Here is a 144,179-nt window from a genome sequence, read left to right on the forward strand (position 1 = left end):
AATGCTCATTAAAGCGTTGAAACTTTCACCTCAACCAATTTTTATTTTAACTGGGCTGCCTCCAGGCCTAGTTACCAATTAAGCCACATTAACCAAAGTGATTAATGGGTTTCACCTGCCCTCTTGGTTGGGCATGGGCAATTTTTCTCAGATACATTAGTACTGTTGGTACACCAATTTTTGGGGGCCCTCGCCTACAGTGTAATCCAATTAATTTTTAGCCCACCTGCATTACAGCTGACGTTACATCAGCTGTGTACGGCACTGCAATGGGATATATTTATGTACCGCCGGTGGGTTCCAGGGAGCCACCCATGCCGTGGGTCCACACGGAGTTGTAACTGCATGCGTCCACTTCTAAAGAACCCCAGTCTGACTGGGGCATGCAGTGTGCGCCGAAGCCCACCTGCATTAAGCACGACGTTACCTTAGCTGTGATGGGCAATGCAATGGGATATATTTATGTACCGCCGGTGGCTTCCTGGCACCCACCCATGCTGTGGGTCCACACGGAGTTGTAACTGCATGTGTCCACTTCTAAAGAACCCCAGTCTGACTGGGGCATGCAGTGTGGGCCGAAGCCCACCTGCATTAAGCACGACGTTACCTCAGCTGTGATGGGCAATGCAATGGGATACATTAATGTACAGCCGGTGGGTTCCAGGGAGCCACCCATGCTGTGGGTGCACACGGAATTCCCATTGCGGAGTTGTACCTGCCTGTGACTATTTATAAAAAACCGCGGTCTGACAGGGGCATGCAGACACCTTGACAGAATGAATAGTGTGTGGCACATAGGTTCCCCATTGCTATGCCCACGTGTGCAGCTCCAGATGGAGGTGGCACAGTATTGGATTTCTCATTGCTTCTGTACAGCATTGTGGGCTATCGCCCCGCCCCTTTTAAAGAGGGTCACTGCCTAGCCATGCCAACCCTCTGCAGTGTGTGCCTGCCGTTCCTCCTCATGGCAGACGCACATATAAATAGACATGAGGGTGGTGTGGCATGAGGGCAGCTGAAGGCTGCGCAGGGACAGTTTGGTGTGCGCTGTGGACACTGGGTCATGCAGGGGGGGGGGGGGTTGGGCAGCATGTAACCCAGGAGAAGTGGCAGCGGAGTGTCATGCAGGCAGTGATTCTGCTTTGTTGGAGGTAGTGTGGTGCTTAGCTAAGGTATGCATTGCTAATGAGGGCTTTTCAGAAGTAAAAGTTGTTGGGGGGGGGCACTCTTGCCGGTATTGTGGCTTAATAGTGGGACCTGCGAACTTGAGATGCAGCCCAACATGTAGCCCCTCGCCTGCCCTATCCGTTGCTGTGTCGTTCCCATCACTTTCTTGAATTGCCCCGATTTTCACAAATGAAAACCTTAGCGAGCATCGGTGATATACAAAAATGCTCGGGTCGCCCATTGACTTCAATGGGGTTCGTTACTCGAAACGAACCCTCGAGCATCGCGATAATTTCGTCCCGAGTAACGAGCACCCGAGCATTTTGGTGCTCGCTCATCTCTAGTGCTTGGCCATCATAAGCCTGCCCATGCTGGTGGTGGTGGCTCCCCAGCTGATCTTGGCGCGACAAAGGTTGCACACCACTGTTCGTCGGTCGTCAGGCGTCTCTGTGAAAAACTGCCACTCCGTAGAGCACCTTGACCTCTGCAGGGTGGCATGGCGCGAGGGGGTGCTTTGGGAAACAGTTGGTGGATTATTCGGTCTGGCCCTGCCTCTACCCCTGGCCACCGCACTGGCTCGGCCTGTGCCAACACCCTGACTTGGGCCTCCGCGTCCTCGCCCACGTCCTCTAGGCCTACCCCTACCCCTTAGCATGGTGTATTACCAGTAGTGCAGAAACAGAACGCTGTAATTAAATGTGCCGCTTATTGGCCTGTGGTTGGAGGCTGACTTCGCTTACGGAACGCACAGCAGAGCCAGGAAATAATTTTGCGCAAGCCTGCTGTAACACTTAGCTGGCTGCGTATGAATTAGGAGGACAACTACACCCAGCACAGACCCAGTACACTGAGGACAGTCACAGGCAGCCCAAATAGATTTTTTTTCCCAAATGTTTTTGGAAAGGCCCACTGCCTATATTCAATAAATATATGTCTTCTGTCCCTGCCTCACCACCACTACTGGCCCTGGACTATGTATAATTACTGCAGGGCACAATGCTCTGCACGGCCGATATACAAAAAAAAAAAAGTGCAACACTGCAAAAAGCAGCCTCCACACTACTGCACACGGTTAGATGTGGCCCTAAGAAGGACCGTTGGGGTTCTTGAAGCCTAAAATACTCCTAACGCTCTCCCTATAGCAGCTCCGGCACCAGCAGCACTGTCCCTGATCTCTGTCAGAATAAATCTGTGGCGAGCCGCGGGAGGGGCCGATTTATATACTCGGGTGACACCTGATCTCGCCAGCCACTCACTGTAGGGGGGTGGTATAGGGCTTGAACGTCGCAGGGGGAAGTTGTAATGCCTTCCCTGTCTTTCTATTGGTCAGAAAAGCGCGCTAACGTCTCAGAGATGAAAGTGAAAGTAACTCGAACATCGCGTGGTACTCGTCACGAGTAACGAGCATCTCGAACACGCTAATACTCGAACGAGTATCAAGCTCGGACGAGTACGTTCGCTCATCTCTATTAATAAAGTTAAAGTTTTATCTCCCCTCATGGATCAGATCCATGAGGGAAGATGAAAATGCTCCTCTACGGTCCCCCAAAGCTCCCCTAAAGTACAAGGTATTACCCTGATCTGCGCATGCGCCGGAAGAAATGGCGGTGTATGCGCAGTAGAAGCCGAAGCCAAAGGGGCATTTGGCATAGTAACCTACAGGGACCAAAGTGATTGGTCCCTGCTGACATGGATGGCTGTGATACACCTATCACAGCCATCCATGTCATTTGTTTTGTAAATATGGCACAAGATTAGTCCTGCGTATCTCTCCCCTGTCACTCAGAGCGATTTGAGACAGAAGAGAGATAGCTGGGAAAAAACGTGTGCCATATAGAGAGTCTAAAAAAGAAAAAAAAACGTTGTTACCCGTCATCATCTTCCCTCATACCCCAATTACCCCATTATATCCCTGTCCGCTTTCTGGGGGGCTATTTATTTTTTTTGTCTCGCTACATTAAAATTTTTTTTTATAAAATGGATCGTAGGCGCTACAGCGCTGAGCAAGTGTACGCGCTGCTCTTTGCTTCAAGTTCTGGTAGCGATGCTATCAGTGAGTCGGAAGAGAAGGTCTTTTTTTAGAGTGACGACTCTGCCTCTAGCGCCATGGAGGTTGAGGAAGCGTCTTGGGCAGTGGGGCCAACTAATGTGGCGCCCGCCACTGCATGGAGTTCTGCAAGTTTATTTTCGCCCCGCATCGCAGAATTTACAGCGGCTCCAGGCGTCAATCTGGACGTCGCAAATTTTACCCTGTTTAACTTTTTTCATTTATTTCTTACCGACGGTGTCCTGCAGTTAATTATCCAGCAAACTAATACATACGCTGGACAATACGAGACCGCGCACCCCACGTCGGTATATTCAGCAATGTGGACCGCCATAGATGTCCCTGAGTTAAAAAAATTTGGGGCAGTTGTTCTGCTAATGGGACTTGTAAAAAAGTCATCAATACAGTCCTATTGGTCCACAAGCGCCGTTCAGGCGACGCCCGTATTTGCATCCATAATGCTCCGACGCAGATATGAAAATATTATGCGGTTTTTTTCATTTCGCCAATAATGCCCAAATCTCCCCCAGAAGTGACCCGGCGTATGATAGACTGGGTAAAATAAGGCCCCTTATATCACTTCTAAGAGACTCCTTTAAAAACATTTATACCCCCAAAAAAATTTGGCGGTGGACGAGCCGCTGATGAGTTTTAAAGGCCGTTTATCATTTCGCAAATTCATTCCCTCGAAATACGCTAGTAATGGCGTAAAGCTATATAAAATCTGTGAGAGCGTGACAGGTTATATGTGCGGTTTTCTTTTCTTTTTTTATTTATGAGGGCAGGGATCCACAATTAAATCCCCCCAACTGTCCTGAAAATATTGGCATTAATGGAAAAATTGTGTGGGAGCTCGTGGGCCCACATATATACTGATAATTATTATACTAGCATCCCCCTTTATAAAGCACTATACGATGCAGATACAGGGGCCTGTGGAACTGTCCACAAAAATAAGGTAGGGTTCCCACAACCCCTGGTTTCCAGGCGCGTAGACAGAGGAGCGTCTCACGCACTGACAAATGACCCCTTGCTTGCCATAAAATGGCGTGACAGAAAGGACGTTTTTATGCTGTCCACTGTGCACGCCGACACCTCGGTTACAGTTAGGGAGAGGGGGGCTGCAGCGGAGAAAACTAAACCGGTCTGCGTCACAGAATATAATAAATTCATGGGGGGCATCGATCTGTCCGACCAGGCTCTACATCCCTACCTTGTGAAACATAAGACGAGAGCTTGGTATAAGAAGATAGCGATCTACCTGATACAGATCGCTACGTATAACGCGCACGCATTTCTAAATCGTCCGGGGGCACGCTGAGCTTCCTCCAGTTTCAGGAGGCGCTCGTAGAGAATCTTTTATTTGAGACCGCCGCACCTCAGGATGCATTACAGTCCGAGGAGGTGTGAAGGCTCACAGAGCGCCATTTTCTGTATCCCATCCCTGAGACTGCGGACAAAAAATACCCCCCAAAAAAGTGTCGCGTCTGCACCAAACAAGGGAGGAGGAGGGATACGTGATTTTATTTCCTCATGTGTCCATCCCACCCTGGCCTTTGTAATTACCCCTGCTTTGAAACATACCATACAGTTTTATATTATTAATTTTATTTCATATATAAGAAATGCCAAAAGGCGGTGTGGGTGGGAAGGGGGGGGGGGGTCTTTTTAGGGAGTCAATTTTATTTTTATTAGTGCGTCTCCCCAGTTTTTCCCGCTTGAAACAAAAAGAATGGACCTAAAAGGGACAAAAAAGTGAAAAAAATTATTTAGAAAAAATAAAAATGTAGCGTCAGAATGCCCAGTACACCCCAAGACAAATTAGCTAAGGGGTCTTGATTTCAAAATTGGGTCACTTGTGAGGGGCGTTCTATTATTTTGGCAGTTTATTGTCTCTACTAGCGTGCAATGGGGCCTGGAATTTATTCAGTTGCGCCCTGAAATCAAACGGGTGCTCCCTCCACTATAGGCCTAGCCATGCATCCTCTAAGAAGATTGGGGCTACAATGGGTATGTTTCTGAACAGAGGACAAAAAGGGGTATCCATTTTGGGGTGCAAGTCTTCATTCATATATGTGCGGTACAAAAAAAAACTGCTTTTAAAATGACAGAATTACCAAAAAAATGAAAATCGTAATTTTTTCCTTCTGCTTGGCTTAGATTCATTCAAAAGCTGTGAAGTCAAAAAAGTAATTGTACCCCTAGATAAATTGGGTAAGGGGTCTACTTTTCAAAATGGGGTCACTTGTGGGGGTTCTCCATCGTTTTGATCACTCAAGGGCTCTACAAGTGTGCAATAGGGCCTAAATCTCCTTCAAGCAAAATTTCTGTTTTGAAAGCCAAATCCTCATTTTCATGTGCTCTATAGAAAAAAGTCCAGTCTTTAAAATGAAATTTTAGTTTTTCTCTTCTAAATTGCATTGACTCCTGAAGAAAAAACGGTGGGGTTAAAATACTCATGACCCCCCTCAGTGAATACATTAAGGGGTGTAGTTTTTTAAATGGGGTCATTTGTGGGGGTATCTATCATTCTGATACCCACGAGCCTTTGCAATCTTGGCTTGATGTACCCTGTTTCCCTGAAAATAAGACATACCCTGAAAATAAGGCATAGCATGATTTTCCAGAATTTTTGAGGATGCAAAATGATTTTTCATACTCTTTGAGGATACTTGAAATATTAGCCCTACTCCAAAATTAAGCTCTGCTAACAGGTAATTAAAAAAGTCAATTTAAATAGTGTCCAGGCAGCTTTTTGAACAAAAATTAATATAAGACCCTGTCTTATTTTTGGGGAAACACGGTAGGAAAACAAAGTGTTCCTCAAAATGTTAATAATCAATGTTAAATTTGTACGTTTCCTAAATGGTAGAGATGAGCGAGCACCAAAATGCTCGGGTGCTCGTTACTCGAGTCGAACTTTCAGTGATGCTCGAGAGTTCGTTTCGAGTAACGAACCCCATTGAAGTTGTTAGCGCAAAATTCGCTATTTTAGATATACCATGTGTTCCAAATTAAATAATATGTGTACAGGCCTGGAGAGCCTTCAAAGACCACACGGACTACATCATGTGTTCCCCAAAGAGTCTGTCTTTATTCTGCGCGCGTTGAAACTTAAATAAGTTTCAACACAGGAAGTATACAGTTACATTATTTAGCGTGCTGATTGGTTGTCCTCAGAGGGAGGTATTTGTGAGGTAGCTTGTGATGTCATCCATCTGGGAGGAACTTCAGTGAGCACGCTCAGTTCATTCTTGAATTTAGCTTCATGAGAAGAACATCCTGTGTTTCTCCTCTCTGCTGTCCAAGACAAAGCACTCCTAAAAAGGTTTGGCCAGTTAGAACTGGTTTAACCAGTATTTGGGACAATAGGCACTGCTCCTTAAATTCTTGTGGAGGTGGTGGGGGGGGGTGATCTTCACTTCCCCCAGAGTTTCAGACCATTATAGACAAAATACAGTATATTCACAGTTGATAACAGAAAATACATACAGAATGGTGAACATATAGGATATCTCCCACAATTCCCTCCTTTGTTGTGCGTATTTTCATTCTCCTGGATAGTTTTTCCTTCCTATTTGTGTTCTCGGGCCTTTCCCTACCGCCTACAGGGAACCCTAGCTGTCACCTCCGCCATGTGGCTGCCTCCCGCAAGGGTGACACCACACGCCTGCTGCCCTTTCCCTGTCTCCTACATTATCCCTTCCTACTGCTGGGTGATATCCAGGATAAGGAAAATACCTCACAACACGTTACAGTTTCCCAACGGTATTCTAGGTAGATGGCTCCTGAAAGATTTATCTTTATTTCACGTTTTCTGCATAAGCCACCTTGTTCATAGTTTAGATGATATAATATGTCTATTGTGATCGGCTTACTAAGGTGTGATTTCAGGTTATATTGTTTGTTACAGGTTAACATTTGTATGATTACACAATATGGCTGAAACATTGGTACACTTACTGCTACCTTATTGTATCTGTTGACATTTTTCCGATCTTTGACACATTACCTGGGGCGTAACTATAGAGGGTACAGAGGATACAGTTGCACCCGGGCTCAGGAGCCTTTTGGGGGCCCATAAGGCCTCTCTTCTCCATATAGGGAACCCAGTACTATGAGTAAAGCATTATAGTTCAGGGTCCGGTTCCAAGTTTTTCATCGGGGCCCGGGAGCTTCAAGTTACGCCTCTACACATTACATATGAAACAGTAATAACCCTCTTCATAGGATGTACGTCTTCTGTTACCCTTTTGAGGAAGAAGAGAAATGACAGCCCAATGACCGCAAGGGTCCTACATATAACAAAGGATTATGGGCCACATTTGTCTCCTCCCTTGATAATCTTTATTCAATGTCTGACATGAACCAAATTAGCTTTCTTCAAGTTTCACTGAGGTTGTAGTGGTTCACAGCACTTGAAAGGATTCTTTGCATTTTGATCTGGAAACACGGAGAATACACATTTATGAGTGACAGATGATATAACTCCTGATATAAGGCACTCAAGTGGGAGGTAAGGCCCTCCTTTTTGGCCTGGAATAGGCATAGGCCTATTACAGCAGCATTACCAAACAAAACCTTCATAGGGACTCAACTTAGTCTTATATTCAGGCGTGGTTCTAACCAAGTAGATGACTAATAAAATGTTTACCTTTATTATTTATTATTACTTCTGGTGTACCCAAATATTCAAAATTACTTTCATAAAACATATTCTTAGGTCATATTTTTGGCGTGTTAAAAATTATTTTTATTTATTTATTTATTTCTCAAGCCACGCCTCCAAATAACATAAAGAGGTCTATGCAAACCAACAACTCCAAACACCTACCTGTGGTAGCTGTATGCTATCATTCTGCAGTCACTGATACAGATAGTCTGGCTCGCATCGAGAAGGTACCTTGACCAATTGGCCTGGATTGTAACGGGCGCATATTATGCATCCCTGTACAAACCCTATTGCAGCAGTGTTGAACCCTGGGGTAAGCCAAGCAGAAGACACCATATCACACATTACCTCCTTGGATGAATGGGTTAGCTCAGGGATCATGTGTGACATCATGGAGTACAGCGTGCAGGGGAGGCACAGGCATTTACCTTTCTGCCAGACCCCAGTAGCATTCCGCTCGCTATTCCACTCCTCCTTTTTCTTCTTTTGAGGCCTGTTCCTGTAATTCAAGCAACAGAGAAATATGTACACCTGTTTCAGGTGCAAGCAGGTTACCAGCCGTTACCTCATTCAAGGGAAGTCAGGCTGCTGCGGTGCCTGCTCTCTGGTTCCTTCCAGCCTCAGTGGTTGTCTCTGTGGCATAAGCCTAGACTCTGATGATAAGTCACCTGTGCGGAAAGAGCTAAAACCTTGTAGAACAAAGACACTGCTTCTGCGTTCTGGATTGGCTTACTCAAGGACCCCATGAAACTTCCACTGTGCCATATAAGATGTGAAATCGTGTACGATTCCCAATGTGTACCTTAAGTCGGTGCAGACACAAACAGTCTTACCTGCAGCCGGCTTACATATTTCAGTGAGCGCCATCACCTCTATTTCCTGAGTAACTGAGTGTCTCAGGAGGGAAAGAGTGGTTTTTGTACAATTACCTCTTTCTGTCGGTTACCACTGCATAGCCTGTTTTACTTGTCCATTTCACCGATATTTGGAACCATCTATGGGTAAAACTCAAGATTTACATTAATCATGGCAGTTACAACATTATTGTTAGGACCCTATTTTCCCTTTTCATTCGTGTTTCTACAACCATACAATCATGTGCTTGCTATTTAATGTCTTGGTCTGCGCTTGCTGCCCCTTCCTCTCAACCTTCTAAATTCAGTAAAAGACATGAAACGACATTTGGAACTATACCCCTCTTGATTGCGATATGTGAGGGTGCTAGCAGGGCAGTCTCATACATAGATAGTCTGGAAGCTGAAAGATGTTTAATTTGCACTCTATACAGTATTTTATGACCCCTTGAGGAAGCATGATATTAAGGGGCCCCACAGCATCTCTGGTACCTGCACAAAAACATACTGCAAACAGGAGAGGAAATATTGTTATTACAATCTACAACCATAACAACTGCACCAATGATGGTTAACTACTGGTTTACTAAGGGACTGGTATCCCTGATACCATTTGGGATATACTCAAATTCTGTCATTAAAAATTTTCTTATTTTTCAAATGTAACTATTTTCATGTAAAATACTGTTGTTAATTGAAAATGAGATACATTATAAAATAGAACTTTTGTTATTAATTTGACTAAAATACTTATCAGGTGTCTCAAGTACACAACTATCTCATTTTCGTATCTTAATTCAATGATCTTCAAAATAAATACAACTCAATATTTTTAAATTCTCCACATACTCCAAGAACCTATATGTATATATATATATATATATATATATATATATATATATATATATATATATATATATATGTATATATATATATGTATATATATATATATATATATATATATATATATATATATATATATATATATATATATATATATATATATATATATATATATATATATATATATATATATATATATATATAAATATACTGTGGTAACCCTGGACTATTATCTCACACAACTACCCTCAGGAATAAAATTAGATGCCCCTCCTTTGGTCACCTACATTTGTTCAAGTGAGAGACTTAACATGGAGTCTAAGAGTGACCTTCCCTCTATACATTACCACAATATATATATATATACCAACATCCACTTAAATGGAGACACTCTTCTCTCCTAGGCTGGTCTGTGTGGAGGGTGGAGCAAAACCTCTTCCTATTGTTCTTACTTCCCATCTCCTTACATCACCTAGCTCCACCCCCTGTGGTCTGGCTCAGCGTTTGGTCTTTCTTGCCTCATTTCATTTCTAGCCACCGGACAGTATATACCATATAACACAATCTAACTCTCATACGGGCCCTTCATTAATACACAAATTCACACTCACTGGGGTTTTAATTCACTCATACACAGACTGATAAGTATCTCATGTGAAGTAGAAACTGGGATTGTATTTACTGTTCATAGAACTTCCCATATTGAACAAAGTATATATATATATATATAAGAAAACTCTTATGTACCGCGGTTTTTACATATTTTGTTCAGAATAGGCTATCCAATGACAAACATAATACAACTTATGCCCATTTCCACCCACATATTTATATTCACCACTCCAGATAGCAACCATTATCACCGTTCATTGTTAAACCTTCTACTTTTCCTTAACTCATTGACTTGCTTTTTCCTTCACCCATTTTTGTGTGTCCAGTTATGTTTACAAACATCATCTCACTGAATTTGCTTGCGAGTCATACTTCGATTTTTCCCACAACTCACGACACAGGTCTGGCTTACCACTAATAAGCACTTACAATTTCACCCCTGCCCATCTTGTCGTAATTGGAAAAATCCTTAATTAATTGAGACTCTCTACTCCTGCACCTCATGGCACAGATCTGCACTTTTGGCACCACATTGTGGAACCTCAACAGCCTGCTTGGCCTGCCATAATCGGAGCAGAATCTCTGGCTAGCCCACATCTCTACTCCAAGCCCAAATTCCCTTGAGTTGATGTATGCAGACATGGCAAATGCAAGCATTCCATGTGCACCCCTCCCCCCACATAACAAAGGGAGACCTCTTCAGCCACATGTTGAACATTGGAAACTCACCGCATGGACACTCTCAGCAACTTTACTCACTACTATAACCTTCAGCTAAAATTGCTTATATCAACTTTCCTTTTTGCTTTCTTTTAACAAGTTATACTACACATTCTTTGTTCCTTATTAACCTGCACAGTCTGTTCACACCATTCACTACTACAGAGAATATATATAAACCCCCATAGCTCACACCTTCTTTCACTCAGGACATTTTCTTCACAGACAACATAAAAACAACACAGTATATCTATTTCATAGTTCTTTAGATACAGACTTATCATATTTCAACTCACCCGGCCTGGGGCGGATCATAGCAGAGAGGGAGAGATGGGACAGGTACAAGAATAGCTTATTACCTTGTTTGAGCTCATTATCTGTCCGTCTCTGCTTCGAAGTCCCCTTGTGTCCGGATAACGATGAAATATCTTCATATCTCTGTATCTTCATTATCTCAGCAGTGCCTCCAAATTTGTTAGCGCAAAATTCGCTATTTTAGATATACCATGTGTTCCAAATTAAATAATATGTGTACAGGCCTGGAGAGCCTTCAAAGACCACACGGACTACATCATGTGTTCCCCAAAGAGTCTGTCTTTATTCTGCGCGCGTTGAAACTTAAATAAGTTTCAACACAGGAAGTATACAGTTACATTATTTAGCGTGCTGATTGGTTGTCCTCAGAGGGAGGTATTTGTGAGGTAGCTTGTGATGTCATCCATCTGGGAGGAACTTCAGTGAGCACGCTCAGTTCATTCTTGAATTTAGCTTCATGAGAAGAACATCCTGTGTTTCTCCTCTCTGCTGTCCAAGACAAAGCACTCCTAAAAAGGTTTGGCCAGTTAGAACTGGTTTAACCAGTATTTGGGACAATAGGCACTGCTCCTTAAATTCTTGTGGAGGTGGTGGGGGGGTGATCTTCACTTCCCCCAGAGTTTCAGACCATTATAGACAAAATACAGTATATTCACAGTTGATAACAGAAAATACATACAGAATGGTGAACATATAGGATATCTCCCACAAAGTCAATGGGCGACTCGAGCATTTTTGTATATGACTGGTGCTCCGCTAAGGTTTTCATTTGTGAAAATCTTAGCAAATCACCAAAGTCATGTAAAAAACACAGAAATGGATAGGGCAGGCGAGGAGCAACATGCAGGGCTGCATTTCGGGCTCCGAGGTCTCACTATTAAGCCACAATAGTGGCAAGAGTGAGACCCCCCCCCCACCCACTGTCAGCATAACGATCGTTCTCCTCTGCCACAGCTGTAACAGCTGTGGCAGAGAAGAACGATGTTAGCCCATTGAATTCAATGGAGCCGGCAATACAGCCGGCTCCATTGAAAGCAATGGGCTGCCGGCGAGCGCGGGATGAATTTTCGGGAAGGGCTTAAAAATATAAGACCTTACCTGAAAAAGAAAGATTTTAGTGTAAAAAAGAATAAAAATGCAGGCATTCTCTTCAATGGAGCCGCTGCTGCTGCCGGCGACTCCATTGAAGTCAATGGTCCGCTGGCACACCTGAATTCTTTTTCAGGGAAGGGCTTTACATATAAGCCATTCCTTGGAAATGAATTAAAAGTGATTTAAAAAGGAAAAAAAAAAGAAGATACTCACCTCCCTTCAGCTGCGTCCCCTGCACTGTGGTGCTGAACTGCTGTCATTCAGCTGAGAGCTGCGCTGAGCCAATCAGAGGCAGCACTCACTCACCCATTCATGAATAGTTGTGAGTGAGATCTGCCTCTGATTGGTCAGGCTGTGACCAATCAGAGGCAGCTCATTCAGCAGGCGGGGATTTTAAATCCCCGGCTGCTGAATACTACAGAGAGCAGTTCAGGAGAACTGCCAGCTGGCCGCAGCTGAACTCCGTCTGCCAGGACCAGGTGAGTATATATATTTTTTTTATTTTTACACATTTCTGGATGAATTGCAGGGAAGGGCTTATATATTTAAGCCCTTCCTGAAAATTCATTGTGCGATCACCGGCAGCCCATTGCTTTCAATGGAGCCGGCTGTATTGCCGGCTCCATTGAATTCAATGGGCTAACATTAGAGATGAGCGAGCATACTCGCCCGAGCTTGATGCTCGTTCGAGTATTAGGGTGCTCGGGATGCTCGTTACTCGAGACGAGCACCACGCAGTACTCGTCTCGATTAAACGAGCACTGACCATTGAATTCAATGGAGCCGGCAATATAGCTCTCAGCTGTCCCTGCCCCTGAGCCAATCAGAGGCAGCCCTCACTCACCCATTCATGAATTCATGAATGGGTGTGAGTGAGGGATTCCTCTGATTGGTCAGGCTGTGACCAATCAGAGGCATCTTATTCAGCAGGCGGGGATTTTAAATCCCCGGCTGCTGAATACTACTCACAGCTGTTCAGAGCAGTTGAGGAGAACTGCAGCCTGCCGCGCTGAACTCCGTCTGCCGGGACCAGGTGAGAATGTATATATTTTTTATTTTTACACATTTCTGGATGAATTGCAGGGAAGGGCTTATATATTTAACCCCTTCCCGACAATTCATCCCGCGATCGCTGGCAGCCCATTGCTTTCAATGGAGTCGGCTGTATTGCCGGCTCCATTGAATTCAATGGGCTAACATCGTTCTGCCGGGACCAGGTGAGTATATATATTTTTTATTTTTACACATTTCTGGATGAATTGCAGGGAAGGGCTTATATATTTAACCCCTTCCCGACAATTCATCCCGCGATCGCCGGCAGCCCATTGCTTTCAATGGAGTCGGCTGTATTGCCGGCTCCATTGAATTCAATGGGCTAACATCGTTCTTCTCTGCCACAGCTGTTACAGCTGTGGCAGAGGAGAACGATCTTTACGCTGACAGTGTGGGGGGGGGGGTCTCACTTTTGCCGCTATTGTGGCTTAATAGTGGGACCTGGGAACTTGAGATGCAGCCCAAAATGTAGCTCCTCGCCTGCCCTATTCGTTTCTGTGTCGTTTCCATCACTTTCTTGTGTTTTGCAGATTTTCACAAATGAAAACCTTAGCGAGCATCGGCGATATACAAAAATGCTCGAGTCACCCATTGACTTCAATGGGGTTCGTTACTCGAAACGAACTCTCGAGCATCACTGAAAGTTCGACTCGAGTAACGAGCACCCGAGCATTTTCGTGCTCGCTCATCTCTAGTGACTACCCACTACAGTTTTTTTTTCACTGTGAAATTCGCAGCGTTTTTTTTTCTGCAGGTGTCTATGGGACTTTTAATGTTAAAATCGCGCAAAATCGCAATTTACCGCGCTTTGCGGTAAATTGCAATTTTGCGCATTCGTGATTTTAACATTACAAGTCCCATGGACTCCTGCAGGAAAAAAAACGCTGCGAATTTCGCAGTGAAAAAAAACCTGTAGTGGGTCATCACCCTAAATGAAGTATAATATGTGACGAAAAAAATGTCAGAATCGCTTGGATATGCAAAACCTTTCCAGTGTTTTTCCATGTTAAAGTGTTAAAGTGACACATTTGCAAACTTTGGCCTGGTCACTACGGGGTTAGTGGTTCCTCCTAGACAACCTTACAGTGTTCGGCCGCAGGTAGCAGCAAATTCAGGGTTTAAGAGAGGCGTTTCTTTGCTTTCAATGAAAGTCAATGCAAGTGGCTGCAAAATTGTAAATATCGTCATGAATGTAGTTTTTCCGGCGGGTTGCACCCTGCGGCTAAATGTTTTTGTAATGCTGCAGCAGCAAATTCCCAACCCAGTCAAGAATGCTACCATGGTTAGAACAGTACCCAGACCGCCAGAAGGCTCGCCCCGTTGAGGAGGGTTTCCGAAGTGTTTTTTTCATCCCGGAGTTTAAGGGCTCGGGTTGTTCATGGGGTGAAAATCTCAGCTCAGTAATGTTGCAGCCGGAGATAGTGCATGACACAATTTGGAAGGAGCTGCAGGACGGCCGGGTGGCTGGGCCTTTTTGTAGCCTCCCATTCAGGATTTTCGTTTATCTCCTCTTGGTTTAGTTCCAAAAAAAGAAACTAATGCATTTAGGGTTATTCACCACCTGTTGTTACATGATAAGGTGTCGGGGGTAGAGGCGGTGGTGAAATACGCGTCTTTTGACGCTGCATTGTGCCTGCTGAGGCATGCTGGGAAAAATGCTTTGATGGCAAAGTTCGACATTCAGTAAGCGTTCCGCTTCTTACCAGTTTTTCTGCGGGTTTTAACCCTTTCCAATCCACTGTCTGACCTCAGAAAACATTATGATTTAGGGCTGTACAGCTCCGATGTTGAAAGACGTCCGTCGGGGGTTCTCTTACTGTATATTGCCAGCCTCTATGCTGTCAGAGCATATCCAACATGTCACCTCTTGCAGTACTGGCTTTCGCCAGCATATAGCGCTGTTGTATAACAGCAGAAAACCAGGATACAAATTAGATTGGAAAGGGTTAATTTGTTGGGTTTTCAGTTCGCTGGTTATTTTTTCTTTGACATGGTGTTACTTCTGGGTTTCAAGCTGTCATGTTATTATTTTAGGTTGTTTTTAGAGATGAGCGAGTATACTCGTTAAGGCAATTGCTCGAGCGAGACTGTAGGTTCGGGTGCCGGCGCGGGGGAGCGGGGTCAGCAGGAGGGAGCGGGGGGGAGAGAACGAGAGAGTGATCTCCCCTCCGTTCCGCCCCGCTCTCCCCCGCAGCTTCGTGCCCGCTGCCGGAACCCGAACCTACAGTCTCGAGCGGGGCAGGTACTCAGTAAAGGCAATGCTCGCTCGAGCAATTGCCTTTAGCGAGTATACTCGCTCATCTATAGTTGTTTTCTTCTTTTCTGGAGTTGGGGGCACAGAAGGCTTTTCCTCAGGCATCATGCATTATCTGGACGATTTTTTGTTTGTTGGAGCTTCAGACAATATTGGATGTCTAGAGGTTTTGGAAGGTTTTGTGTCATGGATGGAGTTTTTTGGAGTCCCGTTGGCAAAGGATAAAACTATGTATCCTTGTAAGGAGCTAGAGTTTTTAGGTATAGTAATTGATAGTGAAAAAATGGAATTTTGTCTGCCTGAGAGCGAGGTGGAGAGGCTATGTGTCTTGCTCAGAGCGGCAGTAAGAAAGAAGAAGCTCACATTAAGAGAACTACAGCAGATTGCCGGGCAGCCGGTGTTTGCATGCCGGTTACAACCCGTGGAAAGGATCTTTGTGCGATGTTTGTTCGTTTCTATGAAAGTGCTGTTGTCACTGTCCTCGCATGTCAGGGTGTCAGCAAGTTTGAGGGGGAATATGTGCATCTGGTTACAGTTTTTGCCACAATACAATGGGAATTCTGTCAGGTAGTCGGAATTTTGTGGTATTGAGGTTTTACATTTGCACTTGGGATCGTCTGAAACAGGACATGCAGCTACATTTGGTGAGGAGTGGTCTGCGGAAGGCTGGCATCTCAATTGGGTTGCCAAAGGTCTTGTAAAGAATGCAACATTGGGAGAATTATTTCCGCTGGTAGTGGCCTTAGTGGTTGCATGGCCTTGTGGGAATGCTGCCCGCCTCCTGCAGGTGGTTATAAAGATAGTTTTAAATGGGTTATTGGTGTAGACCTGACGGGTTAGGACTGAGTCTACCTGTTATGTATCTGGTTATGATTTATTAAAGGTTATGGTAACCCCGTTTAAAAAAAATAAATGCTGCAGCCTTAAAATGCCACACCTGTGTCTGTCTATTTATTTCAGGTTTATGGTAAGTAATGTTATACAGCATAAGATTCCATGTCCTTTTATCCCATAGTAACATGTACTTGTAGCAGTGGCCCCTATTTGTGCACAAGTATAATACTAAGCAGCCCCCCTTCCGTACATCGGGGGGGGGGGGGGGTTAGTGGTTGTTCAGCAGTATTTTGCCCCTGTTACGTCCCCCCATACAGAATTTTCCCCCTGCATGCTGGGAATTGGTCTTTGTACCAACATACCAAACTGGGCCCCATCCTTAAGGGGTTAAGAATAATTTACATGAGCCCCATAGCTCTCTGGCAGATTACATAAAATCTGCATGTTTATAAGTACAAGCATTGTATTTTAGTAAAAACTCACTTTTAATAACTGCCACTGTATAAGCCACGAAGGCGGACCACCCTAGCCTCGAGTCATGCAGCATTTCATCACAGCCCTCCAGCATTCCAGCACCTCTCATGGGCCGACGTCAATGATGGAAGGCTGGGCAGCATGACTCAGGGACTCAGAGGGCCGAGAGAATCGTGCAAGATTTGTGCGTTGCGAGACCCACAAATATCAACCCCATTCTTTAGAGTGGGTTTATACACATGAGCGATGGTTTCCTGCATAGCACTGCATTGCGATGAGATGCTGTGCGAGAAACAAATCACGGCATACTCTATCTTTCTGCGTGATTTCGCCGGCCCTATTGAAAGCAATGGGAGAACTCTGCGATCCTCTGCTGCGGCTGTCATAAGGATCCCTTCATCCCCTGAGTGATATGAAGCCTTTATCACGTGTAAATGCTTCACATCCCTGGGGCTTTCACATGCTGCACCACACTAGGCTGCGTGTTTCCAGTAAATAGTCTCAATAGGAAGAATAGAAGGATTCAGGATTTCCCCCAAATGTCAATACAAAGGGGAAATATATTAGACAAATAATAATAATAATCTATCCCCTTTCCAGGGCAACTCATACAGATGATCCAGGAGAAATGTAGTGTCAGGGGGCAAGCAAGGTAAATTCTGATGCCAAGACTCAATAGCAGAGAGGACGGGTTAGTCTCTAATATGCTGTCTGCCTGTCCTACAAGACGACTTACCGTACTCCAAGCCTTGTGAGAGTTTTCTCAGTAATGTCAGAGAAACTTGTGGACGGATCATTTCAGCCATTTCCAGACAATTCTTCATCCAGAGAGGTTTGCTCAAACTAGAGTTGGGACTTTCTCAGGCAAGACTAAGCCTGCCATTCTGGCCTAAGCAAGCGTGATTTCTCCTGCTTTGGAGGATTAGTCATGGAAACCATGGTAGGTTTTTACTCAGACAAGCTGTTGAAAAGCCTGAATGTATTCATCCTGTTGGCATGAAAATTTAGAGGTCTTTGCTAAGGAAAATGTGATTATCAGTGTCACATTGTGCTCCTGGGACCTGTAGTACTATGGGTTTCCAGAATCACACTGCTGTAGGTGTGGTGGATTTGGCTGGCTGATAGTGTGGAGCTCTCTAGCCAGCCAATCACCATCATGATGTGCCCATAAATACCAGCCCCTCTTACTAGAGGGTGCTGGTCATTAATCCACTATCCTTTTCCACCTCAACGCTTGGTTTTATGCATGCTGCTAGTTTGAGTTGCTTTCCCTGAAGATGGTTTGCACACCTGATCTCCTGTCAGCAGGTTCTATGGCTCTCCTCCCTTCTCTTGTATCAGGTGTGGTCCCCAGACATCTGATGTCCTATGCATCGTCAGGTGGGTAATATCTAACAAAATGTTCATTTTATATTAGTTTGGTGTCTAACGCTCTTGCACCTTTCTTGGTGTGTGGACACCTGAGCTAATTCATGTCTTATTTGTTAGGCCGGCTACCCATGTCTGCTGCCCTCTTGCTATTGCTGGTAGACTTATGTTTCACTCTGCTCCTTCTGCATAAATGGACTCTTAGCTGTATACTTTCACCAGCACTGCAGGAGTTCTCCGCCCAGCTGCAGGGTAATAGGCTATTGCCCTTCTATTTAACTGAGCTGGGAATCCTCCTCCTTTGCCTAAGTGTTGGTGTAAGTTTGCCTCGGTCACTCAGCAAGGGTCTCCTGTCTCTGACTTCTGTGTCTGTCCTGATTCCTGGACTTTTACCTGGATTACGTTTGTTCTCTGCCTGGCTAGACATTGAACAGGTTTCTGTTTACAGTTTGGCCTGTTTTGCGGTGCCTTGCACCGGTCCCTTTGACCTCCATGGATCAGCTCCCAACAACACCAGGACTACTCCAGCAGGTAGTGGTCTGCTCGGTTTCCTGCAGCAAATTCCAGATCCCTGTACATGGGTCAAAGGGTGAATACCGGGGAACAGTCAGGATAATGCTCTTTGGATTAAGCCAAACCGGTTGGTTGGCACAGTGGGTCCACACTCACTGTCTGTAAGATATTTCTGCATGCATGAGGTTCTGAATGAGGCTTCCCTCTGCCTGTGAGGTGAGTAGACTTCATGTGGTAACAACGACTTGTTCAGTGTATGTCTGTCTGAAAGTGTGGACTGCACTTGATGTGTACAATGACATGTTCTGTGTGGTGTTCCCTCTGTGTTGCAGTCACTTGGTGTGAACAAGGTCGTGTTCTGTGTAAGGCCACCTACAGATGGCCGGGTCGGATCCGGCTAAAAGAATTCTCGCAGCGGGACCCGACCCGAGCCCCTGCAGAGACCAGCGCGGTGCTCACCTGCTCTTGCGGCTCCGGCTCTTTGATGTGCCGGCCGCTGGCTCTGGTCTGCGCATGCGTCGGCAGCCGGGTCCCGCATGCGCAGACCAGAGCCCCGCACAGAAATAGAGCATGCCGTGATTTGTTTTCTGCACATGATTTTGCACAGACAAATCATGGACGTCTGCCTAGGATTGCGTTTTCTAATGTAATCATATGGCAGCTTCCACGGGCGGAAATTGTGCGGGAAATCCAGCCGCGGAATGTCCGCCTGTGTGCAGGGGGTCTTAGTCTGCAGGTGTTGACTATACTTGGTGTGAATTGTCATGCTCAGTGTGTGTTTTGTTTTATCTACCCTGCATAGTGTTCCTGTCTGTTACCATCTAGGATTAGCCGGGGTCCCTATTGAGAGAATCGCCCTGCTTGTAGGCAGAGTTCCCTAGGGACTCACAAGACACCAAAGACCCTTGAAGTGGGCTTGTGAACTTATGTATTCTGGCCAAAATACAGACCAATACCTCATACTTATTAGTAATTCCAGCTGCCTATGTGGGTTTGTACTATTGGTAAGTATTTTAGCGTCTGTTGTGGTTGTTTGTATGTTTGGTTTATGCATGTTGTTGGTGTCCGATTGCATATTCTTTCCCTCCTGTCTTATTTGGGTTGCGTTCATGTAGGTCATTGTTCCCATGGCTTGCACAGATGTAACAATCAGGTAGAAACCTGAACTCTGTTGGCCACCCAAGAAATGGCAACTAAAAGTGCCTATACCTATATAGTGTCCATCTTCATAAATAGTGTGAACAAGGAAGGCTTTGAGCAGAGGAACCATATTTAGGCGTGATGCTCCATATTCCATAGGATGGATTTGAGAAAGGCCTAAGGTAAGTCTCTAGCTAAAGACACTTGTGGTTGACAAAGAGGTTCATAATGGCCATTGAGAGACTGCAGACAGTTAAAGTCAACCCTTTCCCAAAATTGAAAGCTATGTGAGCACTCCTCCTACTCCCTGGGAGGAGGAAAGGTGTTCGTAGACACCAGACGTGGGCAGTGTCTGAGAATAGACCTATCCCAGCTGAGAGTTTGGACAGATCAGTTGTCTGTGCTCTCACAGATCCCAAAGAAAGGGAGAAATCCCCCCAGCCCACCATATCTAGGTGACCGAGAGACCCTATTATCACTTCATATAAAAGTAAAGGTCTCCGTCCAGAAGACATCAGACTCGCTATACCGGAGCCACAGCAACATCAGGGGCAGAAGGTGCGGTATCTGGCTGAGAGCATCGGCACATGGAGCACACAACACACCTTCTGTGTAAGATGGACTTCTCTATGGAGAAGACTTTTAGTCCGGTTCTTCAGTTTTTATTTCTGGTCTTTCCCACCCTTAATAAATCCTTCTCCCCCCGTATGTATATGGCTGCTGTGTGAGGATACCCAAGGAAGCCAGAAGTTATTATGTTATTATGGAGATCTAACAGCAGCACATATCTACCCAACCAACAAAGTATTTTCCTCTATATCTCTTTGTAGTCTTTAAAAACAGACAAGGGGGAGGAGCTAAAGTCCTTCTGATGGGGTTAGTACAAAATTTAAACTAACTTTCCAAGGCTCATGGTAGGGGAATAGATCCCCATGTCTATATGTGCTGCTGTTAGGACTACAGGAAAGGAGAACATCATAATACATTCTACCTGTCTGCAGTCACATTGACTGTAACAGGTCAGTGTAATGTAAGTATGAAGTCAGTTGTAAACACGCAGAGCACACGGATGTGAGAACTAGTCCATCTGGGTAAGCCCTTTATAGATTCCTCTATGAGCTCCATACATCAGCAGCCCACCTATTACTCCTGTTCTAGACTCCTGACTGCTACATTGTAACAAACTGCTGCTGTGTGAGGCAGACAAGAGGACGGCTTCTCAGCCTCTGAATGGCAATGTTTTCATTTACTGACAGCAAGCAGAGATCTTAAAAACAGCGAGAAAAGACAAAACATATAAGGAAGTTGTAGAAGCTTTATTTCCATAAGACTGACAACCTCTTGTAGATCCGTGTAGATACCGCCGGATACTTTCTCATCTTAGACTTAGTTATTTGCCGCTTGGCTTCTGGCAGGAGAAACGGTTATTCTGGTTCCTCCTACATGTAAATCCACCCTCACACAGGCAGTTATTGTACTTCCCGAAAAAAGGCTAAAGAAAGAGATGATAGGGTTAATGAAGACACTTGTGACTCCTAACCACATCTGTCACTAACATGTAGGATCAGCGGTGGGAGACGCAGCGTGAGGCCGGGGGTCCAGTTACAGAGAATGTCCCGTCTGACGCTACGTCTCCCACCGCACGCCGGTTTACACTGAATTAGTCCTCATTGACTTGACAAGCGGGAATTTAGTCAGAAAACAATGACTGAGGTCCCTTTGTCGGTGCGTTTTACATCAGGGTTTGTATTTTTAACGCAGAAATGTCATCTGATTGCAATCCGTTCTTTACACGGGAGAAAAAAACGGAAGGCGGATGAAATGATGGAATTTAAACCTCCAATTGAATTCAATGGGTGCGTAAATAAAGCAGAGATTCCTCCCACGCCGTGCAAGGGCGTTTTATATTTTAAACACATCCACTGATTTTAATGTGCGATTCTGGTCCGAGAATCAAAAAGGGAAAAGACATTCGGTCTGTAAAAAAAAAAAAAGTGTGTGTATATATATATATATATATATATATATATATATAATGTAAATAAACACATCGCCTTTAAGGTCTCATTCACACCAGTGAACGCAGTGTTAGTCCATGAAGAGCGCACCGTTGTTTCCGCCCGTGTATGTTGGATGTTTTTGCACGTTTCTCTGCTTGCTTATTGCGTCTCTATTCACTGTGGTTTTAGATGCACAAAAAAGAAACCGCAAAAAATACCAATTGATGTAATTTTTTCCGCTCTTTCCTGGTGATTTTGGTCTGTAAATCGGGGTGACAGCAGGACATCCGCATCACATATCTACATCTGACTCCACCAATGCAGATCAGCCGTGTTGTGCGGACAGGGGATACGGCGGTGTGAATGGGCCCTGATTGCTCCAAGTTTTGTCCAAATTCTGTCCGTTTCACACTTGAGCATTAAACTTCTCCGTGTGAATAATATCGCGGCTCCTCAGCGCAGGTTTTGGCCGCGCAGCTTCTAGAGATGGAACACGAGGTTTTAGGGGGTGACAAAGATTGTGATAATTTGCTCCTGCCACCTCACTGCTGCGGGTACAAGTACCTGAGTGTGTAGGTATTCATACACTGCCAGGAGGAGTAACAGAGGAACCGCAGCATGTAGAGCTCTAAGATAAGAGGCTGCAGGAGGCTTATTTTGTGGGCAATGCAAATATTTAGTAAAACCGACAATGAAGAGAAATAACCGTATTTGTGCTATTAGGAGTGGGGACTGAAGAATCACCACATGTTCTATTTACGTGTCACATGAGAACAGGACATGTGATCTGTGGTGCCCGCACATCACACAACACACGGATGGGGCGCCCATGTGATGGGAGCGGCACCCGGGAATTCTGTACACAACGAAGGGAGAAGCAGATACATCAGCGGCTTACAGATACTCACAATAAGGTCACAGGTCGCATTTTCTGCTGCTCTTGATTGACATATACGTCTATAAGGATCCCTTGGGTTTAGCGTACGGCAACATCCGCTGTTACATCCTGCATTTAGATTACACGGATTTCCATTGTTCTAAAAGTAAGAGAGACATAAATGTGATGTGATTGGAATTCTCTTTGTCTCATTGTTCTCCTTCCTGAGATCGGCCACAATTATTACTTCACACCAGGAAGGAGAGGCTGTTAGGGACAGTTCAGGCGGTTGTTCCCCATCTGTGCTGTCCGTGTATTTCACGGCACACGGACCCATATTTGACAATCAGGCTCTTCACATGAGTGTTATTTCACGTGGATCCTGTCCTGTTCCGGTCCGTGTCATGGATGAGCAGGATATGTAATGTCCGGTACCCGCCGCTCTGACATCACATGGACGTACATCCGCGTGCGGTCCGCTGCGAGTTGGGCCCTGGATTGTCACACACAAACATCCCTCTGAGCGCAGCCTTACACCTCATTCATACGGAATTTCAAGTGTTATGGACTTCTTTTCCTATAGAAGTTTTTTTTTAGAACAACGCCTCCATAAACAGGAATAAGGCGCGATCACACGGGCTTTGCGGTGATTTTTTTAGCGCAAAAGTCAATAATACTTTCTAATGTTAAAAACACATTGCACGAAAATTGCAATTTCGTCCTTTGCGATGCAATAAAAAGGAAACTCCATAGGGAAACATGGGGAAAGATTTTTTTTCTTCATGCAACATTGCATGAGTGAAAACATTACAAATGTGAAGGAAACCATTGAAAATCATTGATTTCATAATTCGGTGTTTTTACTCCCTCTCGCATCGCGCGGAAATCGCACGATTTTCTTGCCTAGGTGAAAGCAGCCTAAAAGCTGTATGAGAACGGCACCCGGATTATTTTATCACTGTTTATAGCTCTACTGTTACTAGATGGGGGTCTAGTTATAACTGGATGAGATTGGAGGAGAGATGCCTGTATATGGGGGTCATGGAGTAATGCTTCCCTCCAGCTGCTCCTCCGCCAGTGTAAAACACAAGAGGAAATTGGATGCAGTACTCCATTGAGAGATGGCAGTGCTACATAGGTGGATGGTCCAAAGGAGCGCAGAGAGTATGGCACCATATTGACCCGTGCGTAGAAGTACAGGAAATCTATACAGGCAGTAAATTTCATGTTGTATTAATAGCTCTATATGGGATGTTATTTAGTCCCCATATGGTGATATTAGAAGCTATATGGGATGTTATTTAGTCCCCATATGGTGATATTAGAAGCTATATTGGGGTTATTTGGTCCCCATATGGTGATATTAGAAGCTATATGGGGGTTATTTAGTCCCCATATGGTGATATTAGGAGCTATATGGGGGTTATTTAGTCCCCATATGGTGATATTAGGAGCTATATGGGGGTTATTTAGTCCCCATATGGGGATATTAGAAGCTATATGGGGGTTATTTAGTCTCCATATGGGGATATTAGAAGGTATATGGGGGGTTATGTAGTCCTCACATTGTGATATTACAAGCTTTAAGGGGGGTTATTTACTCTGCATATGGTGATATTAGAAGCTATAAGTGGGTTATTTAGGGTCCATATGGTGATATTAGAAGCTATATGGGGGGTTATTTAGTCTCACTATGGTGATATTGGAAACTATATGGCGGGTAATTTAGTCCCTATGGGGTGATATTAGGAGCAATATGGGGACTATTTAGTCCCCATATGGTCATATTAGAAGCTATATAGGGAGTTATTAAGTCCCCATATGGTAATATTTAGAGATGAGCGAACACCAAAATGTTCGGGTGTTCGTTATTCGTAACGAACTTCCCGTGATGCTCGAGGGTTCGTTTCGAACAACGAACCCCATTGAAGTCAATGGGCGACCAGAACATTTTTGTATTTCGCCGATGCTCGCTAAGGTTTTCATGTGTGAAAATCTGGGCAATTCAGGAAAGTGATGGGAATGACACAGTGACGGATAGGGCAGGCGAGGGGCTACATGTTGGGCTGCATCCTAAGTTCACAGGTCCCACTATTAAGCCACAATAGCGGCAAGAGTGGGCCCCCCCCCCTCCCAACAACTTTTACTTCTGAAAAGCGCTCATTAGCATGGCATACCTTTGCTAAGCACCACACTACCTCCAACAAAGCACAATCACTGCCTGCATGACACTCCACTGCCACTTCTCCTGAGTTACATGCTGCCCAACCGCACCCCCTCCCCCCCACAGCGCACACCAAACTGTCCCTGCGCAGCCTTCAGCTGCCCTCATGCCACACCACCCTCATGTCTATTTAGAAGTGCGTCTGCCACGACGAGGGACCGCAGGCACACACTGCACAGGGTTGGCACGGCTAGGTAGCGACCCTCTTTAATAGGGGCGGGGCGATAGCCCACAATGCTGTACAGAAGCAATGAGAAATACAATCCTGTGCCACCGCCATCAGGAGCTGCACACGTGGGCATAGCAATGGGGAACCTATGTGCCACACACTATTCATTCTGTCAAGGTGTCTGCATGCCCCAGTCAGACTGGTTATATGCACCTTAACAGTAACCGCGTTGGTGGTAATGTGGTGGTGACTGCGGACCTAGTACCACGGTTGTATTTTGTTGGTTTTCGGAATGTGGCCAGGATTAAGTGGGCCGTGGCGGGGGGATGGTGGGGGGGCTCTCTTGTAGTGTCGGTAAAGGTGAAATTCTTGGACTGCCGCCAGACGAACCAATGCAAAGACATTTGCCAACAATGTTTTCCCTGTTGGAGGAGGAGGGGGATGTTTTTGAGGCACTACGTGTCCTCTCCACGTGTCCGTGGTTATATGCACCTTAACAGTAACCGCGTTGGTGGTAATGTGGTGGTGACTGCGGACCTAGTACCACGGTTGTATTTTGTTGGTTTTCGGAATGTGGCCAGGATTAAGTGGGCCGTGGCGGGGGGATGGTGGGGGGGCTCTCTTGTAGTGTCGGTAAAGGTGAAATTCTTGGACTGCCGCCAGACGAACCAATGCAAAGGCATTTGCCAACAATGTTTTCCCTGTTGGAGGAGGAGGGGGATGTTTTTGAGGCACTACGTGTCCTCTCCACGTGTCCGTGGTTATATGCACCTTAACAGTAACCGCGTTGGTGGTAATGTGGTGGTGACTGCGGACCTAGTACCACGGTTGTATTTTGTTGGTTTTCGGAATGTGGCCAGGATTAAGTGGGCCGTGGCGGGGGGATGGTGGGGGGGCTCTCTTGTAGTGTCGGTAAAGGTGAAATTCTTGGACTGCCGCCAGACGAACCAATGCAAAGGCATTTGCCAACAATGTTTTCCCTGTTGGAGGAGGAGGGGGATGTTTTTGAGGCACTACGTGTCCTCTCCACGTGTCCGTGGTTATATGCACCTTAACAGTAACCGCGTTGGTGGTAATGTGGTGGTGACTGCGGACCTAGTACCACGGTTGTATTTTGTTGGTTTTCGGAATGTGGCCAGGATTAAGTGGGCCGTGGCGGGGGGATGGTGGGGGGGCTCTCTTGTAGTGTCGGTAAAGGTGAAATTCTTGGACTGCCGCCAGACGAACCAATGCAAAGGCATTTGCCAACAATGTTTTCCCTGTTGGAGGAGGAGGGGGATGTTTTTGAGGCACTACGTGTCCTCTCCACGTGTCCGTGGTTATATGCACCTTAACAGTAACCGCGTTGGTGGTAATGTGGTGGTGACTGCGGACCTAGTACCACGGTTGTATTTTGTTGGTTTTCGGAATGTGGCCAGGATTAAGTGGGCCGTGGCGGGGGGATGGTGGGGGGGCTCTCTTGTAGTGTCGGTAAAGGTGAAATTCTTGGACTGCCGCCAGACGAACCAATGCAAAGGCATTTGCCAACAATGTTTTCCCTGTTGGAGGAGGAGGGGGATGTTTTTGAGGCACTACGTGTCCTCTCCACGTGTCCGTGGTTATATGCACCTTAACAGTAACCGCGTTGGTGGTAATGTGGTGGTGACTGCGGACCTAGTACCACGGTTGTATTTTGTTGGTTTTCGGAATGTGGCCAGGATTAAGTGGGCCGTGGCGGGGGGATGGTGGGGGGGCTCTCTTGTAGTGTCGGTAAAGGTGAAATTCTTGGACTGCCGCCAGACGAACCAATGCAAAGGCATTTGCCAACAATGTTTTCCCTGTTGGAGGAGGAGGGGGATGTTTTTGAGGCACTACGTGTCCTCTCCACGTGTCCGTTCCATGTAAGCAATAGTAGCACTCAAGACAGGCCCCAGTAACAATTCTGAAGCAGCAGTATAGCGGGAGCGCAGTCTTCGTTCCATGTAAGCAGTAGTAGCACTCAAGACAGGCCCCAGTAACAATTCTGAAGCAGCAGTATAGCGGGAGCGCAGTCTTCGTTCCATGTAAGCAATAGTAGCACTCAAGACAGGCCCCAGTAACAATTCTGAAGCAGCAGTATAGCGGGAGCGCAGTCTTCGTTCCATGTAAGCAATAGTAGCACTCAAGACAGGCCCCAGTAACAATTCTGAAGCAGCAGTATAGCGGGAGCGCAGTCTTCGTTCCATGTAAGCAATAGTAGCACTCAAGACAGGCCCCAGTAACAATTCTGAAGCAGCAGTATAGCGGGAGCGCAGTCTTCGTTCCATGTAAGCAATAGTAGCACTCAAGACAGGCCCCAGTAACAATTCTGAAGCAGCAGTATAGCGGGAGCGCAGTCTTCGTTCCATGTAAGCAATAGTAGCACTCAAGACAGGCCCCAGTAACAATTCTGAAGCAGCAGTATAGCGGGAGCGCAGTCTTCGTTCCATGTAAGCAATAGTAGCACTCAAGACAGGCCCCAGTAACAATTCTGAAGCAGCAGTATAGCGGGAGCGCAGTCTTCGTTCCATGTAAGCAATAGTAGCACTCAAGACAGGCCCCAGTAACAATTCTGAAGCAGCAGTATAGCGGGAGCGCAGTCTTCGTTCCATTTCAGTAGCCTTAGTATAGCCAAGGCACAAGTGACATTTATGTAGCTAAACTGTAGGCCAACCCCACACACCTTTCTGTACCATGAGTGCAGGCGAAGAACATAGAAATTACTATGATTACACTGTAGGTGAGGGCCCCAAAAAATTGGTGTACCAACAGTACTAATGTACCTCAGTAAAAATTGGCCATGCCCAACCAAGATGGCAGGTGAATCGCTTTGGTTAATGTGGCTTAAGTGGTAACTAGGCCTGGAGGCAGCCCAGTGTAACGAAAAATTGGTTCAAGTTAAAGTTCCAACGCTTTTAAGCTAATTGAAACTTATAAAAATTGTTCTGAAAAATTATTTGAGTGAGCCTTGTGGCCCTAAGAAAAATTGCCCGTTCAGCGTGATTACGTGAGGTTTCAGGAGGAGGAGCAGGAGGAGGAGGAGGAATATTAGACACAGATTGATGAAGCAGAAATGTCCCCGTTTTGGATGGTGAGAGAGAACGTAGCTTCCATCCGCGGGTGCAGCCTACGTATTGCTTACGTATCGCTGCTGTCCGCTGGTGGAGAACAGAAGTCTGGCGAAATCCAGCCTTTGTTCATCTTGATGAGTGTTAGCCTGTCGGCACTGTCGGTTGACAAGCGGCTACGCTTATCGGTGATGATTCCCCCAGCCGCACTAAACACCCTCTCCGACAAGACGCTAGCCGCAGGACAAGCAAGCACCTCAAGGGCATACAGGGCTAGTTCAGGCCACGTGTCCAGCTTTGACACCCAGTAGTTGTAGGGGGCAGAGGCGTCACCAAGGATGGTCGTGCGATCCGCTACGTACTCCCTCACCATCCTTTTACAGTGCTCCCGCCGACTCAGCCGTGACTGGGGAGCGGTGACACAGTCTTGGTGGGGAGCCATAAAGCTGGCCAGGCCCTTAAAGACTGTTGCACTGCCTGGGATGTACATACTGCTCGATCTACGCACATCCCCTGCTACCTTGCCCTCGGTACTGCGCCTTCTGCCACTAGCGCTGTCGGCTGGGAATTTTACCATCAGCTTGTCCGCAAGGGTCCTGTGGTATAGCAACACTCTCGAACCCCTTTCCTCTTCGGGAATCAGAGTGGGCAGGTTCTCCTTATACCGTGGATCGAGCAGTGTGTACACCCAGTAATCCGTAGTGGCCAGAATGCGTGCAACGCGAGGGTCACGAGAAAGGCATCCTAACATGAAGTCAGCCATGTGTGCCAGGGTACCTGTACGCAACACATGGCTGTCTTCACTAGGAAGATCACTATCAGGATCCTCCTCCTCCTCCTCCTCCTCCTCCTCCTCCTCAGGCCATACACGCTGAAAGGATGACAGGCAATCAGCCGGTGTACCGTCAGCAGCGGCCCAAGCTGTCTCTTCCCCCTCCTCCTCATCCTCCTCATGCTCCTCCTCCTCCTCCTGTACGCGCTGAGAAATAGACAGGAGGGTGCCCTGACTATCCAGCGGCATACTGTCTTCCCCCGCCCCCGTTTCCGAGCGCAAAGCAGCTGCCTTTATGGTTTGCAGGGAATTTCTCAAGATGCATAGCAGAGGAATGGTGACGCTAATGATTGTAGCATCGCCGCTCACCACCTGGGTAGACTCCTCAAAATTACCAAGGACATGGCAGATGTCTGCCAACCAGGCCCACTCTTCTGAAAGGAATTGAGGAGGCTGACTCCCACTGCGCCGCCCATGTTGGAGTTGGTATTCGACTATAGCTCTACGCTGTTCATAGAGCCTGGCCAACATGTGGAGCGTAGAGTTCCACCGTGTGGGCACGTCGCACAGCAGTCGGTGCACTGGCAGCTTAAAGTGATGTTGCAGGGTGCGCAGGGTGGCAGCGTCCGTGTGGGACTTGCGGAAATGTGCGCAGAGCCGGCGCGCCTTTACGAGCAGGTCTGACAAGCGTGGGTAGCTTTTCAGAAAGCGCTGAACCACCAAATTAAAGACGTGGGCCAGGCATGGCACGTGCGTGAGGCTGCCGAGCTGCAGAGCCGCCACCAGGTTACGGCCGTTGTCACACACGACCATGCCCGGTTGGAGGCTCAGCGGCGCAAGCCAGCGGTCGGTCTGCTGTGTCAGACCCTGCAGCAGTTCGTGGGCCGTGTGCCTCTTATCGCCTAAGCTGAGTAGTTTCAGCACGGCCTGCTGACGCTTGCCCACCGCTGTGCTGCCACACCGCGCGACACCGACTGCTGGCGACATGCTGCTGCTAACACATCTTGATTGTGAGACAGAGGAGGAGGAGGAGGAGGAGGAGGGTGCTTTAGTGGAGGAAGCATACACCTCCGCAGATACCAGCACCGAGCTGGGGCCCGCAATTCTGGGGGTGGGTAGGACGTGAGCGGTCCCAGGCTCTGACTCTGTCCCAGCCTCCACTAAATTCACCCAATGTGCCGTCAGGGAGATGTAGTGGCCCTGCCCGCCTGTGCTTGTCCACGTGTCCATAGTTAAGTGGACCGTGGCAGTAACCGCGTTGGTGAGGGCGCGCACAATGTTGGGGGAGACGTGGTCGTGCAGGGCTGGGACGGCACATCGGGAAAAGTAGTGGCGACTGGGAACTGAGTAGCGCGGGGCCGCCGCCTCCATGATACTTTTGAAGGACTCCGTTTCCACAACCCTATACGGCAGCATCTCAAGGCTGATGAATTTTGCGATGCGGACGGTTAACGTTTGAGCGTGCGGGTGCGTGGCGGCGTACTTGCGCTTGCGCTCGAACACTTGCGCAAGCGACGGCTGAACGGTGCGCTGAACTACACTGCTGGATGGGGCCGAGGACAGCGGAGATGAGGGTGTGGGTGCAGGCCATGAGGCGGTAGTGCCTGTGTCCTGAGAGGGGGGTTGCATCTCAGTGGCAGGTTGGGGCACAGGGGGAGAGGCAGGGGTGCAAACCGGAGGCGGTGAACGGCCTTTGTCCCACCTTGCGGGGTGCTTGGCCATCATATGTCTGCGCATGGTGGTGGTGGTGAGGCTGTTGGTGTTGGCTCCCCGGCTGAGCTTTGCGCGACAAAGGTTGCACACCACTGTTCGTCGGTCGTCAGGCGTCTCTGTGAAAAACTGCCAGACCTTAGAGCACCTCGGCCTCCGCAGGGTGGCATGGCGCGAGGGGGCGCTTTGGGAAACACTTGGTGGATTATTCGGTCTGGCCCTGCCTCTACCCCTGGCCACTGCACTGCCTCTTGCAACCTGCCCTGCTGATGCCCTTGACTCCCCCTCTGAAGACCTGTCCTCCTGAGTAAGCGTTGCACACCAGGTGGGGTCAGTCACCTCATCGTCCTGCTGCTCTTCCTCCGAATCCTCTGTGCGCTGCTCCCTGGGACTTACTGCCCTTACTACTACCTCACTGCAAGACAACTGTGTCTGATCGTCATCGTCCTCCTCACCCACAGAAAGTTGTTGAGACAGTTGGCGGAAGTCCCCAGCCTCTTCCCCCGGACCCCGGGAACTTTCGAATGGTTGGGCATCAGTGACGATAAACTCCTCTGGTGGGAGAGGAACCGCTGCTGCCCAATCTAAGCAGGGGCCCGAGAACAGTTCCTGGGAGTGTTCCCGCTCCTGAGCAGGTGTCATTGTAGTGGAGTGAGGAGGCTGGGAGGAAGGAGGAGCAGCAGACAGAGGATTCGGATTGGCAGCAGTGGACGGCGCAGAACTGCGGGTAGACGATAGGTTGCTCGAAGCACTTTCTGCCATCCAGGACAGGACCTGCTCACACTGCTCATTTTCTAATAACCGTCTCCCGCGTGGACCCATTAATTGGGCGATGAATGTGGGGACGCCAGAAACGTGCCTCTCTCCTAATCGCGCAGCAGTCGGCTGCGACACACCTGGATCAGGAGCTTGGCCTGTGCCCACACCCTGACTTGGCCCTCCGCGTCCTCGGCCGCGTCCACGTCCTCTAGGCCTACCCCTACCCCTCAGCATGCTGTATTACCAGTGATTTGATTTCACAGGCAGGAAAAAATTGGCGCAAGACTGCAGGCCAAATATAATTTTTGCCCTTTTTGGAAAACGAAAGGCCCCACTGCCTCTAGTGAATGAATTATCTAAGTTTAATAACTGTGCTGTGTCCCTGCTTATGTGTCACAGAACGTGAGGGTAGCAGAGTTATTATAACTCTTGGAGAGCAGGTATTTTTTTTCCCAATTAAGGAAAGCAAATGGCGAACCCAGCAGTAAAGCGTAGCTGGCTGCGTATGATTTAGCAATGTTTTTCACGCAGCTCACACGTCTCCACAGGCGTAAGGACGGACACAGGCTGGACAAATAGATTTGTTTTCAGTTTTTTCCCACCAACAGGCAGCACTGCGTATATTCAATGAACCTGAGAAGTTTAATAACTGTGCTGTGTCCCTGCTTATGTGTCACAGAACGTGAGGGTAGCAGAGTTATTAACTGTGGCAGAGCAGGTATTTTTTTTCCCAATTAAGGAAAGCAAATGGCGAACCCAGCAGTAAAGCGTAGCTGGCTGCGTATGATTTAGCAATGTTTTTCACGCAGCTCACACGTCTCCACAGGCGTAAGGACGGACACAGGCTGGACAAATAGATTTGTTTTCAGTTTTTTCCCACCAACAGGCAGCACTGCGTATATTCAATGAACCTGAGAAGTTTAATAACTGTGCTGTGTCCCTGCTTATGTGTCACAGAACGTGAGGGTAGCAGAGTTATTAACTGTGGCAGAGCAGGTATTTTTTTTCCCAATTAAGGAAAGCAAATGGCGAACCCAGCAGTAAAGCGTAGCTGGCTGCGTATGATTTAGCAATGTTTTTCACGCAGCTCACACGTCTCCACAGGCGTAAGGACGGACACAGGCTGGACAAATAGATTTGTTTTCAGTTTTTTCCCACCAACAGGCAGCACTGCGTATATTCAATGAACCTGAGAAGTTTAATAACTGTGCTGTGTCCCTGCTTATGTGTCACAGAACGTGAGGGTAGCAGAGTTATTATAACTCTGGCAGAGCAGGTATTTTTTTTCCCAATTAAGGAAAGCAAATGGCGAACCCAGCAGTAAAGCGTAGCTGGCTGCGTATGATTTAGCAATGTTTTTCACGCAGCTCACACGTGTCCACCGCCCGTAAGGACGGACAGAGGCTGGACAAATAGATTTGTTTTCAGTTTTTTCCCACCAACAGGCAGCACTGCGTATATTCTATGAATAATAACTGTGTTGTGGCCCTGCCTATACAATTCTTTCCCTGCAGTATCAATGGAGGGTGGAATGCTCTGCAGAGGCGATTTTGAGAAGCCCAAAAAAAATGCAGCACAGCCAACAGCAGCCTGGACAGTACTGCACACGGATAAATATGGCCCTAGAAAGGACCGTTGAGGTTCTTGAAGGCTACACTCACTCCTAACACTCTCCCTGCCTATGCAGCACTTCTGTCCCTAATGCCAGGTGCAACGGTCTGCAGAGGCGATTTTGAGAAAAAAAAAATCCCACTGCTAACAGCAGCCAACACACAGCTATCAGTGGCCCTAATAAGGACCTTTGGGGGGTCTTGAAGCCTACACTAACTACCAATTCTTTCCCTACAGCAGCTCCGGTATAAACAGCACTGTCCCTCATCTAACTCACCAGGCATCTGAGGCGAGCCGCGGGAGGGGCCGACTTTTATATTAGGCGAACACCTGATCTCGCCAGCCACTCACAGCAGGGGGGTGGTATAGGGCTTAAACGTTGCAGGGGGAAGTTGTAATGCCTTCCCTGTCTTTCAATTGGCCAGAAAAGCGCGCTAACGTCTCAGGGAAGGAAGTGAAAGTAACCAGAACACCGCATGGTGTTCGTCACGAATAACGAACATCCCGAACACCCTAATATTCGCACGAATATCAAGCTCGGACGAACGCGTTCGCTCATCTCTAGTAATATTATAAGCTATATGGGGGTTATTTAGTCTCAATATGGTGATATTAAAAACTATATGGGGTGGTTACTTAGTCCCCATATGGTGATATTAGAAGCTATATGGGGGGTTATTTAGTCTCAATATGGTGATATTAGAAACTATATGGGGGGTTATTTAGTCCCCATATGGTGATATTAGAAGCTATATGGGGGTTATTTAGTCCCCATATGGTGATATTAGAAGCTATATGGGGGTTATTTAGTGTCCATATGGTAATATTAGAAGCTATATGGGGGGGGGGGGATATGTAGTCCTCATATGGTGATGTTAAAAGCTATATGGGGGTTATTTAGTCCCCATATGGTGATATTAGAAGCTATATTAGGGTTATTCAGGCCCCGTATGGTGATATAGGAAGCTATATGGGGGTTATTTAGTCTCCATATAGTGATATTAGAAGCTATATGGGAGTTACTTACTCCCCATATGGTGATATTAGGAGCTATATGGGGGGATATTTAGTCTCACCATGGTGAGGTTAGAAGCTATATGGGGGGTTATTTAGTCCCCATATGGTGATATTAGGAGCTATATGGGGGTTACTTACTCCCCATATGGTGATATTAGAAGCTATATGTGGGGTTATTTATTCTCACTATGGTGATATTAGAAGCTATATGGGGGGTTATTTAGTCCCCATATGGTGATTTTTAGAAGCCATATGGGGGGTTATTTAGTCTCCATGTGGTGATAATAAAAACTATATGGGGGGGTTATTTATTCTCCATATAGTGATATTAGAAGCTATATGTGGGTTATTTAGTGTCCATATGGTAATATTTTAGAAGCTATATGGGGGGGGGGGGGGGGGATATGTAGTCCTCATATGGGGATGTTAGAAGCTATATGGGGGTTATTTAGTCCCCATATGGTGATATTAGAAGCTATATTAGGGTTATTCAGGCCCCATATGGTGATATAGGAAGCTATATAGGGGTTATTTAGTCTCCATATAGTGATATTAGAAGCTATATAGGGGTTATTTAGTTTCCATATGGTGATATTCGAAGCTATATGTGGGTTATTTAGACCCCATATGGTGATATTACAAACTATATGGGGGGTTATTTAGTCCCCATATGGTGAATGGTGATATTGGAAGCTATATGGGGGGGGGAGGTATTTAGTCCTTATATGGTGATGTTAGAAGCTATATGGGGGTAACTTACTCCCCATATGGTGATATTAGGAGCTATATGGGGGGATATTTAGTCTCATTATGGTGAGGTTAGAAGCTATATGGGGGGTTATTTAGTCTCCATGTGGTGATATTAGAAGCTATACGGGGGTAATTTAGTCCCTATAGTGTGATATTAGGAGCAATATGGGGGTTATTTAGTCTCCATATGTTGATATTGGAAGTTATATGGGGGTTATTTAGTCTCCATATGGTGATATTAGAAACTATATGGGGGGGGTTATTTAGTCCCCATATGGTGATATTAGAAACTATATGGGGGGTTATTTAGTCCCCATATGGTGAATGGTGATATTGGAAGCTATATGGGGAGCTTTTAAGTCTCCATATGGTTATATTAGAAGCTATATGGGGGTTTATTTAGTCTCGATATGGTGATATTAGAAGCTACATGGGGGGGGGGGGATTTAGTCCTCATATGGTGATGTTAGAAGCTATATGTGGGTTATTTAGTCCCCGTATGGTGATATTGGAAGCTATATTAGGGGGTTATTTAGTCCGCATATAGTGAAATGTAAATCTGTATGGGGATTATTTAGTCCCCATATGGTGATACTGCAAGCTATATGGGGGTTACTCAGTCCCCTTATGGAGATATTGGAAGCTATATGGGGGGTTATTTAGTCTTTATATGGTGATATTAGAAGCTATATTGGGGTTATTTGGTCCCCATATGGTGATATTAGGAGCTATGTGGGGGGTTATTTAGTCCCCATATGGTGATCTTGGAAAGTATAGGGGGGTTATTTAGTCCCCATATAGAAGTTATACTGGAGGTTATTTAGTCTCCATATAGTGATATTAGAAGCTATACAGGGGTTATTTAGTGTCCATATGGTGATATTAGAAGCTATATGTGGGTTATTTAGTGTCCATATGGTAATATTAGAAGCTATATGGGGGGTTATTTATTCTCAGTATGGTGATATTAGAAGCTATATGGGGGGTTATTTAATCCCCATATGGTGATTTTAGAAGCGATATGGGGGGTTATTTAGTCTCCATGTGGTGATAATAAAAACTATATGGGGGGTTATTAAGGCTCCATATAGTGATGTTAGAAGCTATAAAGGGGTGATTTAGTTTCCATATGGTGATATTGGAAGCTATATGTGGGTTATTTAGCGTCCATATGGTGATATTAGAAGCTATATGGGGAGTTATTTAGTCTCAATATTGTGATATTAAAAGCTATATGGGGTGGTTATTTAGTCCCCATATGGTAATATTAGAAGCTATATGGGGGGGGGGGGATATGTAGACCTCATATGGTGATGTTAGAAGCTATATGGGGGTTATTTAGTCCCCATATGGTGATATTAGAAGCTATATTAGGGTTATTCAGGCCCCATATGGTGATATAGGAAGCTATATGGGGGTTATTTAGTCTCCATACAGTGATATTAGAAGCTATATAGGGGTAATTTAGTTTCCATATGGTGATATTCGAAGCTATATGGGGGTTACTTACTCCCCATATGGTGATATTAGGAGCTATATGGGGGGATATTTAGTCTCCATGTGGTGATATTAGAAGCTATACGGGGGTAATTTAGTCCCCATAGTGTGATATTATGAGCGATATGGGGGTTTAGTCTCCATATGTTGATATTAGAAGCTATATGGGGGTTATTTAGTCTCCGTATGGCGATATTAGAAACTATATGGGGGGTTATTTAGTCCCGATTTGGTGATATTGGAAGCTATATCGGGGGGGGGGGGGAGGTATTTAGTCCTTATATGGTGATGTTAGAAGCTATATGGGGGTTATTTATTCCCCATATGGTGATATTAGAAGCTATATGTGGGTTATTTAGACCCCATATGGTGATATTAGAAACTATATGGGGGGTTATTTAGTCCCCATATGGTGAATGGTGATATTGGAAGCTATATGGGAGCTATTAAGTCTCCATATGGTTATATTAGAAGCTATATGGGGGTTTATTTAGTCTCGATATGGTGATATTAGAAGCTATACCGGGGGGGGGGGGGGGAGGGTGGAGATTTAGTCCTCATATGGTAATGTTAGAAGCTATATGGGGGTTACTTAGTCCCCATATGGTGATATTAGAAGCTATATGTGGGTTATTTAGTCCCCATATGGTGATATTGGAAGCTATATTAGGGGGTTATTTAGTCCGCATATAGTGAAATGTAAATCTGTATGGGGGTTATTTAGTCCCCATATGGTGATATTGCAAGCTATATGGGGGTTACTCAGTCCCCATATGGTGATATTGGAAGCTATATGGGGGGTTATTTAGTCTTTATATGGTGATATTAGAAGCTATATTGGGGTTATTTGGTCCCCATATGGTGATATTAGGAGCTATGTGGGGGGTTATTTAGTCCCCATATAGTGATCTTGGAAAGTATAGGGGGGTTATTTAGTCCCCATATAGAAGTTATACTGGGGGTTATTTAGTCTCCATATAATGATATTAGAAGCTATACAGGGGTTATTTAGTGTCCATATGGTGATATTAGGAGCTATGTGGGGGGTTATTTAGTCCCCATATGGTGATCTTGGAAAGTATAGGGAGGTTATTTAGTCCCCATATAGAAGTTATACTGGAGGTTATTTAGTCTCCATATAGTGATATTAGAAGCTATACAGGGGTTATTTGGTGTCCATATGGTGATATTAGAAGCTATATGTGGGTTATTTAGTGTCCATATGGTAATATTAGAAGCTATATGGGGGTTATTTATTCTCACTATGGTGATATTAGAAGCTATATGTGGGTTATTTAGTCCCCATATGGTGATATTAGAAGCTATATGGGGGGTTATTTAGTCCCCATATGGTGATTTTAGAAGCGATATGGGGGGTTATTTAGTCTCCATGTGGTGATAATAAAAACTATATGGGGGGTTATTAAGGCTCCATATGGTAATATTAGAAGCTATATGGGGGGTTATTTAGTCTCAATATTGTGATATTAAAAGCTATATGGGGTGGTTATTTAGTCCCCATATGGTAATATTAGAAGCTATATGGGGGGGGGGGGTATGTAGTCCTCATATGGTGATGTTAGAAGCTATATGGGGGTTATTTAGTCCCCATATGTTGATATTAGAAGCTATATTAGGGTTATTCAGGCCCCATATGGTGATATAGGAAGCTATATGGGGGTTATTTAGTCTCCATATAGTGATATTAGAAGCTATATAGGGGTAATTTAGTTTCCATATGGTGATATTCGAAGCTATATGGGGGTTACTTACTCCCCATATGGTGATATTAGGAGCTATATGGGGGGATATTTAGTCTCCATGTGGTGATATTAGAAGCTATACGGGGGTAATTTAGTCCCCATAGTGTGATATTATGAGCGATATAGGGGTTTAGTCTCCATATGTTGATATTAGAAGCTATATGGGGGTTATTTAGTCTCCGTATGGTGCTATTAGAAACTATATGGGGGGTTATTTAGTCCCCATTTGGTGATATTGGAAGCTATATCGGGGGGGGGGGGAGGTATTTAGTCCTTATATGGTGATGTTAGAAGCTATATGGGGGTTATTTATTCCCCATATGGTGATATTAGAAGCTATATGTGGGTTATTTAGACCCCATATGGTGATATTAGAAAGTATATCGGGGGTTATTTAGTCCCCATATGGTGAATGGTGATATTGGAAGCTATATGGGGAGCTATTAAGTCTCCATATGGTTATATTAGAAGCTATATGGGGGTTTATTTAGTCTCGATATGGTGATATTAGAAGCTATACCGGGGGGGGGGGAGGGGGGAGATTTAGTCCTCATATGGTGATGTTAGAAGCTATATGTGGGTTATTTAGTCCCCGTATGGTGATATTGGAAGCTATATTAGGGGGTTATTTAGTCCGCATATAGTGAAATGTAAATCTGTATGGGGATTATTTAGTCCCCATATGGTGATACTGCAAGCTATATGGGGGTTACTCAGTCCCCATATGGTGATATTGGATGCTATATGGGGGGTTATTTAGTCTTTATATGGTGATATTAGAAGCTATATTGGGGTTATTTGGTCCCCATATGGTGATATTAGGAGATATGTGGGGGGTTATTTAGTCCTGATATGGTGATCTTGGATAGTATAGGGGGGTTATTTAGTCCCCATATAGAAGTTATACTGGGGGTTATTTAGTCTCCATATAGTGATATTAGAAGCTATACAGGGGTTATTTAGTGTCCATATGGTGATATTAGAAGCTATATGTGGGTTATTTAGTGTCCATATGGTGATATTAGAAGCTATATGGGGAGTTATTTAGTCCCCATATGGTAATATTAGATGCTATATGGGGGGTTATTTAGTCTCAATATAGCGATATTTAGGCCTAATCTAAATCTCTCACTTCCCAATGTCATAGAAATGTAAAATTTGGCATGAGCATTCATTACGTCATAAATAGGAAAAGCTAATAGGTCCCAACGCGATTAGTCAATTCTATGCGCAAAAGAATTAGCGCCCAAATTTTACGTACGGAATGTAATTTTCTCACTTTCCGGTGTCATAGAAACGTGAAATTTGGCATGAGCATTGATTACGTCATAAATAGGAAAAGCTAATGGGTCCCAACTCGATTATTCAATTCTATGCGCAAAAGAATTAGCGTCCAAATTTTACGTACGGAATGTAATTTTCTCTTTCCGGTGTCATAGAAACGTGAAATTTGGCACGAGAATTGATAATGTCATAAATAGAAGGAAAAGCTAATGAGTCGCAACTCGACCATTGAATTCTTAAAATTCTGCAAAAGAATTAGCGTCCAAATTTTGCGTACAGGATTTAATTCTCTCACTTCCCGATGTCGTAGAAACATGAAATTTGGCAAATGCATTGATTATGTCATAAGTAGGAAAAGTTAATGGGTCCCAACTCGATCGTTCAATTTTGTGCGCAAAAGAATTAACGTCCACGTTTTACGTACGAAATCTAATTCTCTGACTTCTTGGTGTAATAAAAACTTGAAATTTGGCACGGGCATTGATTGTGTCATAAATAGGAAAACCTAATGGGTCCCAACTCGATTATTCAATTCTAGCGCAAAAAAAATTAGCGTCCAAATTTTACGTACAGAATCTAAATCTCTCACCTCCCGATGTCAGAGAAACTTGAAATTTCTCATGAGCATTGATTATGTCATAAGTAGGAAAAGTTAATGGGTCCCAACTCGATCGTTCAATTTTGTGCGCAAAAGAATTAACGTCCACGTTTTACGTACGAAATCTAATTCTCTGACTTCTTGGTGTAATAGAAACTTGAAATTTGGCACGGGCATTGATTGTGTCATAAATATGAAAAATTAATGGGTCCCAACTTGATTATTCAATTCTAAGCGCAAAAGAATTAGCATCCAAATTTTACGTACGGAATCTAATTCTCTCACTTCCCGTTGTCGTAGAAACATGAAATTTGCCATGAACATTGATTATGTCATAAATAGGAAAAGGTAGTGGGTCCCAACTCGATTATTTAATTCTAGCGCAAAAGAATTTTCGTCGAAATTTTACGTATATAATCTAAATCTCTCACTTCCCAATGTCATAGAAACATGAAATTTGCCATAAGCATTGAATATGTCATAAATAGGAAAAGTTAATGGGTCCTACCTAGAGCTGAGCGAACGTACTCGGTAAAGCACTACTCGTCCGAGTAATGTGCTTTATCCGAGTACCTCCCCGCTCGTCCTGAAAGATTTCGGGGAGCGCTGCGGAGCGGGGAGCTGCAGGGGAGAGCGGGGAGGAGCGGAGGGGAGATCTCTCTCCCCTTCTCTCCCACCCGCTCTCCCCTGCTCCCCGCCGCAACTCACCTGTCAGCAGCGGCGCTCCCCGAATCTTTCAGGACGAGCGGGGAGGTACTCGGATAAAGCACATTACTCGGACGAGTAGTGCTTTACCGAGTACGTTTGCTCATCTCTAGTCCCAACTCGATAATTCAAATCTATGCGCAAAAGAATTAGCATTCAAATTTTACTTACGGAATCTAATTCTCTCACTTCCCAATGTCATAGAAACATGAAATTTTCCATGAGCATTGTTTATGTCATAAATAGGAAAAGGTAATGGGTCCCAACTTGATTATTTAATTCTAGCACAAAAGAATTAGCGTCCAAATTTTACGTATGGAATCTAATTTTCTCACTTCCTGATGTCATTTTATATAAAGGAAACGTCGTATGGTTACCTACCGTGGTGTTTCCTGGGTAACGCAGAGAGCTATGCAAAATGGTGAACATATGTTTTTCCTCGGTATCTCTAAAGTAACCACGACTTCATAAGATTTTCCGTGTGAACACCAGATAAACACCAGTACAAAATTAACTCGGGCGAAGCCGGGTATATGAGCTAGTCTTTATATATAAAGGAAACGTCGCATGGTTACCTCCCCGTGGTGTTTCCTGGGTAACGCAAAGAACCATGCAAAATGGTGAACATATTTTTTTCCCAGTATTTCTAAAGTAACCACGACTTCGTAAGATTTTCCGTGTGAACACCAGATAAACACTAGTCCTAAATTAACTTGGCGAAGCCGGGTATATCAGCTAGTCTATATATATAAAGACGAAAGTCTTCACTGACTTGACTCACTCACTGACTGACTGACTCGCCAAAAATTCTCCAACTTCCCGATATCGTAGAAACATGAAGTTTAGTAAGAGCATAGATTATGTCCAAAATAGGAAAAGTAAATCAGTTCCAACTCGATTTAATTCTAGCGCAAAAGAATTAGCATCAAAGTTTTACGTACATAATCTAAATCTCTCACTTCCCAATGTCTTAGAAACTTAAAATTTGGCACGAGCATTGATTATGTCATAAATAGGAAACGTTAATGGGTCCCAACTCGATTGATCAATTCTAGCGCAAAAGAACTAGCGTCCAAATTTTACGTACGGAATCTAATTCTCCAACTTCCCAATGTCAAATTTGAAATTTTGCACAAGTATTGATTATGTCATAAATAGGAAAAGCTAATGGGTCCCAACTCGATTATTCAATTGTAAGCACAAAAGAATTAGCGTCCAAATTTTTCGTACAAAATCTAATTCTCTCACTTCCTGATGTCATAGAAGCGCAAAATTTTGCACGGGCATTGATTATATCATGAATAGGAAAAGCTAATGAGTCCCAACTCGATTATTCAATTCTAAGCGCAAAAGAATTAGCGTCCAAATTTTACGTACAAAATCTAATTCTCTCACTTCCTGATGTCATAGAAACGCAAAATTTTGCACGGGCATTGATTATATCATGAATAGGAAAAGCTAATGGGTCCCAACTCGATTATTCAATTCTAAGCACAAAACAATTAGCGGCCAAATTTTACATACAGAATCTAATTCTCTCACTTCCCAGTGTCATAGAAACTTGAAATTTGGCACAGGCGTTGATTATGTCATAAATTGGAAAAGTTAATGGGTCCCAACTCAATTATTCAATTCTATGTGCAAAAGAATTAGCGTCCAAATTTTATGTACATAATCTAATTCTCTCACTTCCTGATGTCATCTATATATTTAAAGCTGAAAGCCCTCACTGACACTCACTGACTGACTGACTCACTGACTGACTCGCCAAAAGTTCTCCAACTTCCCAATGTCGTAGAAACATGATATTTGGCGCAAGCATAGATTTATCTCCAAAATAGGAAAAGAAATTGGGTCCCAACTCGATTATTCAATTCTAGCGCAAAAGAATTGGCGTCAAAATTTTACGTACATAATCTAAATCTCTCACTTCCCAAAGTCATAGAAACGTGAAATTTGGCACGAGCATTGATTATGTCAAAAATAGGAAAAGCTAATAGGTCCCAACTCCATTATTCAATTCTAGCGCAAAAGAGTTGGCGTCGAAATTTTACGTGCGGAATGTAATGTTTTCACTTTCTGGTGTCATAGAAACGTGAAATTTGGCACGAGCATTGATTATGTCATAAATAGGAAAAGCTAATGGGTCCCAACTCAATTATTCAACTCTATGCGCAAAAGAATAAGCGTCCAAATTTTACGTACGGAATGTAATTTTTTCACTTTCCGGTGTCATGAAACGTGAAATTTGGCACGAGCAATGATTATGTCATAAATATGAAAAGTTCATAGGTCCCAACTCGATTATTCAATTCTAGCGCAAAAGAATTGGCGTCCAAATTTTACGTGCGGAATGTAATTGTCTCACTTTCCGGTGTCATAGAAACGGGAAATTTGGCATGAGCATTGATTATGTCATAAATAGGAAAAGCTAATGGGTCCCAACTCCATTATTCAATTCTATGCGCAAAAGAATTAGCGTCCAAATTTTACGTGCGGAAGGTAATTTTCTCACTTTCCGGTGTCATAGAAACATGAAATTTGGCACAAGCATTGATTGTGTCATAAATATGAAAAGTTAATGGGTCCCAACTGGATTATTCAATTCTAAGCGCAAAAGAATTAGAGTCCAAATTGTATGTATGTAATCTAATTCTCTCACTTCCTGATGTCATTTTATATAAAGGAAGCGTCGCATGGTTACCTCCACGTGGTGTTTTCTGGGTAACGCAGAGAACTATGCAAAATGGTGAACATATCTTTTTCCTCAGTATCTCTAAAGTAACCACGACCTCATAAGATTTTCAATGTGAACACCACATAAACACCAGTACCAAATTAACTCGGGCGAAGCCGGGTATATCAGCTAGTTTTATATAAAGGAAACGTCGCATGGTTGCCTCCACGTGGTTTTTCCTGGGTAACGCAAAGAACCATGCAAAATGGTGAACATATTTTTTTCCCGGTATCTCTAAAGTAACCCCGACTTCATAAGATTTTCCGTGTGAACACCAGATAAACACCAGTACCAACTCGGGCGAAGCCGGGTATATCATCAAGTCTATCTATCTATCTATCTCTCCTATCTATCTATCTATCTATCTATCTATCTATCTATCTATCTATCTATCTCTCCTATCTATCTATCTCCTATTTATCTATCTTTTTATCTATCTCATATCTATCTATATATCTATATCTATCTCATATCTATCTATATATCTATATCTATCTCATATCTATCTATATATCTATATCTATCTCATATCTATCTATATATCTATATCTATCTCATATCTCTCTCTCTCTCTCCTATCTTTCTCTCTCCTATCTTTCTATCTATCTCTGAATCTCTCTCATATTTATCTATTTATTTATCTATCTATCGCATATCTATCCATCTATGTATCTATCTATCCCTCTCTCTTAGGCCTCATGCCCACTTGCACGCACGGTGCTGAATCTCGCAGTGAAATCCGTGCATGCCCGCGGACGTAGAGAGGGAAAATACATTACACTTACCTCTCCGGACGCTGCGGGGCTCTCCTCTGTGCAGGACGGATCTTCTTTTTTTCCTGTCGGCGGACGTGCTCAGCACGCCGGCAGCGTGCCGCGTGCATGCGCACCAATTTTTAAAAAAATCTTCCGCGTCTCTGTGGCACAGCACAAAAACAGCTTGCTGCTGTGCCGCGGATACGAACAGCTTCCATAGTCCTCAATAGAAGCCGCGGGAGCCGTTCGTGCGGCAGATCCGCAGGAAAATGGAGCATGCTGCGATTTCTTTCTGTGCGTGTGACCCGCACGTCGGGAAAAAATCACATCTGCATGCTTTTAGCTGCCCTACCGATGCTAATGCATCCCTATGGGCAGCAAGACGCACCAATCTCCCGATTTTTATTTTTATAAATAAAATCCGCAGGTTGACATTGGCCCTCAGGCATAGGTACCGGGTGAGGGGAAAAAGGGCCCGAGCTAAACTTTTGCACCCGGGCCCCTGAGCCTTTAGTTACGCCCCCGGTGTCCGTATTTATTGTCAGCGAATTATTATATCTGTTATCTGCAAAATAGTATGAGTATATGCAGGTGGTATATGCTTGGCTACTTACCATTTCCAAGCATGTTAAGCACTTTGACATACTAATCATATATGAGGTTAGCTCGCTGTGAGGCAGATTGTGCTTTACCATGATAGGTCATCTCTGCATAATCTCTCAAGGATTATCTATAGCTTGCTGTGAGGTAGACTGCGCTGTAAATCATCACTGCATAATCTATTTAGGATTATCTATATAAATGCCTACAACATTACGGGGTATCTTTAGGTTTGACATATGATTGTAAGGGTATTGGATATCCTTGATGCCATCTGAGTTATCCTGGCCCCTATAATCTGGGTAACTGAGAGGCCCTGTTATTAAAAGATATAGGAACCTTTGGACTCCGAGTGGTGGTGTCTAAATAAAAACAGTAGGTCATTTAATAAGGTCTCCCTAGCTCATAAGTAAAAGGTCTCCTGTATCTACATACAATCTTGTACAGTGGACCTACCGTATTAATAAAAGCACAGTTATATACATATGGAAGACATATGATTAGTAATCCTTGACTAGTTGCACTCTAGATCTAGATATCACTTTCTATTATTATTGAGTTTGTATACTCAAATAGAAAAGAACAATAGAGCTGGCCAGATAGTTATCTGAACTAGATGTCAGGGTGAAGAATTCAGAGATTAAGCTGACTCTAAGACGCTGTATGATTCAAGTGGAGTCCCTTTAGGAGCTATTATTATGGCTCAAATGAGTACCAATATCTGACGAAGGTGAATGGTCTAACCATTTGATAGGATATATGCGAGATTGGGTCTAACAGAGGGACCATCTCTCTAAGTCCACATAGATACTTTGGGCCTCCTTAGTAAAGCAATTATTGAGTGATGAATTATTAATAGTATTGTGAGGATTAGTGACGATTGATCACTTTATATTTACACATAACTTCTCCGAATTTTAATATATTTAATAAACGTTATATTTTATGTTAGTTTTTCATTCCCTTCAGTGGTTTATCCTGACGTGGCTCATTATTGCGGGGTTTATCCACGTGTAGCTCACTATGGGGTGGGTTTGTCGAGGTGTAGTTTGCCATGGGGTGGGTTTATCGAGGTGTAGCTCACTATGGCATGGGTTTATCAAGGTGTAGCTCGCTATGGGGTAGATTTATCGAGCTGTAGCTTGCTATGGTGCGGGCTGATCGAGGTGTAGCTCACTATAGCGTGGGTTTTTCGAGGTGTAGCTCGCTATGGCGTGGGTTTTTCGAGGTGTAGCTCGCTATGGGGTGGATTTGGCGAGGTGTAGCTTGCTATGGGGTGGGTTGTCTAGGTATAGTTTGCTATGGCTGGGGTTTGTCGAGGTGTAGCTCACTATGGGGTGGGTTTATTGAGGTGTAGCTCGCTATAGGGTGGATTTATCGAGCTGTAGCTTGCTATGGCGTGGGTTGGTTGAGGTGTAGCTCGCTATGGGGTGGGTTTGTCGAGGTGTAGCTCACTATGGGGTGGATTTATCGAGCTGTAGCTTGCTATGGTGTGGGCTTATCGAGGTGTAGCTCACCATGGTGTGGGTTTTTCGAGGTGTAGCTCGCTATGGGGTGGGTTTATCGAGGTGTAGCTCACTATGGGGTGGGCTTATCGAGGTGTAGCTCGCTATAGGGTGGGTTTGTCAAGGTGTGGCTCGCTATGGGGTGGGTTTGTTTAGGTGTAGCTCACTATGGGGTGGGTTTATCTAGGTGTAGTTCCCTATGGGGTGGGTTTATCTAGGTGTAGTTCCCTATGGGGTGGGTTTTTCGAGGTGTAGCTCACTATGGCATGGGTTTTTCGAGGTGTAGCTCGCTATGGGGTGGGTTTGTCGAGGTATAGTTTGCTATGGAGTGGGTTTATCATAGTGTAGCTCGCTATGGGGTGGGTTTGTCGAGGTGTAGCTCGCTATGGGGTGGGTTTGTCAAGGTGTATCTCACTATGGGGTGAGTTTATTGAGGTGTAGTTCGCTATGGGGTGGGTTTATTGAGGTGTTGCTCGCTATGGGATAGGTTTATCGAGGTATTGCTCGCTATGGCGTGGGTTTATCGAGGTGTAGCTCACTATGGGGTGAGTTTACCGAGGTGTAGATCGCTATAGGGTGGGTTTATCGAAGTGTAGCTTGCTATGAGGTGGGTTTGCCGAGGCACGGCTCACTATAGGGTGGGTTTATCGAGGTGTAGTTTGCTATGGGTTGGGTTTATCAAGGTGAAGAAGTGATCAAAACCGCTTGTCGGTTGAAATGTGTTTTCTGTGCTATGTGATCTCCCATCAACAAAAAAAATAAAGCATCTTTTCTAAGCAGAGCTGACACTGTGATGTTTTATGTCTACAATTGCTGTTCAGGACGGCTGTGTCCAATGCTCCGTACGTATATGCACTTATGACTCTGGACTTTCCTGTTATAGAGGAGTTGAGCTGAACACTTCTTATCTTTTTACATTTTATCAAGATCTAGTCCGCTATGGGGTGGGTTCATCGAGGTGTAGCTCGCTATGAGGTGTCTTTATCGAGGTGTAGCTTGCTATGGGGTGGGTTTGTCGAGGTGTAGCTTGCTATGGGGTGGGTATGTTGAGGTGTAGCTTGCTATGGGGTGGGTATGTCGAGGTGTAGCTTGCTATGGGGTAGGTTTGTTGAGGTGTAGTTTGCTATGGGGTAGGTTTGTTGAGGTGTAGTTTGCTATAGGGCGGCTTCATTGAGGTGTAGCTCGCTATGGGGTGGGCTTATCGAGGTGTAGCTCGCTATGGGGTGGGCTTATCGAGGTGTAGCTCGCTATGGGGTGGGCTTATCGAGGTGTAGCTCGCTATGGGGTGGGCTTATCGAGGTGTAGCTCGCTATGGGGTGGGCTTATCGAGGTGTAGCTCGCTATGGGGTGGGCTTATCGAGGTGTAGCTTGCTATGGGGTGGGTTTATCTAGGTGTAGTTCCCTATGGGGTGGGTTTATCGAGGAGTAGCTTAAAATGGGGTGGGTTTGTCTAGGTGTAGTTTGCTATGGCGACTGTTTGTTGAGGTGTAGCTCACTATAGGGTGGGTTTTTCGAGGTGTAGCTCGCTATGGCGTGAGTTTGTCGAGGTGTAGTTTGCCATGGGGTGTGTTTATCGAGCTGTAGCTCACCATGGTGTGGGTTTATCGAGGTGTAGCTCACCATTGCGTGGGTATTTTTGAGGTGTAGCTCGCTATGGGGTGGATTTATCGAGCTGTAGCTTGCTATGGTGTCGGCTTATCGAGGTGTAGCTCACTAGGGCGTGGGTTTTTCGAGGTGTAGCTTGCTATGGGGTGGGTTTGTCTAGGTGTAGTTTGCTATGGCGGGGGTTTGTCGAGCTGTAGCTGTAGTGAGTTTATTGAGGTGTTCACTATGGTGTGGGCTTAGCGAGGTGTAGCTTACTATGGGGTGAGTTTATCGAGATGTAAATTGCTATAGGGTGGGTTTATCGAGGTGTAGCTCGCTATGGGCTGTGTTTGTCGAGGTGTAGTTTGCTATGGGGTGGGTTTTTCGAGGTGTAGCTGTAGTGAGTTTATTGAGGTGTTGCTCGCTATGGGGTGGGATTATCGAGCTTTTGCTCGCTATGGGGTGGGTTTATCGAGGTGTAGCTTGCTATGAGGTGGGTTGCCGAGGCACGGCTCACTATGGGGTGGGTTTATAGAGGTGTAGTTTGCTATGAGGTGGGTTTATCGAGGTGAAGATGTGATCAAGACCGCTTGTCGGTAGAAATGTGTTTTCTGTGCTATGTGATGTCCCGTCTACAAAAAAAATAAAGCATTTTTGTAAGCAGAGCGGACACTTTGTCATGTTTGATGTCTACAATTGCTGTTCAGGACGGCTGTGTCTAATGCACCGTACGTATATGCACGTATGACTCTGGACTTTCCTGTCATAGAGGAGGTGAGCTGAACACTTCTTATCTTTTTACATTTTATCAAGATGTAGTCCGCTATGGGGTGCTTTTTTTCGAGGTGTAGCTCGCCATAGGGTGGGTTTGTCGAGGTGTAGCTTGCTATGGGGTGGGTTTGTCGAGGTGTAGCTTGCTATGGTGTGGGCTTATCAAGGTGTAGCTCACTATGGCATGGGGTTTTTGAGGTGTAGCTCGCTATGGCGGGGGTTTGTCGAGGTGTAGCTGTAGTGAGTTTATTGAGGTGTAGTTCGCTATGGGGTGGGTTTATTGAGGTGTTGCACACTATGGGGTGGGTTTATCGAGGTGTTGCTCGCTATGGGGTGTGTTTATCGAGCTGTTGCTCGCTATGGGGTGGGTTTATCGAGGTGTTGCTCGCTATGGGGTGGGTTTTTCGAGGTGTAGCTCACTATGGGGTGAGTTTATCGAGGTGTAGATCAATATAGGGTGGGTTTATCAAGGTGTAGCTTGCTATGAGATGGGTTTGCCGAGGTGTAGTTTGCTATGGAGTGGGTTTATCAAAGTGTAGCTCGCTATGGGGTGGGTTTGTCGAGGTGTAGCTTGCTATGGTGTGGGCTTATCGAGGTGTAGCTCACTATGGCATGGTTTTTTTGAGGTGTAGCTCGCTATGGCGGACGTTTGTCGAGGTGTAGCTGTAGTGGGTTTATTGAGGTGTTGCACACTATGGGGTGGGTTTTATCAAGGTGTTGCTCGCTATGGGGTGGGTTTATCGAGGTGTTGCTCGCTATGGGGTGGGTTTATCGAGGCGTTGCTCGCTATGGGGTGGGTTTTTCGAGGTGTAGCTCACTATGGGGTGAGTTTATCGAGGTGTAGATCAATATAGGGTGGGTTTATCAAAGTGTAGCTCTCTATGGGGTGGGTTTGTTGAGGTGTAGCTAGCTATGGGGTGGGTTTGTCGAGGTGTAGTTCGCTATGGGTGGGTTTATTAAGGTGTAGCACGCTATGGGGTGGATTTATCGAGCTGTAGCTTGCTATGGTGTGGGTTTATCGAGGTGTAGCTCACTATGGCATGGGTTTGTCGAGGTGTAGCTCGATATGGAGTGGGTTTGTCAAGGTGTAGTTTGCTATGGCAGGGGTTTGTCGAGGTGTAGCTGTACTATGTTTATTGAGGTGTAGCTAGCTATGGGGTGGGTTAATTGAGGTGTTGCTCGCTATGGGGTGAGTTTATCGAGGTGTTGCTCGCTATGGGGTTGGTTTATCGAGGTGTAGCTCGCTATGGGGTGAGTTTATTGAGGTGTAAATCGATATAGGGTGGGTGTATCGAGGTGTAGCTCGCTATGGGGTGGGTTTGTCAAGGTGTAGTTTGCTATGGCGAGGGTTTGTCGAGGTGTAGCTGTAGTGAGTTTATTGAGGTGTAGTTCGCTATGGCGTGGGTTTATTGAGGTGTTGCTCGCTATGGGGTGTGTTTATCGAGGTGTTGCTCGCTATGGGGTGGGTTTATCGAGGTGTAGCTCACTATGTGGTGACTTTATCGAGGTGTAAATCGCTATAGGATGGGTGTATCGAGGTGTAGCTCGCTATGGGGTGGGTTTATCGAGGTGTAGTTCGCTATGGGGTGGGTTTATCAAGGTGTAGTTTGCTATGAGAGGGTATTCCATGGGGGGGGGGTATTGTGGGGTTTGTACGGTCATGGCTCACCAAGAATTGTGATTGCCAGAATAAACATTTTTTCCTTTATAGTCACTGAAGGAACATGTCACAAAGAGAAGAACATCAGTCTGAGGGATTACTAGTATCAATATTACCACCAAGCAGTATTAATGAAATGTGCTCTGTGGCGGTAATACGTAACGCATGTCTCTCAGCAGTCTGGGATCCTGTGGGACAGTCCTGGATTTTGGGGGTTCTCCTGCCATCCCAGGAGGAATGTCAAATGTCCCATCAGTGGAGAGGAAAATTGGTGACTGAAAGAACAGTGATGACATCAGCATCATGTGACACAAAGGGGCGGAGCTTTATATGAAAGTTAGGGATATTTTGTTTTCTGTAGGGCAAGAGCTGAGACCCCGTGAACTTCTGGAAGTTGTAGTTCTCTTTTCTCAAACCCACCTCACTGTAATATCATTTAATAGCCCATAAAACAGCCTGGACATTCCGGGAGTTGTAGTTCTTATATTCCCTTAATGTAATTTCCTCTGACTTCACAAAATGGCTTAAAATGCTGTGAGCTGTAGTTTTCTTTTTGTTCCAGGGTGTAACTTTTAGGGGGGAGAAGGGAGGGGGGGATGTAATTGAGGTCTTTGCCTGAAGACAGCTAAGATTTCTTTGCCCTAAATCACTAAGCACCACATTAACCCTTCCCTATGTAGTGTATAGAAGTTGTACTCTCCATAAAAGATTGAGTTGCTTAATCAATGAACTTGTCACTTACCCTTAACACCATGGCCTATTTTGGGCATAAGGACATAATGATTTTTGAGGGATTTCATCTACACTTTTCAAAAGGCCTAGCATTTTTTTATTTTTCAGTCAAAATGGCCGTATGAGGACTTGTTTTTTATGTGGCAAACTGTCATTTGTTTTGATGCCATTTTTGGGTACATTGACTATATTGTAAAAGTTTTATTATTTTTTTTTTACAACATTAATCAAGCAGCATAAATGACATAATACATATTTTCTGCAGGTCGGTGCGCTTACAATACCAAATTTTTTTTTTTTAGGTTTTTCCACTTCTTCACAAAAAAACCCACCTTTTTTTGCACTGTTGCAAAAAACTTTTTCATGGACAGAGCTCCAGGTGTAGTTTGCTATAGGGTGCGTTTATCGAGGTGTAGCTCTCTATGGAGGTGGGTTTATTGAAGTGTAGTTTGCTATGGGGGTGGGTTTATCGTGGTGTAGTTTTTCAATGAGGGTGGGTTTATTGAGGCATAGTTTGCTATGGGGTGGGTTTGTCAAGGTGTAGTTTGCTATGGGGTGGGTTTATCGACGTGTAGCTGTCTATGGGGTAGGTTTATCGACATGTAGCTCTCTATGGGGGTGGGTTTATTGAGGTGTAGCTCACTATGGGGGTGGGCTTATTGAGGTGTAGCTCACTATGGGGGTAGGTTTGTCGAGGTGTAGCTCACTATAGGGTGGGGTTGTCGAGGTGTAGCTCACTATGGGGTGGGGTTATCGAGGTGTAGCTCACTATGTGGTGGGGTTGTCGAGGTGTAGCTCGCTATGGGATGGGTTTATTGAGATGTGGTTCGCTATTGGGTTGGTTTATAGAGGTGAATTTTCCTATGAGGTGGGTTTATTGAGGTGTAGTTTGCTATTAGGTGGATTTATCGAGGTGGTACAATGTAACGATGCTATCAGCTCGATACAGCTGCACCTTGATGTCAGCTCACACCCGGCAGAAATACGCCGCTCCCCTGATGCATTGGTTTACAATTCGTCAGTACACATGGGCGTATTTTGGCCAGGCACTTTTACGCCGGTCGTGCTTGCATAGACTCCTATGGGAGCCTATGACAGCTGCCGGATAAGAGAGGTGGCAGGAAGTTTAGCAGCATGACTGCTAAACTCCGCCCCCATCCCACCCCTCCCATTACTGGCTCCAACAAGGGGAGGAGAGGGGGTGGGAGCTTAGCACAGTAGCTCCCACCCCGTCCCACTGAGAAAGTACAGGCTCATGAAATGGAAGAATCTGTCTCAAAATGGCCGCTAGATACAAAATGGAGCATTATAAGATGTAAATAAACTTGTGTGTAGTGAAACAATAATTCAAGCAGAAATAGCTTTAGAGCATGAGATTCGGTGCAATATCTAATGATTTGTCTCTGTTCTTTTTCATGAGAACCAAGTCTGGACGCAGTTATCAGAATAAGCCCTCCCACACCTCCATTCGGAGACTTGGACAAAGGAACTGACTGTACTACAGCCACCTGAATCACAAAGTGGATACAAGGGAGGACCAGGGAGGACGAGATAACGCTGGGAGAAACAGACACTTGAGAACATTATATTCTCACTACGCTGATTGCTGAACAATGCATGATTCTTAATGTTTTTCTAACCCAATGAGATTAACCCCGTGACTAATGACGTATTCCTTTCCTGTATTAGAACTATACCAAAGTGAATAAACTTTCAGTGTATGCGCCTTACGCAGAGTGGGCTGTATACTTGCCGCGGCTCAACTCTACGTATCTGTGGGAACTGATAACTATCTTTGTATAGTTTTTGGCCTCCTTGATGCATCCAGGTACGAACTAATTTGGACCTCAAGACTTGAAAGGTTACGTGGCCGCGCAGCGGTCCTTAACAGTTGGCGTAGTCGGCAGGATTTACCGATTGACTCTTGTGTCACTCATCGGACCACGACATCGGACTGGGAGGACATATATCCACTGTGCCAAACCAGAGGACTGATCAACCTCACACACAGCCCGGTAAGTGTCATATTTATTATATGATGTCTTCCGTTGGTCTGTTTGGCTCAGTTGATTGACAGATTCCCATGTCAGTCGGATGTTTGATGTTTGGTATTATAGTTGTCATCGGTAAAGAAGTTTACCTCAGGTCTTGAGTGGTCTATGACACCAGGGGACAGAATGTTTTAGGACGTTATAAATTGTATTATCGAGCATACTTCTCAGGGACTTCAGATCCCGGTTGAGAGACGGCTTCGAGAGTTTAGCCTATCGAGCATACTTCTCAGGGACTTCAGATCCCGGTTGAGAGACGGCTTCGAGGTTTAGTTTATTGAGCATATTTCTCAGGGAGTGATTGAGCAAACGGCATCAGACGTGACAATTGTGATTACGTGATTGAGCATACGGCTTCGGACTCCCGGTTGAGAGACGGTTCAGAGTTTAGTTTCGGAACATGTTTAAATTAAGGTACCTAACAGTGGTCTTTTTGATCCTGTCCATCAGGTGTCATGTAGAGGTGGTAAGGAGTATGTGAAGAAAGTCAAGAAGTTATGTGAAACTGTTGGTATAGTCATTGAGCAAAAGGCTCACGCACTTAGAGATATTCTTCCCAATGTGTCATTGAGCATAGGGCTAGGCATACCCAGTTGGTAGTATGTAGAGTCAATAAGTGATGTAAAGTTGAAGTAAGAAAGTTGCAGTTTCAAGATGGCGATTATTCATATGCTTTGCGTTGAAGACAAAGGAAGGCAGCTCTTCTTCACCATCTGAGGACACCGCCCCGGCCGTGTCATGGATGATGTTTTTCTCCCCTTTGCCCTGCCCCTAGATGGCCGTGTTGTTATTGGGGCCAATACCAGTCGGTATATCTTGATACTTGTCTAGTATGTAGTATTCCTGGAACCTCCCGTCACCATCGCCCAGTCAGGCCACACCTTGGGTGGTCATTTCAGTGCCAGCCATAGCCCAGCGGCCATTTTAGCATCTGCTGTAGCAATACCTTCAGTTACCGCTCAGACGTCATCTTAGCTCCGCAGCAGAAATGAGCTGGCTTCTGACCTCCCATCTATGTATGTTTTTACCTGGCATACCAATTCTTTGCACTGCAATGATGAGTGCCTTACCTAAATTTTGCATAGAAACATTCAAATCCCCTCATCCCGCCTGCAAACAGCCTTCTCCCGCTTATCTGTTCTGCAGTCTGTGTTTAGCACCTCCTTTCCAAGTAGGTTTGTGCTTAAAATTGCCCACAAATGTAGTTGCCGCAAGGAGGAACCCGGGGGTGAGTTCAGGTAGAATCTGTGAACTATGTGACAATTTGTATGTCTTAATGTCCTAACATTGTCATTGCTGTACGTGTTGTCCATTTCTCATAAGTCAGATACTGCTGAGAAGAAAGGTCGCTAGGATCGCAGACGGCAGTAGAAAAGCTTACAGAAGGAAGGAGAGGGTCAATACGTGATAATATATATATATATATATATATATATATATATATATATATATATATATATATAGGAATAGATAGAGGGTTAATGCTTGATTTGTGTAAAGCTCTGTTCCCCCTCGTCACCCCCCCCCCCCTTCAGAGTTTAATGAGATTGAGGTGAAAGCCTTGACTTCGCAGAGAAGGAATGTGTGCTTCTCAAGGCCAAAGATTAGAGCGAAGAACCCTGGACAGTAGTTATGTTTGCTTGAATAGAATAGAACCCATAATGAATCCAGTGAATCCTACTGTCTTAAAAATAGGAAAGGTAATTCTAAGGTATAGTTTTGCTGTTCTTTGTGTAAATGTCAGTTCTGTGATTGGTTGGACGTGTGTGTAATTGCTAAATGTGTGTTCCTTTTATGGAAAATATTAGTGATGAAGTGGTTGTTGTGGAATCTGGTGTACATCTCTAGTGTTACAAACAGTTAAAGTTTGACTGATTCCAGGGAGAGGTGTTAGTGATTGAATGCATTTGTATGCAAGATGAGGACAGTTGCACCATACACGTTACGTCCTGTGTGAACTCTTACTAACATTTGAATGAGAGAGACAGACTTGACCACATGAATGGATAAGAGTTAATGACCCGTGTTCAGACTCATGAATGTAAGATGTGTGATGCAGATATTGACTGGGGATAGAAGTGTTCTTTCTCCCTCTGCATGGGACTTTACTTGTCTGTGATGTGAATGGGACGACTGTGGAGTTTGAATGAAAGTGTGAAGAAAGACGCGATCAGCCAGTATCGAAGGGGTGGAGCTGGATGATGTAAAAGTACGTAATGTTTCATCCCTCTTGTTCACAAAGGAGGGGGTGAGAATCTTGAGCAGCTTGTAAAAGTTTTTTGTTTCCTCAAATTTGATGAGACATTGCAGGCAGGATCACATTAATAATGAATTTGCTTGAAGAATATCACATTCCAAATATTAATGTGTTTGTAGATTATTCTGCCCTGTTGTAATTCATGTCTCTGTTATTGGAACTGATATCTTACAAGCCTTATCTGCATCCATCAAATTCTCACCGGATGGATCGGTACAGGTTGAGACCTCAGGTCCCAGTTCAGAAGAGTTTTGTAAACTAACTGTTCTCTTGGTGGATCCGGCTCATGTGTTTCTCCTGACAGTCGCTAAAGAAACTTAGTTTTCCGCAGGTCCTGACAAATAGTAGGCCACTTCCAAGACAGAATTAGGGAAATTGAATGTACCCCCTATGATGGTAAATCTGAAGCCAGGATACACACCCCTGGGTCAAACAGTATCCCCTTAGTTTCCCACAAGAAAAATACTGATGGGGGAACAAGTGGAAAACTTGGTTCCGATGGGGAATTTGCGCAAGATACGTTCTCCAGCAAAAAAAACCCCTCTTTTTCCCGTCCAGAAAAGACGCTGAAGGGTCAGCCAGACACCTACCGCATGTAGGTGCTGTGTGCTGATGAGGTGTCAGTCAGACACCTACCGCATGTAGGTGCTGTGCGCTGATAATTTGAAAGCCTGCCAACAAGCCACAATTTCACTGTTAATTTTTCTTGCAGAAAATGACTGTAAAGCCTCTAAAGACAAACTCCAATTCTGCAAAACAAAGGTTGTTCTCCTGGGTCATTGCTTAGCCCAAGGAACTGGACATCTGACAGAGGAACAAAAGGCTGCTATCCAGGCCATACCTGTACCTACATCTGTTGCCAAACTCCGCACCTTTCTGGGCCTTGTTTCATACTGCCGCCCATGGATCCATTCGGTTTCCTCTCTTATGCAACCACTCTATGACTGTCTTTCAATCATTCTTTTCTCTCTCACCCCTGAAGCAGCTCTCTAGTCTTGGGTATTCCCAACTACACTTTACCCTTTACTCTTTTCTGTACTGAACTTTCTAGCCATGTGACGGCAGTGTTGACACAAAAGCACGGAGGACAACCACGGCCACTTGGATACTACTCCATGAGGCTGGATCCAGTGGCTCGAGGAGCTCCCTCATGTGTTTGTGCGGTGGCAGCAGTACAGGCAATGGTTGACAAATCTTCTGAGTTGGTATTGGACTACACCCCCCCTTAGTGGTCCTCACCCCTCATGACATCCGGAGCATATTCACGCAGGTGCAACCCAAGCACTTATTTCTGGCCTGTCAGATCCGGCTACAATGTGCTCTTTTCATTCTTTTCAATGTTGCTACTACTTTGAACCCGGCTACTCTTTTTCCAATTGAGTATCCTAGTTCAAAGGGGGGGGGGGGGAGGAGAAGACATAGGTGATTTAGGTATTGCAGGTAAGCTATTTTTAAATTTTTTGCAACAAGATTCTGATCTATTTGAAATAGAATATCAGCATGATTGTCTAGCAGTGATGCAACAAGAAAATTTTAGTTTTAAGAGGTTACTGAAGCCCCTGTTAACAATGCATATTTTGAGTTGTTTTTTATAGATGGTCCCAGGGTGAGGATGGATGACTCTACACTGGATATGCAGTGGTCACACAACAAGATGTCCTAAAAGCAGAAGCTTACACTGATTCCCGGTATGCATTTGGCATAGCTCATGATTACGGCCCAACATGGAAGGCCAGACAGTTTTTTACCTCAGCAGGACAGCCAATTAAGAATGGTGCAGCGGTGCAGAGTCTCTTGGAAGCCCTACTTCTACCTGACAAAGTGGAGAGCTCACACCAATTCGTACATCAGAGAAGCAAGAGGCAACGCCATCACAGACCACACAGCAAAGGCAGCGGCCCTCAAGCCGTGGAAGAAAAGAAGAAAAGAAGAATTTGACAAAAACTTTGGACATTGAAAAAAACTTTGGGCTTTGATATGCTAAAGACTTTACAGTTACAAGCCAGCAAGGAAGGAAAAGACAAATGGACTTAATATGGGAGCAGCAGAAACAGGACGGTGTATGGCGAACAGTCAACAGAATTTGCCTACCACAGTCCCTGTGCCCCATGATGGCCCAGCTGATGCCCGGAAAGATGCACCTCTCAAAGTAGCAATGATGTCGACGCTTGAACGAGGACAGGTGGCTCCTGGGTTTTCTGTAGCTGTTGCATCATTTGTCCAATTTTGCATGATCTTTGCCTTAAGCAACATGGCAGAAGTAAATTTGCCACATAACACTTGCCTAGACCACTCTACCTATCTCAGGGATTGCAAATTGGCTACACTCAGCTCCCAGTTGTTGGGAAGTATGAATATATGCTTGTTGTTGTTGATGTCTTTTCAGGTTGGAGACCTACCCTGTTACTAAAGTAAATAAGCAGGTAACCGCACAGAAGCTCATGAATGAGGTAATCCGCACATACGGGGTACCGGAAGTGATTGAGTCAAACAAAGGTACACACTTCACAGGTGAAATAATGGAATACATCATGTCTGCTTTGGGTATATTTCAGGCTTTTCACACACCCTACCATCCACGGAGTAGTGGGAAAGTAGATCCATGGGCAATGAAGGAAACGGGCAAATCTTGAATTGAGTGTCTTCCATTAGTTTTTATTTTTCTCCGGAGGATACATGCCACAGTATCCAAGTTTGGGAAATGATTCTCTTGTTAATTTTGTCATAGGTCTCTCCAAGGAATTGTCAATAACACATTCTGTAGTTTCTGCTTCTCTCTCAGGTCCTACAGACGAGTGTCACAATCTAAAACCAGGTGACAGGGTCTATGTGAAAAAGTTTGAGAAAAAAGCCCAGTTTGAAGGTCCCTACCAGATGTTGTTCACCACCCCAACTGCAGTCAAGCTCGAAAGAAAGTCCACTTGGATCCACACCTCGCACTGCAAAAAAGGCCCAGGGTCCTGGAGCACAGAACTCATGATCCTGCATATCCTTTACAGGCTATGGGCAGGGTTGGGGACCTGGGCGGAAGTGGCTGTCACAGTGACATTGTGGTACAATTCCTTTAACACACACACAAGTAGCCACATACACCTTTGACTACTGTACACTAGCCCCTGTTTCAGCGACCAGAACAAATTAATACAATCAATAAGACTACACAGAGGGTGAGAATCCAACACCGCATCATGCTAAGAGAGAAATTGACGATCCAGGTGGCAGGTTTGATCCACGTGTGTGTGTGTGTGTGTGTATGTGTGTATATATATATATATATATATATATATATATATATATATATATATATATATATATATGCAATAGGAGTGCCAAGGGGGGTGCCAGATGAGTTTAAAGCCAGGGATCAAGTTAAGGCCGGATTTGAGTCCCTGTTTGGAATAGTAACCATCAATAAGAATGTTGATATATATTACAACCAACAAAGGTTCGTGAACTATACAAGAGATGCACTTCAAGGGCTTGCTGATCAATTAGGCCCCACAGCCACCATGACTTTCCAGAACCGATTGGCTCTGGATATGATGCTAGCCGAGAAAGGTGGTGTTTGTAAAATGATTGGTGAAACTTGCTGTACGAATATTCCAGATAATACAGGCCCCACAGGTAAAGTGACTATCGCAATAAAGAAATTGGCCACATTGTCAGAAGAGCTGAAACGTAATTCTGGGATAACTAACCCCTGGGATGAGTGGTTTGCATGGACCGGACAATGTAAACAGTTCTTGATGCAGATAGGAATAGGGATTCTGGTTACACATATCATACTCCTGCTACTTTCTGTCTGTATTGTGCCCTGCATAAAACGCTCCTGTGCTAAGCTTACAGATCAAATGGTACCTGTCGCCCCCATATACGTAGATGTAGAGACCCCAGGCAATGGCTATATGCCTATAATACAACAGAGCGATTTGTCTCCTTATGGATCTGTCTCAGCAGAAGTAGGGGTGACCACTCTAGTTTCCCAGCCATTAGAATAGAGTAGCATGTGTGTTGTAGTTCCCTTCTGTGTCTATTAGGTCTTCGCATTTAGTTAGTTAGGATTAGTTGTCAGGGAAGGGATTAGCCCTTGGACAGCTGACCAACAATGATAGGTAGGGCATAGACCATAAACTAGAGATAGGGAAATCAAACCTTACCCCGTCCTGTAGAAGTTATAAAGTATCGTTTATTTTGAGACAGTTTCTAGGGGGGATTGAGAAAGTGCAGGCTCATAAAATGGAAGAATCTGTCTCAAAATGGCCGCTAGATACAAAATGGAGCATTATAAGATGTAAATAAGCTTGTGTGTAGTGAAACAATAATTCAAGCAGAAATAGCTTTAGAGCATGAGATTCGGTGCAATATCTAATGATTTGTCTCTGTTCTTTTTCATGAGAACCAAGTCTGGACGCAGTTGTTATCAGAAGAAGCCCTCCCACACCTCCATTCGGAGACTTGGACAAAGGAACTGACTGTACTACAGCCACCTGAATCACAAAGTGGATACAAGGGAGGACCAGGGAGGACGAGATAACGCTGGGAGAAACAGACACTTGAGAACATTACAGATATATTCTCACTAAGCTGATTGCTGAACAATGCATGATTCTTAATGTTTTTCTAACCCAATGAGATTAACCCCGTGACTAATGACATGTTCCTTTCCTGTATTAGAACTATACCAAAGTGAATAAACTTTCAGTGTACGCGCCTTAAGCAGAGTGGGCTGTATACTTGCCGCGGCTCAACTCTACGTATCTGTGGGAACTGATAACTATCTTTGTTTAGTTTTTGGCCTCCTTGATGCATCCAGGTACGAACTAATTTGGACCTCAAGACTTGAAAGGTTACGTGGCCGCGCAGCGGTCCTTAACACCACCTCCTCTCCTTGCCGAGAGATGATGAGGGGGAGGGGAAGAGGAGACACAGTTCAGTAGAGCTAAACTGTCTCCCCCCGCCCAACGCCATTGTGGCCTCGGCATATATGTGCCGGGCCGTCTGAACGGGCGCACAAATGTTAGATTTGTGCGCCTGCTCACGTGTTTTTACGTCGTCTGTTGGCGACCGTAAAAACACTGATGCCCTTGTGAATCCTGCTTTATTGTGCGCTTTGGGATATGAAAAAAATAGGCATTTTGCCTCAGGTTCTTAGTTGTTTTTTCTTTACGCTTTTATGCAGGATAAACAGTGTGTTCAATTTATTGTACGAGTTGTTAGGGATATGATGATACCAATTATGTTGCCTTTTATTTTTTTTTATATCAATAGGCGAAAGACTGCAAAAAAAGGTTGTGTTTTTTTGTAATCTCTTTTTACCCTTTTTATATCCCTATGGGGGACTTGTACCACAGTAGCTATAATAGAGGACTTGTGAAATGACTAGAATGTTGGCAGAGTGTTTATACTAGGGACTGGGGGGAGGGGGAGGGTGGAGCGCAAAAAGAGCAATAAGGGGGAAAATAATGTAGGCAGTGACCTGGGACCAAGTAATAGGAATGGGGGTCGAACAGGGTGTGGGGTTAGTACAGTCAGAACTGACAGAACAATGAACAGGACCATAAGTAGCACGATGAATATAAAGAATAACAATAACCATATAAATTTTATGGCAGCAAATGCAAGAAGTCGGATCAGTAAAGTGGGTGAGCTTTAAGTGAGAATCTCTGAAGAGAATTACGACATAGTAGGAATAACGGAAACATGGCCTGATAAGTGCAATTGGGCGGTGAATTTACAGGGTTACAATTTCTTCAGAAGAGTCCATGGGAACCATAGAAGATATAGGTGTAGAAGATGAACACATGGACTCTCAGGCTGCTATGACAGAAAATACACTTCCACCCATAAACCCTTGTAAGTATTCTATTCTCTAAAATTCCTTTAATAAACTCACTAACTCTTTATACTCTCTTACGGGATGGTGTGCGGGACTCTTCTCACTTTCTTTATTCTAAAACTGCACTCTCACTTAAACCACCTACTTTTATAACCTTACTCCCCTTAATTAACATTTCCCCCTCTCCACCAATCCCTGTCTACCACTATTTTCATCCCCTTCTTTAAACGTAACTGCTCCATTAACCATTCTATCTACTCCTGAGCCCTAGCCTCCCTGTTAGTTAGAGCATCTCCTCAGGGTCCCCAATCCGTCCCTGTACTTACTTACTCTTACCACTGCTCAGCAGTGAACACTATTTTATTTTACTTGCTCTTTGTGTTTTGAACTACTAAACAAAACCTTTACAGTCGTGTCATGTATGATAGATCCAGTCTGTATCCCAGAAGTCAGAGTGTTAGCCATAGCTAGAACATAGGTCATCAAGTGTCCCCGGGCACTGTTCTGGGGCATAGCGGCACCCTGTGCCTTTCTTGACAGAAACAGCACAAGTTTTTCAAAGGTGGACGGGGTGTCATTTTGTTGTTTGTCTCAGCACATTAGGTGTGAAATCCATGTCCGAAATATGGTGTCAAATTTAACAATTCAAGGCCCGTGTGAATGAGACATTATACTGAATATATGGAGGAGAAACCAAGACAGCAGCTGGTAACAGGTACTCACCGGACCGACACATTCCCGACCTCTTACTTTTGGTCCACATGAAGAGGATATCCTGGGAAATTCTCTCTTGTAGCAACACCCGCTATTACATTCAGCACTAGAATAACATGCATTTCCATCATTCTAAATATAAAACAGAGGAAAGAAAAGTTTTAGGAATCCATTTATAAGGTTTCACATGTCACATAAAGCAGTGCGCTTTCTAAAAACTGTTGATGTCTTAGGAACATGTGAAAAGTTTTGATCGCTGGGGGTGCAGATGCTGAAACCCCACTGATTGCTAGAATGAAGCAGCTAAAGCCTCATCCCAGCGCTGTCACTGCTGGTTCGCTGAGGATGGGCCTTAGTCTTTATATTGAGCCCGTCTTCAGCCAGATAGCAGGGACAGCACTGATGAGCGCTTTAGCTGACTTGTTCTAGTAATGGGTTGGGGTCTAGGCACTCAGACCCCCAGTGATCAAAACTTTTGACAAGTCCATATGTAATGACAAAACTTTTTGAAATCACATTTAAGGCCCATTCACACCTGCATTTAGGGCTTCCGTCACAATTCTGTTTCTCTTTCATTTTTGGAGAAGAAAAGTGAAATAAAAATGGAAATAATCATTTCCATTTTTTTCTTCAATGATTTTATTGGGTTTTTCAAATAAAAGGAAATCAAACAGAAACCTCTGTTTACTTCCATTTCGTTGGGTTCACATTTTTTTTTAAATTAATAAATAGCGCTGCAGACGGCACTACTTGTTCTTGTGGAAAAAAAGAAACCTAATGAAAAAGAAGCAAAAAGAAAGCTTTCCGTTTGCTTTCCGTTTTGTGAAAACCCATTGAAATCAAAGGGGCAAAAATTGCCAAACTATTGGCTTTCTACTTGGAGCAGAGGGGACGGGAGTGTTGGTGCTGTGCGGCTGCCTTGCAGTGCTGGGGATCTACGTTTTAATTAGCAGTGCCGACCACCGGGCCACCACCATCTCCACTGCTGTTTCAGGAACATTTTGAAGGCCAATTAGAGAACCTGATTTTTGCTGCCATTGATTTTAATGGAAGTTGGAGGAGGGAGTCTCAATTGACAATTATTTTTTTTAAATCTTGTCAGTCGGTCACTGCAAAACCAATTACAGTCCAACCTCTAGTTTAATTGGTAATCCATCTGAAAGCAATCAGCCAAACTTGAAACCAATTAAACTCGAGGTAATTATTTCCATAGGAATCAGTGTAAATCCAATTATTCATTCTAGACATTCCAGAAAACCACACCAAACCACATTTAATACAGAATAAATATGGTTTTTAATACCAAAGAAAGCAGCCTAATGTAGAGCTGTGTGTTATCTGTGGTGTTATATAGGACTGCAGGTCACATCTAATGCATTATCTGTCCCAAGGACTGCAGGTAGAATTAATATTCACATTTCAGGTGCCCTTGGGGTCCCCACCGCTGCTTTCGGAGCTTCGGACCGGCTGCCGGGCGCTTGTCAAGCCGGCAAAGCATTTATTGCTAGTGACGGGGATTGAATTCCCCGCCTCCCAGCAAGAGATTGCTCTAATTGGCTGAATCAGCTGAGTGACAGCCCTCTCAGCCAGTCGGCAAAACTAGAGGCAAAATTCTGGCTTGAAAAATCAGTGAAACTAGAAACTAGCAAAACTAGAAGACAACGAAATTAGAGACTTGACCATATTTCAATTGGTCAACACTAATTCTAACCTTTTAGTGCAGAGTCAGATCTCAGATATAGAGTTTGTACAGATCTTTTTGATTTTTCATTTGTGTTTTGACCCCGCATTCCAAGAGCTGTAATTTTTCTTATTTTTCCATCAATGTAGCCATACGTGATGATTTATTTTTGATTTGGCAGGGGAAGGAGGGGAGTCTGTTGGATTTCATTGACTGTCTTAATCAAAATAATTACAACGTCAAATTAACAAGTTGACATCGTTATTCACGTGTCGACTTTCTTGATGTAGTGGTGGAGAGAAATTAGTAAAATGTTTTACAGAGATGTTCACCGCAAGCCCTCGTCCGTCAATTCCCTGTTACATGCTAAATCTTCACATATTCCATCTACTGTTAGGGCTGTCCCAGCTGGACAGTTCCTGAGGATGAGGCAAATGATCAAGCAACTCGAAATTTGAGTCTCAATCAAGAGACCCAGCAAATAGATTTAAATAATGGGGATATAGTCCAAAAGATATACGAAAGGGTTATTGGAGAGCTAAAAGTACCCCTAGATTTGAGCTGCTCTACCCTAATAAGGAACCAAAACTGTCTGCGAACTGCATTCGTTTTATTTCAACGTGTAATGACAAATGGTCTGCAATGCGATTGGCACTGCAGGAACACTGGCGCATTTTGCGCTCTGACCCAATTCTTGCACAGGTCTTACCGATGAGGTCTACATTGAAGGCTAAACGTGGTAGAAATCTGCGTGATATTTTGGTTCATAGCCACTGTATCTCAAAACCGAGAAACCCTTTTACTTCAAAACCCCCTTCGGTGGGCTTTTTCCCATTGCGAAGGTTGTGTCTCATGTAGGAACATCTTACACACTTCACAATTTCAATTGGCCAATGGTACAAGATAGTTTATAATATCTGCTCTAGTACTACCAATGTCCTCTATCAAGTGACTTGTCCATGCAACAAAATGTACATAGGTCTCACTTCAAGCGAACTTAAAACAAGAATGAGGGAGCGTGTGCGGGACATTGCTTCAGCGAAAAAGTGCAATGATGTGAATCTTTTAAAAACTATACCGCAGCATTTATGGAATTACATGGCTGTGATCCAGATGGACTTCAGGTGCGCGGAATTGATACGGTTAGTTGTGGCATCAGTGGGGGGACATCAAGAGATTGTTGGCACTGAGGGAATGGTTTTGGATAGTTCCTTTGGATACCATGTTCCATAAGGGACTGAATGAGTCCCTTTCCTTTTCATCGTTCCTATAGCTCCATATCTCTACTATGTTTATTTTTAAGTTTCTTTCTTTATTTTCTCTTTTATAGTGTCTGGTTTTTGATTGGATATTCAAAGAAGAATGCGGATCTACACATCTGTCCGATAGATGAAGCATTCATGGTCTACATTTATGGACAGGAGGACTGGCGACGTATTTTAAAATAATTGTTTCTGTCGCTAATAATTTATGTACAGTGTCTTATTTTGTGGACTAGACTAGCATTTTCTACATTTCTTTCGCTTAGATTCTATTTAGTCATTGTATCGCTTTATTGCATTAAACAGCATCGTAATTTTCACTTCCACCTCAATATCTCCTGTCAATTCACTGTTATGTTATCACTTATTATTGTGCTTTTTTCACGTATGAGAAATTTCATTTTATTTTTCCCCATCTTAGAGATTGCTGTCAAGGTTGTTATACTGTTGTGATTATCCTAATGCCTATATGTACAGTGTTTTAATTTATGGAGTCAGACTGGGATCTCTCATCCGTCATTTCACATTGATTTCATTTATCTCTTGTATCATTATATTGCAGTAACATACATCATAGCTTTATTTGCACTTAATTATCTCCACTTTATTCACTCATGTATTTTTATTTATTCTCCTCCTTTCTCTTACAGAAATTGCTATTAAGGTTGCTATAGTGTTGTAATTTTTTTGCGCACGCTTTTTACTGCGTGTAGTCCATTTTTCCTGTTCATATGTCAGAGCGTGACTGTGCATGGTGATCATTGTGACATTGCGGGTGGCATTCAGGCAGCCTCTGTATGGATACAATGTTTTTTTTACTTTGATTAAGCATCGCTCCATGAGACCTGCACGCCGCCCTCGGCTTCCCTGCGCCGTCCAGATATGTGCCATTATGTCACCTGTGACAGGGATTTTCATCAATATGAGACTGACTGTCAGACAGTTTGGTCAATACAAAAATTTTTTTTTTTCCTTTTCTGTGACCCAACTCAGTCTTGCATATGTCTATTAATCTGAATGAGTGCCATATTGGTACACCTTTACATATGATGTATCCTAACCTTTAATAAATTTTAGATTAAAAATAAAAAACATGTGACGCACACACAAAAAGAAAAAAAAACTATACATGTTGGTACATCTACATCAATATCGGTGAAATCTATTTATTTATTATTAACAATACGGGGCGGCACAATGTCCGTGCTTTTAGAAGCATGGCATATCCTTTATTTACAAGTTGCCAGGTAACGGAGATGCTGTAACTATGATATACGGCATAAAGGATCAGCCTCCGGGTGATGAGGAAGAGGAGACGGCGTTGGACAGCGTGGTGATCTCACCGCGCTGCCTGCAAGGAAGATGCTCTTCAGCGCGTCAATCGTGTGACCGAGCAGACCGCTGGATCCGCCCTCCTGAGGGTTGGGACGACAATAAAGCAGCTTGATGACCCCATCATGCTGCTTAGCAACCCGAATACCGGGCAACATAGCGATGATGCGATCTGCAATATGAGCACATCGAAGAGATGCTACAACGATCGGATGGATGTGGGGAGGACATGTTATATAAAGTAAGAGTAGGATGCATTTGGAGAGCCAATATACAGCTTTAGGATCAGGTTATGGATGAATACTGTATTGATTGCTGGGTGCCACCCAATAGGCGGGGAAACATTGCAGGAAGGATCTAGTGATTGGCCCATTGCAGTTCTACCCCCTAAATAAATAGGAGGAGTTAGGGCTATATATGAACTGATTCAACACTTAGCCCAATATTCATCTCTAGCCGACCATTAAGGCTGGGGACGCTGCTACAATACTATTTGTTATTTTGATGCAGGGGAATCTGTATTGGGTGGTGTCTGATAGGGACTATTATTATTTCTTAAAAAAAGCAACCATTATAGCAGGAGTTATTTAACCCATTCCCCACACTCCTATTAAACTTTTGGAAAAAACTTTCTGGAGGTGAATTCTCCATAATGTCCCTGCAGTCCTATGTCAAAGCACAGATAACACAGTGATAATCTTTTTATTATAAAAGTAAAAAACATCACAGGGCGTAATAACAAAAATAGCAAAATAACAGAAAAATTTGCCAAATACAATCGCAAGAAGCATATATACACACATTTACAAAACTGAAATATTTGCAAAAAATAACAGAAATTAAACAGAAATATTTGCAAGAAATTATAGCCAAACATATTCATATTTACAAAATTTTACAGAAACAGGAGTGAAAAAAACGGTCTGGCCACATCCCACTTACACAACAAAATTTACATAACATAACAAAACATATTACAACATATCATATAACCCCCCCCACAAAACTCAACATAATACTCCCCACGAAAACACATAATACCACCCATGAAACATGATACCACCCACGAAAAAACCATAAACAAATAATACCACCCACAAAACCATATAATGCATATTAATCCACAGCCTAAATATACAGAAAAATAAATAAATAACAAAAAATATAACCATTACCTCCTGCCCTGGTTCGGGTCCCATAAGCCTTCTATTCAACTTTTAACTTTAAAAAAAACAAAAAGCTAGGGTGAAAGAATCCAGACCCCCACCGGGAAACAGTTCTCCAGGCTGGTGAACCCCAAAGCAAAAACCCCTCCAAAGGAAGGCTGCTCAAGGCCTACCCAACCTTTCAAATTCCAGAGAACGCACCTTCACCAGGTCATCGAGAATATTCCTACTTACCTCGTCCTCCAGGAGGATTTTATGCTGCGTCGATACTAAACACCGTGCGCTCCACGTGTAATACCTAACCACTAGAGTTACTAAAAATAAAGTGCAGCGGTCCCTGCCACCCAGATCTCTGAATGCTCCATAACACCACTCAGAGTAGGTAAGGTCAGCCAGCTGTGGCCAACCGATGGAAGCCCCTACCCTCTTGTATACCTCTATATTAAAGGGACAATGAAGCAGGAAGTGGTCCATGCTCTCCAGAGTGTTGCCACACACCTCCCGGGGACAACCCCTGTCTTCGGTGTTCTTGTGCTTCAAGTTGTCCCCCACATACAGCTTACCATAGAAGCAGCGCCAGGTCAAGTCCCAATACTTTGAGGGCTTCTTACTGAATTTAAAAGAAACAAACCCACTCTCAAATCCCCACCTAGGCAGTCTTTGAGGGCCAATGGATTCTAAAAGTGGGTTGCCAAAACCCTCTGGTCCAGCACACGCCTTGCCAGCGTCCTGACTTCCCCCACGGTCAGCCCCCATTGGCGTAAAACCTTCAGAACCGGTGCAACGTAAGCCAGAAGATGTCCGTGCGGTGTACGAAAGTCCTTCACATGGCCTCCCGTCTCCCACTCCTGGAAGAACGTCCGAAACCATCCCTTACAGGAGGATACCCACGGAGGAGCCCTCTCTTTCCAGAGGTTTGTGATATTAGCTTTCAATAAGGTATTCACGAGGAAAACAACTGGGTTGACCATACCCGACCCGCCTAGTCTCCTTGTATGGTAAGTAACCTCCCTCTTGACTGGGTTCAACCTATTCCCCCATAACAGCTGGAAGAACAGGCTGTAGAGCCGTTACCAAAGAGGTTCTGGCAAAATGCAGACACTTCCCAGGTACATTAACAAAGGGAGCCGGTAAGTCTTGATCAAGCAAACCCTTTTTCTCAGGGTCAAAGACCACCCTTTCCATTGATCCACCTTTTGAGCGGCATTCCTCAACCTGACATCCCAGTTTTCCTCGGGATAATTCCCTTGGTCGAAATCGATGCCTAAAATTTTAGCGGAATCTTGGGGTTCTGGGAGAGCGTCCGGAAGATCAAAAGCAGGATCTCCCCCTACCAGCCAGAGACTCTCACACTTTTCCCGATTGATCTTTGACCCGGAGACCTCCGAGTAGCGGACAACTTCTAACATCACCCACCCCGCCTCCTCATGAGAGGAGACAAAGATAGTAACGTCATCAGCATACGCCACTGTCCTCAAGGCCGGGTCCGGCACCCCTGGGTCCAATCTCACCCCTGCCAATGGTCCCCCCATCAGCCCTTCTGAGGAAGGGATCGACAGTGAACACGTAAAGCCAGGGGCTCAGAGGGCATCCCTGACGGACACCAGACCCAACTACAAAAGGACGGCCAACCCAACCGTACACGAGCGGGAAACTCTCGGCCCCTGAATACATTGTTTTTAACTAGAGATGAGTGAACGTACTCGTCCGAGCTTGATACTCGGGCGAATATTAGCGTGTTCGGGATGCTCGGTACTCGTAGCGAGTACCACGCGATGTTCTGGTTACTTTCAGTTTCCTCTCTGAGACGTTAGCGCGCTTTTCTGGCCAATTGAAAGACAGGGAAGGCATTACAACTTCCCCCTGTGACGTTCAAGCCCTATACCACCCCCCTGCTGTGAGTGGCTGGGGAGATCTGATGTCACCCGAGTATAAAAATCGGCCCCTCCCGCGGCTCGGCTCAGATGCCTTGTGAGTTAGCTGAGGGAAAGTGCTATCGTGCTGGAGCTGCTGTAGGGAGAGCGTTAGGAGTTAGTGTAGGCTTCAAGAACCCCAACGGTCCTTCTCAGGGCCACATCTAATAGTGTGCAGTACTGTGTTAGCACTGTATTTTTTATTTTTTTTTCAAAATTGGATCTGCAGAGCATTGCGCCCTGCAATAGGGACAGAAGTGGTGGTTAGGCAGGGAGAGTGTTAGCAGTGAATGTAGGCTTCAAGAACCCCAACGGTCCTTTCTAGGGCCACATCTATCCGTGTGCAGTACTGTCCAGGCTGCTGTTAGCAGTGTTGCATATTTTTTTTTCTTTCTCAAAACCGGCTGTGCAGACCATTGCACCCGGCATTAATACTACAGGGATAGAATTGTGTAGGCAGGGCCAGAAGACATACATTATTCATTGAATAGACGCAGTGTGGCTTTTCCTTTGAAAAACAAGGGAAAAAATTCTATTTCGCCTGCCTCTGACAGTCCTCAGGGCTCTGGGTACGTGTGTGCTGCGTGCAGAACGTTAAAAAAAATCAGACGCAGCCAGCTACGTTTTACTGCAGGCTTGCACCAATTTTTTTCCTGCATGGGAAATCCCTGATCTGCTGTAGCGAATAACTTTGCATCACTGCAGTTCTCTGACACATTTGCAGGGCCACAACACAGTTATTAAACTTAGTAGTATTCATTGAATGCACGCAGTGTGGCTTGTCCTTTGAAAAACAAGGGAAAAAATTCTATTTTGGCTGCAGGCTTGCGCCAATTTTTTTCCTGCATGGGAAATCCCTGATCTGCTGTAGCGAATAACTTTGCATCACTGCAGTTCTGTGACACATTTGCAGGGCCACAACACAGTTATTAAACTTAGTAGTATTCATTGAATACACGCAGTGTGGCTTGTCCTTTGAAAAACAAGGGAAAAAATTCTATTTTGGCTGCAGGCTTGCGCCAATTTTTTTCCTGCATGGGAAATCCCTGATCTGCTGTAGCGAATAACTTTGCATCACTGCAGTTCTCTGACACATTTGCAGGGCCACAACACAGTTATTAAACTTAGTAGCATTCATTGAATACACGCAGTGTGGCTTGTCCTTTGAAAAACAAGGGAAAATTTTTTATTTTGGCTGCAGGCTTGCGCCAATTTTTTTCCTGCATGGGAAATCCCTGATCTGCTGTAGCAAATAACTTTGCATTACTGCAGTTCTCTGACACATTTGCAGGGCCACAACACAGTTATTAAACTTAGTAGTATTCATTGAATACACGCAGTGTGGCTTGTCCTTTGAAAAACAAGGGAAAAAATTCTATTTTGGCTGCAGGCTTGCGCCAATTTTTTTCCTGCATGGGAAATCCCTGATCTGCTGTAGCGAATAACTTTGCATCACTGCAGTTCTCTGACACATTTGCAGGGCCACAACACAGTTATTAAACTTAGTAGTATTCATTTAATACACGCAGTGTGGCTTGTCCTTTGAAAAACAAGGGAAAAAATTCTATTTTGGCTGCAGGCTTGCGCCAATTTTTTTTCCTGCATGGGAAATCCCTGATCTGCTGTAGCGAATAACTTTGCATCACTGCAGTTCTCTGACACATTTGCAGGGCCACAACACAGTTATTAAACTTAGTAGTATTCATTGAATACACGCAGTGTGGCTTGTCCTTTGAAAAGCAAGGGAAAAAATTCTATTTTGGCTGCAGGCTTGCGCCAATTTCTTTCCTGGCTTGGAAATCACTGGTAATACAGCATGCTGAGGGGTAGGGGTAGGCCTAGAAGACGTGGACGCGTCCGAGGACGCGTAGGCCCAAGTGAGGGTGTGGGCACAGGCCGAGCTCCTGATCCAGGTGTGTCGCAGCCGACTGCTGCGTGATTAGGAGAGAGGCACGTTTCTGGCGTCCCCACATTCATCGCCCAATTAATAGGTCCACGCGGGAGACCTTTATTAGAAAATGAGCAGTGTGAGCAGGTCCTGTCGTGGATGGCAGAAAGTGCTTCGAGCAACCTATCATCCACCCAGAGTTCTGCGCCGTCCAGTGCTGCAAATCCGAATCCTCTGTCTGCTGCTCCTCCTTCCTCCCAGCCTCCTCACTCCACTACAATGACACATGCTCAGGAGCGGTAAGACTCCCAGGAACTGTTCTCGGGCCCCTGCTCAGATTGGGCAGCAGTGGTTCCTCTCCCACCAGAGGAGTTTATCGTCACTGATGCACAACCATTGGAAAGTTCCCGGGGTCCGGGGGATGAGGCTGGGGACTTCCGGCAACTGTCTCAAGACCTTTCAGTGGGTGAGGAGGACGATGACGATGAGACACAGTTGTCTTGCAGTGAGGTAGTAGTAAGGGCAGTAAGTCCGAGGGAGGAGCGCACAGAGGATTCGGAGGAAGAGCAGCAGGACGATGAGGTGACTGACCCCACCTGGTGTGCAACGCCTACTCAGGACAGGTCTTCAGAGGGGCAGGCAAGGGCAGCAGCAGGCCAGGTTGCAAGAGGCAGTGCGATGGCCAGGGGTGGAGGCAGGGCCAGACCGAATAATCCACCAACTGTTTCCCAAAGCGCACCCTCGCGCCATGCCACCCTGCAGAGGCCGAGGTGCTCTAAGGTCTGGCAGTTTTTCACAGAGACGCCTGACGAACAGTGGTGTGCAACCTTTGTCGCGCTGGGGAGGCACCACCAACAGCATGCGCAGGCATATGATGGCCAAGCACCCCACAAGGTGGGACGATGCCCGTTCACCGCCTCCGGTTTGCACCACTGCCTCTCCCCCTGTGCCCCAACCAGCCACTGAGATCCAACCCCCCTCTGAGGACACAGGCACTACCGTCTCCTGGCCTGCACCCACACCCTCACCTCCGCTGTCCTCGGCCCCATCCAGCAATGTCTCTCAGCGTAGCGTCCAGACGTCGCTAGCGCCACAGTTTGAGCGCAAGCGCAAGTACGACGCCACGCACCCGCACGCTCAAGCGTTAAACGTGCACATTGCCAAATTGATCAGCCTAGAGATGCTGCCATATAGGCTTGTGGAAACGGAGGCTTTCAAAAGCATGATGGCGGCGGCGGCCCCGCGCTACTCGGTTCCCAGTCGCCACTACTTTTCCCGATGTGCCGTCTCAGGCCTGCACGACCACGTCTCCCGCAACATTGTACGCGCCCTCACCAACGCGGTTACTGCCAAGGTCCACTTAACAACAGACACGTGGACAAGCACAGGCGGGCAGGGCCACTATATCTCCTTGACGGCACATTGGGTGAATTTAGTGGAGGCTGGGACAGAGTCAGAGCCTGGGACCGCTCATGTCCTACCCACACCCCGAATTGCGTGCCCCAGCTCGGTGGTGGTATCTGCGGGGGTGTATGCTTCCTCCACTAAACCACCCTCCTCCTCCTCCTACGCAACCTCTGTCTCGCAATCAAGATGTGTCAGCAGCAGCACGTCGCCAGCAGTCGGTGTCAAGCGGCGTGGCAGCACAGCGTTGGGCAAGTGTAAGCAGGCCGTGCTGAAACTACTCAGCTTAGGAGAGAAGAGGCACACGGCCCACGAACTGCTGCAGGGTCTGACGCCCATTCAATGACATCATTGAATGGGCGTGATTGGCTGAAGCCACGTGCGCCTTCAGCCAATCACAGCCATTCAATGCTGTCATTGAATGGCTGTAACTGGCTGACGGCGTGTGTATTAGCTTTCTGGAGGCGGGGATTCCAAGCCCCGCATTCAGAAAGCAATGCTGCGCCGGGGACGAGGAGCGAGCGACATCCTGCCGGAGCGCGACAGGACGCCGGGGGAGGTGAGTAATGATTTTTTTTTTTACACTTTTTTTTTGGTATTACCCGCGTATAAGACGACCCCCGACTTCAGAGCAGATTTTTTGGGGTTCAAAAGTCATCTTATACGCCTGTATATACGGTAAGCAATACGTAGGCTGCACCCGCGGATGGAAGCATCATTCTCTCTCACCATCCAAAACGGGGACATTTCTGCTTCATCAATCTGTGTATAATATTCCTCCTCCTCGTCCTCCTGCTCCTCCTCCTGAAACCTCACGTAATCACGCTGAACGGGCAATTTTTCTTAGGGCCACAAGGCTCACTCATATAATTTTTCTAAACAGTTTTTATACGTTTCAATGCTCTTAAAAGCGTTGAAACTTTAACTTGAACCAATTTTTCGTTAAACTGGGCTGCCTCCAGGCCTAGTTACCACTTAAGCCACATTAACCAAAGCGATTAATGGGTTTCACCTGCCCTCTTGGTTGGCCATGGCCAATTTTTTGGATGTACATTAGTACTGTTGATACAGCAATTTTTGTGGGCCCTCGCCTACAGTGTAATCAAATGAATTTTTAGCCCACCTGCATTACAGCTGACGTTACATCTGCTGTGTTGGGCAATGCAATGGGATATTTTTATGTACCGCCGGTGGGTTCCAGAGAGCCACCCATGCTGTGGGTCCACAGGGAATTATAAATGCATCTGTTTCCACATCTAAAGAACCCCAGTCAGACTGGGGCATGCAGTGTGGGCCGAAGCTCACCTGCATTACGCACAACATTACTACCTCAGCTGTGTTGGGCAATGCAATGGGATATTTTTATGTACCGCCGGTGGGTTCCAGGGAGCCACCCATGCTGTAGGTGCACACGGAGTTTAACCTACATGTGTCCACTTGTAAAGAACCCCAGTCTGACTGGGGCATGCAGTGTGGGCCGAAGCCCACCTGCATTAACCACGACATTACTACCTCAGCTGTGTTGGGCAATGCAATAGGATATATTTATGTACCGCCGGTGGCTTCCTGGCACCCACCCATGCTGTGGGTCCACAGACAAAATTATAAATGCATCTGTTTCCACATCTAAAGAACCCCAGTCTGACTGGGGCATGCAGTGTGGGCCGAAGCCCACCTGCATTAAGCACGACATTACTACCTCAGCTGTGTTGGGCAATGCAATGGGATATTTTTATGTACCGCCGGTGGGTTCCAGGGAGCCACCCATGCTGTGGGTCCACAGGGACTTCACAATAGGGAGTTGTACCTGCCTGTGTCTATGAATTAAAAACCGCGGTCTGACTGGGGCATGCAGACACCTTGACAGAATGAATAGTGTGTGGCACATAGGTTCCCCATTGCTATGCCCACGTGTGCAGCTCCTGATGGCGTTGGCACAGGATTATATTTCTCATTGCTTCTGTACAGCATTGTGGGCTACCGCCCCGCCCCTTTTAAAGAGGGTCGCTGCCTAGCCGTGCCAACCCTCTGCAGTGTGTGCCTGCTTTTCCTGTGGCAGACGCACTTATAAATAGACATGAGTGTGACGTGGCATGAGGGCAGCTGAAGGCTGCGCAGGGACAATTTGGTGTGCGCTGTGGACACAGGGTCGTGCAGGGGGGGTTGGGCAGCATGTAACCCAGGAGAAGTGGCAGCGGAGTGTCATGCAGGCAGTGATTGTGCTTTGTTGGAGGTAGTGTGGTGCTTAGCTAAGGTATCCATTGCTAATGAGGGCTTTTCAGAAGTAAAAGTTGTTGGGAGGGGGGGGGGGGGCACTCTTGCCGGTATTGTGGCTTAATAGTGGGACCTGTGAACTTGAGATGCAGCCCAACATGTAGCCCCTCGCCTGCCCTATCCGTTGCTGTGTCGTTCCCATCACTTTCTTGAATTGCCCAGATTTTCACACATGAAAACCTTAGCGAGCATCGGCAAAATACAAAAATGCTCGGGTCGCCCATTGACTTCAATGGGGTTCGTTACTCGAAACGAACCCTCGAGCATTGCGAAAATTTCGTCCCGAGTAACGAGCACCCGAGCATTTTGGTGCTCGCTCATCTCTATTTTTAACAATTTTACGAGCCCCACCGGCAGACCGTATCTCAAAAGGACAGACCAAAGGTACTCGTGGTTTTCCCCATCAAAAGCTTTAGCCTGATCCAGAAAAAGTAAAAACCCCTTCCAGAGACCCGCCCTGCCCTGCTCCACAGCCTCCCGGACACTCAGCACGGCGCTAAACATGCTTCGACCGGGAACAGAGCAGTGCTGAGCCCCAGAAAGGAGCTGGGGTGCAAATTTCACCAACCTACTGAACAGCACTTTTGCCAGAATCCTTCTGTCCACATTGAGGAGCGCTGTGGGACGCCAATTCTCAATACGGAGTGGATCTTTACCCTTTGACAGAATAATTAGGGCCGACTTTCTCATTGACTCCGGCAGAACGCCCGAGAATAGACATTCATTAAAAACCTCGGTCAAGAGGGGAACCAAAATTTCCTAAAAGGCTTTATAAAACTCAGATGTTAAGCTGTCTGGGCCTGGTGACTTTTTGGACCGAAGCCCATCAATTGCCAGTCCGACTTTTTCTTCCGTAATTGCTTCTGTCAAAACGCCAAGAGAGGCGTCTACTCCTGGTTCGGGAACGGTTTCCACCAAGAAAGTCGAGATTCCGTCCCGATTTAGTTCTTTCCCGACCAAGAGATGCGAGTAGAAGGATCTGACAACCTCCAGGATCCCTGATCTGGACCTTTTCAGGGAGCCCATACTGTCTAGCAGACCCGCAACCAATTTACAACTCACTGACATCTTACAGCTCTTGTAGGGGTTGGGCGAGCGGTACTTCCCAAAGTTCCTCTCTAAAACCAAAGATGCGTGTCTATCATACTGACATCTCTTGAGCAAGGATTTCACTCTGGAGATCTCCTCGCGGCTACCTCCAGTAGAGACCAAATGCTCGAGTTTCCTCCTCAGGCTCTGATACATATGCTTTCTGTTCAGGCTTCTGAGGTTGGAGATCTGTTGGAAGAACCTTCTTACCTAATGTTTGAACATCTCCCACCACTCTGACTTACTGCTGCATAGGCCCACTAGCGGTTCCTGGCTCTGAAGAAAATCCTCAAAGGACCATCTTATTTCCGCTTCTTCCAGGAGTGACAAATTCAACTTCCATAAACCTTTGCCCATCCAAGGGGTCTCAGAGAAAAAAGAATCAAACAGTGGTCGGAGAACTCCACCTCCACCACCGATAACGGTGAGGAGACAGCTTCCACCTTTAAATATAACCTATCTATCCTAGACCTGCAATAACTGCCTCTAAACCAAGTGAATCCCGTGCGCCCTGGGGTGTGCCGAACGTGGACATCCACAAGGTGTGCCTAACTAACTACGCTATTTAATGCGATGCTATCATAGCCTAGCTGGTTATTGGAACAGAGCCTCATGACATTATTAAAGTCGCCTCCAAAGACCACTTGCCGGCTTGTAAAAAGGTAAGGCTTAATTCTCATAAAGAGGTCTTTGCGCCCCCCCTTTAACTGGGGTCCATAGATGTTAGTAAGACGCAACTCTTGACCTCCCATGAGAATATCCAAGATCAGGCACCTCCCCATTTCCAGTTCAATAACCCGTCTGTATTCTACCTGTGCAGTCTTAAAAAGGCCGTCACCCCGCTATACGGCTCGGCCGCAAGAGACCAATAGGAGGCTCCGCACCTCCACTCACGCTTGGCTTTGTACATGACCGACAAATCTGTCAGCCTAGCCTCTTGCAAAACAAAATGTCAGCTTCAACTCGGCTGAGAAAATCAAAGGCCGCAAACCTAGCCCCATCTGACTTAATGCTGGCAACATTAATGGATGCCAGCGTCAACAGGGTGAGTGCCACCATCATTGGTGATCGAGCTGGATGGCTTTCCTCTTACTGTCCCCCTCCTCCCTGTCGGAAGAAGAGGTCTCTCCTTTGTTTCTTTTTAGGGAAATTGAGACATCCATATCACCGCTCTCATCATAACCTTCACCTTCCGGCTTCAGGGTAGCCCCCTTCCCGGAGGAAACCGGGTCCCCCACAGAAAGAAACCCAGCGTCCCCCGGGGTTCCTTCCTCAATTATCTCTGCCACCACCTCCGGCACCTCACCCCCAGCCTCTCCCCCTGGCAGGGAAGAAGAGGTGCTATTCAGGGCTTGGTACCGGTTATAGAGGTCGACCGTCAGAGAACTGATGGGGCCTTCCTTTGGTATCTGTGCCAGAGTGAGTGGGACTGAGTCATCCCACTCTAGAGAGAAAGAACCCCTATTTTTCTTTCTTGCTTATCCCTTACCCTTTTTTTTCTGCTTTTGCCATTTCTCATTTTCATCGTCCGCACTTTCTTCACGGGAGGATCCGGCAGAACTGGCAGCCACCACCTCTCTCTCCATCCTTCTGGTTTTCTCATCCACCTCGCTATCCCTTGTGGCCTCAGCAGCTCGACTCCCCTCCTGCCCTGGCTGGCCAGGCACCCCACCGAAACCCAGTAGCTCTTCCTTCTCTCTATTGCCACCAGCTTCGCCCCCGGAGCGACAGGCCCGCTGACCCTTTGACTGAGCTCGGCCAATGTTGGCAAAGGATAAGGGACAACGACTGAATGGGTGCCCTAAAGCACTGCACAGGTTACACCGAATGCTGCCACAGGATGAGGATAGGCGGTCTCTGCCCCCACACAGCGCACACACCAGCACCTTACACTGTGCACTGAAATGTGTGGGGTCTCCACACCTGTGGCAGACCTTCGGCTGCCCCTAGTAGAAAACCAGAATCCTGTCCCTTCCCAGGAACGCAAAAGCAGGGATGTGGGTAACGGAATTACCTGCACGTTTCAACTTTACCATGAAAGTCCAGGCCCCTGACCAGATACCGTGTGCATCCCTGTTTTTCTGGGGAGGATGGAGAATCTCCCCACACCTACCGATCCAGGTCATGATGTCAACATAAGAGAGAGATTCGTTACTAGTCAGAACGGTCACTCTCTTAGTGTCATTCTGGCGGGAAATTGCTTGAACCTCAAAATCCCGCCACTCGAGCTCCATCTGAGCCAGCTCGTATTTTGGCCAGAAGAGCTCGAGCCCCTCTGGTCTCACGAAGCTAACATCAAACAGGGAGGTCCCAAAGGGGTGGATCAGGGCAAAGATGTCACTCGCCCTGAATTCCATCCCGAGGAGAAGCTCCACCACCCTAGTACGGTTAGGGCAGGCATCACTGCCTCCCCATCGGAGACGAACCACATTCCTTCTGGACCCCCCCCCCCCCCTGCCCGGTTGTAGGAAGCGACCATTCCTCTTCTCCCTGCCTTTGCTCTCGGAAGGCCCCTGTGCCAAACCTATCTATCCAAAAGGATAGGTCGGGCTTTTCACCCTCTATAGTGACCGACCTCTCTCCCCTCTTTAAGGCGGATAGGAACAGCTTGTGTGACCTGGGGTCCCTGAAGCCGGGAGGTGAAGGTCCCCCACTTACCCCGGCGGCAACATTAGTGTAGCTCCTAGGAGCAGTCACCACCGGGGCGGCAGCTGGACCAGGGCCCCCACTCCTCCCCAAACCACCAGAAACTCTACCCTCACTTGTGACTTTTATAAATTTACTATCACCTGTATCTCCCTCAGATAGTCCTCCACAAGCAGACACCCCAACATTTAATCTTGTATTATTTAGATTCCCCACACCCCTAGACTCTCCCTCACACACACCACTCGCTATCATGTTGCTCCCTTCATCCCTTTCACACACCTCCATGCCTTCCATACTCTCACTCCCATCATTCTCCCTATTCTTTGCGACCAGACCGGTAATGGCTCCTTTCTTGGCCGGAAGAGTAAGGGGCACCAGGCGGCCCGGAGGTTTCCCAGCCCTTCCCCCCATGCCTGCACTGGAGCAACCCAAGGTGGGTTTCTTAAATGTAGTCCCCTCCAAGCCTCCAGACCCACCCCCCTTAGCAATGGGGGAAAAGGGGACTTTCAGCCACGCACTCAGGACCTTTGGCTCCGCCCCCTGCCATCATACTCTGCGTAACCCCAGCAAAAGAATTTCGATGTTTTTAGTAACCACTTTTTTGGGGGTCCACCGCAGGGCCTTTATTGGGGCCACCCGACGCCGGATGGCCCCCCAACCTCCCAAGATGTTTGGGATCACCCGACGCTGGACAATCCCCTTTATCCAGGCCAACCGCAGGGCCTTTCTGGGGGCCACCCAACGCCGGATGACCCCCCCACCTTCCGTGAACCTTTGGGATCATCTGACGCTGGGTGTCCCCCCTTACTTAGGCCCACCGCAGGGCCTTTCTGGGGGCCAGCCGACGCCGGATGACCCCCTACCTTTTCCTCCACCTTCCCTGAACTCTTGGGATCACCCGACGCCGGGTGACCCCCCTTACTCAGGCCCACCGCAGGCCCTTTCTGGGGGCCACCCGACGCCGGATGACCCCCCACCTCCGCAGCCTTTTTTGACATTTTACCTGGATCATCCGACGCCGGATAAACCCCCACCTTCGCAGCCTTTTTTGACATTTTACCTGGATCATCCGACGCCGGATGACCCCCACTTTTAGGAATCTCGCTGTCAGACACCAGCTTCTGCCCGTCACCCCTCCTTTTATTACGAACCGGGGGGGGGGGGGAGGTGTTAGATCAGGATGCCTAGCACTCTCCCCCTTTCTTTGCACTGAACCCACATTAGCAGAGTCCAGGCTGGGTCGGACCCGGGGGCTACCCATGCAGCTACCTCCCTCCCCTGGTTCAGAGGGTTGCCCAGGGAGGCTGACGTACCTGTACTCCACCTGGGTGATCTTTTTGCCACTTTTCTTCTTTTTAGCCTGGGGGTCTCGCTAAGGAAGGTCATTGTCAAAATAGAGACCCTCCAGGCCTCCAGGGGATTTCAGCTGACTTATGTACACCATTAATTGCCCCCCCCCCCGGGCCGCTGTCCTTGCTCTCTTCCCCAGAGGAGTCCGAGCTTGAAATAATAGTAGCTTGCCCGGCTGGAAGGTCACTGCACTGGGACTGCTGACTGTCCGCTGTCTGCAGTTCTCCAGCAGGGGCCCGCTCCATGTTGGACACTAGGTCCTTCATATCATCACAGACCCCAGCCAGAGCCAGCTGAGACCCTTCAAACCGGTCAAAATTCCCCAGCTTCTCAGCAAAGGGACCTGCATCCCTGAAGATGGCCTCCCTCCTCTCAACCAGGGTGAGGATCTCTCTTTTCAATTCCTGGACGGCCTGGCTGTATTGGGCCCTCGACCCACCTGAATTGTTGGCCAGGAACCTGGCTGCCTTTAACTTCTCCTGAAGCCTTCTGATGGTGCCACCGGCCTCACTGTACTCCTGGGTCCTTGAAACGAGCCTGGCAGCAAAGACGGTAACATCCTCCCTAGGCCGCAGTGTCCCTCAGTGCTCGATGGTAGGACTGGGGTCTCCCCCAGAAGTACCTGGCCTGGCTCCAGGAGGGCCTTTGCTGGAAGTCCCAGCAGCCGAGGTTCCGGAGGGCCGCCGTTCCTCACCCTGGCTAGCCTGACGGCCACCTTGAGTGGTCTCCAGGAGGGGTGCAGGAGACACATCGCTGCGTCTCCTGCTAGATCTCCTCAGCCCCTCCTGGGTAGCTGGTTGTAAAGCATCCCCATCCTCCGCCGTCTGGCTCCGGAGAGTGGGGGTAGTAGTCCTCCCTCTAGCCATAGCCCACGACCACACTGCCCCCTGGGTAGGAGAGAGCAAAAGTCCCAGGCCCTGGAGGAGAAAGAGAGAGGCCTGGAGCTGCAAGCACCTGCTCACAGTTGAGCCACACCCTGCAACAGGAAGTGAAAGGGTGTGTCCTTGCAGTGCTATGTCAAACCACAAATAACACAGTGATAATCTTTTTATTATAAAAGTAAAAAACATTACAGGGCGTAATAACAAAAATAGCAAAACAGAAAAATTTGCCAAATACAATCATGAGAAGCATATATACACACACATTTACAAAACAGAAATATTTGCAAAAATAACAGAAATTAACAGAGATATTTGCAAGAAGTAATAGCCAAACATTCATATTTACAAAATTTTACAAAAAAAACTGTACAGGAGTGAAAATTTACCGGTCTGGCCGCATCCCCAATCTCACACGTCCCATTTACACTACAAAATTGCCATAAGAAAACATATCACAACAAAAACTAGACAACCTATTCCATAATCCCGTGGCGCTGCATATTCCAACCTACTAAACAGAGAAAAAAGAAAACACACATTAGTAAAACAAGAATATATATAAATGTTTTTGTTTTTTTTGTTTGTTTTTTTAAATGTTTTTTTTTTTTTTTTATTATTAATTTTTTTTAATTTAGTTATTTATTATTATTATTTATTCCCCCCCTCCCCTCTAAACTACACACACATTACCCTCTACCCATCCCCTGGTCCGCTGCCAATACCTGCCAATCATGCTTATGAACATATACACACACACATATATATATATATATATATATATATATATATATATATATATATATATATATATATATATATATATATATATATATACACACATATATACACACATATACACATACATACCTATATATATACATATACACATACATATTTGTTTTTGTATTTTTTTTTTTATTTTTTTTTTGTGAATACACAGAACGTAATACTAACCCCCCACAAAAACTCATAATACGACCCATAAAGATACCACCCACGAAAAACCAAACAAACAAACATAATACCACCCACAAACCCATATAATGCATAATAATCCACAGCCTAAATATACAGAAAAATATATAAATAACAAAAATATAACCATTACCTCCAGCCCTGGTTCGGGTCCCGTAAGCCTTTTATTCCACTTTTAACTTAAAACAAAACAAAAAGCTAGGGTGAAAGAATCCAGCCCCCCACCGGGAAACAGTTCTCCAGGCTAGGGAACCCCAAAGCAAAAACCCCTCCAAAGGAAGGCTGCTCGAGGCCTACCCAACCTTTCAAACTCCAGAGAACGCACCTTCACCAGGTCACCGAGAATATTCCTACTTACCTCGTCCTCGAGGAGGATTTTATGCTGCGTCGATACTACACACCGTGCGCTCCACGTGTGATACCTAACCACTAGACTTACTAAAAATAAAGTGCAGCGGTCCCTGCCACCCAGATCTCTGAATGCTCCATAACACCACTCGGCGTAGGTAAGGTCAGCCAGCCGAGGCCAACCGATGGAAGCCCCTACCCTCTTGTATACCTCTATATTGAAGGGACAATGAAGCAGGAAGTGGTCCATGCTCTCCAGAGTGTTGCCACATGCCTCCCGGGGACAGCCTCTGTCCTCGGTGTTCTTGTGCTTCAAGTTGTCCCCCACATATAGCTTACCATGGAAGCAGCGCCAGGTCAAGTCCCAATACTTTGAGGGGATTCTTACCGAATTTAAAAGAAACAAACCCACCCTCAAATCCCCACCTGGGCAGTCTCTGAGGGCCAATGGATTCTGAAAGTGGGTTGCCAAGACCCTCTGGTCCAGCACACGCCTGGCCAGCGTCCTGACTTCCCCCACGGTCAGCCCCCATTGGCGTAAAACCTTCAGAACCGGTGCAACGTAAGCCGGAAGATGTCCGTGCGGTGTACGAAAGTCCTTCACACGCCCTCCTGTCTCCCACTCCTGGAAGAATGGCCGAAACCATCCCTTACAGGAGGATACCCACGGAGGAGCCCTCTCTTTCCAGAGGTTTGCGATATTAGCTTTCAAAAAGGTATTCACGAGGAATACCACTGGGTTGACCATACCCAACCCGCCTAGTCTCCTCGTACGGTAAGTAACCTCCCTCTTGACTGGGTTCAACCTATTCCCCCATAACAGCTGGAAGAACAGGCTGTAGACCCGTGACCAAAGAGGTTCTGGCAAAATGCAGACACTTCCCAGGTACATTAACAAAGGGAGCAGGTAAGTCTTGATCAAGCAAACCCTTTCTCTCAGGGTCAAAGACCACCCTTTCCATTGATCCACCTTTTGAGTGGCATTCCTCAATCTGCCTTCCCAGTTTTTCTCGGGATAATTCCCTTGGTCGAAATCGATGCCTAAAATTTTAGCGGAATCTTGGGGTTCTGGGAGAGCGTCCGGAAGATCAAAAGCAGGATCTCCCCCTCCCAGCCAGAGACTCTCACACTTTTCCCGATTGATCTTTGACCCGGAGACCTCCGAGTAGCGGACAACTTCTGACATCACCCACCCCGCCTCCTCCTGAGAGGAGACAAAGATAGTAACGTCATCAGCGTACGCCACTGTCCTCAAGGCCAGGTCCGGGACCCCCGGGTCCATCCTCACCCCCGCCAACGGTCCCCCATCTACCCTTCTGAGGAAGGGATCGACAGCGAACGCGTAAAGCAAGGGGCTCAGAGGGCATCCCTGACGAACTCCAGACCCGACTACAAAAGGACGGCCAACCCAACCGTTCACGAGCGGGAAACTCTCAGCCCCTGAATACAATGCTTTTAACCATTTTACGAACCCCACCGGCAGACCGTATCTCAAAAGGACAGACCAAAGGTACTCGTGGTTTACTCGATCAAAAGCTTTAGCCTGATCCAGGGAAAGTAAAAACCCCTTCCAGAGACCCGCCCTGCCCCGCTCCACAGCCTCCCGGACACTCAGCACGGCGCTAAACGTGCTTCGACCGGGAACAGAGCAGTGCTGAGCCCCAGAAAGGAGCTGGGGTGCAAATTTCACCAACCTACTGAACAGCACTTTTGCCAGAATCTTTCTGTCCGTATTGAGGAGCGCTATGGGACGCCAATTCTCAATACGGAGCGGATCTTTACCCTTTGACAGAATAATTAGGGCCGACTTCCTCATTGACTCCGGCAGAACGCCCAAGGATAGACATTCATTAAAAACCTCGGTCAAGAGGGGAACTAAAATTTCCTTAAAGGCTTTATAAAACTCAGCTGTTAAGCCGTCTGGGCCTGGCGACTTTTTGGACCGGAGCCCATCAATCGCCAGTCCGACTTCATCTTCCGTAATTGCTTCTGTCAAAACGCCAAGAGAGGGGTCTACTCCTGGTTCGGGAACGGTTTCTGCCAGGAAAGTCGAGATTCCGTGCTGATTAAGTTCTTTCCCGCCCAAGAGATGTGAGTAGAAGGATCTGACGACCTCCAGGATCCCTGATCTGGACCTTTTCAGGGAGCCTGTACTGTCTAGCAGACCCGTAACCAATTTACAACTCACTGACATCTTACAGTTCTTGTAGGGGTCAGGCGAGCGGTACTTCCCAAAGTCCCTCTCAAGAACCAAAGATGCGTGCCTATCATACTGACATCTCTTGAGCAAGGATTTCACTCTGGAGATCTCCTCGCGGCTACCTCCAGTCGAGACCAAACGCTCGAGTTTCCTCCTCAGGCTCTGATACATACGTTTTCTGTTCAGGCTTCTGAGGTTGGAGATCTGTCGGAAGAACCTTCTTACCTGATGTTTGAACATCTCCCACCACTCTGACTTACTGCTGCATAGGCCCAGTAGCGGTTCCTGGCTCTGAAGAAAATCCTCAAAGGACCGTCTTATTTCCGCTTCTTCCAGGAGCGACGAATTCAACTTCCATAAACCTTTGCCCATCCGAGGGGTCTCTGTGACATTCAGAGAAAAAAGAATCATACAGTGGTCGGAGAACTCCACCTCCACCACCGATAACGGTGAGGAGACGGCTTCCTCCTTTAAATAAAACCTATCTATCCTAGACCTGCAATAACTACCTCTGAACCAAGTGAATCCCGTGCGCCCTGGGGTGTGCCGAACGTGGACATCCACAAGGCGTGCCTCACTAACTACTCTATTTAACGCGACGCTATCATAGCCTGGCTGGTTATTGGAACCTCCTCTATCACAGAGCCTCGTGACATTATTAAAGTCTCCTCCAAAGACCACTTGCCGGCTTGTAAAAAGGAAAGGCTTAATTCTCATAAAGAGGTCTTTGCGCCCCTCCTTTGACTGGGGTCCATAGATGTTAATAAGACGCAACTCTTGACCTCCCATGAGAATATCCAAGATCAGGCACCTCCCCATTTCCAGCTCGATAACCCGTCTGCATTCTACCTGTGCGGTCTTAAAAAGGACCGCCACCCCGCTATACGGCTCGGCCGCAAGAGACCAATAGGAGGCTCCGCACCTCCACTCACGCTTGGCTTTGTTCATGACCGACAAATCTGTCAGCCTGGTCTCTTGCAAAAATAAAATGTCAGCTTCAACTCGGCTGAGAAAATCAAAGGCCGCAAACCTAGCCGCATCTGACTTAATGCTGGCAACATTAATGGATGCCAGAGTCAACAGGGTGAGTGCCGCCATCATTGGTGATCGAGCTGGATGGCTTTCCTCTTACTCTCCCCCTCCTCCCTGTCGGAAGAAGAGGTCTCTCCTTTATTTCTTTTTAATGAAATTGAAACATCCATATCACCACACTCATCCTTACCTTCACCTTCCGGCTTCAGGGTGGCCCCCTTCCCGGAAGAAACCGGGTCCCCCACAGAAAGAGACCCAGCGTCCCCCGGGGTTCCTTCCTCAATTATCTCCGCCACCACCTCCGGTACCTCACCCCCAGCCTCTCCCCCTGGCAGGGAAGAGGAGGTGTTATTGAGAGCTTGGTACCGGTTAGAGAGGTCGACCGTAAGGGAACTGATGGGGCCTTCCTTTGGTATCTGCACCAGAGTGAGTGGGACCGAGTCATCCCACTCTAGAGAGGAAGAACCCCTATTTTTCTTTCTTGTTCTTCCCTTACCCTTTTTTTTCTGCTTTTGCCATTTCTCGCTTTCCTCGTCCGCACTTTCTTCACGGGAGGATCCGGCAGAACTGGCAGCCACCTCCTCTCTCTCCATCCTTCTGGTTTCCTCATCCACATCGCTATCCCTTGGGGCCTCAGCAGCTCGACTCCCCTCCTGCCCTGGCTGGCCAGGCACCCCGCCGAGACCCCGTAGCTCTTTCTCCTCCCTGCTGCCACCAGCTTCGCCCCCGGAGCGACGGCCCCGCTGGCCCTCTGACTGGGCTCGGCCGATGTTGGCACAGGATAAGGGACAACGACTGAATGGGTGCCCTAAAGCACCACACAGGTTACACCGAATGCTGCCACAGGAGGAGGATGGGTGGTCTCTGCCCCCACACAGCGCACACACCAGCACCTTACACTGTGCGCTGAAATGTGTAGGGTCCCCGCACCTGTGGCAGACCTTCGGCTGCCCCTGGTAGAAAACCAGAATCCTGTCCCTTCCCAGGAACGCAGAAGAAGGGATGTGGGTAACGGAATTACCTGCACGTTTCAACTTTACCATGAAAGTCCAGGCCCCTGACCAGATACCGTGTGCGTCCCTGTTTTTCTGGGGAGGATGGAGAATCTCCCCATACCTGCCCATCCAGGTCATGATGTCAACATAAGAGAGAGACTCGTTACTAGTCAGAACGGTCACTCTCTTAGTGTCATTCTGGCGGGTAATTGCTTGAACTGCAAAATCCCGCCACTCGGGCTCCGTCTGAGCCAGCTCGTATTTTGACCAGAAGAGCTCGAGCCCCTCTGGTCTCACGAAGCTAACATCAAACAGGGAGGTCCCAAAGGGGTGGATCAGGGCAAAGATGTAACTCACCCTGAATTCCATCCCGAGGAGAAGCTCCACCACCCTAGCACGGTTAGGGCAGGCTTCACTGCCTCCCCATCGGAGACGAACCACATTCCTTCTGGACCCCCCCTGCCCGGCTGTAGGAAGCGACCATGCCTCTTCTCCCTGCCTTTGCTCTCGGAAGGCCCCTGTGCCAAACCTATCTATCCAAAAGGATAGGTCGTGCTTTTCACCCTCTATAGTGACCGACCTCTCTCCCCTCTTTAAGGCGGATAGGAATAGCTTGTGTGACCTGGGGTCCCTGAAGCCGGGAGGTGAAGGTCCCCCACTTACCCCGGCGGCAACACTAGCGTAGCTTCTAGGAGCAGTCACCGCCGGGGCGGCAGCTGGACCAGGGCCCCCACTCCTCCCCAAACCACCAGACACTCCACCCTCACTTGTGACTTTTGTAAATTTACCTGTACCTCCCTCCGATACTCCTCCACCAGCAGACACCCCAACATTTAATCTTGTATTATTTAAATTCCCCACACCCCTGGACTCTCCCTCACGCACACCTCTCACCATGATGTTGCTCCCTTCATCCCTTTCACACACCTCCATGCCTTCCATACTCTCACGCTCATCATTCTCCCTATTCTTTGCGACCAGTCCGGTAATGGCTTCTCTCTTGGCCGGAAGAGTAAGGGGCACCTGGCGGCTCGGAGGTTTCCCAGCCGCTCCCCCCTTGCCTGCAGGGGAGCAACCCAGGGTGGGTTTCTTAAATATAGTCCCCTCCGAGCCTCCAGACCCACCCCCCTTAGCACTGGGGGGAAAGGGACTTCCAGCCACGCATTCACGACCTTTGGCTCCGCCTCCTGCCATCATATTTCGTGTAACCCCGGCAAAGGAATTCCGGCGTTTTGGGTCTCCACTTTTTTTTAGGGTCCACCGCAGGGCCCTTATTGGGGCCACCCGACGCCGGATGGCCCCCCAAACTCCCAGGATGTTTGGGATCACCCGACGCCGGGCAATCCCCTTTTTCCAGGCCCACCGCAGGGCCTTTCTGGGGGCCACCCGACGCCGGATGACCCCCCACCTTCCGTGAACCTATGGGATCACCTGCTGGTGGGTGACCCCCCTTACTTAGGCCCGCCGCAGGGCCTTTCTGGGGGCCAGCCGACGCCGGATGACCCCCCATCTTTTCCTCCACCTTCCCTGAACTCTTGGGATCACCCGGCGCCGGGAGACCCCCCTTACTTAGGCCCGCCGCAGGGCCTTTCTGGTGGCCACCCAACGCCGGGCAACCCCCTTTATCCAGGCCCACCGCAGGGCCCTTCGGGGGGCCAGCCGACGCCGGATGACCCCCCATCTTTTCCTCCACCTTCCCTGAACTCTTGGGATCACCCGACGCCGGGAGACCCCCCTTACTTAGGCCCGCCGCAGGGCCTTTTTGGGGGCCACCTGATGCCGGTGCACCCCCCACCTCCGCAACCTTTTTTGTCATTGTATCTGGATCATCCGACGCCGGATGACCCCCCACCTTCGCAGCCTTTTTTGATATTTTACCTGGATCATCCGACGCCGGATGACCCCCACTCTTAGGAATCTCACTGTCAGACACCAGCTTCTGCCCGTCACCCCTCCTTTTATTACGAACCGGGGGGGTGTTTGGATCAGGATGCCTAGTACTCTCCCCCTTCCTTTGCACTGAACCCACATTAGCAGAGTCCAGGCTGGGTCGGACCCGGGGGCTACCCATGCAGCTACCCCCCTCCCCTGGTTCAGAGGCTTGCCCAGGGACGCTGACGTACCTGTACTCCACCTGGGTGATCTTTTTGCCACTTTTCTTCTTTTTAGCCTGGGGGTCTCGCTCAGGAAGGTCATTGCCAAAATAGAGACCCTCCAGGCCTCCAGGGGATTCCAGGTGACTTATGTACGCCATTAGTTGCCCCCCCCGGGCCGCTGTCCTCGCCCTCTTCCCCAGAGGAGTCTGAGCTTGAAATAATAGTAGCTTGCCCAGCTGGAAGGTCACTGCACAGGGACTGCTGACTATCCGCTGTCTGCAGTTCTCCAGCAGGGGCCTGCTCCATCTTGGACACTAGGCCCTTCATATCCTCACAGACCCCAGCCAGAGCCGGCTGAGACCCTTCAAACCGGTCACCATTCACCAACTTCTCTGCGAACGGACCTGCACCCCTTAAGATGTCCGCCCTCCTCTCAACCAGGGTGAGGATCTCGCTTTTCAATTCCTGGACGGCCTGGTTGTATTGGGCCCTCCTTGACCCACCTGAATTGTTGGCCAGGGACCTGGCTGCCTTTAACTCCTCCTGAAGCCTTCTGATGGTGCCACCGGCCTCACGGTACTCCTGGGTCCTTGAAGCGAGCCTGGCAGCAAAGACGGTTACATCCTCCCTAGGCCGCAGTGTCCCCCAGTGCTCGATGGTAGGACTGGGGTTTCCCCCAGGAGTACCTGGCCTGGCTCCAGGAGGGCCTTTGCTGGAAGTCCCAGCAGCCGAGGTCCCGGAGGGCCGCCGTCCCTCACCCTGGCTAGCCCGACGGCCACCTCGGGTGGTCTCCAGGAGGGGTGCAGGAGACACATCGCTGCGTCTCCTGCTAGATCTCCTCAGCCCCTCCTGGGTAGCCGGTTGTGAAGCATCCCCATCCTCCGCCGGCTGGCTCCGGAGAGTGGGGGTAGTAGTCCTCCCTCTAGCCATAGCCCAGGACCTCACTCCCTCCTGGGTAGGAGAGAGCAAAAAGTCCCAGGCCCTGGAGGAGAAAGAGAGAGAGACCTGGAGCTGCAAGCACCTGCTCACTAGTGAACCACACCCTGCAACTGGAAGTGAAAGGGTGTGTCCTTGCAGTGCTATGTCAAACCACAGATAACACAGTGATATATACTGCTAATGATGTCCCTGCAGTCCTATGTCAAACCACAGATAACACAGTGATAAGTACTGCTATAATGATGTCCCTTCAATGTTAATGTATTCTTTACAGTTGTGTTTTATATTAATTCAGTATTGTTATTGTTTTTGGAATTTATCTCTATTAAATGGGGTTTGGTGTGTTTTTTGGAACGTCTAGAACAAATTAATTGGATTTACAATAATTCCTATGGAAACAATGTCCTCAACTAACATTGATTTCTACTAAAGTCCATTGCTTCCGGACGGATTAATGAAGTTAGATGAGGTTCTACTGTACTTATTTTGAAAGAAATTACATGTTCCTGATGAGGCTACACTATCATGGTGGAAACGCGTTGCATAGTAATTCAATAGTAATTTCAAGAACTCTGCTAGTGATTCTTTACAATTTCGTTAGTAACCTCTGGGTTGACAGGAGTTAGTGGGACTTAATAGGCCTAAATTGGTTTCACCCCTGCCATACCCTGATTGAATACAGCATCAATTCACTGGAATTATGAGATTAGCAGAGTGGTGCAACATCAGAGTTTCAGTCCTGTGCTGACTGTTGTCAGAAAGTCATTCCCTCATTATAGATGATACATACATTGTTGTGCGTCATTTAAGGGTATCCTCTGAACCAAACAATGCTGCACTTTTTCTTTCCTTACCGATATTGATGTAGGTGTACCTACATGTATAGTTTATTTTTTTTCTTTTTGTGTGTGCGTCAGATTTTTGTTATTTTTAATCTAATATTTATTAAAGGTTAGGTTTTAAGCAAGAGACTGGAATCTACACAGATGTGAAGAAACAGATTCTTCCACTACAGTGAAAGTTTACATATGATGTACGATTCTTAATGAAGGAAGACTATTGTAAGAAGGTGCAGAGGTGTTTCCAAGGGGCGTGGATTACTAACAGGTTCATTCAATTACTTGAATACTATTTATGGGATAGAATTTGTGGATGGCAGTACCCCTCTGAAGAAGGCTGTCGTAAACGTGCGTCAGGGGTCTAGTCCCGGTTTTATTGCCTCATGTGCTCATCCCAACCAGGCCTCTTTAATTACCCATGTTTTGAGACATACCACACAGTTTTACATTATTACTTTTATTACGTTTATTTTTCACCTGTTTTATAAAACATATATGTCACTTGTGGGGGGCGTTTCATCATTTTGGCAGCTTGTTGGCTCTACAAGTGAGCAATAGGGCCTGAAATTTATTCAGTTGTGTCCTGAAAGCCCTTCTTTACAGGCCTAGCCATGTGTCCAGTATGCAGATTGGGGCAACAATGCATGTGTTTCTGAACACGGGACAAACAGGGGTATCTATTTTGGGGTGCAAGTCTTCATTTGTATGTGTGCTATGCAAAAAAAAACAAAAAACGTTTTTTAAAAAGATACAATTGCAAAAAAATGAAAATCATAATGTTTTCCTTTTGCTTTGCTTAGATTCATTCAAAAACTGTGGGGTCAAAATAGGAAGTACATCCCTAGATGAATTTGTTAAGGGGTCTAGTTTTTCAAAATGGGGTCATTTGTGGTGGTTCTATATCATTTTGGCTGCTTAAGGGCTCTACAGGTGTGCAATGGGGCCTAAAACAGCTTCAAGCAAAATGTCTGTTCTGACAGCCACCGGCTGCTTCTTTCGGTTCTGGCCCCGTTGTGCATATGGATAGAAGATTAGGGCCTCATTGGGTATGTTTCTGAACACAGCACAAACAGGAATATCCATTTTGAGATGCAAAACCTGTGCACTATAGAAAAAAGACCTGTCTTTAACCCCTTCCCGCTCCCGGACATACATTTACGTCCTAGAGCGTCGGGGGCTCCATACAGCGCAGACATCAGCTGTTTATTACAGCTGACACCCACGGGCAATAGCTACAATCGTCCGGCGCCCGGTTGTGGCTATTAACCCTTTAAATTCAGCTGTGAAATCTGACAGCAGCATTCAAATTCCCTGAACAATGCTTGGGGGTCCCGTACAGCCTCCCCGCAGTGAGATCGGGGGAGCCGGGTAGGTGTCATGGCAGCCGGAGGCCTTCTGAAAGGCCCTAGGGCTGGCTTAGGATACTGCCTATCAAGCCATCCCCGTGGGGTGGGTTGATAGACTGCCTGTCAAAAAGCAGGAGCGATCAAAGCATCACATGTTGTAGTCCCGCAGGGGGGCTTAAAAAAAGTGAAAGTGAGATCAATAAAGTTTTATTAATTGTAAAAAAAAAAAAAAAAAAGTAATAAAAGTTTAAATCAGACCCCTTTTGCCATATCTATAATTAAAAAATCTAAATAATAAAAAAAATTACATATTTGGTATTGTCATGTCCGTAAAAGTCTGAACTATCAAAGTAGCCTATTGTTTACTCCACGCGGTGAATGTCGTCCAAAAAAAAAGCACTTTTTCAGTCACCTTGTCTCCCAGAAAAGAATGCAATAAAAAGTGATCAAAAAGTCGTATGTATTCCGAATTTATACTTTCGTAAACTACAGGACATACCACAAAAAATGAGCCCTCGCTCAACTACGTTGACGTAAAAATAAAAAAGTTATTGTGTGCAGAAGATGGCGGCAGAAAATATCTTTAAAAAATTAAATGTCCTGAAAAAAAAAGTAGTACAGTAAAAAAAAAAACTATACAAGTGTGGCATCGTAGCAATCGTACTGACCCATAGAATAAAGTTATCGGGTCATTGTTGTTGCAGTTTGTGTGCCGTAGAAACAAGACACACTGAAAGATGGCGGATTTTTTTTTTTTTTCATTTTACTCCATTTAGAATTTTTTAAAAGCTTTTCAGTACATTGTATGGTACAGTAAATAGCACCATTGAAAAATACAACTTGTCCTGCAAAAAGCAAGACTTCATACAGTGACATAGATGGTAAAATAAAGGAGTTACGATTTTTTTAAAGGAGGGAGGAAAAAACGAAAATGGAAAAAAAGGGGCTGCGTCATTAAGGGGTTAAAATGACATATTTGCAAAAATATGACATTTTATTTTTTTATCCTCTAAATTGCATTAACTCCTGAAATAAACTGTTGTTCAAAATACTCATGACCCACCTCAATGAATATATTAAGGGGTGTAGTTTCTAAAATTGGGTCATTTGTGGGAGGATCTAATATTCTGGCACCTATGAACCTTTGCAATCTTGGCTTGGTGCAGGAAAACAAAATTTTCAAATGTGCTTCCAGAATAAAGTAAACAGTCAAATGTGCTTCCAGAATAAAGTAAACAGATGGAAATTAGGGATGAGCGAGCGTACTCGGAAAAGCACTACTCGCTCGAGTAATTTGCTTTATCCGAGTATCGCTGTGCTTGTCCCTGAAGATTCGGGTGCCGGCACGGAGCGGGGAGCTGCAGGGGAGAGCGGGGAGGAACGGAGGGGAGATCTTTCTCTCCCTCTCTCCCGCCCGCTCTCCCCTGCTCCCCGCTGCGACTCACCTGTCAGCCGCATCGGCACCCGAATCTTCAGGGACGAGCACAGCGATACTCGGATAAAGCAAATTACTCGAGCGAGTAGTGCTTTTCCGAGTACGCTTGCTAATCTCTAATGGAAATATATTTCTTATAAAAAATTTCTACAGTATGTTTGCACATATTTCAGATATTGCAATTGAAAATGTGAAAAATGACAATTTTTTTCAACATTTTCCCAATTTTGGCGCTTTTAATAAATAAACACAAATTCTATTGGTCTATTGCTACTACCTCAATGAAGTACATGTGGTGAAAAAACAATTTCAGAATAAGTTGGATATGTTTGTCACCGTGACAGAAAGGAAAACCCTGTGTGTCAACAAGCCTATCACCGAGGGAATCACTAAAATATAACTTTTATTAGGTAAAGATAAAAATAAAAATGTATAAAAGGCGTGGACTCTTATTCCAGTTACACTCCTACTGGACAAGTAGATATTCTAACAGTAGTAAGTCCATATAAGTATATACCAGATGATGCGCTAAGTTCTAACTCCACAACCACAATGACCCAATCTATATTGTTGGTGCATGGGTCGAGATATATATTATGGTTGTGTACAGCTCCACGTGTATAAATGGCCACAAGGGCTAACAAAGCACAATGTAGGTTATATTTTTTGTATTTATACGTTGGAGCCGATAAATGGGTAAAGGCCAGAATAATAAATGTAACCCCCGTCTGGCAGAGTATTGAGGCATATATTTATGCCCAGGAAATATAGCATCAATCAGGTATATACTATGTGGTATATCCCCTATTATGGTGGATAATACCCTGATGCGATAACCAGCTATAGTAAACACGATCACTAATTTCATCTATATAGTGACTCGCTTGACTGACGTCATTTAGCGTGTTTATCTAGTTTATATAAAAGCTGGCAAATAGACTGCAGCGCTGAGTGGTCTGTAACTAGGAGTTAAATGGTGCAAGGACATATTACAGCACCAAACGTTCCTTTTATTTTACCACATTCCCATTAGGGACAGACACAGCGGAGAGTCTTAGACCAGGGTCATTAACTCATAAGACCCTGTCACATGGACTAAACACTGCTGAGTGCAGCTAATAAAAACAGCTGATCACTGCTTCACTAGAGATGAATGCCGCTGTTTGTGAGATTTTATAATCACCAGCAGCTACGAGCAGCTGAACTGAAGAGGGTTCAATAAGATATATAATGAACCCTCTTTGTCAGTAACTGCTGCATTCACTATCACCATTTAGCATAGAAAATGCTGCTCATTTTCACACAGCCGTTCAGGCTGTTCGGTTCTATAACCTAGACTCACCATCCTGATGATGCGGTCACTGCATTAAGGACCGCGGAAACGCGTAGATGGTGTTAGCCAGCCTAAGATAGCCTTATTGTTGTGCTTGACATGCCACAGATGTCCACATCATTGTATATCGGGCTATCTATGCTTAAATGGTGATAGTGAATGCAGCTGTTACTGACAAAGAGGGTTCATTATATATCTTATTGAACCCTCTTCAGTTCAGCTGCTCGTAGCTGCTGGTGATTATAAAATCTCACAAACAGCGGCATTCATCTCTAGTGAAGCAGTGATCAGCTGTTTTTATTAGCTGCACTCAGCAGTGTTTAGTCCATGTGACAGGGTCTTATGAGTTAATGACCCTGGTCTAAGACTCTCCGCTGTGTCTGTCCCTAATGGGAATGTGGTAAAATAAAAGGAACGTTTGGTGCTGTAATATGTCCTTGCACCATTTAACTCCTAGTTACAGACCACTCAGTGCTGCAGTCTATTTGCCAGCTTTTATATAAACTAGATAAACACGCTAAATGACGTCAGTCAAGCGAGTCACTATATAGATGAAATTAGTGACCGTGTTTACTATAGCTGGTTATCGCATCAGGGTATAATCCACCATAATAGGGGATATACCACATAGTATATACCTGATTGATGCTATATTTCCTGGGCATTAATATATGCCTCAATACTCTGCCAGACGGGGGTTACATTTATTATTCTGGCCTTTACCCATTTATCGGCTCCAACGTATAAATACAAAAATATAACCTACATTGTGCTTTGTTAGCCCTTGTGGCCATTTATACACGTGGAGCTGTACACAACCATAATATATATCTCGACCCATGCACCAACAATATAGATTGGGTCATTGTGGTTGTGGAGTTAGAACTTAGCGCATCATCTGGTATATACTTATATGGACTTACTACTGTTAGAATATCTACTTGTCCAGTAGGAGTGTAACTGGAATAAGAGTCCACGCTTTTTATACATTTTTATTTTTATCTTTACCTAATAAAAGTTATATTTTAGTGATTCCCTCGGTGATAGGTAAGTTGGATATGTAAAAGCTTTACGGAGTTATTCTATGTTAAAGTTACACATGTCAGATTTCCAAAATGTGGCCTGGTCATTAAGGCGCAAACAGGCTTGGTCACTAAGGGGTAAAGACACAGGACACCTACTTACCCTGATCAACCAAGTCTCTTGGCAAGACTGCTACATATGGTGTACACTAGACATTAAGTCTCTCTACTCTTAATATCCCGAATGATCTAGGGATTAAGGCAGTTGAACACTTTGGAGTGGAGATTTTCTAACGCCGCACCAACAAAAACTTTTTATTTTGGATTCGATTCATTTTATCCTTTATGATAATTATTTTATTTTTAAGAATCTATTATTTTTTTTTTTTGCAGGTAAAAGGTACGGCAATGGGAACCAAGTTTGCACCCGGCTATGCCAACCTTTTTCTGGGTGCATCTGAAGAAAGTAATTTTAATGATTCCTGCATTGTATTTTTTAGGGGATTTATTGACAATATCTTATTGACCTGGAATGGGGACTTGGAGGATTTAGCATCTTTTATTGTTAATTTGAATAAAAACAACTGACCTCGGGTTTTCTGGTACTATGAACCCTATTAGTGTGGCCTTCTTATACTGGGAATTATTTATTCCTAAAGGTAACATCCAAACTAAACCCCATTTTAAGACCATTGATTTAAATAGTTACCGAAACTCTTGCAGCGAAGAACTGGAAAACTAATATCCAGTATGGACTGTTAAAAATGGATTAAGAGAAACTGCTCTTCTACCCGAACGCACAGTGAACCGGCCAAGATCAGGAAAACAAGATTCAAGGAGAAGGGGTATCCTAAAACACTTATTGCATCGGCATATACCAAAGTCCTGGAAGAAGATCACCATAGTGACAAAAGTAGAAAAGACATGATTCCGAAGAAAAATGACTTTAGTTTGAAAACTCTGTTCATTACCCGCTACAACTCCCAGCATGCCTCTATAAAATACATGCTTTTTAAGCATTGGGGAATCCTAAAAGGAGACCCATTTTTACATAACGATATCCCAGATAACCCTAAAGTTTTCCGCTAGAAACGGACCCTAAAAAACATCCTGGCACCTCTGTGTCTTCATATTAATCCACCTACTTAAAAGAAACACATTTCTGAAACCCTTCATAGGCTCCTTAGATGTGGCTTGTAAAGGGGCAACTGCTGTCCGTATGTGCAACATGGAAGAAAGGAGATTCCTATAAACCCGGATCAGGACCCAATTAAATAATGGCAGTTTTTAAACTGTGGAGTAAGTGATGTCATTTATCTTGTTGAGCCCCCTGTGGCCTCAAGTATATCGGAAGAACTATAAATGCTTTAAGAACACATTTTATCATTTCTAACGGATATATAAAAGATAGTGCTTCTCAATATTTTTTACATGTCCACGACAGATACGAGACAAAACTCTGTGTCACCCCAATAAAATATGCAAAGTCAAGGTTATTCTCACGTTTAACCCCTTGAGTGGCACGCCCGGAAAATTTCCGGGGACGAGCTCCACTGCTCATAGCAACATAGCCCGGAAGATTTCCGGGCTATGTATCACTATGGGAGCTGCAGAGCACAATGCCACAAGCTGTGACAGTGTGCTCTGCCTGCACAGACCCACACAGAGCAGTGCAAGGGCTTTGAAAAACCAGCAGAAGATATTGCCGATATGCCGGCAATGTCCTGCTTTGTTTACAAGTTGCCATAGAGACCATGGCTTGTCAGAAGCAAGCCGATGGTCTCTGTGGCAGGGAGAGCTTGGTGTTTGGCTGTCAGAGGACAGCTAGGTACCAGCTCTTACAGCAGAGATCAGAGAAAACCTCCGATCTCTGCTGTGTTAACCCTTTACATGCTGCAGTCTATGTGACTGCAGCGTGTAAAGGGTTGTCACTGCAGCATGTAAAGTGCTGTCACCATCGGACCCCCGGAATGTGATCAGGGGTCCTGATGGGTCCCTGTGGAAGTCCCCTAAAGGGACAAAAAAAAAAAAAATTAAAAAAAAATGTAAAAAAAAAGAAGTAAAAAAATAAAAAAAAACACTTGTCTCCCTTTACTTTGTAAAAAATCAAAAATACAATCACACATGTGGTATCCGTGTGCGTCGTAATGACCCAGAGAAGGAAGTTAATACATTATTTAACGCCTTAATGACATGGCCCCTTTTTTTCTTTTTTCCCCATTTCTTTTTTTCCTCCCCCCTGTTTAAAAAATCACAACTTGTCCCGCAAAAAACAAGCCCTTATATGGCCATGTCAATGGAAAAATGAAAAAGTTATGGCTCTTGAGACGCAACTGCAAAACTAGTTGAAATTCAATGATTAGACCATTTTAAAAAACCTGCCCTGGTGGGCACGACAGGGTGGTAGGAAACCTGCCACTCAAGGGGTTAAAGTCAAAAGAAATGTCCTGGATTTTCAGACTTTATACTCTTCTAAGAGACATGATAAAAATAACGATAAATTACAATTTCTTTAGAAGTTCATTAAGCCCAATTTCATCCCTGATGTGCTTGGTTTAACAAAAAGGGGAAGGGACATTTTCAAACTAGGGTCTATACCCCCTCCTCTTCATGTAAGTCATTTAATCTAATTCCTTCTCCTACCAACTCTTTAAAGCGCAGAAAAATTTCATCTCTGGCAGAGGCATAACTTGAAGTTTCTGGGCCCCAATGCCACGGGGATGGCTTGATGGGCAGTCTGCCATGACAGCCCTGTGGCTTTTCAGAAGGCCCCCAGCTGCCATGACACCCATACGGCTTCCTGCTATCTTATCAGGGAGGGGCAGTACGGGCCCCCTGAACATAGTTCGGGGGATTTAAATGCAGCTGTCAGGAATGACGGAAGAATTTAAAGGGTTAATAGCGTTGATCAGCCACGTGGCTAATTGCAGCTATTGCCCGTGGGTGTCAGCTGTAATAAAAAGCTGTAGGCCACACTATATGAAAAGAGGTCACCCTGCGATCTCTCTTCATACTTACCCTGACGCTGCAGGATGTACATCCTGGAGCATTAAGGGGTTAAGTTATATACATCAACAATGCCTTGAGGGTCAGATATCTTAACCTGAGCATCTTGAAGAAAGAGTTTGTGCCTTTTAGCTGTACGAGTTTTTGCTTGTTTCACTAATGTAGATCCAGTTTTATCGCCTTGTCAGTAGTAAGTTAATAGTAATTCCCCTAGAGCTAGACATGAAGCTCCTGGAGCTGCTGGTGTAGGGCCAATATCTCTCTATCCAAGGAGTAGGATGCTTTGTGTAATCTGTGCAATGTGCATAGTTGTGTTTGCAAGGACAGTAATAAGTCGTTGCTTTTTTTTTTTATTGTAAGATGTTTGTTTGAGAAAATGACCCTTCATAGTAGCCTTATGCGCGAACCACAGAGTTGGGTCAGAAACTTCACCATTGCCATTTAAATGAAAGTAATCTATGAGGGCCTGCAGTGACTGAAAGCCCATTTAAACAAGACGATTGTCGCTCAAAATTCGCTCAAAAGCCATCTTTTGAGCGATAATCGTTATGTCTAAGCACGGCCATCATGCACTATTCATTCCATGGTGATTTCTAGCAAGCTAGAAATCACCAAAGATTCTTATCAGTGCCACATGCTGATTTTCTCAGCAGGCGGCGCTGATGGCATTTTTTCAGCTGATATCCTGCTGGGACTTCTCAGCAGGGTGCCAACTGAAAGCACAGAGAACAAAGCAGCTGTCAGCGCTCCTGCTGTTTCTCAGAGCTATCAGCTCAGCGGGACACCGCTGATAACTGCGAAAAGAAAGCAGCTGTTTGCATATTGTGAGACAGTGACTGGCAAAGTGGTGGAGGGCAGATATATTTCTCCTAGGATGCTCTATTATGTGGCATTAGGCAGTACTTGGGCAGATACGTGTCACCGAGCAGCCTGGGCTCGGTGGAGGAAGCCAGCATTTGGGTGTCAGTAACACTAAGTTACTGGCACATTGTAATCTAATGTAGTGGCTCCAAGCCGCATAGTTCGGCCCGGCTTTTCCTGGAGTGGTCAAAGTGAAGGGTGGGATGGCCACTCCCACGTACCAGGTGAGGCTAGTATCAGGCCTTATAAAAAACCTGTGCCTGCAGGTCTTGAAGTGGTGGTGAGACCTCTGAAGGTCTGAGGACCAGACTGGCTGTGCGCAGCAAGCTGTGTTTTTGCAGTGAGTAGTCAGGACCGATCTGTTTATAGTGAGTGCTCAGACGAGCAGGTGTTCATTTATGTTGGCCTGGAGTTAAGGCCTGTTTTGCTTTATTTTGCTGAAATAAACCCAGGCAAAGCCTGGACTATGAACTTTACTCCTTGTGTCACTGTCTCTGGCTGTTGATGCCCAGGTTGCTACCTTATCCCTCACAATATACAAAGCAGCTGCTGTTCTCAGAGTTATCAGCAGTGTCCCCCTCTGCCTGTATTTAACTCTTTAAGTAGCTAATTAGCTACTTAAGAGTTATGCAAAGCTGATGGCTCAAAACTGTCACTCAAACTGTCATTTGAGCGATCATCTTTCAGTGTAAATGCACCTTAAGGTATATATTTTGGGTGCTATAATATGTAATTATTCTGGCACCAAGTAGCAGTGGGTGGTAGTTAAAATTATTCTTGAAGTGTCCTTGCTACACTTGCCCTACAGTTTCTGCAGACCGCATTATATTCTTCTTTAGATATCCCCCCTTCTTTCCATTTGATAAACATATTTTTCTTTGTTTTTACCATGTGTGCGAGTTCTGTGTTCATCCATCCTGGTTTCTTTAAATGCTTCCCATTTTTCCTTCTTTTAGGGATTGTTAATGATTGTCACAATATTTCCCAACCTTCTTGGACATTTCTCTCCTTAAGAACATCCAGCCATTAGATTCTTCCTACCCTCTTTCTGAGTTCATTAAAATCTGCCTTTCTGAATTCCAACCTTGAGGTCTGAGTCTTCTCAGCTCTTCCTCCTCTTTTTATCCAAAATTCCAGGATATCATGATCACTGCCTCCTAAGGTCCCAGTCAGCAGCATGTCACTCACTCCTGGTGAGTGACCGCCTGAGGTAGCGCAGGGAGAGGATGCCGCACTTTCCTGCTGTTGGTCGGTGCCATCTTCTGGAGTCCCACTGACTGGGAAAAATGTTGTGCTCTCTGCTATCAGCGGAGCTGAGGAGAGGCGAGGGAGCTGTAGTCCCTGTCACTGTATGTGCCGCTAATTTGCCGTACCTACTGGCAGTAAAGAACTATGCATCCTCCGCCATGCGCCACTGGCCATGCCCCCCAAATTGCCAATTAATATAAGGCTACTTTTGCACATGATGGAAAATTAATTCTGTGAATCCGCCCTAAAGTTCTGCGCAAGACCTGCAATAAAATTAGCCCATCATCAGCGAACACCTTGGACCTGCACCGATCTCTAGTTCTAGACCCCACTGCCTGGTCTGACTGTATGTAGTGGCCAGCTTTGGTCAGCAGTGATGGAGACAGCCAAGTAGTCCTATAATATGGCTTCTGCTCCAGCCACACGTAGTGGTGTATACATCAGTCTCACCGTACTACTGGTGGGCTTCTCTATATTACTCTTACATAACATTTTGTATAAACAGGTTGGCAACAGCACACACCGTACCTCTATTCCATATCAGGGAGGAAATTTTCACGGAAAAATGTGCACGCTCCTGGTTCCGGTCCTGGATCCAAACCGCTGGATAAAGTGTAGACCAAAGATGATAGGGATGGAGCAGCACCCAGGGAAATACTTATATGCAAAAAATCTTTATTCTGCCCAGCGCATGAAAACAAAGTTTCGACCACTTACATGCTGTGGTTTTTATCAAGTCAATTAAACAGTGCACATACAACTCCTTATAAAGCTATAAGGAACACCCCTACCACCAGTGAAAACAGACAAAATAAAACACATGTGCAACTACTCATGCAATGCATAAAACAGACCTGTCCGTTGGTGAGATCCGGATCGGGCTTCAAGTGTGTAAGACTGACATATTGATTGTCAGGTGGGCCCTCTCTGTCAGCCCCTGTGTGCCTCGGCGTCCATTAGGAGTGACTGCGCATGTGCGGGAGTCTTCAGGACTCCCGCGATATCTCCTGTGTGTACGTATGTACTCGGAGAATCATCCCCAGAAAGACTTAGGTGCGCCTGCACAGCAGGCTGATCCGCCCGGTCGACACTGGCAAATGGTTGCAATAGCAACCGGCGGCCGGCGGCGCATGCGCACCATTCTCAATTGTAAACACATAGCTGGGACTCACCAAGTGCACCAGACAGACCGCGATCCCGGTCATGTAGAAGGAGACCTTGTTTTCAATAAGTCCCATCTCTAATAGCAGTGCTCAGGGTTGATCTAAACACAAACCCTCACATATACAAGGCACCCCATGGATAATACCCGGCGTAATATATAATCTTCTGGACATTATGAGAAAAAAAAAGAGAAGGAAAGAATAAAAGGGAAAAAGAAAAAAAAAGGAAGGGAGGACAAGAAAAGCAAGACAAAAAGAAAGAGACAAAAGGAAAAAAAGGAAAAAAAAGAAGAAGAAAATAATAAAAATAAAATAATAAAAATCCCTATCATCATCACTCTTACATAACATGGTATGTGGGCATCTCCTTTAGGCACCTTGTGTAGTGTCCCAGAACAACATCCTGGTCCCCTCCATAAATGTCATACATGTATTGTCTCATGTAGATGCACTTGTCATGTCATTTCAAAGCTTGTCATGTCATTTTCTGTATGTCTGTTGCACAGCTGCGGCATCTGAAGAGTTAATTCTGCTAAAATCATTGCCTGTCAGCTCTGTCCGCTGAATGTATCTATCCTACTGTGTCATGTGCTACAAGTGAGATTATAGTGTGAGTGTCTGAGAGCGGGAAGGGAGTCCATCTTCAGGAAGAGCGTGTGCTAACACAGAGCCACATGGAAGCACCTTTAGCTTCCATGTTGGTGAAGATAGAGGAAGATGAACGACTACCTGTAGCGTCTGGAGAGTGGATGGTGGGAAAAGTTCTGAGGCAGCGCTCCAAGGGGAGATGGAAAGGGGAAATGCAATGAAAGACAAGACTAATAGAGCAGGTGAAATAACTTCAACCGATAAAACCAACAATTAAGGATATAAATGTCTGTAGATGAATAATCCAGAGTATCTTTAAATCATGAGGGAGGTCCGCCGATCATGTTGATATCCCTCAATGCAGGAGAGCATCCTGCGTGTGCTCCAATCATAAGATATGACAGAGAAAAGAACAGCAGTATTCTTATAGGAAAAGTGGTGATAAGGCAAACAACTTACTTCACGGGGGTGCCTAGGCTCAGACACCCCCAATCCCAATAGGCGTATAAATCGTGGTCAGCAACAGGAATAAGTTCCACAAGTTTATTCGGTACTGTTCCGTTCAACACGTTTCGACCTTCACAAGTATAGGCCTTTTTCAAGTACAACAAAACCATGAATAACACAAAAACATATGTATACTGACAGTTAATTACCTTTCACCCCATAGCCACTGTCCGCCATATCTACTTCCGGCGTGTGGTAATGACGTAGTGGTCGGATAAGATCCGGTTAGAGAGATGGAGTGCAGTTTGCGTTCCATCTCTACAGGTATAATCCTCGTGAGCCTACGCTTCTCGACACAGGCCAGTCACCAACCGCCATACTACACAGGCCAGTCACCAACCGCCATACTACACAGGCCAGTCACCAACCGCCATACTACACAGGCCAGTCACCAACCGCCATACTACAGAGGACAGTCACCACCCGCCATACTACAGAGGACAGTCATCAACCACCATACTACAGCGGCTAGCCACCAACCGCCATACTACAGCGGCCAGCCACCAACCGCCATACTACAGCGGCCAGCCACCAACCGCCATACTACAGCGGCCAGCCACCAACCGCCATACTACACAGGCCAGCCACCAACCGCCATACTACTCAGGCCAGCAACAAAGCCCCATACTACAGAGGCCAGCCACCAGCCGCCATACTACTCAGGCCAGTTACCAACCGCCATACTACACAGGCCAGTTACCAACCGTCATACTACACAGGCCAGTTACCAACCACCATACTACACAAGCCAGTTACCAACTGCCATATTACACAGTCCAGCCACAAACTGCCATACTACACAGTACAGCCACTAACCGCCATACTATACAGTCCAACCACCATACTATACAGTCCAGCCACCAACCGCCATACTACACAGTCCAGCCACCAACCGCCATACTACACAGTCCAACCACCATACTATACAGTCCAGCCACCAACCGCCATACTACACGGGCCAGTCACCAACCACGATATTGTGCTACAACTATGTACAGTATTTACAACATGTAACAGCGCCACCTAACACCTCGGACCGGCAGACTGGAGATGGCGGGAAGAGGATTCAAGATACACAGCCTGCCGCATGGCGCGCTTTATAAAAACGTCAGCTCATTAAGGCACAGTCACAGCAGGCAGCACAAAGGGGGTGCTATTACTGTGTAGGGGGCAAAAAAGGGGCAGTGTAAGTGTGTGTCCAGGTACTGTTAGTGTGTGGTGGGCCCAAAGGGGGCACTATTACTATGTGTTTCAGCACAAAGGGGGACCTATTACTGTGTGAGGGCACAAAGGGGACACTATTAGTATGTATGGGGGAGCTATTACTGTATGTTACGGTCCCGGCTATAGATCTGTTAACTTGACATATAAGTCCATGTTCACACTGGCAGCAGTGATTGTAGAAGCCTCTAACAGGTTAAATAGATGATGGGATTAATGATGACCCTTATGGCTTCTAATCTGTCTCTAAAAGTTTGAAACTAAAATCCCAGAAGGCAGCCATATTTACTGATAGAGATAGAAGGGCAGGAACACCCCAGCTCCCCGCAGCAGGCAGAAATGGTATATGGGGAGGGGCGCCGATGCAGAATACTGATGGACGACCGCTCTCACACCTACCGTACACTGGGAGGCTGCTAGTATTATACCTGCACATAGATGAGGCTTGTATAGGGGGCCAGTCACACAGATACGTGTAGTGCACCATGCAGGAAGCAGCCTGGCCCGTAAATTCTGGGGGGCCCGGGGTGCCAGTGCTTTGTACACTTAGCATATGCAGGAAGCCCGCCTGATGCAATAGTGATAGTTTTTAGTGAATTGTTTGGAGAATGTAATATCAGCGTGAGGCCGGGGGTCCTGTTACCGAGAATGTCCCGTCTGACAGTACATCGCAGCACATTTTGCTCTGCTGGCTAACACTAATGTTATGCGTACAAGTACGTGGAGTGTGTACCTATTCATACACTTCCAGGAGGAGTAATAGAGGAACAGCTCCCTGTAGGTTACAAGATACAATCCTCCAGGATTATTTTATGGCCAATACAAATAGTTACTTAGATCTGTCTGCAGACGGACGGACGGCTCTCGGGTCTCCTTCTCATGGCAGAATTTTGCCACTGAATTGAGCACAGATTCCGCACCCGATTTTGCTGTGAAATGCGCCATTTTAGTGTTCTATCGCTGCTCCCCAGATCTGTGCTGTAGCTCATGCAGTAGATTTTTCTTCATGCAGATCTTCAAATCCGTAATGCGGCAAAAATAATTGTCCTGACAATTCCCGCGGAGACGAGATCTGCTGGCGAACACGGATTTGTCCCGCCGACAGGAGATAAATCCATTTGTAAGCGAAAAGATCACAGAACCCCAAAGCTCAGCCGCAATATTCCACCGAGGGTTAAACTGTCAGATCTACGTGGATAAATCTGACCCGGATCTGATGGATTATAGACCGTGCGAATGAGACCTTGTACTGTATGCGGAGGAGAAACCAGGACAGCAGCGGCATGCAGGTACTCACCGGGCCGATGCATCTCAATTTCGGTTGTTTTAGTGCACAGTCGGTTTTGGAAGTCCCAAGGTCAATGACACAACACCCGCTGTCACATTCACTGCTGTTAGAACATGCATCTCCGATGTCCTTAATGTAAAAGAGGAAATAAATGATTAGTGAATTTGTTTCTAAGGCGTCACATTTACATCACAGGAGGAAGTAAAGACTGTTACAGACTTGCCAACTCTCCAGTAACATCCGGGAGACTCCCAGGCAGAAGGGAGGCCTGATTACCGGAATAGTTGTCAAATCTGCCGTACGTCACTGAAGTCTAATGGAAGGGACCATATACAAAAATATTCCTCTCCCCCGGCCACTGCATGTATGTCAGGCAGCCAGGGGCATGCTGACATCCTGCTGACCTTGTTTGCTCATAAATCCTGCCCTCACTTTGGAGATCAGCGGCGCCCCTGCAGGCAGATCCCATAGAAACACCAATACATCATGAATTCATGAGGAGTGAGGCAGAGGCCCTCAGGAGGCGGAGCTATGTGTCCACAGGTGCAGTAGAAGTGTGCCTTTTCTATGCCATGTTTGGGCAAACACCTGTCAGTAAGTGAAGGCATCAGCTGATCCCCGGGCTGGAGTATTATCTCCATGACAGATAAGGGGGGAGAATTCTTGTCATCCAGTAGTTACTTCTGTGGGCTGCAGTAGGGATTCCTATAATAGAAGTGTAAAATCACTGACACCAGGATCTTTGTATGGATTTCATTCCTTTTCAGTAAATTATCTGTAAATAGACGCAGCGTGAGGCCGGAGGTTCAGGGTCCGAGAATATCCCGTCTGGCGCTACATCTCCCGCCGCACGCGGTTTTACCTCAAATTGTATCAGCTGTTTAATTCAGTTTGTCGGTGAGGCTCGTACAGATAAAACACGAGGCTGTAAAGGTTACCTGTGGAACCCGTGCGTCCCAAAACATGATTAGCAGTAAAGAGCGGCGCACTACTGCTATGTGTACCAGCACCGAGGAGGTATTTATCATACAATTCCAGGAGGAGTAAAGGAGGAACAGCTGTAGGGTTATAAGATAAGACACTCCTGGATTTATGGTTTTTGGACAATTTAACTAGTTGTTAACCAGTCAGGAGGTGGACAGAGGGCCTCCAGGCTTCATTCACAGGGCGGGGTTCTCCACAGAATTGGGCACAGAATCTGCGACAAAATCCGGGGTGAAATCTGCGCCATGTTAGGATTCTATTGATCGCTCTGCGTATCTCGTCTGTAGGGCAAATAATTCAGGTGTTTCCTTGTGCAGATTTTTAAGTCTGCACTGCGGGAAAGATAATTGACCCGTCATTTCTCGGTGATGAAACCACGTCAGGCGGCCGCACATGGATCTGTCCCATAACAGAGGTTACATCCACGTGCGAATGCACACAAGAATCTGCAGCAGAATTCTAGAGCTCAGTCTCAGAGATCTTTCGTGGGTTAAATTGTCAGAGCCGCATCAGGAAAATATGGCGCTAATCTGACAGTTTAAGGTCACTCTCACACACGGCATCGCATTTTGCCGGGATATTTTACCATGATTTCTGAATGCACCCCACCATTGTGAGGGTGATGAGGTATGCTAAAAATTGTGAAAATGAACGGGGGCGTGGCCTAGTCTCAATGGGAACAGTTGGGCTTCCAAGAGCTCTGTCCCTGCCTTACAAGATCTATCAGCATCCTGCCTCTGCTGGACCTGAGCCAGGCTCCCAAAGCCCTGCATCTTACCCTCCAGCGTTAGGCCCAATGCCCACGGATGGAAATTCTGCCGCGTTTTTTCCGCCGTGGCACGCTGTACAGAGGATGGTATTAGTTTAATGCCATCCTATTCTCACTGCCGTGATTTGACCGTGTAAAAATCCGTGCGGTAAACAAATGGCTGCAAGCTCTATTTATGCTGCGACGCCGGCACAGAAATGTCACCGATGACGCGCCGGCTCTGCTCATGCGCGGTTGTGCGAAAGAAGGCGCAGAGCGGAGGAAAAGACGCTTGACGAGTGAGTATGAGGTCAATGCCAGGGAACAGGTCGCATCCCGCTGCATGAATCTCACAAGGGGATCCGACCCGGCCGTGAGCATGAGGCCTTAGGGGAACATTTGGGGACCAAACAGACCGGAGATCCACTGCGCCCGCAAGGCCCGAACATCTCCACAAGGGCAAGCACCGGGTGCTAACACCCGAGGAGAACCCGGCCTAAGCCTTCATCATCAGGTGGTCCAAAGCGGGGACCAGCTGGGGGCTCCAGGAGTGGTGAAGCTGCAGCCTGCTGCTAGCTCCTCGTGGCCGGGTGACACTGCCACCAGCGGCAGCTCCATCCGACGGCTTCTGCCCTGTGAGCCTTCGGCCACCGCGGGCCCCCTGTGCAGCCCACTGCATCCTCCTGGACAACCCTGCACCCCATGCAGCTAAGACGATCATCCCCAGCCGGGCAGCCGCCATCTAGTGTGAGCCCCCTGCAAAGCGGGACCGGCTTTCCTTAAATCGCTGCATCTTCAGGAAAACCCTGACCCTGGGAGGATCAGACACTCCCCACCCCCTCCCCGTCAGGCGGCCGCAATCTTGCAGACAGCATCCCTCCTGTTGTACCCCTGCAGCTGCAGGGGCATGAAAAGTGAAAGGAAGTAGCAGGGGAGAGGAACTAGGGAAGGAGGGCAGTCCTCAGTGAAGTGCCCCTAAGTATACAACACCCATAGCCCAGAGGGGTGAAGATGCCTGGCCTCCCCCTAATAGTGAGGGGAGAAATAAAAACCCGGTCTTCAGCCAACAGGACTTTGTTGTTCTCTGCTGTCACCCAGTGGCCAACTATGGGAACAGCATCTTGCAATATACTCTTGCTAGACTGAAGTGGCCTGCAAGAATAGACCACCATCATCGGCAACACACACGAGCATGTACAGGAGAGGACATAAATAAATAAATCAGTGCAGGACTGCCTCCTGAAAAAGCAGTGGGATCCCCTCCTCCCTTCCTCCCCAGAAACATAATCCAATAACCACCATGGACAAATCAGGCTCCCGCCTCTGCCCATTACTCAGCAAAGCAACAAGTAAAAATCTTGTGAATAATAGAGGAAGCCATGCTGTAACTGGCCTGAGCACCCCCCACCCTGTGGGATGAGCTCATACATAGACTTCAGGATGACTGCCGTCCTCCCTTGAGCTGTGCCCTGACTCCGTCCTAGACAGCTGACTGGAATATTTCAATCCTCACTCCCCAAGCTATTCCCTCCAGGTTATGGCTTCAGAATGACAAAAACAAACAGCGAACAGAAAAAATTGCTTACAATGTCAGCTCAAAGTACCCTTCCAGAACTCTTCTCAGGATCTCAGCCTATTGTTTCCACCGCTATGGCTCTCTCTCCTCAAAACTCTGATTCCGATGAATCAGGAGATCAGTCCGCAAGTTGGCAAGCTAGTGAACCAGTGAAAAACACCCAAATTACAGATCTCTGCACTGCAGACTAAACGCTCTTTAACCACATCAAAAAAATGTTTCAGGGTGAGCTGCAATCAGCATTTCATGATATCTCTAAGCAAATCTCTGACCTAGGCCAGCGTTCAAATGACCTTGAACAAAAAATGGATGAGATAATCGACGCATTGGACCAAGAGCAAGCCAAATGGGATGAACAATCAACAAGGGTTGAAGCTCTTGAGCTGAAATGCGAAGACCTCGAAAACAGGAGCACAAGGGAAAATTTAAGGATTTAAGGCATCCCTGAGAGCATCACTAACTTAAAAGAAGTGGCCACCAACCTCTTCTCTGCAATTCCTCCGGAGACTTACAAGGAAACCCTCCATATGGACAGAATTCATCGTTTCCTTACTAAGCCTGCCAACTCTGTCCTCCCAAGAGACATTATCTGAAAGCTCCACTACTCCGAGATGAAGGACCAAATCCTATCCGCCGCTCGCAACTCACTCTTGCTTCCAGGCGTTCCACCTTCGATCCAGCTGTACGCCGACATTGCTCCCTCCACCCTTGCAAAATGGAAGATCCTAAAACCCATCACCTCAGCAGTACAACAGGTGAACATAAAGTATAGATGGAACTTCCCGTTTGCATCTGTTCGCATCAACCTGGAAGAAGGGAAATGTATGCTAGAAGAAGAAGGAATTCCCTACGATCCTGGGAGTAACCCACTGCCTAGACCTCAATGGCCAACCCGCACCTGGACAAAAGTCAGAAGGCCACGTTGAAATGAGCCAGTTCCACTGCAACGCGACCAGAACCTCTGAAACAAGATACGTATGAACAGACTTTATTTAAATACTTAAAGGTTTAAGTTTTCTAATACTAGGCTTACTAAATCCCGGACATAGTTAACCAGTTTAGGACTAGACAAAGTAAATTTACGGCTGCGCTTTAAGCCTCCTGGCTCTGCAATCAATCAGAGGCAGGAACCGGTTATCAGCTGTTAGTGACAGCTGATAACCCGGAGGATAAGGCAGGAGGCGTATTTAACCCTTTCTACCTTCTGCTTCCCGGAGTACACAGTGCTCAATGAGCACTGTGCACTAGAAAGTGAAAGTAAAGTGTCACTTTCACTACAGGAGCCCGGGGGCCATATGACCGCCATGGTTCCCTGCTACAGCAGAGCTGGAGAGTCATACTAGACACTGGCCAGCTCTGCCAGTGACTAATGTCACTGCAGCGGTTGTTTTCCCCTGTAACTGGGGCTCCTATGCATGCCCCAGCTACAGTGGAAAAGTATCCAATAAAAAAATTAAAAAAACATGTGAATGTCCCCCAGAGGTCTTACATGACGTCATGGGGGACATAGATAGTAAAAAACATGATTATATACATCAGTAAGACAAAATAACAGAATAAAACAGCAATATATACGTAAGAAAGAAAATAACACAAAGCCAACGCCCAAAAAACATCGCCGTATGCGGCCTGTAAACCCAAACCATACATATTATATATCAAAACGTCCAAAAACAAAATGAGGAATTTATTCCCATACTTTATTTTAGTTTAAATATACTAATTAAAAAAAAAACTAGAAATGTTAAAAAAAATCTTTTTTTTAGCTTTTTACCCCCAATAAAACAAAAAAAAACGGGAAAAAAAAGTCAGTCAAAAAGATATTAAAAAATAGCCTTGTATGTCACAGGAAAAAAACACAGCAAAAATAATTTTGATAGCTAAAGGGAAAAAAATATGGCAGTAAAACCACCACATGGGTAAAATTCCTAAAAAGTGTTCGGTCCTTAAGGTACAAAATAGCCTCGTCCTTAAGGGGTTAAATGGTTTACTGACCAGCTCTTCCAGTTAGCTGGTTATTTAGTTTAATTCTTAGATATTTTAAGAATTTGCTAGGACGAGGCAGAAACAGTTGAAGTTCCTTCCCATTCAGAATTTAGATGCGCCTCACATATTTATTTGGAGGTGCACTTAGCCTGGGCTACCTTGGGTCCAAAGACCCAATATTGTTTTTTATTAAGTTTGCTCACATATTTCATTCTGCTGAGTTACTTATGTTTGATGTTGTTTCCACACAAGTAGCGAACGACCTTCGCCTCTTCTCTGGGAAAACTAGGCTTACTCAGCTCCCAGCTTACCGCCACAATGGTCTTAATAATTTCCCATAATGTTAAAGGGTTTAATTCCCCATTAAAAAGGAGAAAGGCTTTCCTTCAGTATCTTAAATACAAGCCAGATGTCATCTGTCTACAGAAGACCCACTTCTCCACCACTTCAGCCCTTAAATCCTTCAACTCCCAATACACACAAGCATACTCATCAGTAGCCACCAAGAAGCAACAGGTTGTTTCTATCATCCTACACAACTCACTCCCCCTCGCCATAAACAAAGCAGAGATAGACCCACATGGCAGAGTCATCATCTTACAAGATACCCTGTGATGGGTGATTTTAACACAGTACTCTCCCCTGCTCTGGATCGTTCCTCTTCCAGTCCAGACAAATTAAGTGCATCACAGAGGTCAACACTGGCCTCCATCCTGGGGAACTTGGCTCTGGCTGATGTGTGGAGGCACGTAGTTTTAAAAGAGGCTATACCTTTTCCTCAGCCCCACCTAAATCATATTCTCGTATCGACTGGACGCTTGCCTTCACTCACCTTCTGTCAGCACTAGCACAAGTGGTGCACATTCCCTGTGCGTGGCCAGAACATGACATGGTCATATCCCACTTTGGGAACCAAGGTACCCCATTTTCCCCCAGGAGATGGAGGCTCAACGAATTTCTGCTGAAAGGCCCCATATCTCTTGCAAAGATAACAAATCAGCTCATGACATATTTTGCAACAAACAATAATGGCAACTTGCAACCAGTTTGGATTTGGCTGGCCCATAAGGCTTACATGAGGGGTCAGATCTCCCAAATTGCTTCCCATAAAAGGAGAGAAAAAAAACAAACTCAACTTGTGCCGGAGAGACGTCTCGCTCTGCTGGAACTAGCCAACCAGCAAGAACCTAGCATATCATTAATAAAATACATTAAAGATACAAAATTAAAACTTAACCTCCTGTATACTTCCTTGGCAGAAAAAGCCCTCCACTGGACCCAAGCTACCTATTTAAGATTTGCCAAAAAAACGGACAAAATTTTAGCAGCAAGACTAAGGACAAAAGAGAGAATTTACACAGTTCATTCCATCAGATCTGAAAATGGCTCTTCCACCTCGAACTCAGATAAAATTTCTGAAACATTCTACAATTTCTATAGCGCCTTATATAAATACAAACCTCAAAAAACTCTATCTACTGCGTCAGATTTACTGAAAACTATCTCACTCCTGAAAATTACCTCACAACAAAACAAACAGCTTAACCATCCAATCACTGAGGAGGTGGAGAAGACTATTAACCCCTTAAAGGGGTTGTCTCGCGGCAGCAAGTGGGGTTATACACTTCTGTATGGCCATATTAATGCACTTTGTAATATACATCGTGCATTAAATATGAGCCATACAGAAGTTATTCACTTACCTGCTCCGTTGCTAGCGTCCCCGTCGCCTTGGATCCGTCTAATTTCGCTGTCTTCTGGCGTTTTTAAACGCGCTTGCGCTGTGCGGTCTTCTGCCTGGTGAATGGGGCCACTCGTGCCGGAGAGCTGGTCACCGCATCGTCAACGTAGCTCCGCCCCGTCATGTGTGCCGCTTCCAGACAATGGACCGCACAGAGCCCACGGTGCACCATGGGAGAAGACCCGCGGTGCATCGTGGGTGAAGATCCCGGCGGCCATCTTGGTAAAGGAAGAAGTCGCAGAGCAGGGATTCAGGTAAGTAATATATATATTTTTTTTTTTAACACACGCCTTGGGTTTGTCCTGTGCCGAACGGGGGGCCTATGAAAAAAAACAAAAAAAAAACGTTTCGGCGCGAGACAACCCCTTTAACCCCTTCCCGCTCCTGGACGTACCTGGTACGTCATGGTAGCGGGATACTTCCCGCAACATGACATACCTGGTACGTCATGTCATTAAAGTGTCACCGCGGCGACACAGCAGTGATGTCTGCTGACATAGTCAGCAGACAAGTGCTGCGTCCGGGCTGGGGACCAATCAGAGCGGTCCCTCCCCCACGATCACTGTGATTGGTCAGGGAAAAACTCCCTGACCAATCACAGCGCAGCAGCGGACTTCGCGCTGTTTGCAGTAGGGGCTCCATGTGCAAGCACCGCAGTGTGTTTCCGGTGCTTGTACAGAGAGCACCTACTGTGTGTTTTGTGAATATAAAGTGCGATTAGAGTGTAGATTAGGCAAGGAGTGAGTGTAGTGTAGTGGAGTGGAGTTAGTGATCAGTGTAGTGGAGAGGAGTTAGTCATCAGTGTGGTGTAGTGGAGTGAGTGTTAGTGATCAGTGTGGTGTAGTGTAGTGAGTGTAGTGAGTGATTGATCAGGCAGTGTAGTGTAGTGAGTGTAGTGAGTGATTGATCAGGCAGTGTAGTGTAGCAGAGTGGAGTGAGTGATCAGAAGTGCAGTGTAGTGTAGTGAGTGAGGGATCTGTAGTGTGTGATCAGAAGTGTAGTGAGTGAGCTGTAGCGTGCGATCAGCAGTGTAGTGTAGCGCAGCGTGTAGTCAGTGTATCCCTTGGTGTAAAAAAAAAAAAAAAAAAAAAGTTCCTGTTGTTCCCATTTTGTTACCTGTCCCGTCACCCGTTATTAGTTAGTGTAGCGTTTAGTTAGTCCGTCTAGTGTGTAGCATGTCGTTAGTCCGTGTACTGTCAGTGTATTCATCTGTGTAAAAAAAAAAAAAGTTCCTGTTGTTCCCATTTCGTTACCTGTCCCGTCACCCGTTATTAGTTAGTTTAGCGTTTAGTTAGTCCGTCTAGTGTGTAGCGTGTCGTTAGTCCGTGTTGTGTCAGTGTATTCGTCTGTGTAAAAAAAAACCCAAAAAAACAAAAAAAGTTCCTGTTGTTCCCATTTCGTTACCTGTCCCGTCACCCGTCATTAGTTAGTGTAGCGTGTCGTTAGTCCGTCTAGTGTGTAGTGTGTCGTTAGTCCGTGTTGTGTCAGTGTATTCGTCTGACACACTTACGTGAATACACCACATAAGTTTCCGCGTTCTTTCCGACCCCCGTCCCGTGGTCACCCCATCCCGCAGTGTCCCATCTAATAAAACTTTTTCCCCGTGTGCCCCATTTTATATAAATATGGCCCGCAGGAGGTACACTTCAGAGGAACTGTATGCAATCATTGCATCAGACTCGGACTCAGGTAGTGGTGATGATGACCCCACTTTTTTGGCATTCTCCGACTCCTCATCCTCATCCTCATCCAGCGAGTCTGAGCTCCCTGCACCCCCGAGAAGGCATCCAAGGACCGCCACTGACCCCAATGCATCAGATGCTCCCTGGAGTACCCCGGAAGATTACAGACCCCAGATCCCTGATTTTATTGGGAACCCAGGGATTCAATTTGACACGGAAGGGCTCAGAGGGAAGGACTTCTTCAAGTTTTTTTTTTTCTGAGGAGTTCATTGCCCATATTGTTACCCAGACGAATTTGTACGCCCAGAATTTTATAGAAGAAAATCCCACCTCCAGCTATGCCAGACCCGATAAGTGGACCCCTGTGGATGCACCAGAGATAAAAAAATGTTGGGGGCTTATACTAACCATGGGGCTAATAAAGAAGCCAACAATCAGGGCGTACTGGTCTACCGATATTTTGTACCACACCCCAATGTTCCGCATGGCGATGTCGAGGACGCACTTTGAGTGTATTTTAAAATTTCTGCACTACAATGACAACCAGCTGTGCCCCCCCAGCGATCACCCCAATTACGATCGGTTGTATAAGATCAGGCCCGTAATAGACCATTTTAACGCCAGTTTGCCCAGGCGTATGCCCCACAGATAAACATTGCAGTAGACGACTCCCTGGTACACTTCAAGGGGAGGCTAAAATTCCGCCAGTACCTGCCCAGTAAGCGGGCACGGTATGGTGTGAAGTTGTACAAGCTGTGCGAAAGTACATCAGGGTACACCCACAAGTTCCGTATTTACGAGGGGAAGGACACTAAAATTGAGCCCCCAGAATGCCCCCCCGTGCTGGGAGTAACAGGGAAAATAGTGTGGGAACTGGTGCACCCACTATTAGACCATGGTTACCATCTGTACCTGGATAACTTTTATACCAGTGTCCCCCTGTTTCAGTGCCTCGCTTCCAGAGGAACAGTGGCATGTGGCACTGTTCGGAAAAATCAAAAAAGCCTCCTTAAGACGCTGCTTGGGCAACTGCTCAGAAGGGGTGAGAGCCGGGCCCAATGCAGCGACAATGTATTGTGCGTTAAATATAAGGACAAGAGGGATGTCATTATGTTGACGACAATACACGGCCACAGCAGTACCCCCTGCCCAGTACGAGGTACCAGTGCAGAGACCCCCAAACCAGACTGCGTCCTCGACTATAATAAGTACATGGGAGGGGTCGATCTATCAGACCAGGTACTGGAGCCCTATAGAGCCATGCGGAAAACACAGGTGTGGTACAAAAAACTGGCCGTGCACCTCGTACAGATGGCACTGTATAATGCCTACGTGCTGTTCCGAGGTGCAGGCCACAGGGGGACATTCCTTGAATTTCAAGAGGAAGTTATCAAGGACCTAATATTTGGGGACCAGGAGGTGGGGGAGAGGCCCAGTACTTCTGGAAGCGAGGCCACAAGAATTGTACCAGGGCAGCATTTTCTCAGTGAAATTCCCTCCACTGCGACGAAGGGAAGGACCCAAAAGAGGTGCAGAGTGTGCTACAAACAGGGGATAAGAAAAGACACCAGATACCAGTGTGAAACGGGCCCCACACAACCCGGCCTCTGTATAAATGAGTGTTTTAAGATCTACCACACGTCCCTGAAATTTTAATTTTTTTATTGCCCTGACGTTTTACCCTGATGTACTTCGCACAGCTTGTACATAAAGCCACATGCTAAGTCCTTCCCTTCTGAGCCCTGCGCCCTAAAAACAGTTTAGATTCACATATGGGGCATTTCCCTGTTGGGTAACATCATGGGTTACGTTTTCTCCTTCTGCCCCTGGTAAAAAATAAAAATCTGGGCCTAAACTGAGCATTATTGGAAAAATGTGAATTTTTCGTTCTCAACTCAAATTGTTAAAAAAAATTCCTCAAATACCTGTGGGTTCAAACCGCTCACTACACCCCTTAAAAAATTCCCTGAGGGGTGTAGTTTCCAAAATGGGGTCAGTTGTTGGGGGTCTCAAATGCACTGGTACCTCAGGGGCACTGCAAACACTACACGGTGTCTGAAAATTATTCCAGCAAAATCTGCATTCAAAAAAAGCGCTCCTTTCTTTCTGAGCCCTGCCATGTGCCCAAACATCAGTTTACATCCACATATGGGGCATTTCCGTGCTCGACAGTAATTGGGTAATGCATTATGGACTATGTTTTCTCCTTCTGCCCCTGGTGAAAAATGAAAATCTGGGTCTAAAGCTGAACATTATTGGAAAAATGTGAATTTTTCGTTCTCAACTCAAAGTGTTAAAAAAAATTCCTCAAATACCTGTGGGTTCAAACCGCTCACTACACCCCTTAAAAAATTCCCTGAGGGGTGTAGTTTCCAAAATGGGGTCAGTTGTTGGGGGTCTCAAATGCACTGGTACCTCAGGGGCACTGCAAACACTACACGGTGTCTGAAAACTATTCCAGCAAAATCTGCATTCAAAAAAAGCGCTCCTTTCTTTCTGAGCCCTGCCATGTGCCCAAACAACAGTTTACATCCACATATGGGGCATTTCCGTGCTCGAGAGTAATTGGGTAATGCATTATGGACTATGTTTTCTCCTTCTGCCCCTGGTGAAAAATGAAAATCTGGGCCTAAAGCTGAACATTATTGGAAAAATGTGAATTTTTCGTTCTCAACTCAAATTGTTAAATAAAATTCCTCAAATACCTGTGGGTTCAAACCGCTCACTACACCCCTTAAAAAATTCCCTGAGGGGTGTAGTTTCCAAAATGGGGTCAGTTGTTGGGGGTCTCAAATGCACTGGTACCTCAGGGGCACTGCAAACACTACACGGTGTCTGAAAATTATTCCAGCAAAATCTGCATTCAAAAAAAGAGCTCCTTTCTTTCTGAGCCCTGCCATGTGCCCAAACAACAGTTTACATCCACATATGGGGCATTTCCGTGCTCGAGAGTAATTGAGTAATGCATTATGGACTATGTTTTCTCCTTCTGCCCCTGGTGAAAAATGAAAATCTGGGCCTAAAGCTGAACATTATTGGAAAAATGTGAATTTTTCGTTCTCAACTCAAAATGTTAAAAAAAATTCCTCAAATACCTGTGGGTTCAAACCGCTCACTACACCCCTTAAAAAATTCCCTGAGGGGTGTAGTTTCCAAAATGGGGTCAGTTGTTGGGGGTTTCAAATGCACTGGTACCTCAGGGGCACTGTAAACACTACATGGGGTCTGAAAATTATTCCAGCAAAATCTGCATTCAAAAAGCCAAGAAGCGCTCCTATCCTTCTGAGTCCTGCCATGTGCCCATACAACAGGCTACGTCCACATATGGGGCATTTCCGTGTTCGAGAGCAACTGGGTAACGCATCATGGGGTACGTTTTTCCTTCTGCCACTGGTGAAAAATGAAAATCTGGGCCTAAAGCTAAACATTATGTGAAAATTTGGATTTTTTTTGTATTGAACTCAAACTGTTAAAAAAATTCCTCAAATACCTGTTGGTTCAAACCGCTCACTACACCCCTTAAAAAATTCCCTGAGGGGTGTAGTTTCCAAAATGGGGTCAGTTGTTGGGGGTTTCAAATGCACTGGTACCTCAGGGGCACTGCAAACACTACATGGGGTCTGAAAATTATTCCTGCCAAATCTGCATTCAAAAAGACAAGAAGCGCTCCTTTCCTTCTGAGACCTGCCATGTGCCCATACAACAGGCTACGTCCACATATGGGGCATTTCTAAAAACTGCGGAATCTGGGTAATACATTCCAAGTTTTGTTTCTTTGCTAACTCCTACTGTTTTATATATAAAAAAAGGTTTTATATTGAAAATCAGTAGAAAAAAGGAACTGTTCTAATTTTTAATGCACTTTCCTTTAATTCCTGTAAAACATCTAAAGGGTTAATAAACTTTCCAAATGCCATTTTGAATACTTTGAAGGGTGCTGATTTTAAAATGGGGGAATTCATGGGGGATTCTGATATACAGGCTCGGCAAAACTATGTCTGAACTGCATTGGTCCTTAAAAAATTTAGATTTTGAAATTTGCTAGTAAATGTGAAAAATTACTGCTAAATTTATATACTTTGTGGAGTCTGCAAAAAGTAAAATAACACTTAAAAAATGATTGCTGTGTAAAGTAGGCCTATGGGAAATGTTAATTAATAACTATGTTGTGGTGTTTGACTTTCTATCTTACAAAGAAAACAATTCAAAGTTTGAAAATTGTGAATTTTTCCAAATTTTCAGTAAATTTTGATTTTTTTTCCTAATAAGGACAAAATTTATTGATGAAATTTTTACACTAACATAAAGTACAATATGTCACGAAAAAACAATCTCAGAATCACCTTGATAAGTAAAAGCATTCAAAAGTTATTAGCACAGAAAGTGACAGATGTCAGATTTGAAAAATAAGGCTTGGTCCTTAAGCTCAAAATAGGCCATGTCATTAAGGGGTTAATGACATGGCCTATTTTGGGCTTAAGGACGCAATGATTTTTGGCAGATTTTTTCCTCCATTTATCTAAAGTCATAACTTTTTTATTTTTCCGTCGACGCGGCCATATAAGGGCTTGTTTTTTGCATGGCGAACTGTAGTTTTTATCAATGCCACTTTTGGGTACATAGACTATATTGTAAAACTTTTATTTTTTTTTATGATAACAGGGAGAGAAAACGCATCAATTCTGCCATAGATTTTTTTTTTTTACAGCGTTAATCATGCAGCATAAATGACACAATCTGTTTTTTCTGTGGGCCGGTACGGTTACAAGGACACCAAAATTCTTACATTTTTTTTAGGTTTTTCCACTTTTCTGCAATAAAAACCCTTTTTTTTGGAAATCTTTTTTTTTCTAAATCACTGCATTCAAAATCCTGCAACATTTTTATTTTTTTATGTACAGAGCTGTATGAGGGCTTATTTTTTGCGACACGAGCTGTAGTTCTTATTGGTACCACTTTGGGGTACATATGGCTTTTTTGATCACTTTTATTGCGTTTTTAGGGTGCATTCAGATGAACGTATATCGGCTGGGTTTTCACACCCAGACGATATACTGCATCTCTCTCTGCAGGGGGGGGGGGGGGGGCTGGAAGAGTCAGGAGCAGTGCTCTGAGCTCCCGCCCCCTCTCTGCCTCCTCTCCACCCCAATGCACTATTTTCAATGTGGAGAGGCGGGACAGAGGTGTAGCTAATTCCCGGAACTTAGCCCCGCCCCCGTTTCCTCTCCTCTCATTGCAAATAGTGCAGAGGGGCAGAGAGGAGGCGGGAGCTCAGAGCACTGCTCCCGGCTCTTCCAGCCTCCCTCCCTGCAGAGAAAACCCAGCCAATATACGTTCGTCTGAATGCACCCTTAGGGCTTAGTCACACGGGCGTTTATTGCCGCGATTTGAGCATGCGCATGCGTCCGGCGACTTTTTAAAACCATTGCTTTGCAATGGTATCGGACACATGAGCGCTTTTTATGCGCTCGTCCGATAAATTAGAGAACAGAAATCGCAGAACGCACCTATCTGCGATCTGCGATTCCTGTTCTCTTCTCTATATGCGCTCAACGGGGCCGGCGGCAGCAGCGCCGACCCCATTGAGAACATACAGAAGACAAATCATTCTTCTCTGCCACAGCTGGAACAGCTGTGGCAGAGAAGAACAATGTTTGCCCATTAAATTCAATGGAGCGGCAATACAGCCGACTCCATTGAAAGCAATGGGCTGCCGGCGTGCGCGGGATGAATTGTCGGGAAGGGGTTAAATATATAACCCCTTACCTGCAATGCATCCTTAAATGTGAAAAAATTAAAAAAAAGGATGTACTCACCTGCTCGCGGCAGCTGGAGATCCCGGCGGCCGGCCTGCAGTGGGTGTGAAGGAGGTGTGACTCAGGCTTGCCCCTGATTGGCTCAGCCTGAGCCAATCAGAGGCTGATCTCAGTCACACCCATTCATGAATTCATGAATGGGTGTGACTGAGACTTGCTTCTGATTGGCTCAGCGCTGAGCCAATCAGGGGCAAGCCTGAGTCACACCTCCTTCACACCCACTGCAGGCCGTCCGCCGGGATCTCCAGCTGCGGGGAGCAGGTGAGTACATCCTTTTTTTTTATTTTTTCACATTTAAGGATGCATTGCAGGTAAGGGGTTATATATTTAACCCCTTCCCGACAATTCATCCCACACTCGCCCGCAGCGCTTGCATTCAATGGAGCCGCTGTATTGCCGGCTCCATTGAATGCAATGCGCTGGACAGCTCCGGCCCGTTTCTAATGAAACGCGGCTAGGAGCAGATTTTCGGGCGATTTTTGGGCCGATTTTTCGGCGCCGGTCACGCGATTTGCGCATGCGCATCCGTCATGCGATGCGCAAATCGCGTGAAAAAACGCCCGTGTGACTAAGGCCTTAGGGAGGCAAAATGCTAAAAATTTGCATTTTGCCTCAGTTTGTTTAGCTTTTTTTTTACGCTTTTTTCCATGCACACTCAAAAGCATGTGCAGCTTAATGTACGCTTTGTTACGGACGCGACAATACCAAATATGTGGGGTTTAAAATTTTTTTAACCTTTTTTTATGCTAATATGAGAAAAAGCATAAAAAAGGGTTTTTTTTTACTTTTTTTTTCATTTTTAATCTTTTTTTTCACACAACTTGTGTCTCCTGGGGGACTTTGACCACAGTACTGCTATCGCTTATACAGCGAACATAGGCATTGGCACTACAGGACGCCAGTGTCTGGCGTCTTGTTGCCATGGCGACAGGCCGGGCTCTCGCGATAACATCGCGGGAGCCGGCTGAAGACACAGAGGGAGCGTGCTCCCTCTGTGAACTCCTTCCCTCCCTCTGTGAACTCTCCAATGCCCCCCCGCTGTTGCAGCAGGACGCCGTCTGTGACCGACTATCCCCAGGACGTAAGTTTATGCCCTGTTGCGGAAAGTACTCCGCTGCCAAGACGTAAATTCTCAAATTAAGCAAGGCACCTGGCAAGGCACCGTTAAAAATCTCAAATTAGGCAAGGCACCTGGTCCTGATGGATTGACAGCCCTCTACTACAAAAAAAATGTACATTTCTATCCCATTCATTAGCACTCTTTTACAATGACATATTATCTGGAACAGATACCCTTAAGGAACTTTTGAGCGCCCACATAACGGTCATCCCTAAACCGGATGAAGACCCTACCTCCCCTAAAAATTACCGTTCAATCTCATTGCTAAATGGAGATTATAAAACCCTCACAAGTATATTTACCGCCTGACTTAACTGCTATCTCCCCTCTCTGATACATAGAGATCAAGTCGGCTTTATCCCAGTTTGCCAGGCCCCAGACAATGTAAGAAACATACTAAATCTCATCCATGCCTCGCATCTGCAAAAAGTCCCACTGGTAGTCCTAGCTTTGGATATCGAAAAAGCTTTTGACAGTCTCTCTTGGGACTATCTTTTTGTGGTACTAAAGAAAGTTGGTATCCATGGAGCTTATGTCACAGCCTTACATGCCATATACTCTATTCCTTCTGCACAGCTGAAACTTCCCTGTTCAAAATCTCCGACAATACCCATACGAGGAGGTATATGAGAGGGATGCCCCCTGTCCCCTGCCCTCTTTGCCCTGACAATGGAAGCCCTGGTCTGTATTATTTGAAGTAAACCCAAACATTTCAGGCATTGAAATAGGGAAACAAAATTATAAATTTAATCTATTTGCAAATGACATTCTCCTCAGCCTTACCAAGCCCCTCACGTCACTCCCAAACTTAATGGCTACACTTGATACCTTTGCCAAAACGTCTGGCCTAGTAGTCAATATTGATAAAACAAAAGCCCTTTTTCAATAATCTACCCTCACACACGCAAAAACTCATAAAGCTTAACTTCGGCTTTCAGACACCCCCACACCACATTACCTATTTAGGTATCAAACTCTGCCTCTCCCTAGACTCACTATATAAATGGACCCCCCCCCCCCCCCCACACACACACACACAATCAAAGCTGGTATGAAAAAATGGGACCAACCCACCCTCTTCTGGGTAGGAGAAATGCCATCAAAATGACAGTACCATCCCGCCTCCTCTACCTTTTCAGATGTCTCCCCATCATTGTTCGCACCGCCAACCTAAAGGAAATGCAACAGGCAATCTTGGTATAACGAGAGACCCCACATCAAACAACCCCACATCAAACAAAAAGTTATGCACTTCCATAAAGGTGTCAGAGGCCTATCAGTCTCTAATCTGCAAAAATACTTCTTGGCAGCCCAGTTGTCACAAATTCCCCAATGTCCTCTGGCCTAAGGGTTCCTCTATGGGTAGAAATAGAAACATTTTTTATAGCCCCAATCCACCTCAAAGAGCTTCAGCCACCCAACACCTATCACCACTAACATACCATCTCTTTCTCATCTGGAGGAGGTGCAGATTCAAGTTCTCGCTGATGTCAAATCTTCCCCCTTGCTACCCATTATCCCCAATCAAGCATTTGACTTAAGCTCGCAAGAAAACAGCCTCCTATGGTGGCGAAACAGAGGCCTAACTTTATTCTTCATTTACAAGAACTCCTAGATAAATACTGCATCCCAGGACATCTCTGGATGAAACTATTACAAATATACAGTTTCATTTGAACCCTAAAAAGTAACAACAACCCCGCTGCAGAGCCCACAGGCTTTGAAAGACTTTGTCTATGGTCCCCCCTTCAGTCCAGCGTGATACCCTCCCTGTACACCAATATGAACCAGCCAGCACTGGGAAATAAGCTTCCATTTATGCTACGCTGGGAAATAGATCTAAATATCACCCTATCCCTATCTTGATGGCATCACTGATGCACCTTTATATCAAATAGAAGCCATCAGGTAACTCTTGCTGAAACATCATTAAAAATACTTCACAGGACATATTTGGTTCCATCGATAATCCGCAAGTGTTCCCCAAGTACTGCACCAAATTGTTTCAGGAGCTATAACTCCCTGGGGATGCCCTCTCACATATGGTGGACATGCCAGGGGGTGAGGTTCCTCTGGAGGCAGATGCCTAACCTTATATCCAGAGTCCTGGGCAAACCATCCCCCCCCCCTCCATCCCCTTGTCTTCTTGCTGACAAATGCATGGGATTTAATAATTAACAGCATTACCTCTCGCAGTACACCTGTATGGCTGCTGGAATATACATTGCCTCTTAATGGCTTTCACCCACTCTTCTAGTTAACCCAATTGTCGCCAGGGTTTCAAGAATGATGCTATGTGGAAAACTGTTGGCCATGAGAGAAGACAAAATGGAGTTGTTCCTAAAAACTTGGCAACCATGGTGTGTTTCTTTGGCTATACCTGGGCTTCCCAGAGTACTCACTATGGGATAGAAAACAAGCAGAAGGAATGTGTAGAACGGGACATATGCCGTAAAAACGTAGTTCTGACCCTAGTTCCCCCTTCTGGCTTTCATAGTTTTACTAGTTCTAGTCTTGGTCTCACATTCCCCTCAAAAGAAGAGAAAGAAGAATTTTAAAAAAATGTAACAGAAATACTTTAGATTTCCTATAAACTGACCTGTGGAAGTTAATTGTTTAATTGTTTTGTTTTCACAGTGATATTTCTTTATTGCACCCCCTGCGAGGGGAATTTTCTAGCTGAACAGCTCGTAATAATTTGCATATTATTTCTCAATAAAACCAGTTGAACCAAAAAGTTTGAAAACGCGTCAAAATAGAGCAGTCAGCACACAAAAATCGTGTTTTAGAAAATGTATTCGAGCGCAGGTCTGAAGGGCCCCATTGAAATCAAGGGGAGTGTTGTATCTCAATTATCGGGGCATTCAAAACGCTGCATTAATAACAGTATAAAGCACGTGTGTGAGACGGCATGAACGGGGAATCGTACTAGTCTGTCCTCTGCGCACCGTATAACAACTGGGTACAGGTACTCACCGGGCCGTAACAGCTCTGAAAAGGTGGGTTGCGTGCAGCACATTGACCGGAGCCCTGAGGAGTAGATCTGACGCAACATTGGCTCTCACATTGAGAATTAGTCATACATGGACCTCCCACGGGCTAAATGTAAAACAGAGGAAATAAATATTTAGTGAATTTGTTTATAAATTTTCACATTTATTTCACATGAAGAAGTAAAGGCGATTCATACTTGTCACCCTAGAATATCCTTAAGATTTCCAGGATTACGGGAGATCTCTGGGATTCGCGGTTGTCAAATCTACCGCATGTTGCTGAAGTCTCTTGGAAGGAAGCCTTTTATAAAAGACTAGTAATTATTAGGACATTATAGTACCAGTGTTTCTGATGGCACATCACACACACAGCAGCTTGATTACCACACAAGACAAACACAACTTGGCTCCTCCCACAGCAGTGACTTCAGCCTACCGGATCTCTGTGGTGGAGGTAGGTCAGTGTGTTCTGTCAAGACCGCTGAGTTGTGTCTGACATAATAGCGGCTTCGTTGTATTCTCAGTGTTTTAGGACCTGCCATAATGGCACCAGGGAGCGAAGCTATGACGTAGCCAGGAGCAAGGCTATGATGTCACCAGGGGCGACATACATACATACAAACAGACAAGTGGTTGTTAGTAGTTTGATTGTTAATTACATTGTTGATGACGCTTGTCATTATCCAACATGTCATACATCCCATAATAACACAATATAGGAGCTGCTGCTACCACATATAATAACCGACACAAGTGTCGGCGTCTATAAGAGAACAATAGCTTTTTAATGGCTGAAGACAACATAACTTGTAGCAGAAAGTTATTACAGACAAGTTAAACTTTGCTACATATGTAGACACCAACTCTACTAGAAAACCCAGGAGGCTCTTGGGAAAAAAGGAGACCTATCAGACTCCCCGGAAAATTGCCAAGCCTTTTGAAAGGGTTTGGGCTATTAGGCCTCCTTCTCACAAAATGTATGATTCCACTGTAAAACACATGAAACACTATCTGACGTTTCAGGCGTTTCTATGGTGCTTTTTTTTATCTAGAGTCATTTTCTGCATTACTTGCCATTTTTGAAGTTCTATAGAGAAAGCTACGGAGAAAAGACAGAAAACCATCATCCAAAACACCACCAAAAACATGGGAGAGGGTTATCCTACAAACGGTATTTTATGGAAGATGCAACATTTATTTTATTGGGTGTTTTATACATTGCAATACAAAAAGAGCAGAAAGAGATTCAGCAGTAATACTTCAGTGTTGAATCATCATATTTGTGTCAATCCCTTAAAGCTTATAATAAATACCCTTTTGTCTTTATTAAAATAAAAAATACAACATTTAAAATACAAACGTACTAAAACTCTAACTTTACCCCACCATGATTAAAAAGTCAAGAAGAGAAGAAAAAAACCTTAACTTTCCCTAGAGGAATCAGTCAGACATATTTGATGCAGTGTTAGTGCGTTCAATCCACCCCTCCCATATCTTATGAAATTTAGCAGGGCAACTTCTAACCTTGTATGTCAGTTGATATACAGGGGTGACACTGGTTATCGGGATGCTTTAGGGGCATTTTTGGGGTGCTTCCAGTTAAGCAATATTACTTTTTTTGCATAGAGCAGCAATAATTACAATAATTGTACAGTCTGTGCGCGTCGCATTATCAACCGGGATATCAAATGCCACATTTTTAGTGTGTTTTGGTGAAATGGGATGTCAAATGCCCCATTTTGCTGCAGTCAGTTGTTAGTTGGCTACTGTTGTAGCTTGTCTCCACCAAAAATATGGGTGGAGAACTGCCTAGTGAGAGGTAATGGCTTGTTACTGCCCTGATAATGCCCCCCTCAGCTCCCAACCTGTTTGCGGCTGTGTCTCTTCCTGTGGCACTATGTCAGGTCCCAGCTCTGCCGGAGGTTGAAGGTAATCTGGTCCAGGGGAAGCTAGACAATGACAGCAAGAGTGACAGTGGAGAATAGCAGCAGGACACATTGCAGGGGAAAAGGGAGGCCGGCGCGAAGATTCACAGCGGGGGACCGCAGTGCCGCTAATCTTCCTGCAGTTTACATCGGTGGAGCCGTTTATCCATCCAACCATGGTGATAGCGGGGCAGGCTCATGGGGCACTGCAGAGTGACCAGACCACAGCACCGAGGACAGTGAGTGCACAGGACCCACAATGGCACAATGCAGAGCAGCAGGGATAGTAACATCGCAGGAGCCGCAATGGCACAAAGCAGAGCAGTGGCATGATTGACAGGAATCAGGAGGGGAAATTCTAGTAGTAGGACAGGACAGTGAGATTTACAGGAGTCGGAAACAGAGATTATGCTAGACCTAGGCCAGGGACAGTCACAGAAGCTGGAAAGGGCGATATTATGCTGTACTACCAGGCAAATTGCCAGCGGCCTCGCCACTGGAGATTGCAAAGCTGGCTGGGGAAACACAGAACATGGGCGGGGAGGCTTGACAAGGGCGGGAAGTACATCTGCGTTACCTGCCCATTCCCTGTCACCCAACCCATGTCTCCATCCGTATTTCTGGTGGAGACAAGATACAACAGTACCTGTTAGTTGTAGGTCAATATTGAAATTTGAAATGTACTACAAACACTACATGCTTTGTGACCATTCATTTTTAATTTAGGGGTCAGAAACATATTTTGCAATCACAGCAGGCTGCAGGTTTACCAATTTTTCTGGTATTTTTTCGTGTAGGCTTCTCTGTAGAAAAAAAAGCATGTAAAAATGTGACCTTAAAAAGACACCCAAAAAAGCCGTCTAAAAAACACAAGTGAGGAAATTTCAAGCTTTTTTAGTTGTGTTTTTAGGGTCAGAAATGCTTCCAAAAAGGGTGTGTGACGCTGCCTGTTCGCTCTTGCAGGTTTTTCTTTTTAGCTTTTAACTCCTTCCTCTCGCAGCTTGCTTTGATCTTATAGACAGCAGGTTTTTTTTTTAATCTGACATTTTTCATTAGGGTAAATGTCAGGAAAGGGTTAAACACTGTAAATGGCTCCCATGAAACGTGTGCATTTCTCTAAAGTTTCATTTTCATACAATTTTAGTGCTGTTTGACAACATCTATTTGGTATATGTGTTTAGATGGTATATACAGTGTGTGATATGTATACATGCGTGTGTGACATACACTGTATTTTCTGGACTAGAAGTGGTGGCGTCTTTTACTCTGAAGTGACCTCACCAAGCTCCTCTGCCTCTCTCTGCTGTGATCCTGCTCGGCTCTCTGACTGCTCCCCATCCTGGTCGGCTGATTCCCCAACACTAACACGAGAGACCGAGCCCCCTCAGAGTCCTGACCATGGAGCTCGGCCTCCTATAGCGGAGGCGCCCTGTTTGTTTTCTCTCACACTCTGCAGCTGCTGGTGACATTAACAGGACAACCTCCGTTCTCCATCTGGCGGCATTGAGCAGCCTGCGCTACTTCTGATTGACTGAGCTACGGCGGCTCAGAGTTAATGCAAGTAAGCTGGGTTGTTGTAAAAAGGAGGGCAGAAGTATGTCTATTTTAGAGTAGGAGATGACAGCAATTGTATAGTTAAAGAATTACTGCGCCTGTTTAACACTGTAGTGAAATGTAACCACTTAGTTTGCTTTTAGATGGAAGAATGTCTCTGCATGGATTCCTTTTGTTGTTGGTTCAGTCTTTTGGAAACTATTCCAACTGGACACATATATATATATATATATGGATGCAATAAAGTGTCTGAAGAAACAGCCTGGTGTCATTGGACTCTACAACATTGATGGGGGATTGTCCAGCATTGTCATTGCATTTGTTATATGGCATGTAATGTTTTTTGCTGTATCAGTTCTGTATCCTCTCTAATTGTTGTGCAGATGTAGCAGTGCTGAAAAGGCTATTGTATGTAGATAGTTAAAAGTTCCTGCAAAGCATCTACATTTTACTACATTACCACTGGTGAAACACTGGAGTCCACATTCTTAAGGGGGGGGGGGGGGGGGGGGAGGAAAGAGAGTAATGTTGTGGTGAGAGTGTGATGTATGAGTCTCCCATGGGAACTATACACTGCTTGCTTAAGTTGAATAGAGCTGTGCCGTGTATTGAGTTACTTGTGGTGATTTAATGCTTAAACACTAATGTCATAATAAGACTGTTATTTCTATGTAGAAGAGATATGTTTGTCTTCCTATTTTGTCTTGTGTTCTCATAGCAATAAGGAACATCTGTTGTTCTTGGGTTATCAACACAGACATTCTATGGTTACAATTGTGTCTGGTTGTTGTATGTCTATATTCACTCCGGACCCCCCTGCGAACCCACTTACATTATTTCCATAACCACACCCTACTCTGTCTATATCTTGAGGTTATAACTAAGCATGGGAGAATTCGTCTTAACCCGTCTAAATCTACAATGAATTCATAAGAACTTCAAAAAACCGGGAGCTTATGGTGTACAATGAATCAGGTGAAGAAAGAGGCATGTTTGAGAAAAGACAGTGAATTAAAGTGTCAGCATGTGTATGATGGAGGCTACAAGGAAATGGAATTGAAAGGATGTTTATGTACAGTAATTTAACAGTTGTCCGTATATAAACAATGGGAAATGAAAATGTGTGCTTTTTGCTGCACAAGACAATTAGGATGTAATAGTTAGTTTCGTGACTTTGGGTGCGTTAGTGTGAAGGGACCGTAGTGTGTGTATATGTATATATATATATATATATATATATATATATATATACTAGCGTACCCGTCGCGTGTTGCTGCGAAGACAGACATACATACATTCGTTTTTATATATCTAGATAACAACCAATCACAGCGCAGCTTTCAAGTTACCTCAGCGGTATAATATATAACAACCAATCATAGCACGGCAGCTTTCATGTTACCTCAGCAATATAATATATAGCAACCAATCACAGCACAGCTTTCATGTTACCTCAGCGGTATAATATATAGCAACCAATCACAGCACAGCTTTCATGTTACCTCAGCAGTATAAGAAATAGCAACCAATCAGAGCACAGCTTTCATTTTACCTCAGCAGTATAAGAAATTGCAACCAATCACAGCACAGCTTTTATTTTACCTCAGCATTCTCAATATCCAGCAATTGTCTTGCGAAACGTTCGGCGGATGCATCATTTTGTAGTTGAGCACGCACCCCGTTGCTCGTAATGCCTTTTGCTTTCATGCTTGAGATGGAAATCAAACAATCTTTGTCTGGGGGGCATAACTGTCGACAATGCTCACACGCGCGCCGCCTATCGTAGGATAGATGTACTATGCCAGTAATCTTCCCAGGAGTGTACTCAACAACTTCCCAAAGTTTCATGGTGATTGGATGAATGGTATAGTAATGTATAACGGGCAGACATTCATTTAGATATATATATATATATATATATATATATATATATATATATATATGACATCAGGAAGTGAGAGAATTAGAATCCGTACGTAAAATTTGGACGCTAATTCTTTTGCACTTAGAATTAAATATTCAAGTTGGGACACATTAACTTTTCCTATTTATGACATAATCAATGCTCGTGCCAAATTTCATGTTTCTATGACATCGGGAAGTGAGAAAATTAGATTCCGTAAGTAAAATTTGGACGCTAATTGTTTGGTGCTTAGAATTGAATAATCGAGTTGGGACCCTTTAACTTTTCCTATTTATGACATAATCAATGCTCGTGCCAAATTACATCGGGAAGTAAGAGAATTAGATTACATGCGTAAAATTTGGATGCTAATTCTTTTGTGCTTAGAATTGAATAATCGAGATGGGACCTATTAACTTTTCCTATTTATGACATAATCAATGCTCATGCCAAATTTCATGTTTCTGTGACATCGGGAAGTGAGAGAATTAGATTCCGTACGTAAAATTTGGACGCTGATTCTTTTGCGCTTAGAATTGAATAATTACGTTGAGACACATTAACTTTTCCTATTTATGACATATTCAATGCTCATGCCAAATTTCAAGTATCTATGATATTGGGAAGTGAGAAAATTAGATTCCGTACATAAAATTTGGACGCAAATTTTTTTGCGCTTAGAATTGAATAATCGAGTTGCGACCCATTAACTTTTCCTATTTATGACATAATCAATGCTCGTGCCAAATTACATCGGGAAGAGAGAGAATTAGATTCCGTACGTAAAATTTGGACGCTAATTCTTTTGCGCTTAGAATTGAATAATCGAGTTGGGACCCATTAATGTTTCGTATTTATGACATAATGAATGCTCGTGCCAAATTTCAAGTTTCTATGACATTGGAAAGTGAGAGAATTAGATTCCATACGTAAAATTTGGACGCTAATTCTTTGGTGCTCAGAATTGAATAATCGAGTTGGGACCTATTAACTTTTCCTATTTTTCACATAATCAATGCTCGTGCCAAATTTCAAGTTTCTATGACATCGCGAAGTGAGATAATTAGATTTTGTATGTAAAATTTGGACGCTAATTCTTTTGCGCTAAGAATTGAATAATCGAGTTGGGACCTATTAACTTTTCCTATTTATGACATAATCAATGCTCGTGCCAAATTTGAAGTTTCTATGACATTGGGAAGCGAGAAAATTAGATTCCGTACGTAAAATTTGGATGCTAATTCTTTGGCGCTTAGAATTGAATAATCGAGTTGGGACCCATTAACTTTTCCTAGTTATGACATAATCAATGCTTGTGCCAAATTTCAAGTTTCTATGACATTGGGAAGCGAGAAAATTAGATTCCGTACGTAAAATTTGGACGCTAATTCTTTGGCGCTTAGAATTGAATAATCGAGTTGGGTTCCTATTAACTTTTCCTATTTATGACATAGTCAATCCTCGTGCCAAATTTCATCGGGAAGTGAGAGAATTAGTGGCAATGATGGAAATCGAACGATCTACGTGGGGGGGGGGGGGCGCGTAACTGTTGACGCTCGCACATGCGCCATTTATCATAGCGTAAATGTTCTATGCCTATAATCTTCCCAGGAGTGTACTCAACAACTTCCCAAAGTTTCATGGTGATCGGATGAATGGTGTAGTAGCACATAAAGGACAAACAGACAGACAGACAGACACGCAGACATACATTCAATTTTATATATATAGACTAGCGTACCCGTCGCGCGTTGCTGCGAAGACAGACATACATACATTCGTTTTTATATATCTAGAGAACAACCAATCACAGCGCAGCTTTCAAGTTACCTCAGCTGTATAATATATAACAACTAGAGATGAGCGAACACGTTCGGCCCCGCCCCTTTTTCGCCCGAACACCGAACTTTGCGAACACTTCAGTGTTCGGGCGAAAAAGTTCGGGGGCCGCCGTGGCAGCGCGGGGGGATGCGGCGGGGAGTGGGGGGGAGAGGGAGAGAGAGAGGGCTCCCCCCTGTTCCCCGCTACTGCCGCCCGCGCCGCCGCGCATCTCCCCGCCCCCCGGCGGCACCCGGACCTTTACGCGCGAACACTGCAGTGTTCGGCAAAGCCGGTGTCCGGGTGCGGATGTGTCCGTAACGGACACGTTCGCTCATCTCTAATAACAACCAATCACAGCACAGCAGCTTTCATGTTACCTCAGCAGTATAATATATAGCAACCAATCACAGCACAGCTTTCATGTTACCTCAGCAGTATAAGAAATAGCAACCAATCAGAGCACAGCTTTCATTTTACCTCAGCAGTATAAGAAATTGCAACCAATCACAGCACAGCTTTCATTTTACCTCAGCATTCTCAATATCCAGCAATTGTCTTGCGAAACGTTGGACGGATGCATCATTTTGTAGTTGAACACGCATCCCGTTGCTCGTAATGCCTTTTGCTTTTGTGCTTGAGATGGAAATCAAACAATCTTTGTCTGGGGGGCATAACTGTCGACGACGCTCGCACGCACACCATTTATCATAGGATAGTTTTATTATCCCAGTAATCTTCCCAGGAGTGTACTCCACAACTTCCCAAAGTGTCATGGTGATTAGATGAATGGTGTAGTAGCGCCAAAAGGACAGACAGACAGACATTCCTTTTTATATATATAGATGACATCAGGAAGTGAGAGAATTAGATTCCGTACGTAAAATTTGGACGCTAATTATTTTGTGCTTAGAATTGAATAATTGAGTTGGGACCCATTAACTTTTCCTATTTATGACATAATCAATGCTCGTGCCAAATTTCAAGTTTCTTTGACATTGGGAAGCGAGAAAATTAGATTCTGTGTGTGAAATTTGGACGCTAATTCTTTTGCGCCTAGAATTGAATAATCGAGTTTGGACCCATTAGCTTTTCCTATTTATGACATAATCAATGCTCGTGCCAAATTTCGAGTTTTTATGACATTGGGAAGCGAGAAAATTAGATTCCGTACGTAAAATTTGGACGCTAATACTTATGCACATAATATTGAATAATCGAGTTGGGACCCATTAACTTTTCTTATTTATGACATAATCAATGCTTGTGCCAAATTTCATGTTTCTATGACATCAGGAATTGAGAGAATTAGTGGCAATGATGGAAATCGAACGATCTACGCGGGGGGTCGTAACCGTCGACGACGCTCACGCACGCGCCATTTATCATAGAATATTTGTACTATGCCTATAATCTTCCCAGGAGTGTACTCAACAACTTCCCAAAGTTTCATGGCGATCGGATGAATGGTGTAGTAGCGCATAAAGGACAAACAGACACGCACACAGACAGACACGCAGACATACATTCAATTTTATATATATAGATTACATCAGGAAGTGAGAGAATTAGCTTCTATACGTAAAATTTGGACGCTAATTCTTTGGCGCTTAGAATTGAATAATTGAGTTGGGACCCATTAACTTTTCCTATTTATGACATAATCAATGCTCGTGCCAAATTTCAAGTTTCTTTGACATTGGGAAGCGAGAAAATTAGATTCCGTACGTAAAATTTGGACGCCAATTCTTTTGCGCTTAGAATTGAATAATCGAGTTGGGATCCATTAACTTCTCCTATTTATGACATAATCAATGCTCTTGCCAATTTTCAATTTTCTATGGTATTGGGAAGTGAGAGAATTACATTCCGTACCTAAAATTTGGCCGCTAATTCTTTTGAGCTTAGAATTGAGTAATCGAGGTGGGACCTATTAGCTTTTCCTATTTATGACATAATCAATACCTGTGCCAAATTTCATGTTTCTACGACATCGGGAAGTGAGAGAATTAGTGGCAATGATAGAAATCAAACGATCTATGTGGGGGAAGGGGGGGGTAACTGTCGACGACGCTCACACGCGCGCCATTTATCAAAACATTAATCTACTATGCCTATAATCTTCCCAGGAGTGTACTCAACAACTTCCCAAAGTTTCATGGCGATCGGATGAATGGTGTAGTAGCGCATAATGGACAAACAGACAGACAGACAGACACACAGACAGACATACATTCAATTTTATATATATACTAGCTTACCCGTCGCGCGTTGCTGCGAAGACAGACATACATACATACATTCGTTTTTATATATCTAGATAACAACCAATCACAGCACAGCTTTTTTAGGTTACCTCAGTGGTATAATATATAACAACCAATCGCAGCGCAGCTTATATGTTACCTCAGCAGTATAAAATATAACAACCAATCACAGTGCAGCTTTCATGTTACGTCAGCAGTAAGAGAAATAACAACCAGTCACAGCGCAACTTTTATTCTGCCTCAGCAATATAAAAAATAGCAACCAATCACAGCGCAGCATTCATTTTACCTCAGTGGTATGATATATAGCAACCAATCACAGCACAGCTTTTATTTTACCTCAGCATTCTCAATATCCAGGAATTGTCTTGTGATACGTTCGGCGGATGCTAGAGATGAGCGAACGTACTCGTCCGAGCTTGATATTCGTGCGAATATTAGGGTGTTCGGGATGCTCGTTACTCGTAACGAGTACCACGCGGTGTTCCGGTTACTTTCAGTTTCCTCTCTGAGACGTTAGCGCGCTTTTCTGGCCAATTGAAAGACAGGGAAGGCATTACAACTTCCTCCTGTGATGTTCCAGCCCTATACCACCCCCCTGCTATGAGTGGCTGGGGAGATCTGATGTCACCCGAGTATGAAAATCGGCCCCTCCCGCGGCTCGCCACAGATGCCTTGTAACTTAGCTGAGGGAAAGTACTATCGTGCTGGAGCTGCTGTAGGGAGAGCGTTAGGAGTTAGTGTATGCTTCAAGAACCCCAACGACCCTTCTTAGGGCCACATCTACTAGTGTGCAGTACTGTGTTAGCACAGTATTTTTTTTTTTTTCCAAAATTGGATCTGCAGAGCATTGCGCCCTGCAATAGGGACAGAAGTGGGGGTTAGGCAGGGAGAGTGTTAGGAGTTAGTGTAGGCTTCAAGAACCCCAACGGTCCTTTCTAGGGCCACATCTATCCATGTGCAGTACTGTCCAGGCTGCTGTTAGCAGTGTTGCATATTTTTTTTTTTTCTCAAAACCAGCTGTGCAGAGCATTGCACCCGGCATTAATACTACAGGGATAGAATTGTGTAGGCAGGGCCAGAAGACATACATTATTCATTGAATAGACGCAGTGTGGGTGTTCCTTGTAAAAAGCAGGGAAAAAATTCTATTTGCCCTGCCTGTGTCAGTCCTAAGGGCTCTGGGTACGTGTGTGCTGCGTGGAGAACGTAAAAAAATCAGACGCAACCAGCTACGGTTGAGTGCAGCCTTGCGCCAATTTCTTTCCTGCCTGGGAAATCAAATCACTGGTAATACAGCATGCTGAGGGGTAGGGGTAGGCCTAGAGGACGTGGACGCGGCCGAGGACGCGGAGGGCCAAGTGAGGGTGTGGGCACAGGCCGAGCCAGTGCGGTGGCCAGGGGTAGAGGCAGGGCCAGACCGAATAATCCACCAACTGTTTCCCAAAGCGCCCCCTCACGCCATGCCACCCTGCACAGGTCAAGGTGCTCTACGGTGTGGCAGTTTTTCACAGAGACGCCTGACAACCGACGAACAGTGGTGTGCAACCTTTGTCGCGCCAAGATCAGCTGGGGAGGCACCACCAACAGCATGCGCAGGCATATGATGGCCAAGAACCCCACAAGGTGGGACGATGCCCGTTCACCGCCTCCGGTTTGCACCACTGCCTCTCCCCCTGTGCCCCAACCTGCCACTGAGATCCAACCCCCCTCTGAGGACACAGGCACTACCGTCTCCTGGCCTGCACCCACACCCTCACCTCCGCTGTCCTCGGCCCCATCCAGCAATGTCTCTCAGCGTAGCGTCCAGACGTCGCTAGCGCCACAGTTTGAGCGCAAGCGCAAGTACGACGCCACGCACCCGCACGCTCAAGCGTTAAACATGCACATTGCAAAATTGATCAGCCTAGAGATGCTGCCGTATAGGCTTGTGGAAACGGAGGCTTTCAAAAGCATGATGGCAGCGGCTGCCCCGCGCTACTCGGTTCCCAGTCGCCACTACTTTTCCCGATGTGCCATCCCAGCCCTGCACGACCACGTCTCCCGCAATATTGTACGCGCCCTCACCAACGCGGTTACTCCCAAGGTCCACTTAACGACGGACACGTGGACAAGCACAGGTGGGCAGGGCCACTATATCTCCCTGACGGCACATTGGGTGAATTTAGTGGAGGCTGGGACAGAGTCAGAGCCTGGGACCGCTCACGTCCTACCCACCCCCAGAATTGCGGGCCCCAGCTCGGTGGTGGTATCTGCGGCGGTGTATGCTTCCTCCACTAAAGCACCTTCCTCCTCCTCCTCCTCCACGCAACCTCTGTCTCGCAATCAAGATGTGTCAGCAGTCGGTGTCTCGCGGCGTGGCAGCACAGCGGTGGGCAAGCGTCAGCAGCCGTGCTGAAACTACTCAGCTTAGGAGAGAAGAGGCACACGGCCCACGAACTGCTGCAGGGTCTGACAGAGCAGACCGACCACTGGCTTGCGCCGCTGAGCCTCCAACCGGGCATGGTCGTGTGTGACAACGGCCGTAAGCTGGTGGCGGCTCTGCAGCTCGGCAGCCTCACGCACGTGCCATGCCTGGCCCATGTGTTTAATTTGGTGGTTCAGCGCTTTCTGAAAAGCTACCCCCACTTGTCATACCTGCTCGGAAAGGTGCGCCAGCTCTGCGCACATTTCCGCAAATCCCACACGCACGCTGCCACCCTGCGGACACTGCAACATTGGTTTAATCTGCCAGTGCACCGACTGCTGTGCGACGTGCCCACACAGTGGAACTCTACGCTCCACATGTTGGCCAGACTCTATGAGCAGCGTAGAGCTATAGTGGAATACCAACTCCAACTTGTGCGGCGCAGTGGGAGTCAGCCTCCTCAATTATTTACAGAAGAGTGGCCCTGGTTGGCAGCCATCTGCCAGGTCCTTGGAAAATTTGAGGAGTCTACCCAGGTGGTGAGCGGCGATGCTGCAATCATTAGCGTCACCATTCCTCTGCTATGCATCTTGAGAAGTTCCCTGCAAAGCATAAAGGCAGACGCTTTGCGCTCGGAAACAGAGCCGGGGGAAGACAGTATGTCGCTGGATAGTCAGAGCACCCGCCTGTCTATATCTCAGCGCGTTGAGGAGGAGGAGGAGGAGCATGAGGAGGATGAGGAGGAGGGGGAAGAGACAGCTTGGCCCACTGGTGATGGTACACATGCTGCTGGGCTGTCATCCTTTCAGCGTGTATGGCCTGAGGAGGAGGAAGAGGAGGAGGAGGAGGATCCTGAAAGTGATCTTCCTAGTGAAGACAGCCATGTGTTGCGTACAGGTACCCTGGCACACATGGCTGACTTCATGTTAGGATGCCTTTCTCGTGACCCTCGCGTTACACGCATTCTGGCCACTACGGATTACTGGGTGTACACACTGCTCGATCCACGGTATAAGGAGAGCCTTTGCACTCTCATTCCCGAAGAGGAAACGGGTTCGAGAATGATGCTATACCACAGGGCGCTGGTGGACAAACTGATGGTAAACTTCCCATCCGACAGCGCTAGTGGCCGAAGGCGCAGTTCCGAGGGCCAGGTAGCAGGGGAGGCGCAGAGATCAGGCAGCATGTACAGCGCAGGCAGGGGAACATTCTCCAAGGCCTTTGCCAGCTTTATGGCTCCCCAGCAAGACTGTGTCACCGCTCCCCAGTCAAGGCTGAGTCGGCGGGAGCACTGTAAAAGGATGGTGAGGAAGTACGTAGCCGATCGCACGACCGTCCTCCGTGACGCCTCTGCCCCCTACAACTACTGGGTGTCGAAGCTGGACGCGTGGCCTGAACTCGCGCTGTATGCCCTGGAGGTGCTTGCTTGTCCTGCGGCTAGCGTCTTGTCAGAGAGTGTGTTTAGTGTGGCTGGGGGAATCATCACGGATAAGCGTACCCACCTGTCAACCGACAGTGCCGACAGGCTTACACTCATCAAGATGAACAAAGCCTGGATTTCCCCAGACTTCTCTTCCCCACCAGCGGACAGCAGCGATACGTAAGCAATACGTAGGCTGCACCCACGGATGGAAGCTACGTTCTCTCTCACCATCCAAAACGGGGACATTTCTGCTTCATCAATCTGTGTCTAATATTCCTCCTCCTCCTCCTGCTCCTCCTCCTGAAACCTCACGTAATCACGCTGAACGGGCAATTTTTCTTAGGCCCACAAGGCTCACTCATATAATTTTTCTAAACAATTTTTATATGTTTCAATGCTCTTAAAAGCGTTGAAACTTTAACTTGAACCAATTTTTCGTTAAACTGGGCTGCCTCCAGGCCTAGTTACCACTTAAGCCACATTAACCAAAGCGATTAATGGGTTTCACCTGCCCTCTTGATTGGCCATGGCCAATTTTTTTGATGTACATTAGTACTGTTGATTCAGCAATTTTTGTGGGCCCACGCCTACAGTGTAATCAAATGAATTTTTAGCCCACCTGCATTACAGCTGACGTTACATCCGCTGTGTTGGGCAATGCAATGGGATATTTTTGTGTATCGCCGGTGGGTTCCAGGGAGCCACCCATGCTGTAGGTGCACACGGAGTTTAACCTACATCTGTCCACTTGTAAAGAACCCCAGTCTGACTGGGGCATGCAGTGTGGGCCGAAGCCCACCTGTATTAAGCACAACATTACTACCTCAGCTGTGTTGGGCAATGCAATGGGATATTTCTATGTACCGCCGGTGGCTTCCTGGCACCCACCCCTGCTGTGGGTCCACAGGGAATTATAAATGCATCTGTTTCCACTTGTAAAGAACCCCAGTCAGACTGGGGCATGCAGTGTGGGCCGAAGCCCACCTGCATTAAGCACGACATTACTACCTCAGCTGTGTTGGGCAATGCAATGGGATATTTTTGTGTATCGCCGGTGGGTTCCAGGGAGCCACCCATGCTGTAGGTGCACACGGAGTTTAACCTACATGTGTCCACTTGTAAAGAACCCCAGTCTGACTGGGGCATGCAGTGTGGGCCGAAGCCCACCTGCATTAAGCACGACATTACTACCTCAGCTGTGTTGGGCAATGCAATGGGATATTTTTATGTACCGCCGGTGGGTTCCAGGGAGCCACCCATGCTGTCGGTCCACAGGGACTTCACAATAGGGAGTTGTACCTGCCTGTGTCTATGAATTAAAAACCGCGATCTGACTGGGGCATGCAGACACCTTGACAGAATGAATAGTGTGTGGCACATAGGTTCCCCATTGCTATGCCCACGTGTGCAGCTCCTGATGGCGGTGGCACAGGATTATATTTCTCATTGCTTCTGTACAGCATTGTGGGCTATCGCCCCGCCCCTTTTAAAGAGGGTCGCTGCCTAGCCGTGCCAACCCTCTGCAGTGTGTGCCTGCGGTTCCTCCTCATGGCAGACGCACTTCTAAATAGACATGAGGGTGGCGTGGCATGAGGGCAGCTGAAGGCTGCGCAGGGACACTTTGGTGTGCGCTGTGGGGGGGAGGGGGGGCGGTTGGGCAGCATGTAAGCCAGGAGAAGTGGCAGTGGAGTGTCATGCAGGCAGTGATTGTGCTTTGTTGGAGGTAGTGTGGTGCTTAGCTAAGGTATGCATTGCTAATGAGGGCTTTTCAGAAGTAAAAGTTTTTGGGAGGGGGGGGGCACTCTTGCCGGTATTGTGGCTTAATAGTGGGACCTGTGAACTTGAGATGCAGCCCAACATGTAGCCCCTCGCCTGCCCTATCCGTTGCTGTGTCGTTCCCATCACTTTCTTGAATTGCCCAGATTTTCACACATGAAAACCTTAGCGAGCATCGGTGAAATACAAAAATGCTCGGGTCGCCCATTGACTTCAATGGGGTTCGTTACTCGAAAGGAACCCTCGAGCATCGCGATAATTTCGTCCCGAGTAACGAGCACCCGAGCATTTTGGTGCTCGCTCATCTCTAGCGGATGCATCATTTTGTAGTTGAACACTCATCCCGTTGCTCGTAATGCCTTTTGCTTTTGTGCTTGAGATGGAAATCAAACGATCCTTGTCTGGGGGGCATAACTGTCAACGATGCTCGCACGCACGCCACCTATCGTAGGATAGATGTACTATGCCAGTAATCTTCCCAGGAGTGTACTCAACAACTTCCCATTAACTTTTCCTATTTTTGACATAATCAATGCTTGTGTCAAATTTCAAGTTTCTATTACATTGGGAAGCGAGAAAATTAGATTCCGTACGTAAAATTTGGACACTAATTCTTTCGCGCATAGAATTGAATAATCGATTTGGGACCCATTAGCTTTTCCTATTTATGACATAATCAATGCCTGTGCCAAATTTCATGTTTCTACAACATCGAAAAGTGAGAGAATTAGTGGCAATGATGGAAATCGAACGATCTACGTGGGGGGGGGGGGGGGTCGTAACTGTTGACGCTCGCACATGCGCCATTTATCGTAGCATAAATGTGCTATGCCTATAATCTTCCCAGCAGTGTACTCAACAACTTCCCAAAGTTTCATGGCGATCGGATGAATGGTGTAGTAGCGCATAAAGGACAAACAGACAGACACATGAAAACTCTGGGAAGTTGTTGAGTACACTCCTGGGAAGATTATAGGCATAGTACATTTATGCTATGATAAATGGCGCGCGTACGAGCGTCGTTGACAGTTACCCCCCCCCCCACATAGATCGTTTGATTTCCATCATTGCCACTAATTCTCTCACTTCCCGATGTCGTAGAAACATGAAATTTGGCACAGGCATTGATTATGTCATAAATAGGAAAAGCTAATAGGTCCCAACTCGATTACTCAATTCTAAGCGCAAAAGAATTAGCGTCAAAATTTTACGTACGGAATCTAATTCTCTCACTTCCTAATGTAATAGAAACTTGAAATTTGGCACGAGCATTGATTATGTCACATATAGGAAAAGTTAATGGGTCCCAACTCGATTATTTAATTCTAAGCGCAAAAGAATTAGCGTCAAAATTTTACGTACGGAATCTAATTTTCTCACTTCCCAATGTCATAGAAAGTTGAAATTTGGCACGAGCATTGATTATGTCATAAATAGAAAAAGTTAATGGGTCCGAACTCGATTATTCAGTTCTAAGCACCAAAGAATTAGCGTCCAAATTTTACGTACGGAATCTAATTCTCTCACTTTCTAATGTAATAGAAACTTGAAATTTTGCACGGGCATTGATTATGTCATATATAGGAAAAGTTAATGGGTCCCAACTCGATTATTCAATTATAAGTGCGTAAGAATTAGCGTCCAAATTTTACGTACGGAATTTAATTTTCTCACTTCCCAATGTCATAGAAACTTGAAATTTGGCACGAGCATTGATTATGTCATAAATAGGAAAAGGTAATCGGTCCCAACTCGATTATTCAATTCAAAACGCAAAAGAATTAGCGTCCAAATTTTACGTACGGAATCTAATTCTCTCACTGATATCTTAGTATATAAAAAGGAATGTATGTCTGTCTGTCCTTTTTGCGCTACTACACCATTCATCTAATCGCCATAAAACTTTGGGAAGTTGTTGAGTACACTCCTGGGAAGATTACTGGCATAGTACATCTATCCTACGATAGGTGGCGCGCGTGTGAGCATCATCGACAGTTATGCCCCCCAAACAAAGACCGTTTGATTTCCATCTCAAGCACAAAAGCAAAAGGCATTACGAGCAACGGGATGAGTGTTCAACTACAAAATGATGCATCCGCCGAACGTTTCGCAAGACAATTGCTGGAAATTGAGAATGCTGAGGTAAAATAAAAGCTGTGCTGTGATTGGTTGCAATTTCTTATACTGCTGAGGTAAAATGAAAGCTGTGCTGTGTTTGGTTGCTATTTCTTATACTGCTGAGGTAACATGAAAGCTGTGCTGTGCTTGGTTGCTATATATTATACTGCTGAGGCGACATGAAACCTGTGCTGTGATTGGTTGCTATATATTATACCGCTGAGGTAACATGAAAGCTGTGCTGTGATTGGTTGCTATATATTATACTGCTGAGGTAACATGAAAGCTACTGTACTGTGATTGGTTGTTATATATTATACCGCTGAGGTAACTTGAAAGTTGCGCTGTGATTGGTTGTTATCTAGATATATAAAAACAAATGTATGTATGTCTGTCTGCCTTCGCAGCAACGCGCGACGGGTAAGCTAGTACATATACATATATATGGGGTAATCTCACCCGGCGCATTGTTTCCAGGCCGCACCCTCCCCCAAATTATTTAAATTATTTAATTACAATACAGGACTTATAAAGATGCCCTCCGCCACCCACCATAGAACTAGTGTTTTAGTAGAGATGCCGCCTCCCCTTCTTTTGACCAAACCTTGAGAAACACATTTTTTCTGTTTCCAGACATTACTAACTAAAACTGTCCCTCTATGGCATCCACCCCCCTCATAACATAGCCAGAGCCCAATTATGCTGGGATTGATGATTATATGCGCATGTTTAATATCCCCTGCTTCAAGGCTTCTAAGTGTGCTACAGCAGGGGTCCCCAACTCCAGTCCTCAGGGACCACCAACAGGTTATGTTTTCAGGATATGTCTGAGGCACCGACAATAATTACATCACCTGTGCAACACTGAGAAAATCCTGAAAACATGACCTGTTGGCGGTCCCTGAGAACTGGAGTTGGGGAACACTGTGCTACAGGGCTTCTGCTGTGTGCAGGGAGCTGTCCAGTGCTGAGTTCAGCACTTAAAGGGGTTGTCCGGCCATAAACATTAGGTCTCATTACTTCTGTTTGCCCAATACAATGCACTTTGTAATATACATTGTGCATTGTAAATTAGGCAAACAGAAGTTATTCACTTACCTCTTGGGCTGCCCCCCCCCCTGTGTTGCTCCTCGGTTGCCATGGGTTCCGACAAGTCTCTTCTCCTCTTCTTGTCGGAACGACGGGGACAAACTTCTCCAGCACAGCTCTGCGCATGTGCAGAAGAACTTCAGCCACTGGGAAGCTCAGTTCTGCCTGCAGGGGAAGCGTGGCTGCTAGCTCTTCATCTCCAAGGTAAGAATGAGTGGAGGGGCGGGCTCTCGTGGGGGGGGGGGGAGGGGAGAGGGAGCGATGGATGGATGGATGTGTGCAAGGGGGGGGGTGCAGTGATGTGTGTGTGTTCGTGGTGTCTGGAGACCCGGCTGTCAGAAGTCCCGGGGGAAGGGGGGGGGGTGGAGAGGGAGAGATGGATGGATGGATGGATGGATGTGTGCAGGGGGGGGGGTGCAGTGATGTGTGTGTGTGTTCGTGGTGTCTGAAGACCCGGCTGTCAGAAGTCCCGGGGGAAGGGGGGGTGGAGAGGGAGAGATGGATGGATGTGTGCAAGGAGGGGGGGGGGGGGGTGCAGTGATGTGTGTGTGTGTGTGCAGGGACCCGGCTGACAGAAGTCGGGGGGGGGGGGTCATTGTGAGAGGGGTCGCTGTGGGAGGGGCACTATGAGGGCATGTGTGTGTGGGGAAATGTTTTGTTTTACTTTACTTTAGCAGGGGGGGGGGCAGTAGGTAGCTTTGCAGTGGGGGGCTGCAGGAGAGTTCTCTCTCGGCTCTCCCCAGCCCCTCTCCATTCACTATACACTGTGCTGCTGTTTACACTCATGGTAGGATTTTATCGTGAACCATGACAGTCTCCCCTGGCCACAACCCCTCTGATTATAGTATGCAGCAGGGGGCGGGGCCTGGGTGGGGAGACTGTAGATCAGTTCAATAGAGGTGGGTGTGTCGTGGGCGGGGCTAGGACGTGAGCTGAGGGAAATCCTGCCTTTTCATGTCTCTTACTACCATCGAGAGCGCGCACACAGAAGAGGGAGAGCGCAGAGCATTGTGGGAAGGCAGCACAGAGGCGCCATCTTTGAAAGCTGCAGTGAAGATCAGAATCTAAGGTAAGAAACTGACATTGCAGCTGATCTGCCGGCCGGTTTAAGCCCCTGTATGCTGTCTGTTACTATCCTTACTGAAAGGAAAGCAGCAGCATTATAAAAATTTTTACCCTGTGTGGCTGGACAACCCCTTTAAACACCACCGCTCAGGATCACAATAGCAGGAGCTGTCAAGTGCTGAACCTCCCTGCTGGGGCTGATGAGCAGCGTATATAGCGAGAAGAACAGGGATATGACGGGATCCCAACCTGGATTTGGGAGTAGAAGAGGGGAATGAGGGAAGGAGGAGCTTTACATGTATAAGCGCTGTCTATGTGAGACGCACGGCACTTACTATTGGGATGCCGCCAGTAATCCCGGCCGCTCCCTGTTTTACTATTTTACATCCTCATGTAGCAGTCTTTCACTTATATGGCTGCAGAAACATGTCGATGACATAGTGTAGTGAGGTAGTTACTCTGTTTTCAGTCAGTCTAGTGTAGTATCAGTCGTCTGCCCGATACCATCTTCGGGCAGCTACACCAATGCCGATCTAGTCACATCTATATTACAGCGGCTAGGGCTGTGAGAGGGAACAGGGACCTTCATGTAATATAAAGTTACACTCCTTTGAGGGGATCTCTAAGCTTAAGGCCGCCTGCAGACGAGCGGGTCGGATCCGGCAGCGAGAAATCTCGCCGCGCGATCCGACCCCAGAGCCTGCAGGGACGAGCGCGTACTCACCCGCGCCTGGCGGCCCCGGCTCTTTGATGTGCCGGCTGCCGCGCAGCCGGCGCATGCGCAGACCGGAGCCGGCGGCCAGGTGAGTGCGTGCCCAGCAGAAAATTAGAACATGCCGCGGTTTGTTTGCCGCGCGAGATTTCGCGCGGCCAAACCGCGGCCGTCTGCATAG

The 144,179-nt window shown here is 45.8% G+C and overlaps 1 long non-coding RNA gene across 1 annotated transcript; it reads right to left on the reverse strand.

The window, feature by feature from the left end:
• Window positions 1-21,338: 21,338 nt before the first annotated feature.
• Window positions 21,339-62,087, reverse strand: LOC136614277 (uncharacterized). Its single transcript, XR_010790951.1, has 3 exons — window positions 61,971-62,087; window positions 22,867-22,995; window positions 21,339-21,450 (listed from the first exon to the last, which is right to left on the reverse strand). It is a non-coding gene; the product is annotated as an uncharacterized lncRNA (long non-coding RNA).
• Between the last annotated feature and the right edge of the window lie 82,092 nt (window positions 62,088-144,179).

The sequence above is a fragment of the Eleutherodactylus coqui genome, chromosome 1, assembly GCF_035609145.1.
Source record: "Eleutherodactylus coqui strain aEleCoq1 chromosome 1, aEleCoq1.hap1, whole genome shotgun sequence".
NCBI classification, from domain to species: domain Eukaryota; kingdom Metazoa; phylum Chordata; class Amphibia; order Anura; family Eleutherodactylidae; genus Eleutherodactylus; species Eleutherodactylus coqui.